At 43.4% G+C, this 144,179-nt stretch overlaps 2 protein-coding genes across 5 annotated transcripts; both read right to left on the bottom strand.

Annotated features, from left to right (window-relative positions):
- Positions 1 to 82,806: 82,806 nt before the first annotated feature.
- On the bottom strand, positions 82,807 to 108,248 carry dyrk1ab (dual-specificity tyrosine-(Y)-phosphorylation regulated kinase 1A, b). The gene is made up of 11 exons (XM_072692205.1): positions 108,132 to 108,248; positions 93,167 to 93,363; positions 92,977 to 93,069; positions 91,307 to 91,495; positions 90,932 to 91,079; positions 90,096 to 90,382; positions 89,827 to 89,973; positions 89,083 to 89,223; positions 88,044 to 88,347; positions 87,099 to 87,223; positions 82,807 to 86,958 (listed from the first exon to the last, which is right to left on the bottom strand). The coding sequence occupies exons 2-11, from the start codon at positions 93,284 to 93,286 to the stop codon at positions 86,359 to 86,361; spliced, it is 2,154 nt and encodes a 717-aa protein (XP_072548306.1). The 5' UTR covers positions 93,287 to 93,363; positions 108,132 to 108,248; the 3' UTR covers positions 82,807 to 86,358.
- Positions 108,249 to 116,995: 8,747 nt separating this feature from the next.
- Positions 116,996 to 139,460, bottom strand: alcamb (activated leukocyte cell adhesion molecule b). 4 transcript variants are annotated; one of them, XM_072692201.1, is made up of 16 exons: positions 139,208 to 139,460; positions 127,202 to 127,308; positions 126,573 to 126,786; positions 126,400 to 126,464; positions 124,531 to 124,618; positions 123,791 to 123,967; positions 123,204 to 123,328; positions 122,910 to 123,042; positions 122,667 to 122,779; positions 122,457 to 122,583; positions 121,890 to 122,011; positions 120,829 to 120,961; positions 120,045 to 120,074; positions 119,531 to 119,639; positions 119,220 to 119,333; positions 116,996 to 119,068 (listed from the first exon to the last, which is right to left on the bottom strand). In XM_072692201.1, the coding sequence occupies exons 1-15, from the start codon at positions 139,263 to 139,265 to the stop codon at positions 119,240 to 119,242; spliced, it is 1,695 nt and encodes a 564-aa protein (XP_072548302.1). In that variant the 5' UTR covers positions 139,266 to 139,460; the 3' UTR covers positions 116,996 to 119,068; positions 119,220 to 119,239. The 4 variants fall into 4 exon arrangements, with proteins under 4 accessions (XP_072548302.1, XP_072548303.1, XP_072548304.1 ...); XM_072692202.1 differs by having other exon boundaries at positions 119,531 to 119,636; XM_072692203.1 differs by lacking the exon at positions 120,045 to 120,074.
- Positions 139,461 to 144,179: the final 4,719 nt, after the last annotated feature.

The following is a 144,179-nucleotide window of genomic DNA, read 5'->3' as shown; positions in this document are numbered from 1 at the left end:
TCTGCAACCGGTTGAGCCCCCGTTTGCAGCGAGAGTTGGGATGTCGAGGTGAGTCCCTGGAGCTGGATGAGCTCACCTCGCTCACTATTCGGCTATACCGACTCTTGGATCATCCTACCTCCACCTGGTCCAGTGGTCCTGGCGAGCCCGTGGTAGGTGCTAGGGGTCTCACCTATCCCGTCGCCCATTGCCCCAACCAACTTCCTGGCTCAACTACGCCACCTGCAGCCACCCCTTCGATGGCACCCTCCATCAGCGAACCCATGGAGGTAGGCATGGGTCATCTTATTCCGGAAGAGTGTAGAAGAAGATGTCGTGAGGGACTCTGCTTCTACTGCGTGGAGGTTCACCAGAGAGCACAGGGAGGAGTCTCCTTGTGCTAATCCGGTGAGTGTACCTGACCCAAGGTTGGTAGCACGGCTGATCACGTTGCCTGTAACTGTCACGTTCCAAGACCAGTCTTGTGCACTTCTAGCGCAGATCGACTGTGGTGCGGAGGGCAGCTTCCTTTGAGCGGACATAGTGGACCAGGTCAACATCCCTGTTGAGCTGCTCAAAAAACCTCTCTGCATCACCACCCTGGACAGGCACCCAATGGGTCCAAGACCAATCATGCACATCACCACCAAGGTGAAGTTAGCCGCCAGCTTCCTCCACAAGGAGGAGGCTGCCCTGTTAGTTCTCCTGGTCTCAGACCATGCTCTAAAATTAGGTTTGCCATGGTTGAGCCAACACAAGCCCTTCATTTCCTGGCCCGAAAGGGAAATCGTGTCCTGGTCCCCCTATTGTCAGGAGCACTGTTTGGACCTAGTCCCCCTCCGAATCATGTTGACCACTATCGAGAGCCCCGAATCCAAGGTTCAGGTCCTCCGTTTTCCAGGCCTTCATTAATGACGTCTTTAAAGACTACCTCGGATGCTTCGTGGTAGGCTTTTTGGACTAAATTTTGGTCTACTCCCCTGACCTGCCCATGCATGTGCACCAAGTCCGTCTAGTCCTGGCAAAGCTCAGGTCCCACCAGCTCTTCGCTAAACTCTTTCTCATGTCTGAGATCTCATTCCTGGGATACATTATCAGTGAGCAGGGGGTTCAGATGGACCAGACCAAGGTCCAGGCAGTCCTAGATTGGCTTTCTCCTGGCTCCGTAAAGGAGGTCCAGCGGTTTTTGGGGTTTGCAAATTTTTATAGACAGTTCATTCAAGATTTTAGCAGTTTGGCAGTGCCCATCACGTCCTTGCTAAACGGGGCTCCCTGGCGCATCACGTGGTCCTTTAAGGCACTGAAACGCCCATTCATGTCGGCCCCATTGCTTCGCCACCCCGACCCTCTAAAGGCGTTCGTGGTTGAGGTGGATGCTTTTAACAACGGGGTGGGGGCTGTTCTCTTCCAATGATTGGCCTTTTATTCAAAGAAGCTCACCGGAGCCAAGCGCATTTACGGGGTAGGCAGTCGGAAGCTCCTCGCCATTAAGACGGCGTTAGGAAAGTGCCATCATTGGTTAGAGAACGCTGACTACCCGTTCTTAGTGCTCAGGGGTCCACAAAAATCTAGAATACTTATGCCAGGCGAAGTGTCTGAACCCCCGGCAAGCTCGGTGGTCGCTACGCTTCTTGATCATATATCGGCCGGGCTCATGTAACACCAAGGCGGACGCACTCTGTCACATCCACCAGATGGGGGATGAGGGAGAGTCCGACCCAGTGCCCCCTCTTGCCCCCCAGGCAAAGTCTACATCCCAGCCTCGCTACGAGAGCGTCTCGTTGTATGGGCTCACTCGTACTGGTACAAGTACTGGTGGGAAAAGATGCGGGCGGACATCCACCAAGTGGTAGCGACCACTGGCCTCACCCCGTATCCGTGTTACCTGATCTATCAACCACCACTGGCCCCCTGGACGGCCGCGGAGACACAGGTGCTCGCGGTGGACTCATGGATGCGCCGCAGCGAAGAAGTCTGGACCACCGCCCACCAGCACATCCAGACCTACCTGCAGCGCTATTAAGATCAGGCGGATCATGAGAGAGGGGAGACCCTGTCCAATGAGCCTGCAGATCGGGTCTGGCTGGCGACGTGTGATCTACAGACTGGGATCCTCCCTCACAAACGTTCAGCTAAGTTCACCGGACCTTATTTAGTTCTGGAAAATATTAAAAATGTCACATATAAGTTACAGTATCATTTGCGTAACTTAAGTAGGCCCAAGTAGGGGTACTGTCAGACCCTTGTTATCACGCCCTCCCCCAGGGCAATCCCGGGCTGCCGCCCATGGCCCTGATGTTTGATTCATGTTCATGTGTTGCACCTGGAACTGGGAGCATTTAAGGAGCTGCCTGACTGCTACTCGCTGTGAACTGATTGGCGTGTTCATGTTGGCAAGTGATCTGGTTCGAGATATATCCCAGTCTGGTTCTAGAGGCAAGTGCGTTACGTCGCTTCCTGCTTATGCTCCATGGTGAGTCTCAGGTTTGTTGTGTTTGCCACTTAGTTTGTCGCCTTCTGTTTATGTTCTAGTTTTGACCATTAGTTTGGTGCACCTTGTTTCCTCTGCACCTTGTTTTGTATGCCCTTTTGTGTTCAATAAATATTTTGCATCCTAGAGTTCATCCCATCTCGTCTGGCAGTACACATTGCCATAGCATTAGTAACTACGAGTGGTCCTAAGCCGCAGTTTAGCAGAGCACCCACATGGGGGCACTGGTGTAACACAATGTAAGAGGCGGGACTGCTCAGAGCAGTAGCCAGTAGTCCAGTGGTCCTGGTTCCCAAGAAAGACGGAGATGTGTGGTTTTGCATGGACTTCTGCAAGATTAACTCAGAATCAGCTTCCGCCCCTTACCCGAAGCCAAGAGCTGATGAGTTCACTGAAAGGCTGGGGAAGAGGGCGTTCCTAACTACACTACACTTGTGTAAAGGAGACTGGCAAGTGCCATTATGTTCATCTGCTAGGGAGCTGCCAGCTGTGCTTATAATGGCTGATACTGATATTTTACAGTGTAGGTACCCTTGCCCACCAGTAAGTGACAGCACCACCAGAAATGCCAAATGCAAGTTTGACATCAGAAGAAGAAAAGGGGTGAGGCTACACATGTGAGAAAAAGACTCTCCCAGCAAAGAATCTTTCTCGCCAGCTCAAATCATCTTAAGACACTTTCAGCCAGACGTCTGATCAACGTTTTTCACGCAGGTTTTTTTTTTCTCAAGCTTGCAACGACTATTCACGACCTGAACGACGTGAGTCAAGCGAACATTTCCTTTACCTGTGACTGTAAACACATTTTGCTGGACCAGAAGCAGTACCTTGACGCTACGTCAAAGAATGGTGAGAACTCCCTCATATCGGATGAAGCCGACAACCGCCAGATATCTAAATAAAAACTGCTTTTTTAATCATTTTGAAAGACTTTTTTTTTTTACGATTGCTGTGGTGCTTGCAACATGGGCTGGATTATAATGGTCTGGTGCTGGGTGTCCAGTATAGCAGTGTTGGAAATACAGTATTGAACTGGGTTAAGCATGTTCGGCGCTGTTTGGTTTTAAGCTGCACAGCACCACGCATGCGCAGTAGAGGGCGGACGTCGCAGTAGTGAAGGACAGAGAGTTTGTTCTAGACTTTTTCTTTTTTGTTCCCGTTCATGAAAAAATTACTAATCTGTCAGGTCTAGGTAGTTGAATGTATTTTATTGAACTAGTCTTCGCACGCGTGAGGAAGAAAAAAAGGATTTTTTTGACTCGTCACCATGATCGCGAAAACTAGTCATATTTCAGCCTATTTAAGGGCTCGTCGTCAGTGGCTGTTTGTGATTGGTCAGATTCTAACAAACATTCCAACGAGCACTCTGAGGCTTACCGGGAAAACGACAGCCCTTCTTCTCTGACCGCTTACATCCGCCGCTACTCTGCACTCTTTCCGTCGACTTGTCTTCATCATCAAGTACGCTCAAAACATACTCCAACACGTCCGATAATTCAATAAACCCATGTTTAACGCAAGTGGAACACTCTCTTTTAACACTGCTCACAACTTTAGGATCAATTTGACAAGCATCTCTTTATGCTCTCCAGTTAAAGATGATCAGCCTCAGAAGGACACTGTTTACGCTTCAAAAAACAAATAAATAAATAAATAGCCCTACAACTGTGTCTTCTACTAAACAAAGTAAGATTCTCAGCCTAAAACAAACCTGACGTTTTGGCAGCACTTTTACAGGAGAAATTCATGTAACCGAATAGGTGGGGCAACGCCTACAGTGCACGCAGATTCCATCCAGGAACAAACCCACCTGAGAAATTATTCACGGTATCTGAACACAAACCTCCAACTCCTTCTGCAATACCAGCATCAACCACCAGGTGTCCAACTGCACCACCACCGTTCATTACCATATGCAGTCTATTATCGCCACCTGGTGTCCAACGTTAAAATATTTTCTGCAACGTTTTTAAATATTTCAGAGCTTTTCACAAGTTTTTAACTACTCTCATCTTGTACATTTCCATCGGGACCATGATAGGAAATCATCTCAAAGGGAATCTAGTTGCAGTCTTGCAAAGAGGGACACTGCAAGAGTCTCAGTATTTGCAAAATTATAGTCTGTGACTGTGAGTAAGTCAAGTCAAGTCAAATGAAATGTATTTGTACAGCGATTTTTACAACTGTTGTTGTCACAAAGCAGCTTTACATCATCAGTAATTAGCAAAAGACAGAAAAAAAGAAAAATAAATAACATTAAAACACATGAAAAGTCTAAGACCCCCAGTGAGCAAGCCAATGGTGACAGTGTCAAGAAAAAACTCCCTCAGAGCTGGAGGAAGAAACCTTGGGAGGAACCAAGACTCACAAGGGGGACCCATCCTCCTCTGGTCAGAACTATTTATAAATTATTGACAAAAGTTACCAAACCATCTATACTGTTGAACTGCTCTGATCATAATCATAATATAAATATCATGGTGTAGTATAACTTAATATAGTCATGGTAGTGATGGTGAGAGTAATGAGAGTAATGATAGATAATAGTGGTAACATTAATAGTGGCAGATAGTTAAGACTCCATATAGGTTTTAACATGGTCATTAGGCAGGTAGCAGTGGTAGGCGGTTGTGGTCTGGCATGGGTGATGATGGTGGGGGGCCTGCTGGTCGGACTGGTAGGTGGCAGCTGGTCTGACGCAGGTAGAGGGGACCTCAGCGGGCAGTCTTCCAGCAGGTCGGGCTGGGTGACCATTAACTCTGAGAAAGTAAGGAGTTAGTTCTGAATGGATTTATAGAGAGCAGAGAATGTTGAGCAGTATCAGAGTGTGTCTGGCGACTCCGGCAGGTCTGACCATAAGAGCCTAGTTAAAAGGAGAGAGCCAGAAGGTCACACAGGCACGGGAGCACCCTGAAACGCTAGCGTCCATCTGCTCCACCGTACACAAACCTGAGTGATCGTGTGCAAGCAGCGAGACGATAGCTCCAGCATCTCAGTATACTACAAAAAAAAACCTTTATCTAAGGGGAAACATTACTTACCAAAAGTTCAACTAAACAGATGAGTTTTAAAGATTGCGACTGTGTCTGAGTCTCGAACATTATCTGGAAGGTTATTCCAGAGTTGGGGGGCTTTATAAGAAAAGGCTCTTCCCCCTGCTGAGGTTTTCTGAATTTTGGGAACTACTAAGAAGCCAGCACCCTGAGATCTAAGTATTCTTGATGGTTCATAATATGTAATAAGATCTCACAAGTACTCAGGAGCGATGTCATGTAAGGCTTGGTATGTTAATAGTCAATACGAATTTAACTGGGAGCCAATAAATTGCTGATAGGACCGTACTGATATGGTTACATTTTCTATTTTTAGTAAGGACCCTAGCTGCAGCATTTTGAACTAGTTGAAGTTTATGGAAGTTCCCGCTGAAACAACCTGACAAAAGTGCATTACAATAATCTAGTCTTGAGGTAATAAAAGCATGTGTTAGCTTTTCTGCATCCTGTAGAGAAAAGGAATTTCTTAGTTTGGCAACGTTCCTAAGATGCATAAAGGCTGTCCTACTAATATTAGCTATATGTTGCTCAAATGATAGATCTGAATGGAATATGACGCCAAGATTTTTAGCTGCTAGACCAGGAATAATGGAGGCATCAGCCAAGTCTAACAGTAAATCTGCTAGATCATTTCTAGTGTCTTTTGGGCCTAAAAGGAGAACCTCGGTTTTGTTACTGTTAAGAAGAAGGAAGTTATGTGACATCCAGAGTTTTATATCCTTTACACAGGCCTGGATTTTCTTTCATCTGAATTTATCGTCAGGTTTGGCTGATATAAAGAGCTGTGTGTCATCTGCATAACAATGGAAATTAAATTGTCTTCAGAGGCGAACGGGCCTCAGACTTTAGTCTCGCAAAAGTATTTTCAGAGACTTTCTAAAGTCTTCTAGGGTGAGGTTAGCATTAGCCAACAGGCTAGTGAACTCGGTAGCTAAAATGTTTGGGTCACAGCTCATATCAAATGTTATGTGAAAGCTGGTTAGTGCCACTAAATTGTGTCAGAAAAAAGCATGCCCCTAGCCTCACTGCAGATAGAAGCTCATCTGTTGCTGCACAGTTTGCGTTGGTCATCCTCTAGTCCTTCATCAGCGGGAACAGGACGCTGCCCACAGGACACTGTTGGCTGGATATTTCCGGTTGGTGGACAGTCCTCAGTCCAGTCGTGTCTGATCCACTTGTACCAGCGCACAGGGGGTGCCGTATGCACTGTTTTAGGCTGCGTCTCCTGTTCACTGTTTTACACACCAATTTTACGTCTCTTAATGTGACGCCTCAGACTTTTATCCTGGGTTTTAGATGTGTTCGGAGAGAGCGGTCCAAGTGTCAACTGATAAATTTTCGTGGTCTGCAGTGACTTTTGCATGATGTAGTGCCCTTGAAGGGGTCAAATAAAGTGTTGTTAAAAGTCAAAGTCTCTCTCTCTCTCTGTCTCTCTCTGTCTCTCTCTGTCTCTCTCTCTCTGCTGTTGTGCTGCTTTTCCACTGTGCTGAGTTGTACAGTTGGGAGGATTCTGGGTTTGTGGAAGGGGCTAAAGGTCCCAAAGACAAAGCCAGTGCAGCTGTCCCCATTAAATCTACTAAAGCACCGATACGGAGATAATCGGTACAATACCGATCATTATCGTCTTACTGTGGCTGAAACCCAGATTAATAACTGACCAATAAAGCAGCTTTATGCAAGAAGAGGTCTTTTTGCTGTGAAGCTGGAATTGAGTTTTTTATGTCAACAAAAATAAGAAACCATTTACATTTTTTTATATGTGTTTATTGTTTCATTTGTGTGTGTGTCTGTGTGTGTGTGTATGTGTGTTAGAGGAGAAGGGTGTTTGTGTCGGAGAGGGAGTTTTGTGTGTGTGTTTGGAATGGGTTGTGTGTGTGTGTTTTCGGAATGGGTTGTGTGTCTTTAGGAAGAGGTTGTGTGTGTGTGTGTGTGTGTGTGTGTGTGTGTGTGAGAGAGAGAGAGAGTGTGTAAGGAATGGGCTGTGTGTGTATGTGTGTCAGAATGGGTTGTGTGTGTGTGTGAGAGAGAGTGTGTAAGGAATGTGTTGTGTGTGTGTTTGTGAGTGTGTTTTAGGAATGGGTTGTGTGTGTGTTTTAGGAATGGGTTGTGTGTGTGTGTGTGTGTGGTTTAGGAATGGGTTGTGTGTGTTTAAGGAATGGGTTGTGTGTGTGTGAGTGTGTTAGGAATGGGTTGTGTGTGTGTGTTAAGAATAGGTTGTGTGTTTGTTTTTTAGGAATGGGTTGTGTGTTTGTTTTTTAGGAATGGGTTGTGTGTGTGAGTGTGTGTTAAGAATGGGTTGTGTGTGTGAGTGTGTTAGGAATGGGTTGTGTGTGTGAGTGTGTGTTAAGAATGGGTGGTGTGTTTTAGGAATGTGTTGTGTGTGTGTTTGTGTGTGTGGTTTAGGAATGGGTTGTGTGTGTGTTTAAGGAATGGGTTGTGTGTGTGTGTTAAGAATAGGTTGTGTGTTTGTTTTTTAGGAATGGGTTGTGTGTTTGTTTTTTAGGAATGGGTTGTGTGTGTGAGTGTGTGTTAAGAATGGATTGTGTGTGTGAGTGTGTTAGGAATGGGTTGTGTGTGTGAGTGTGTGTTAAGAATGGGTGGTGTGTTTTAGGAATGGGTTGAGTGTGTGTTTTAGGAATGGGTTGTGTGTTTGTTTTTTAGGAATGGGTTGTGTGTGTGTTTAAGGAATGGGTTGTGTGTGAGTGTGTTAGGAATGGGTTGTGTGTGAGTGTGTTAGGAATAGGTTGTGTGTTTGTTTTTTAGGAATGGGTTGTGTGTGTTTTAGGAATGGGTTGTGTGTGTGAGTGTGTTAGGAATGGGTTGTGTGTGTGAGTGTGTTAGGAATGGGTTGTGTGTGTTTTAGGAATGGGTTGTGTTTGTAAGTGTGTTAAGAATGGGTTGTGTGTGTGTGTGAGTGTGTTAGGGTGGGGTCATAGGCGTATGTCATGGTGGGGTCGTGGGCGTATGACAGGGAGGGGTCGTAGGCGTGTGTCAGGGTGGGGTCGTAGGTGTGTGTTTGTGGGGTTGTTTGTGTTACTGTGTGTGTTGGAGTGTGTGTTGTAGTTTCAGTGCTGGTGAGCTGTCTGTTCTCTATGTCTCTGCCCTCTAGGGGGTGCTCTTCCTGCTGGGAGCCTCCTCGTCCCTCGAGCTGGTGTCTCTAAGTGGGTGGAGGAGTGGACTCTCCTCTGACCTGAACACAAGATTGGAGCAAAATACACAAATTTAACATCCTGATACCTAAAGATCTGCTCCTGCTTTTTCTGGAGGGTTTCTGTGGGACTTTAGGCGGATGTTTGGAGGGTAGTGGCAGGTGGTTACTACGGTATTCCTAATGGAAGATGTTTTCTGTGTGGTTCTAAAGGGTTCCTTGTATATCGCTATGGTGTTGCTCAGTGGTTTATCCAAAAGGAAGCTCAAAGCTTGCACAGATTATGAGGGTATTGGTCTTTGTGGGTCTGTGGGCTCTTGCAGGAGGCTCTAGCAACCTGTCTGGGTTCCATGAAGGAACATCTTCCAGGTGGAGCTTCTGTTCTGTATCTTCCTGATGATGGAGGGAACCCTCTCACCACTCAGGAGGTGGGGACGGTGTTGTGTAGTTCTTCATACCTGTTCTCGGCTGGAGCGTCCTTTGCTTTCCTGTAGATGATCTTGCGGCCTTTTCCGCGTGTCCCCCTCCTTTTCTTTGTCTTTCTCCTCTGGGTGGCCTCTGGCTGGATCGCCCTCTGTTCCCGTTCGTCACTTGGAACTTGGTTCTCATGGGCCTCCGTCGCATTTTCAGGAGGATGCTCAACAGCACTTTCATCAGCTGGAGCGTCCTCCACCTTCTGGTCATCTTCTGCAATTACAAGAAGATCAATCAGCATCTGGCCAGATGTTTTTCCGGGGACATTTTTGTTTGATTGATGTTAATTATCTAAATTGACTTAACTCACCTAGAAGCTGGTAATTTGTCACGTCCGGGAAATTTGTCTCTGCCTTTTGGTCCTCAAACCCCCTCTGTCCCTGTTCACCTTCCAGAGATTGGTCCTTGAGGGCCTCTGTCTCGGGAGGATGCTCAACAGCCCTTTCATCATCAGCTGGAGCGTCCTCCACCCTCTGGTCCTCCACCCTCTGGTCCTCTCCTGCAGTTACAAGAAGATCAGTCAACATCCGTACAGATGTTCTTACGGGTATTTTTCCCTTGTTTGTTTGGTTGATTTATTCTATCTCAGTTTTCTCACCTGGAAGCTGCTCACTTAGTGTCTGCTGATGGGTCTGAGCAGTGACCTGTTCTTTGCAGGGCCTCTGGGCCTCTGGCTGGGTTTCCCTCTGTTCCAGTTCGCTGCTTGGAGGATGGTCCTCATGGGCTTCAATGTCCTTTTCAGGAGGATGCTCAACAGCGTTTTCATCAGCTGGAGCGTCCTCCACCTTCTGGTCCTCTCCTGCAGTTACAAGAAGATGATTCAACATCTGTCCAGATGTTCTTATGCGTCTTTTTTTTGTTTTTTTGATTGATTGATTGATTGATTGATATCTCACCTAGAAACTGGTCGAAACTGGTCATCTGCATCACTTCCAGGACTGTCTCAGCCTTTTGGTCCTCAAACCCCCTCTGTCCCTGTTCACCTTCTAGAGATTGGTCCCTGAGGGCCTCTGTCTCATTTTCGGGAGGATGCTCAACAGCCCTTTCATCATCAGCTGGAGCGTCCTCCACCTTCTGGTCTTCCACCTTCTGGTCCTCTCCTGCAGTTACAAGAAGATCAGTCAACATCCGTACAGATGTTCTTACGGGTATTTTCCCTTGTTTGTTTAGTTGATTGATTCTATCTCAGTTTTCTCACCTGGAAGCTGCTCACTTAGTGTCTGCTGATGGGTCTGAGCAGTGACCTGTTCTTCGCATGGCCTCTGGGCCTCTGGCTGGGTTTCCCTCTGTTCCAGTTTGCTGCTTGGAGGTTGGTCCTCATGGGCGTCAATGTCCTTTTCGGGAAGATGCTCAACAGCGTTTTCATCAGCTGGAGCGTCCTCCACCTTCTGGTCCTCTCCTGCAGTTACAAGAAGATTACTCAACATCTGCCCAGATGTTTTTAAGGGTCTTTTGCCCTTGTTTGTTTGGTCAATTGATTCTATCCCAGTTAACTCACCAAGAAACTGGTCACTTGTTGTCTGTGTCACGTCCGGTAAGACTGTCTGAGTCTTTTGATCCTCAAACCCCCTCTGTCCCTGTTCATCCTCTAGAGATTGGTCCTCATGGGCCTCAGTGTCCTTTTCAGGAAGATGCTCAACAGCCCTTTCATCAGCTGGAGCGTCCTCCACCTTCTGGTCTATGAGATCTGCAGGCTGACTTTCAGCATTCTCCTCACTGTCCGCTGTGGTGTCATTTACAGCAGACTCTTTCTTCTGCACATCTGTTGACACATCTATCAGACAACACCAAGGGTGTTAGTAGCTGAACTTCAGGAATCTGGTCAAGAACTTCTAGTGATCCTACCTGGACCTGAGCAGCATTTTGCTGCACATTCTGTATTGTGGTGGTTTATATGGATTGTTTTAGTGGTGGGAAGGCTGGAAAGACTGCTGAACAGCTGTGACGCTGATCTTATGTGTGAGGTGTTTGTGTTTCGACTCAGTGGTCCAGCATTATGTGGTATGCAGTGTAACGTTTGTGTTACCTTCACCTTCAGGCTCAAGATCCACCTTTACGTGCTGCTTGTTAATGCCATCAAGTGGCAGGTGGTCCAGAACTTACCATGAAGGCACATCAATAGGACATTAATGGACTCACCTGGAGATTCCCGGCTGGTGCTGGGTGCCTCAATGGTGAGACTGGCGAGGTCGTCCACCATCTGCCTGGCACTGCTCGGATCTTTAAGTGGCATCTCCACGTACTCCAGCGTCTCTGCAGATGTGCTGATGGAGAGTCCCCGTTCCTCAATCCTCCAACGTTTCCTCCACCTCCTCCACCATCTTCTCTTATTCTTTTTTCTGATTGCGTTCTCCACCACATTCTCCTCCCGCCGTGGCTCCTCTGTGTCCGAGTCGTCCGGAACGGCGCCGCTGCAGTTGCAGCAGCTCCAGAAGCGCTGGCAGCTCATTGGTGCAGCTTTCCTCTCCGATGTCTAAACACAGAATGAGGAAAAAAGCCCAGTGCACAGAACCTCCACGCCTAACACTGTGACCTCACACACTCTGAGTTCTGATCCACTGTGACCTCACAGCGGAAGGGTCTCTAGGGAGACGGCGTACTGCCTTCCCTGCTGCTCCCTGTTGACCCTTAAGTGGCTTTCCTGGCTTTAGTGTAGGGAATTTTGGGACACCTATTGGTTCAGTACCTCAGCTGTTTGCTTTGATCAGGATCAGTTCTCAGTAGTTTGTCCCGCTGATGATTTCAGGAATAAGGGCTCGGAATTCCACTTTGGATGGACTTTAGTTCGTTTTCTGATCCTTTCTGCTTCATTTTCAGTTTTTTTTTTATCATAAGGAAGGACGGCATCCTTCACCAGTATGACCTGGTAACCTTGAGAAAAACCTCATTGCTGTTGATATTTTGTTCCAAATACTGTGTAACTTCTGAAAGCTTAAAGATAATAATATTATATATTATTATTATAGAAACATCATGTTATATTATATTAATTTTTTTCAATGTTGACAGTTTCACTAATCTGACGTTTGTGTAATTAAACAGAGTAAACAGGACACACAATGCAGAGTGGACATACAATTTGGTCTCACTGTGACTGAAGCCTCAGATTTCTGCAGATCTTCTTCAACTCCTGCATATTAACATAAAACCCACTTTCTCCTGATGAGACATATTATGTACACACTACAAAAGTGCACATGCTTCCATTTACAAACTCGTACAGACAAACTTAATCCCATGCAATCAGTGTCTTCTGTTCTGATCTGATTCGAAAGATATCTAAGTCTGGCAGTCACAGCGTACTCAGGTTGGGCTTGCCTCGTTATCTTGTCAGGCAGCTGGCTCTCCAGCTAACCTATTTGTTCACACAGAGTGCTGCTCTGGTTCTCTGTTCTAGTTACCCCGGTATCCCAATTTGTCCCCTTCTTTAGTTTATCTCTGTTGTATCCTGCTCACCCCCTGTTGCTCCCAACTCCTCCCAGTGCCAGGTTTGTTGTGTTCGCCACTTTGTCACCTTCTGTTCATGTTCCAGTTTTGACCCATAGATTGCTGCACCCTGTTTGTTCTTAACCTTATTTTGTACACCTTTTTGTGTTCTAATAAACACCTTGCTTAGTTCCATCTCTGCGAGTGTTCATCCTGTCTTGTCTGGCCGTACACGCCATGACAGCATTCACGGCCAAAACCATCCGAACAGCGGAGATGGAGGCTCTGAATCAGGCTGTTCGTGCCCAAGGACAGTTCTTGGGGCAACAGCAGCTCACTCTGCAGAGTGTGTCAGAGTCTGTTGGTCACCTGGCACAGCAGCAGGCTGACCAACAGCAGCAGGTCACCCAACTAGTGAGTGGCGTTCTGGGGCTCACAAAGCTGGTACAAGCTTCGTTTGAGCCCACTAGTCCTCCCAGTCCAGTCACCACGTCCCATAAACCAGATAAACCAGATAAACCGGGTAAACCGGGTAAACCGGGTACGTATTCAGGCGATCCAGAGCTTTGTGAGGGGTTCCTGCTTCAGTGCTTGGTTCTTTAGCAATCAACCAACCGGCACTAACCAGACGAAGATCACCTTTTTGGTATCCCGTCTCAGGGGCAGAGCTCTGGATTGGGCCACAGCCACCTGGGAGGAACTGTATGAAAAGCCCTTCTCGGACTACCTCCAGCAGTTTAAAGCAGTGTTCCAACACCCCGAGAAGGGCTTATGAAGGGCGACCTCCTTCTGTGGCTGGAAAAGGGCAACCGTTCGGCAGCCCGCTTCACGCTAGAGTTCTGCACCCTAGCTGCGGGTAGTGGGTGGAACCAGGCCGCTCTGGTGGCCCTGTTCTGCAACCGGTTGAGCCCCTGTTTGCAGCGAGAGTTGGGATGTCGAGGTGAGTCCCTTGAGCTGGATGAGCTCACCTCGCTCACTATTCGGCTATACCGACTCTTGGATCATCCTACCTCCAACTGGTCCCGTGGTCCTGGCTAGCCCATGGTAGGTGCTAGGGGTCTCACCTATCCCGTCGCCCAACCAACTTCTTGGCTCAACTACGCCACCTGCAGCCAGCCCTTCAATGGCACCCTCCATCAGCGAACCCATGGAGGTAGGCATGGGTCATCTTACTCCGGAAGAGCGTAGAAGAAGATGTCGTGAGGGACTCTGCTTCTACTGCGTGGAGGTTCACCAGAGAGCACAGGGAGGAGTCTCCTTGCGCTAATCCGGTGAGTGTACCTGACCCGAGGTTGGTAGCACGGCTGATCACGTTGCCTGTAACTGTCACGTTCCAAGACCAGTCTTGTGCACTTCTAGCGCAGATCGACTGTGGTGCGGAGGGCAGCTTCCTTTGAGCGGACATAGTGGACCAGGTCAACATCCCTGTTGAGCTGCTCAAAAAACCTCTCTGCATCACCACCCTGGACAGGCACCCAATGGGTCCAAGACCAATCATGCACGTCACCACCAAGTTGAAGTTAGCCGCCAGCTTCCTCCACAAGGAGGAGGCTGCCCTGTTAGTTCTCCCGGTCTCAGACCATGCTCTAAAATTAGGTTTGCCATGGTTGAGCCAACACAACCCCCTCATTTCCTGGCCCGAAAGGGAAATTGTGTCCTGGTCCCCCTATTGTCAGGAGCACTGTTTGGACCTAGTCCCCCTCCGAATCATGTTGACCACTATCGAGAGCCCCGTATCCAAGGTTCAGGTCCTCCGTCTTCCAGGCCTTCATTAATGATGTCTTTAAAGACTACCTCGGATGCTTCGTGGTAGGCTTTTTGGACTAAATTTTGGTCTACTCCCCTGACCTGCCCATGCATGTGCACCAAGTCCGTCTAGTCCTGGCAAAGCTCAGGGCCCACCAGCTCTTCGCTAAACTCTTTCTCATGTCTGAGATCTCATTTCTGGGATACATTATCAGTGAGCAGGGGGTTCAGATGGACCAGACCAAGGTCCAGGCAGTCCTAGATTGGCCTTCTCCTGGCTCCGTAAAGGAGGTCCAGCGGTTTTTGGGGTTCGCAATTTTTTATAGACAGTTCATTCGAGATTATAGTAGTTTGGCAGTGCCCATCACGTCCTTGCTAAACAGGGCTCCCTGGCGCATCACGTGGTCCTTTCAGGCGCTGAAACGCCCATTCATGTCGGCCCCATTGCTTCGCCACCCCGACCCTCTAAAGGCGTTCGTGGTTGAGGTGGATGCTTCTAACAACGGGGTGGGGGCTGTTCTCTTCCAATGACACAGGGCCTCCCTTGGCCTTTTATTCAAAGAAGCTCACCGGGGCCAAGCGCATTTACGGGGTAGGCAGTCGGGAGCTCCTCGCCATTAAGATGGCGTTAGGAGAGTGGCATCATTGGTTAGAGGACACTGACTACCCGTTCTTAGTGCTCAGGGGTCCACAAAAATCTAGAATACTTATGCCAGGCGAAGTGTCTGAACCCCCGGCAAGCTCGGTGGTCGCTACGCTTCTTGATCATGTATCGGCCGGGCTCATTTAACACCAAGGCAGACGCACTCTCTCACATCCACCAGATGGGGGATGAGGGAGAGTCCGACCCAGTGCTCATCCTGCCCCCTGCGGTAGCTATACAGACGATACAGTGGGACTTGGACATGGAGATAAAACAAACTCTCGCTCACACCATTGTGCCCCCCTCTTGCCCCCCAGGCAAAGTCTACATCCCAGCCTTGCTACGAGAGCGTCTCGTTGTATGGGCTCACTCGTACAGGTACAAGAACTGGTGGGAGAAGATGCGGGCGGACATCCACCAAGTGGTAGCGACCACTGGCCTCACCCCGTATCCGTGTTACCTGATGTATCAACCACCACTGGCCCCCTGGACGGCCGCGGAGACACAGGTGCTCGCGGTGGACTCATGGATGCGCCGCAGCGAAGAAGTCTGGACCACCGCCCACCAGCACATCCAGACCTACTTGCAGCGCTATTAAGATCAGGCGGATCATAAGAGAGGGGAGACCCTGTCCAATGAGCCTGGAGATCGGGTCTGGCTGGCGACGTGTGATCTACAGACTGGGATCCCCCCTCACAAACGTTCAGCTAAGTTCAGCGGACCTTATTTAGTTCTGAAAAATATTAACAATGTCACATATAAGTTACAGTATCATTTACGTAACCTAAGTAGGCCCAAGTAGGAGTACTGTCAGACCCTTGTTATCACGCCCTCCCCCAGGGCAATCCCGGGCTGCCGCCCATGGCCCTAATAAGGACATGTGTTTGATTCATGTTCATGTGTTGCACCTGGAACTGGGAGCATTTAAGGAGCTGCCTGACTGCTACTCTCTGCTGTGAATTGATTGGCGTGTTCATGTTGGCAAGTGATCTGGTTCGAGATATATCCCAGTCTGGTTCTAGAGGCAAGTGCGTTACGTCGCTTCCTGTTTATGCTCATGCTCCATGGTGACTCTCAGGTTTGTTGTGTTTGCCACTTAGTTTGTCGCCTTCTGTTTATGTTCTAGTTTTGACCATTAGTTTGCTGCACCTTGTTTCCGCTGCACCTTGTTTTGTATGCCCTTTTGTGTTCAATAAATATCTTGCTTAGTTCCATCTCTCATCCTAGAGTTCATCCCATCTCGTCTGGCAGTACACATTGCCATAGCATTAGTAACTAAGCGTGGTCCTAAGCCGCAGTTTAGCAGAGCACCCACATGGGGGCACTGGTGTAACACAATGTAAGAGGCAGGACTGCTCAGAGCAGTAGCCAGTAGTCCAGTGGTCCTGGTTCCCAAGAAAGACGGAGATGTGTGGTTTTGCATGGACTTCTGCAAGATTAACTCAGAATCAGCTTCCGCCCCTTACCCGAAGCCAAGAGCTGATGAGTTCACTGAAAGGCTGGGGAAGAGGGCGTTCCTAACTACACTACACTTGTGTAAAGGAGACTGGCAAGTGCCATTATGTTCATCTGCTAGGGAGCTGCCAGCTGTGCTTATAATGGCTGATACTGATATTTTACAGTGTAGGTACCCTTGCCCACCAGTAAGTGACAGCACCACCAGAAATGCCAAATGCAAGTTTGACATCAGAAGAAGAAAAGGGGTGAGGCTACACGTGACAAAAAGACTCTCCCAGCAAAGAATCTTTCTCGCCAGCTCAAATATTCTTAAAGACACTTTCAGCCAGACGTCTGATCAACGTTTTTCACGCAGGTTTTTTTTTTTTCTCAAGCTTGCAACGACTATTCACGACCTGAACGACGTGAGTCGAGCGAACATTTCCTTTACCTGTGACTGTAAACACATTTTGCTGGACCAGAAGCAGTACCTTGACGCTACGTCAAAGAATGGTGAGAAATCCCTCATATCGGATGAAGCCGACAACCGCCAGATATCTAAATAAAAAACTGCTTTTTTAATCATTTTGAAAGACTTTTTTTTTAAGATTGCTGTGGTGCTTGCAACATGGGCTGGATTATAATGGTCTGGTGCTGGGTGTCCAGTATAGCAGTGTTGGAAATACAGTATTGAACTGGGTTAAGCATGTTCGGCGCTGTTTGGTTTTAAGCTGCACAGCACCACGCATGCGCAGTAGAGGGCGGACGTCGCAGTAGTGAAGGACCGAGTTTGTTCTAGACTTTTTCTTTTTTGTTCCCGTTCATGAAAAAATTACAAATCGGTCAGGTCTAGGTAGTTGAATGTATTTTATTGAACTAGTCTTTGCACCCGTGAGGAAGAAAAAGGATTTTTTTGACTCGTCACCATGATCGCGAAAACTAGTCATATTTCAGCCTATTTAAGGGCTCGTCGTCAGTGGCTGTTTGTGATTGGTCAGATTCGAACAAACATTCCAACGAGCACTCTGAGGCTTACCGGGAAAACGACAGCCCTTCTTCTCTGACCGCTTACATCCGCCGCTACTCTGCACTCTTTCCGTCGACTTGTCTTCATCATCAAGTACGCTCAAAACATACTCCAACACGTCCGATAATTCAACTAACAATAAACCCATGTTTAACGCAAGTGGCACACTCTCTTTTAACACTGCTCACAACGTTAGGATCAATTTGACAAGCATCTCTTTATGCTCTCCAGTTAAAGATGATCAGTCTCAGAAGGACACTGTTTACACTTCAAAAAAAAAAAATAAATAAATAGCCCTACAACTGTGTCTTCTACTAAACAAAGTAAGATCCTCAGCCTAAAACAAACCTGACGTTTTTGCAGCACTTTTGCAGGAGAAATTCATCTAACCGAATAGGTGGGGCAACGTCTACAGTGCACGCAGATTCCATCCAGGAACAAACCCACCTGAGAAATTATTCACGGTATCTGAACACAAACCTCCAACTCCTTCTGCAATACCAGCATCAACCACCAGGTGTCCAACTGCACTACCACCGTTCATTACCATATGCAGTCTATTATCGCCACCTGGTGTCCAACGTTAAAATATTTTCTGCAACGTTTTTAAATATTTCAGAGCTTTTCACAAGTTTTTAACTACTCTCATCCTGTAAATTTCCATCGGGACCATGATAGGAAATCATCTCAAAGGGAATCTAGTTGCAGTCTTGCAAAGAGGGACACTGCAAGAGTCTCAGTATTTGCAAAATTATAGTCTGTGACTGTGAGTAAGTCAAGTCAAGTCAAATGAAATGTATTTGTACAGCGATTTTTACAACTGTTGTTGTCACAAAGCAGCTTTACATCATCAGTAATTAGCAAAAGACAGAAAAAAAGAAAAATAAATAACATTAAAACACATGAAAAGTCTAAGACCCCCAGTGAGCAAGCCAATGGTGACAGTGTCAAGAAAAAACTCCCTCAGAGCTGGAGGAAGAAACCTTGGGAGGAACCAAGACTCACAAGGGGGACCCATCCTCCTCTGGTCAGAACTATTTATAAATTATTGACAAAAGTTACCAAACCATCTATACTGTTGAACTGCTCTGATCATAATCATAATGTGAGGACAGCTGAGAAGATCATCGGAGTCTCTCTCCCCTCCGTCATGGACATTTACACCACCCGCTGCATCCGCAAAGCAACCAGCATTGTGGATGACTCCACCCACCCTTCACACAGACTGTTCTCCCTCCTGCCATCAGGAAGAAGGTACCGCAGCATCCGGTCCAACACGACCAGACTCTGCAACAGCTTCTTCCCCCAAGCCATCAGACTCCTCAACACAACTCAACTTCTGAACTGATATCTTTCTGGTACATGTACACTCTCCCTCTCTCTCTCTTTCCAACCATTTACCCCAGATAACATGGGAAGCATTTTTTGCACAAGCATTTGCACTAATAACTTTACTACCTCACTGGACTCTATTTATTGCACATTGCACAACTTGCACACTACCGTCATTATTTATTATCCTCTGTCTGTACTGTGTTGTGTTGTCTGTCCGCACTTGTTTGTTTGTGTTGCACTTGTGTCTTGTATGCACTGTCTATGTTGCACCATGGTCCTGGAGGAACGTTGTTTCGTTTCACTGTGTACTCTGTATGTAGTTGAAATGACAATAAACCCACTTGACTTGACTTGACTTGACTAATATAAATATCATGGTGTAGTATAACTTAATATAGTCATGGTAGTGATGGTGAGAGTAATGAGAGTAATGACAGATAATAGTGGTAACATTAATAGTGGCAGATAGTTAAGACTCCATATAGGTTTTAACATGGTCATTAGGCAGGTAGCAGTGGTAGGCGGTTGTGGTCTGGCATGGGTGGTGATGGTGGGGGGCCTGCTGGTCGGACTGGTAGGTGGCAGCTGGTCTGACGCAGGTAGAGGGGACCGCAGTGGGCAGTCTTCCAGCAGGTCGGGCTGGGTGACCATTAACTGTGAGAAAGTAAGGAGTTAGTTCTGAATGGATTTCTAGAGAGCAGAGAATGTTGAGCAGTATCAGAGTGTGTCTGGCGACTCCGGCAGGTCTGACCATAACAGCCTAGTTAAAAGGAGAGAGCCAGAAGGTCACACAAGCACGGGAGCACCCTGAAACGCTAGCGTCCATCTGCTCCACCGTACACAAACCTGAGTGATTGTGTGCAAGCAGCGAGACGATAGCTCCAGCATCTCAGTATACTACAAAAAAAAACCTTTATCTAAGGGGAAACATTACTTACCAAAATGTTCAACTAAACAGATGAGTTTGAAAGATTGCGACTGTGTCTGAGTCCCGAACATTATCTGGAAGGTTATTCCAGAGTTGGGGGGCTTTATAAGAAAAGGCTCTTCCCCCTGCTGAGGTTTTCTGAATTTTGGGAACTACTAAGAAGCCAGCACCCTGAGATCTAAGTATTCTTGATGGTTCATAATATGTAATAAGATCTCACAAGTACTCAGGAGCGATGTCATGTAAGGCTTGGTATGTTAATAGTTAATACGAATTTAACTGGGAGCCAATAAATTGCTGAAAGGACCGTACTGATATGGTTACATTTTCTATTTTTAGTAAGGACCCTAGCTGCAGCATTTTGAACTAGTTGAAGTTTATTGAAGTTCCCGCTGAAACAACCTGACAAAAGTGCATTACAGTAATCTAGTCTTGAGGTAATAAAAGCATGTGTTAGCTTTTCTGCATCCTGTAGAGAAAAGGAATTTCTTAGTTTGGCAACGTTCCTAAGATGCATAAAGGCTGTCCTACTAATATTAGCTATATGTTGCTCAAATGATAGATCTGAATCGAATATGACGCCAAGATTTTTAGCTGCTAGACCAGGAATAATGGAGGCATCAGCCAAGTCTAACAGTAAATCTGATAGATCATTTCTAGTGTCTTTTGGGCCTAAAAGGAGAACCTCGGTTTTGTTACTGTTAAGAAGAAGGAAGTTATGTGACATCCAGAGTTTTATATCCTTTACACAGGCCTGGATTTTCTTTCATCTGAATTTATCGTCAGGTTTGGCTGATATAAAGAGCTGTGTGTCATCTGCATAACAATGGAAATTAAATTGTCTTCAGAGGCGAACGGGCATCAGACTTTAGTCTCGCAAAAGTATTTTCAGAGACTTTCTAAAGTCTTCTAGGGTGAGGTTAGCATTAGCCAACAGGCTAGTGAACTCGGTAGCTAAAATGTTTGGGTCACAGCTCATATCAAATGTTATGTGAAAGCTGGTTAGTGCCACTAAATTGTGTCAGAAAAAAGCATGCCCCTAGCCTCACTGCAGATAGAAGCTCATCTGTTGCTGCACAGTTTGCGTTGGTCATCCTCTAGTCCTTCATCAGCGGGAACAGGACGCTGCCCACAGGACACTGTTGGCTGGATATTTACGCTTGGTGGACAGTCCTCAGTCCAGCAGCGACGGCTGAGGTGTTTGAACTCTCCAGCGGCACTGCCGTGTCTGATCCACTCGTACCAGCGCACAGGGGGTGCCGTATGGGGGGAAATAGTGAGGACGAATCTCAAGGCCTGTGACCGACAGGGGCTCTAAAATGCATTAACTCAGCTTATTGACAAACTAGTTAGAGTTGTTGGGCCCAGTGTAAATACCTTTTCATGGGGTTCAAAATTCCTGGCAGCGTCCCCCTGCCAGCGCAGCGCTCACTGACACGCCGACCCCGGGTCAGAGTCACTGCGGTGCTGAGAATGACCCACATAATAACTGCTCTGCTGTGGTCCTGTGGGCTCCTGACCATTGGGGAACAGGGTGAAAGGAGGCTAACAAAGTATGCAGAGAAACGGATGAACTACAACCTGTACATGTAGAACTACAAAGTGCCTGTATATGGTAAGCTCATAAAATGCATAACGCAGGTAGAGACAAGGAGGTGGTGTCAATGTCATGGCTGATCAGTGTGCATACTTAAAAATCTGCACTGAGAGACGTTACCTGGGATTTTAGCACTGGGGCATTTTCTAAAATGTTTCATAAGTGATCAAACAGATGAGCATGCTGGTTAACCAGCGTAACCAACCTGGCCAAGCAGCTCGGTCAGCATGATCAACCTGTTGCCATAAATACAGGCAGCACTGAACCTAGTGTGGGAGAGTAAATGTACTGCTAGCTTGGTGCTAACGTAGTATGTCCAGCACTGGAAGGCTACAGCAGAAATATTTTTTTGCTCATTTGTACTGGTCTGGTGCTTGTTGAGCAGCGCAGCAGCGTTCAAAACGCAACATGGGCTGGATTATAATGGTCTGGTGCTGGGTGTCCAGTATAGCAGTGTTGGAAATACAGTATTGAACTGGGTTAAGCATGTTCGGCGCTGTTTGGGTTTAAGCTGCACAGCACCACGCATGCGCAGTAGAGGGCGGACGTCGCAGTAGTGAAGGACAGAGAGTTTGTTCTAGACTTTTTCTTTTTTGTTCCCGTTCATGAAAAAATTACAAATCTGACAGGTCTAGGTAGTTGAATGTATTTTATTGAACTAGTCTTCGCACCCGTGAGGAAGAAAAAAAGGATTTTTTTGACTCGTCACCATGATCGCGAAAACTAGTCATATTTCAGCCTATTTAAGGGCTCGTCGTCAGTGGCTGTTTGTGATTGGTCAGATTCTAACAAACATTCCAACGAGCACTCTGAGGCTTACCGGGAAAACGACAGCCCTTCTTCTCTGACCGCTTACATCCGCCGCTACTCTGCACTCTTTCCGTCGACTTGTCTTCATCATCAAGTACGCTCAAAACATACTCCAACACGTCCGATAATTCAACTAACAATAAACCCATGTTTAACGCAAGTGGAACACTCTCTCTTTTAACACTGCTCACAACGTTAGGATCAATTTGACAAGCATCTCTTTATGCTCTCCAGTTAAAGATGATCAGTCTCAGAAGGACACTGTTTACGCTTAAAAAAAAAAAAAAAAAAAAAATAGCCCTACAACTGTGTCTTCTACTAAACAAAGTAAGATCATCAGCCTAAAACAAACCTGACGTTTTGGCAGCACTTTTGCAGGAGAAATTCATCTAACCGAATAGGTGGGGCAACGTCTACAGTGCACGCAGATTCCATCCAGGAACAAACCCATCTGAGAAATTATTCACGGTATCTGAACACAAACCTCCAACTCCTTCTGCAATACCAGCATCAACCACCAGGTGTCCAACTGCACCACCACCGTTCATTACCATATGCAGTCTATTATCGCCACCTGGTGTCCAACGTTAAAATATTTTCTGCAACGTTTTTAAATATTTCAGAGCTTTTCACAAGTTTTTAACTACTCTCATCTTGTACATTTCCATCGGGACCATGATAGGAAATCATCTCAAAAGGAATCTAGTTGCAGTCTTGCAAAGAGGGACACTGCAAGAGTTTCAGTATTTGGAAAATTATAGTCTGTGACTGTGAGTATGTCAAGTCAAGTCAAATGAAATGTATTTGTACAGCGATTTTTACAACTGTTGTTGTCACAAAGCAGCTTTACATCATCAGTAATTAACAAAAGACAGAAAAAAAGAAAAATAAATAACATTAAAACACATGAAAATTCTAAGACCCCCAGTGAGCAAGCCAATGGTGACAGTGTCAAGAAAAAACTCCCTCAGAGCTGGAGGAAGAAACCTTGGGAGGAACCAAGACTCACAAGGGGGACCCATCCTCCTCTGGTCAGAACTATTTATAAATTATTGACAAAAGTTACCAAACCATCTATACTGTTGAACTGCTCTGATCATAATCATAATGTGAGGACAGCTGAGAAGATCATCGGAGTCTCTCTCCCCTCCGTCATGGACATTTACACCACCCGCTGCATCCGCAAAGCAACCAGCATTGTGGATGACTCCACCCACCCTTCACACAGACTGTTCTCCCTCCTGCCATCAGGAAGAAGGTACCGCAGCATTCGGTCCAACACGACCAGACTCTGCAACAGCTTCTTCCCCCAAGCCATCAGACTCCTCAACACAACTCAACTTCTGAACTGATATCTTTCTGGTACATGTACACTCTCCCTCTCTCTCTCTTTCCAACCATTTACCCCAGATAACATGGGAAGCATTTTTTGCACAAGCATTTGCACTAATAACTTTACTACCTCACTGGACTCTATTTATTGCACATTGCACAACTTGCACACTACCGTCATTATTTATTATCCTCTGTCTGTACTGTGTTGTGTTGTCTGTCCGCACTTGTTTGTTTGTGTTGCACTTGTGTCTTGTATGCACTGTCTATGTTGCACCATGGTCCTGGAGGAACGTTGTTTCGTTTCACTGTGTACTCTGTATGTAGTTGAAATGACAATAAACCCACTTGACTTGACTTGACTAATATAAATATCATGGTGTAGTATAACTTAATATAGTCATGGTAGTGATGGTGAGAGTAATGAGAGTAATGATAGATAATAGTGGTAACATTAATAGTGGCAGATAGTTAAGACTCCATATAGGTTTTAACATGGTCATTAGGCAGGTAGCAGTGGTAGTCGGTTGTGGTCTGGCATGGGTGGTGATGGTGGGGGGCCTGATGGTCGGACTGGTAGCTGGCAGCTGGTCTGACGCAGGTAGAGGGGACCTCAGCGGGCAGTCTTCCAGCAGGTCGGGCTGGGTGACCATTAACTGTGAGAAAGTAAGGAGTTAGTTCTGAATGGATTTATAGAGAGCAGAGAATATTGAGCAGTATCAGAGTGTGTCTGGCGACTCCGGCAGGTCTGACCATAACAGCCTAGTTAAAAGGAGAGAGCCAGAAGGTCACACAGGCATGGGAGCACCCTGAAACGCTAGCGTCCATCTGCTCCACCGTACACAAACCTGAGTGATCGTGTGCAAGCAGCGAGACGATAGCTCCAGCATCTCAGTATACTACAAAAAAAACAACCTTTATCTAAGGGGAAACATTACTTACCAAAAGTTCAACTAAACAGATGAGTTTGAAAGATTGCGACTGTGTCTGAGTCCCGAACATTATCTGGAAGGTTATTCCAGAGTTGGGGGGCTTTATAAGAAAAGGCTCTTCCCCCTGCTGAGGTTTTCTGAATTTTGGGAACTACTAAGAAGCCAGCACCCTGAGATCTAAGTATTCTTGATGGTTCATAATATGTAATAAGATCTCACAAGTACTCAGGAGCGATGTCATGTAAGGCTTGGTATGTTAATAGTTAATACGAATTTAACTGGGAGCCAATAAATTGCTGAAAGGACCGTACTGATATGGTTACATTTTCTATTTTTAGTAAGGACCCTAGCTGCAGCATTTTGAACTAGTTGAAGTTTATTGAAGTTCCCGCTGAAACAACCTGACAAAAGTGCATTACAGTAATCTAGTCTTGAGGTAATAAAAGCATGTGTTAGCTTTTCTGCATCCTGTAGAGAAAAGGAATTTCTTAGTTTGGCAACGTTCCTAAGATGCATAAAGGCTGTCCTACTAATATTAGCTATATGTTGCTCAAATGATAGATCTGAATGGAATATGACGCCAAGATTTTTAGCTGCTAGACCAGGAATAATGGAGGCATCAGCCAAGTCTAACAGTAAATCTGATAGATCATTTCTAGTGTCTTTTGGGCCTAAAAGGAGAACCTCGGTTTTGTTACTGTTAAGAAGAAGGAAGTTATGTGACATCCAGAGTTTTATATCCTTTACACAGTCCTGGATTTTCTTTCATCTGAATTTATCGTCAAGTTTGGCTGATATAAAGAGCTATGTGTCATCTGCATAACAATGGAAATTAAATTGTCTTCAGAGGCGAACGGGCCTCAGACTTTAGTCTCGCAAAAGTATTTTCAGAGACTTTCTAAAGTCTTCTAGGGTGAGGTTAGCATTAGCCAACAGGCTAGTGAACTCGGTAGCTAAAATGTTTGGGTCACAGCTCATATCAAATGTTATGTGAAAGCTGGTTAGTGCCACTAAATTGTGTCAGAAAAAAGCATGCCCCTAGCCTCACTGCAGATAGAAGCTCATCTGTTGCTGCACAGTTTGCGTTGGTCATCCTCTAGTCCTTCATCAGCGGGAACAGGACGCTGCCCACAGGACACTGTTGGCTGGATATTTCCGGTTGGTGGACAGTCCTCAGTCCAGCAGCGACGGCTCTCCAGCAGCACTGCCGTGTCTGATCCACTCGTACCAGCGCACAGGGGGTGCCGTATGGGGGGAAATAGTGAGGACGAATCTCAAGGCCTGTGACCGACAGGGGCTCTAAAATGTATTAACTCAGCTTATTGACAAACTAGTTAGAGTTGTTGGGCCCAGTGTAAATACCTTTTCATGGGGTTCAAAATTCCTGGCAGCGTCCCCCTGAGAATGACCCACATAATAACTGCTCTGTAGTGGTCCTGTGGGCTCCTGACCACTGGGGAACAGGGTGAAAGGAGGCTAACAAAGTATGCAGAGAAACGGATGAACTACAACCTGTACATGTAGAACTACAAAGTGCCTGTATATGGTAAGCTCATAAAATGCACAACGCAGGTAGAAACAAGGAGGTGGTGTCAATGTCATGGCTGGTACGCTGTGGCGGGCTGCTCTAGGTCTTGGTGACGAAGATCACCTGGAATGGAGAGCGCTGAGGTCACACAAGACTGTGCTTTCTGTCCTCAGAGGGAGACGATGTTTCATGCTTTTATGCACTGTTTTAGGCTGCGTCTCCTGTTCACTGTTTTACGCACCAATTTTATGTCTCTTAATGTGACGCCTCAGACTTTTATCCTGGGTTTTAGATGTGTTCGGAGAGAGCGGTCCAAGTGTCAGCTGATAAATTTTCGTGGTCTGCAGTGACTTTTGCATGATGTAGTGCCCTTGAAGGGGTCAAATAAAGTGTTGTTAAAAGTCAAAGTCTCTCTCTCTCTGTCTCTCTCTGTCTCTCTCTCTGTCTCTCTCTCTCTCTCTCTCTCTCTCTCTCTGTCTCTCTCTGTCTCTCTCTCTCTCTCTCTCTCTCTCTCTGCTGTTGTGCTGCTTTTCCACTGTGCTGAGTTGTACAGTTGGGAGGATTCTGGGTTTGTGGAAGGGGCTAAAGATCCCAAAGACAAAGCCAGTGCAGCTGTCCCCATTAAATCTACTAAAGCACCGATACGGAGATAATCGGTACAATACCGATCATTATCGTCTTACTGTGGCTGAAACCCAGATCAATAACTGACCAATAAAGCAGCTTTATGCAAGAAGAGGTCTTTTTGCTGTGAAGCTGGAATTGAGTTTTTTATGTCAACAAAAATAAGAAACCATTTAAATTTTTTATATGTGTTTATTGTTTCATTTGTGTGTGTGTCTGTGTGTGTGTGTATGTGTGTTAGAGGAGAAGGGTGTTTGTGTCGGAGAGGGAGTTTTGTGTGTGTGTTTGGAATGGGTTGTGTGTGTGTGTTTTCGGAATGGGTTGTGTGTCTTTAGGAAGAGGTTGTGTGTGAGTGTGTGTGTGTGTGTGTGTGTGAGAGAGAGAGAGTGTGTAAGGAATGGGCTGTGTGTGTATGTGTGTAAGAATGGGTTGTGTGTGTGTGTGAGAGAGAGTGTGTAAGGAATGTGTTGTGTGTGTGTTTGTGAGTGTGTTTTAGGAATGGGTTGTGTGTGTGTTTTAGGAATGGTGTGTGTGTGTGTGTGTGGTTTAGGAATGGGTTGTGTGTGTTTAAGGAATGGGTTGTGTGTGTGTGAGTGTGTTAGGAATGGGTTGTGTGTGTGTGTTAAGAATAGGTTGTGTGTTTGTTTTTTAGGAATGGGTTGTGTGTTTGTTTTTTAGGAATGGGTTGTGTGTGTGAGTGTGTGTTAAGAATGGGTTGTGTGTGTGAGTGTGTTAGGAATGGGTTGTGTGTGTGAGTGTGTGTTAAGAATGGGTGGCGTGTTTTAGGAATGGGTTGTGTGTGTGAGTGTGTGTTAAGAATGGGTGGCGTGTTTTAGGAATGGGTTGTGTGTGTGAGTGTGTGTTAAGAATGGGTGGTGTGTTTTAGGAATGGTGTGTGTGTTTGTGTGTGTGGTTTAGGAATGGGTTGTGTGTGTGTTTAAGGAATGGGTTGTGTGTGTGTGAGTGTGTTAGGAATGGGTTGTGTGTGTGTGTTAAGAATAGGTTGTGTGTTTGTTTTTTAGGAATGGGTTGTGTGTTTGTTTTTTAGGAATGGGTTGTGTGTGTGAGTGTGTGTTAAGAATGGATTGTGTGTGTGAGTGTGTTAGGAATGGGTTGTGTGTGTGAGTGTGTGTTAAGAATGGGTGGTGTGTTTTAGGAATGGGTTGTGTGTGTGTTTTAGGAATGGGTTGTGTGTTTGTTTTTTAGGAATGGGTTGTGTGTGTGTGTTTAAGGAATGGGTTGTGTGTGAGTGTGTTATGAATGGGTTGTGTGTGTGTGTTAAGAATAGGTTGTGTGTTTGTTTTTTAGGAATGGGTTGTGTGTTTTTTAGGAATGGGTTGTGTGTGTGAGTGTGTTAGGAATGGGTTGTGTGTGTGAGTGTGTGTTAAGAATGGGTTGTGTGTGTTTTAGGAATGGGTTGTGTTTGTAAGTGTGTTAAGAATGGGTTGTGTGTGTGTGTGTGAGTGTGTTAGGGTGGGGTCATAGGCGTATGTCATGGTGGGGTCGTGGGCGTATGACAGGGAGGGGTCGTAGGCGTGTGTCAGGGCGGGGTCGTAGGCGTGTGTCAGGGTGGGGTCGTAGGTGTGTGTTTGTGGGGTTGTTTGTGTTACTGTGTGTGTTGGAGTGTGTGTTGTAGTTTCAGTGCTGGTGAGCTGTCTGTTCTCTGTGTCTCTGCCCTCTAGGGGGTGCTCTTCCTGCTGGGAGCCTCCTCGTCCCTCGAGCTGGTGTCTCTAAGTGGGTGGAGGAGTGGACTCTCCTCTGACCTGAACACAAGATTGGAGCAAAATACACAAATTTAACATCCTGATACCTAAAGATCTGCTCCTGCTTTTTCTGGAGGGTTTCTGTGGGACTTTAGGCGGATGTTTGGAGGGTAGTGGCAGGTGGTTACTACGGTATTCCTAATGGAAGATGTTTTCTGTGTGGTTCTAAAGGGTTCCTTGTATATCGCTATGGTGTTGCTCAGTGGTTTATCCAAAAGGAAGCTCAAAGCTTGCACAGATTATGAGGGTATTGGTCTTTGTGGGTCTGTGGGCTCTTGCAGGAGGCTCTAGCAACCTGTCTGGGTTCCATGAAGGAACATCTTCCAGGTGGAGCTTCTGTTCTGTATCTTCCTGATGATGGAGGGAACCCTCTCACCACTCAGGAGGTGGGGACGGTGTTGTGTAGTTCTTCATACCTGTTCTCGGCTGGAGCGTCCTTTGCTTTCCTGTAGATGATCTTGCGGCCTTTTCCGCGTGTCCCCCTCCTTTTCTTTGTCTTTCTCCTCTGGGTGGCCTCTGGCTGGATCGCCCTCTGTTCCCGATTGTCACTTGGAACTTGGTTCTCATGGGCCTCCGTCGCATTTTCAGGAGGATGCTCAACAGCACTTTCATCAGCTGGAGCGTCCTCCACCTTCTGGTCATCTTCTGCAATTACAAGAAGATCAATCAGCATCTGGCCAGATGTTTTTCCGGGGACATTTTTGTTTGATTGATGTTAATTATCTAAATTGACTTAACTCACCTAGAAGCTGGTCATTTGTCACGTCCGGGAAATTTGTCTCTGCCTTTTGGTCCTCAAACCCCCTCTGTCCCTGTTCACTTTCCAGAGATTGGTCCTTGAGGGCCTCTGTCTCGGGAGGATGCTCAACAGCCCTTTCATCATCAGCTGGAGCGTCCTCCACCCTCTGGTCCTCCACCCTCTGGTCCTCTCCTGCAGTTACAAGAAGATCAGTCAACATCCGTACAGATGTTCTTACGGGTATTTTTCCCTTGTTTGTTTGGTTGATTTATTCTATCTCAGTTTTCTCACCTGGAAGCTGCTCACTTAGTGTCTGCTGATGGGTCTGAGCAGTGACCTGTTCTTTGCAGGGCCTCTGGGCCTCTGGCTGGGTTTCCCTCTGTTCCAGTTCGCTGTTTGGAGGATGGTCCTCATGGGCTTCAATGTCCTTTTCGGGAGGATGCTCAACAGCGTTTTCATCAGCTGGAGCGTCCTCCACCTTCTGGTCCTCTCCTGCAGTTACAAGAAGATGATTCAACATCTGTCCAGATGTTCTTATGCGTCTTTTTTTTTTGTTTTTTTGATTGATTGATTGATTGATATCTCACCTAGAAACTGGTCGAAACTGGTCATCTGCATCAGTTCCAGGACTGTCTCAGCCTTTTGGTCCTCAAACCCCCTCTGTCCCTGTTCACCTTCTAGAGATTGGTCCCTGAGGGCCTCTGTCTCATTTTCGGGAGGATGCTCAACAGCCCTTTCATCATCAGCTGGAGCGTCCTCCACCTTCTGGTCTTCCACCTTCTGGTCCTCTCCTGCAGTTACAAGAAGATCAGTCAACATCCGTACAGATGTTCTTACGGGTATTTTCCCTTGTTTGTTTAGTTGATTGATTCTATCTCAGTTTTCTCACCTGGAAGCTGCTCACTTAGTGTCTGCTGATGGGTCTGAGCAGTGACCTGTTCTTCGCAGGGCCTCTGGGCCTCTGGCTGGGTTTCCCTCTGTTCCAGTTTGCTGCTTGGAGGTTGGTCCTCATGGGCGTCAATGTCCTTTTCGGGAAGATGCTCAACAGCGTTTTCATCAGCTGGAGCGTCCTCCACCTTCTGGTCCTCTCCTGCAGTTACAAGAAGATTACTCAACATCTGCCCAGATGTTTTTAAGGGTCTTTTGCCCTTGTTTGTTTGGTCAATTGATTCTATCCCAGTTAACTCACCAAGAAACTGGTCACTTGTTGTCTGTGTCACGTCCGGTAAGACTGTCTGAGTCTTTTGGTCCTCAAACCCCCTCTGTCCCTGTTCATCCTCTAGAGGTTGGTCCTCATGGGCCTCAGTGTCCTTTTCAGGAAGATGCTCAACAGCCCTTTCATCAGCTGGAGCGTCCTCCACCTTCTGGTCCTCCACCTTTTGGTCTATGAGATCTGCAGGCTGACTTTCAGCATTCTCCTCACTGTCCGCTGTGGTGTCATTTACAGCAGACTCTTTCTTCTGCACATCTGTTGACACATCTATCAGACAACACCAAGGGTGTTAGTAGCTGAACTTCAGGAATCTGGTCAAGAACTTCTAGTGATCCTACCTGGACCCGAGCAGCATTTTGCTGCACATTCTGTATTGTGGTGGTTTATATGGATTGTTTTAGTGGTGGGAAGGCTGGAAAGACTGCTGAACAGCTGTGACGCTGATCTTACGTGTGAGGTGTTTGTGTTCCGACTCAGTGGTCCAGCATTATGTGGTATGCAGTGTAATGTTTGTGTTACCTTCACCTTCAGGCTCAAGATTCACCTTTACGTGCTGCTTGTTAATGCCATCAAGTGGCAGGTGGTCCAGAACTTACCATGAAGGCACATCAATAGGACATTAATGGACTCACCTGGAGATTCCCGGCTGGTGCTGGGTGCCTCAATGGTGAGACTGGCGAGGTCGTCCACCATCTGCCTGGCACTGCTCGGATCTTTAAGTGGCATCTCCACGTACTCCAGCGTCTCCGCAGATGTGCTGATGGAGAGTCCCCGTTCCTCAATCCTCCAACGTTTCCTCCACCTCTTCCACCATCCTCTCTTATTCTTTTTTCTGATTGCGTTCTCCACCACATTCTCCTCCCGCCGTGGCTCCTCTGTGTCCGAGTCGTCCGGAACGGCGCCGCTGCAGTTGCAGCAGCTCCAGAAGCGCTGGCAGCTCATTGGTGCAGCTTTCCTCTCCGATGTCTAAACACAGAATGAGGAAAAGAGCCCAGTGCACGGAACCTCCACGCCTCTCTAACACTGTGACCTCACACACTCTGAGTTCTGATCCACTGTGACCTCACACACTCTGAGTTCTGATCCACTGTGACCTCACAGCGGAAGGGTCTCTAGGGAGACGGCGTACTGCCTTCCCTGCTGCTCCCTGTTGACCCTTAAGTGGCTTTCCTGGCTTTAGTGTAGGGAATTTTGGGACACCTATTGGTTCAGTACCTCAGCTGTTTGCTTTGATCAGGATCAGTTCTCAGTAGTTTGTCCCGCTGATGATTTCAGGAATAAGGGCTCGGAATTCCACTTTGGATGGACTTTAGTTCGTTTTCTGATCCTTTCTGCTTCATTTTCAGTTTTTTTTTTATCATAAGGAAGGACGGCATCCTTCACCAGTATGACCTGGTAACCTTGAGAAAAACCTCATTGCTGTTGATCTTTTGTTCCAAATACTGTGTAACTTCTGAAAGCTTAAAGATAATAATATTATATATTATTATTATAGAAACATCATGTTATATTATATTAATTTTTTTCAATGTTGACAGTTTCACTAATCTGACGTTTGTGTAATTAAACAGAGTAAACAGGACACACAATGCAGAGTGGACATACAATTTGGTCTCACTGTGACTGAAGCCTCAGATTTCTGCAGATCTTCTTCAACTCCTGCATATTAACATAAAACCCACTTTCTCCTGATGAGACATATTATGTACACACTACAAAAGTGCACATGCTTCCATTTACAAACTCGTACAGACAAACTTAATCCCATGCAATCAGTGTCTTCTGTTCTGATCTGATTCGAAAGATATCTAAGTCTGGCAGTCACAGCGTACTCAGGTTGGGCTTGCCTCGTTATCTTGTCAGGCAGCTGGCTCTCCAGCTAACCTATTTGTTCACACAGAGCGCTGCTCTGGTTCTCTGTTCTAGTTACCCCGGTATCCCAATTTGTCCCCTTCTTTAGTTTATCTCTGTTGTATCCTGCTCACCCCCTGTTGCTCCCAGCTCCTCCCAGTCCCAGGTTTGTTGTGTTCGCCACTTTGTCACCTTCTGTTCATGTTCCAGTTTTGACCCATAGATTGCTGCAGCCTGTTTGTTCTTAACCTTATTTTGTACACCTTTTTGTGTTCTAATAAACACCTTGCTTAGTTCCATCTCTGCGAGTGTTCATCCTGTCTTGTCTGGCCGTACACGCCATGACAGCATTCACGGCCAAAACCATCCGAACAGCGGAGATGGTGGCTCTGAATCAGGCTGTTCGTGCCCAAGGACAGTTCTTGGGGCAACAGCAGCTCACTCTGCAGAGTGTGTCAGAGTCTGTTGGTCACCTGGCACAGCAGCAGGCTGACCAACAGCAGCAGGTCACCCAACTAGTGAGTGGCGTTCTGGGGCTCACAAAGCTGGTACAAGCTTCGTTGGTAGTCCTCCCAGTCCAGTCACCACGTCCCATAAACCAGATAAACCAGATAAACCGGGTAAACCGGGTAAACCGGCTACGTATTCAGGCGATCCAGAGCTTTGTGAGGGGTTCCTGCTTCAGTGCTTGGTTCTTTAGCAATCAACCAACCAGCACTAACCAGACGAAAATCACCTTTTTGGTATCCCGTCTCAGGGGCAGAGCTCTGGATTGGGCCACAGCCACCTGGGAGGAACTGTATGAAAAGCCCTTCTCGGACTACCTCCAGCAGTTTAAAGCAGTGTTCCAACACCCGAAGTAGGGCTTACGAAGGGCGACCCCCTTCTGTGGCTGGAAAAGGGCAACCGTTCGGCAGCCCGCTTCGCGCTAGAGTTCTGCACCCTAGCTGCGGGTAGTGGGTGGAACCAGGCCGCTCTGGTGGCCCTGTTCTGCAACCGGTTGATCCCCCGTTTGCAGCGAGAGTTGGGATGTCGAGGTGAGTCCCTTGAGCTGGATGAGCTCACCTCGCTCACTATTCGGCTATACCGACTCTTGGATCATCCTACCTCCAACTGGTCCCGTGGTCCTGGCGAGCCCATGGTAGGTGCTAGGGGTCTCACCTATCCCGTCGCCCAACCAACTTCTTGGCTCAACTACGCCACCTGCAGCCAGCCCTTCAATGGCACCCTCCATCAGCGAACCCATGGAGGTAGGCATGGGTCATCTTACTCCGGAAGAGCGTAGAAGAAGATGTCGTGAGGGACTCTGCTTCTACTGCGTGGAGGTTCACCAGAGAGCACAGGGAGGAGTCTCCTTGCGCTAATCCGGTGAGTGTACCTGACCCGAGGTTGGTAGCACGGCTGATCACGTTGCCTGTAACTGTCACGTTCCAAGACCAGTCTTGTGCACTTCTAGCGCAGATCGACTGTGGTGCGGAGGGCAGCTTCCTTTGAGCGGACATAGTGGACCAGGTCAACATCCCTGTTGAGCTGCTCAAAAAACCTCTCTGCATCACCACCCTGGACAGGCACCCAATGGGTCCAAGACCAATCATGCACGTCACCACCAGGTGAAGTTAGCCGCCAGCTTCCTCCACAAGGAGGAGGCTGCCCTGTTAGTTCTCCCGGTCTCAGACCATGCTCTAAAATTAGGTTTGCCATGGTTGAGCCAACACAACCCCCTCATTTCCTGGCCCGAAAGGGAAATCGTGTCCTGGTCCCCCTATTGTCAGGAGCACTGTTTGGACCTAGTCCCCCTCCGAATCATGTTGACCACTATCGAGAGCCCCGAATCCAAGGTTCAGGTCCTCCGTCTTCCAGGCCTTCATTAATGATGTCTTTAAAGACTACCTCGGATGCTTCGTGGTAGGCTTTTTGGACTAAATTTTGGTCTACTCCCCTGACCTGCCCATGCATGTGCACCAAGTCCGTCTAGTCCTGGCAAAGCTCAGGGCCCACCAGCTCTTCGCTAAACTCTTTCTCATGTCTGAGATCTCATTTCTGGGATACATTATCAGTGAGCAGGGGGTTCAGATGGACCAGACCAAGGTCCAGGCAGTCCTAGATTGGCCTTCTCCTGGCTCCGTAAAGGAGGTCCAGCGGTTTTTGGGGTTCGCAATTTTTTATAGACAGTTCATTCGAGATTATAGTAGTTTGGCAGTGCCCATCACGTCCTTGCTAAACAGGGCTCCCTGGCGCATCACGTGGTCCTTTCAGGCGCTGAAACGCCCATTCATGTCGGCCCCATTGCTTCGCCACCCCGACCCTCTAAAGGCGTTCGTGGTTGAGGTGGATGCTTCTAACAACGGGGTGGGGGCTATTCTCTTCCAATAATAACGGGGCCTCCCTTGGCCTTTTATTCAAAGAAGCTCACCGGGGCCAAGCGCATTTACGGGGTAGGCAGTCGGGAGCTCCTCGCCATTAAGATGGCGTTAGGAGAGTGGCATCATTGGTTAGAGGACGCTGACTACCCGTTCTTAGTGCTCAGGGGTCCACAAAAATCTAGAATACTTATGCCAGGCGAAGTGTCTGAATCCCCGGCAAGCTCGGTGGTCGCTACGCTTCTTGATCATGTATCGGCCGGGCTCATGTAACACCAAGGCGGACGCACTCTCTCACATCCACCAGATGGGGGATGAGGGAGAGTCCGACCCAGTGCTCATCCTGCCCCCTGCGGTAGCTATACAGACGATACAGTGGGACTTGGACATGGAGATAAAACAAACTCTCGCTCACACCATCGTGCCCCCCTCTTGCCCCCCAGGCAAGGTCTACATCCCAGCCTTGCTACGAGAGCGTCTCGTTGTATGGGCTCACTCGTACTGGTACAAGAACTGGTGGGAGAAGATGCGGGCGGACATCCACCAAGTGGTAGCGACCACTGGCCTCACCCCGTATCTGTGTTACCTGATGTATCAACCACCACTGGCCCCCTGGACGGCCGCGGAGACACAGGTGCTCGTGGTGGACTCATGGATGCGCCGCAGTGAAGAAGTCTGGACCACCGCCCACCAGCACATCCAGACCTACCTGCAGCGCTATTAAGATCAGGCGGATCATAAGAGAGGGGAGACCCTGTCTAATGAGCCTGGAGATCGGGTCTGGCTGGCGACGTGTGATCTACAGACTGGGATCCCCCCTCACAAACGTTCAGCTAAGTTCACCGGACCTTATTTAGTTCTAAAAAGTATTAACAACGTCACATATAAGTTACAGTATCATTTACGTAACCTAAGTAGGCCCAAGTAGGGGTACTGTCAGACCCTTGTTATCACGCCCTCCCCCAGGGCAATCCCAGGCTGCCGCCCATGGCCCTAATAAGGACATGTGTTTGATTCATGGTCGTGTGTTGCACCTGGAACTGGGAGCATTTAAGGAGCTGCCTGACTGCTACTCTCTGCTGTGAATTGATTGGCGTGTTCATGTTGGCAAGTGATCTGGTTCGAGATATATCCCAGTCTGGTTCTAGAGGCAAGTGCGTTACGTCGCTTCCTGCTTATGCTCCATGGTGACTCTCAGGTTTGTTGTGTTTGCCACTTAGTTTGTCGCCTTCTGTTTATGTTCTAGTTTTGACCATTAGTTTGCTGCACCTTGTTTCCGCTGCACCTTGAATATCTTGCTTAGTTCCATCTCTCATCCTAGAGTTCATCCCATCTCGTCTGGCAGTACACATTGCCATAGCGTTAGTAACTAAGAGTGGTCCTAAGCCGCAGTTTAGCAGAGCACCCACATGGGGGCACTGGTGTAACACAATGTAAGAGGCGGGACTGCTCAGAGCAGTAGCCAGTAGTCCAGTGGTCCTGGTTCCCAAGAAAGACGGAGATGTGTGGTTTTGCATGGACTTCTGCAAGATTAACTCAGAATCAGCTTCCGCCCCTTACCCGAAGCCAAGAGCTGATGAGTTCACTGAAAGGCTGGGGAAGAGGGCGTTCCTAACTACACTACACTTGTGTAAAGGAGACTGGCAAGTGCCATTATGTTCATCTGCTAGGGAGCTGCCAGCTGTGCTTATAATGGCTGATACTGATATTTTACAGTGTAGGTACCCTTGCCCACCAGTAAGTGACAGCACCACCAGAAATGCCAAATGCAAGTTTGACATCAGAAGAAGAAAAGGGGTGAGGCTACACATGTGAGAAAAAGACTCTCCCAGCAAAGAATCTTTCTCGCCAGCTCAAATATTCTTAAAGACACTTTCAGCCAGACGTCTGATCAACGTTTTTCACGCAGGTTTTTTTTTTCTCAAGCTTGCAACGACTATTCACGACCTGAACGACGTGAGTCAAGCGAACATTTCCTTTACTTGTGACTGTAAACACATTTTGCTGGACCAGAAGCAGTACCTTGACGCTACGTCAAAGAATGGTGAGAAATCCCTCATATCGGATGAAGCCGACAACCGCCAGATATCTAAATAAAAACTGCTTTTTTAATCATTTTGAAAGACTTTTTTTTTTTTACGATTGCTGTGGTGCTTGCAACATGGGCTGGATTATAATGGTCTGGTGCTAGGTGTCCAGTATAGCAGTGTTGGAAATACAGTATTGAACTGGGTTAAGCATGTTCGGCGCTGTTTGGTTTTAAGCTGCACAGCACCACGCATGCGCAGTAGAGGGCGGACGTCGCAGTAGTGAAGGACAGAGAGTTTGTTCTAGACTTTTTCTTTTTTGTTCCCGTTCATGAAAAAATTACAAATCTGACAGGTCTAGGTAGTTGAATGTATTTTATTGAACTAGTCTTCGCACCCGTGAGGAAGAAAAAAAGGATTTTTTTGACTCGTCACCATGATCGCGAAAACTAGTCATATTTCAGCCTATTTAAGGGCTCGTCGTCAGTGGCTGTTTGTGATTGGTCAGATTCTAACAAACATTCCAACGAGCACTCTGAGGCTTACCGGGAAAACGACAGCCCTTCTTCTCTGACCGCTTACATCCGCCGCTACTCTGCACTCTTTCCGTCGACTTGTCTTCATCATCAAGTACGCTCAAAACATACTCCAACACGTCCGATAATTCAACTAACAATAAACCCATGTTTAACGCAAGTGGAACACTCTCTTTTAACACTGCTCACAACGTTAGGATCAGTTTGACAAGCATCTCTTTATGCTCTCCAGTTAAAGATGATCAGTCTCAGAAGGACACTGTTTACGCTTCAAAAAAAAAAAAAAAAAAAATAGCCCTACAACTGTGTCTTCTACTAAACAAAGTAAGATCATCAGCCTAAAACAAACCTGACGTTTTGGCAGCACTTTTGCAGGAGAAATTCATCTAACCGAATAGGTGGGGCAACGTCTACAGTGCACGCAGATTCCATCCAGGAACAAACCCACCTGAGAAATTATTCACGGTATCTGAACACAATCCTCCAACTCCTTCTGCAATACCAGCATCAACCACCAGGTGTCCAACTGCACCACCACCGTTCATTACCATATGCAGTCTATTATCGCCACCTGGTGTCCAACGTTAAAATATTTTCTGCAACGTTTTTAAATATTTCAGAGCTTTTCACAAGTTTTTAACTACTCTCATCTTGTAAATTTCCATCGGGACCATGATAGGAAATCATCTCAAAAGGAATCTAGTTGCAGTCTTGCAAAGAGGGACACTGCAAGAGTCTCAGTATTTGCAAAATTATAGTCTGTGACTGTGAATAAGTCAAGTCAAGTCAAGTCAAATGAAATGTATTTGTACAGCGATTTTTACAACTGTTGTTGTCACAAAGCAGCTTTACATCATCAGTAATTAACAAAAGACAGAAAAAAAGAAAAATAAATAACATTAAAACACATGAAAATTCTAAGACCCCCAGTGAGCAAGCCAATGGTGACAGTGTCAAGAAAAAACTTCCTCAGAGCTGGAGGAAGAAACCTTGGGAGGAACCAAGACTCACAAGGGGGACCCATCCTCCTCTGGTCAGAACTATTTATAAATTATTGACAAAAGTTACCAAACCATCTATACTGTTGAACTGCTCTGATCATAATCATAATGTGAGGACAGCTGAGAAGATCATCGGAGTCTCTCTCCCCTCCGTCATGGACATTTACACCACCCGCTGCATCCGCAAAGCAACCAGCATTGTGGATGACTCCACCCACCCTTCACACAGACTGTTCTCCCTCCTGCCATCAGGAAGAAGGTACCGCAGCATCCGGTCCAACACGACCAGACTCTGCAACAGCTTCTTCCCCCAAGCCATCAGACTCCTCAACACAACTTCTTAACTGATATCTTTCTGGTACATGTACACTCTCCCTCTCTCTCTCTTTCCAACCATTTACCCCAGATAACATGGGAAGCATTTTTTGCACAAGCATTTGCACTAATAACTTTACTACCTCACTGGACTCTATTTATTGCACATTGCACAACTTGCACACTACCGTCATTATTTATTATCCTCTGTCTGTACTGTGTTGTGTTGTCTGTCCGCACTTGTTTGTTTGTGTTGCACTTGTGTCTTGTATGCACTGTCTATGTTGCACCATGGTCCTGGAGGAACGTTGTTTCGTTTCACTGTGTACTCTGTATGTAGTTGAAATGACAATAAACCCACTTGACTAATATAAATATCATGGTGTAGTATAACTTAATATAGTCATGGTAGTGATGGTGAGAGTAATGAGAGTAATGATAGATAATAGTGGTAACATTAATAGTGGCAGATAGTTAAGACTCCATATAGGTTTTAACATGGTCATTAGGCAGGTAGCAGTGGTAGTCGGTTGTGGTCTGGCATGGGTGGTGATGGTGGGGGGCCTGATGGTCGGACTGGTAGCTGGCAGCTGGTCTGACGCAGGTAGAGGGGACCTCAGCGGGCAGTCTTCCAGCAGGTCGGGCTGGGTGACCATTAACTGTGAGAAAGTAAGGAGTTAGTTCTGAATGGATTTATAGAGAGCAGAGAATATTGAGCAGTATCAGAGTGTGTCTGGCGACTCCGGCAGGTCTGACCATAACAGCCTAGTTAAAAGGAGAGAGCCAGAAGGTCACACAGGCACGGGAGCACCCTGAAACGCTAGCGTCCATCTGCTCCACCGTACACAAACCTGAGTGATCGTGTGCAAGCAGCGAGACGATAGCTCCAGCATCTCAGTATACTACAAAAAAAACAACCTTTATCTAAGGGGAAACATTACTTACCAAAAGTTCAACTAAACAGATGAGTTTGAAAGATTGCGACTGTGTCTGAGTCCCGAACATTATCTGGAAGGTTATTCCAGAGTTGGGGGGCTTTATAAGAAAAGGCTCTTCCCCCTGCTGAGGTTTTCTGAATTTTGGGAACTACTAAGAAGCCAGCACCCTGAGATCTAAGTATTCTTGATGGTTCATAATATGTAATAAGATCTCACAAGTACTCAGGAGCGATGTCATGTAAGGCTTGGTATGTTAATAGTTAATACGAATTTAACTGGGAGCCAATAAATTGCTGAAAGGACCGTACTGATATGGTTACATTTTCTATTTTTAGTAAGGACCCTAGCTGCAGCAACCTGACAAAAGTGCATTACAGTAATCTAGTCTTGAGGTAATAAAAGCATGTGTTAGCTTTTCTGCATCCTGTAGAGAAAAGGAATTTCTTAGTTTGGCAACGTTCCTAAGATGCATAAAGGCTGTCCTACTAATATTAGCTATATGTTGCTCAAATGATAGATCTGAATGGAATATGACGCCAAGATTTTTAGCTGCTAGACCAGGAATAATGGAGGCATCAGCCAAGTCTAACAGTAAATCTGATAGATCATTTCTAGTGTCTTTTGGGCCTAAAAGGAGAACCTCGGTTTTGTTACTGTTAAGAAGAAGGAAGTTATGTGACATCCAGAGTTTTATATCCTTTACACAGTCCTGGATTTTCTTTCATCTGAATTTATCATCAGGTTTGGCTGATATAAAGAGCTGTGTGTCATCTGCATAACAATGGAAATTAAATTGTCTTCAGAGGCGAACGGGCCTCAGACTTTAGTCTCGCAAAAGTATTTTCAGAGACTTTCTAAAGTCTTCTAGGGTGAGGTTAGCATTAGCCAACAGGCTAGTGAACTCGGTAGCTAAAATGTTTGGGTCACAGCTCATATCAAATGTTATGTGAAAGCTGGTTAGTGCCACTAAATTGTGTCAGAAAAAAGCATGCCCCTAGCCTCACTGCAGATAGAAGCTCATCTGTTGCTGCACAGTTTGCGTTGGTCATCCTCTAGTCCTTCATCAGCGGGAACAGGACGCTGCCCACAGGACACTGTTGGCTGGATATTTCCGGTTGGTGGACAGTCCTCAATCCAGCAGCGACGGCTCTCCAGCAGCACTGCCGTGTCTGATCCACTCGTACCAGCGCACAGGGGGTGCCGTATGGGGGGAAATAGTGAGGACGAATCTCAAGGCCTGTGACCGACAGGGGCTCTAAAATGTATTAACTCAGCTTATTGACAAACTAGTTAGAGTTGTTGGGCCCAGTGTAAATACCTTTTCATGGGGTTCAAAATTCCTGGCAGCGTCCCCCTGAGAATGACCCACATAATAACTGCTCTGTAGTGGTCCTGTGGGCTCCTGACCACTGGGGAACAGGGTGAAAGGAGGCTAACAAAGTATGCAGAGAAACGGATGAACTACAACCTGTACATGTAGAACTACAAAGTGCCTGTATATGGTAAGCTCATAAAATGCACAACGCAGGTAGAAACAAGGAGGTGGTGTCAATGTCATGGCTGGTACGCTGTGGCGGGCTGCTCTAGGTCTTGGTGACGAAGATCACCTGGAATGGAGAGCGCTGAGGTCACACAAGACTGTGCTTTCTGTCCTCAGAGGGAGACGATGTTTCATGCTTTTATGCACTGTTTTAGGCTGCGTCTCCTGTTCACTGTTTTACGCACCAATTTTATGTCTCTTAATGTGACGCCTCAGACTTTTATCCTGGGTTTTAGATGTGTTCGGAGAGAGCGGTCCAAGTGTCAGCTGATAAATTTTCGTGGTCTGCAGTGACTTTTGCATGATGTAGTGCCCTTGAAGGGGTCAAATAAAGTGTTGTTAAAAGTCAAAGTCTCTCTCTCTCTGTCTCTCTCTGTCTCTCTCTCTGTCTCTCTCTCTGTCTCTCTCTCTCTCTCTCTCTGTCTCTCTCTGTCTCTCTCTGTCTCTCTCTCTGCTGTTGTGCTGCTTTTCCACTGTGCTGAGTTGTACAGTTGGGAGGATTCTGGGTTTGTGGAAGGGGCTAAAGGTCCCAAAGACAAAGCCAGTGCAGCTGTCCCCATTAAATCTACTAAAGCACCGATACGGAGATAATCGGTACAATACCGATCATTATCGTCTTACTGTGGCTGAAACCCAGATCAATAACTGACCAATAAAGCAGCTTTATGCAAGAAGAGGTCTTTTTGCTGTGAAGCTGGAATTGAGTTTTTTATGTCAACAAAAATAAGAAACCATTTAAATTTTTTATATGTGTTTATTGTTTCATTTGTGTGTGTGTCTGTGTGTGTGTGTATGTGTGTTAGAGGAGAAGGGTGTTTGTGTCGGAGAGGGAGTTTTGTGTGTGTGTTTGGAATGGGTTGTGTGTGTGTGTTTTCGGAATGGGTTGTGTGTCTTTAGGAAGAGGTTGTGTGTGAGTGTGTGTGTGTGTGTGTGTGTGTGAGAGAGAGAGAGTGTGTAAGGAATGGGCTGTGTGTGTATGTGTGTAAGAATGGGTTGTGTGTGTGTGTGAGAGAGAGTGTGTAAGGAATGTGTTGTGTGTGTGTTTGTGAGTGTGTTTTAGGAATGGGTTGTGTGTGTGTTTTAGGAATGGTGTGTGTGTGTGTGTGTGTGGTTTAGGAATGGGTTGTGTGTGTTTAAGGAATGGGTTGTGTGTGTGTGAGTGTGTTAGGAATGGGTTGTGTGTGTGTGTTAAGAATAGGTTGTGTGTTTGTTTTTTAGGAATGGGTTGTGTGTTTGTTTTTTAGGAATGGGTTGTGTGTGTGAGTGTGTGTTAAGAATGGGTTGTGTGTGTGAGTGTGTTAGGAATGGGTTGTGTGTGTGAGTGTGTGTTAAGAATGGGTGGCGTGTTTTAGGAATGGGTTGTGTGTGTGAGTGTGTGTTAAGAATGGGTGGCGTGTTTTAGGAATGGGTTGTGTGTGTGAGTGTGTGTTAAGAATGGGTGGTGTGTTTTAGGAATGTGTTGTGTGTGTGTTTGTGTGTGTGGTTTAGGAATGGGTTGTGTGTGTGTTTAAGGAATGGGTTGTGTGTGTGTGAGTGTGTTAGGAATGGGTTGTGTGTGTGTTAAGAATAGGTTGTGTGTTTGTTTTTTAGGAATGGGTTGTGTGTGTGAGTGTGTGTTAAGAATGGATTGTGTGTGTGAGTGTGTTAGGAATGGGTTGTGTGTGTGAGTGTGTGTTAAGAATGGGTGGTGTGTTTTAGGAATGGGTTGTGTGTTTGTTTTTTAGGAATGGGTTGTGTGTGTGAGTGTGTGTTAAGAATGGGTTGTGTGTGTGAGTGTGTTAGGAATGGGTTGTGTGTGTGAGTGTGTGTTAAGAATGGGTGGCGTGTTTTAGGAATGGGTTGTGTGTGTGAGTGTGTGTTAAGAATGGGTGGCGTGTTTTAGGAATGGGTTGTGTGTGTGAGTGTGTGTTAAGAATGGGTGGTGTGTTTTAGGAATGTGTTGTGTGTGTGTTTGTGTGTGTGGTTTAGGAATGGGTTGTGTGTGTGTGTGAGTGTGTTAGGAATGGGTTGTGTGTGTGTGTTAAGAATGGGTTGTGTGTTTGTTTTTTAGGAATGGGTTGTGTGTTTGTTTTTTAGGAATGGGTTGTGTGTGTGAGTGTGTGTTAAGAATGGATTGTGTGTGTGAGTGTGTTAGGAATGGGTTGTGTGTGTGAGTGTGTGTTAAGAATGGGTGGTGTGTTTTAGGAATGGGTTGTGTGTGTGTTTTAGGAATGGGTTGTGTGTGTGTTTTTTAGGAATGGGTTGTGTGTGTGTGTTTAAGGAATGGGTTGTGTGTGAGTGTGTTATGAATGGGTTGTGTGTGTGTGTTAAGAATAGGTTGTGTGTTTGTTTTTTAGGAATGGGTTGTGTGTGTTTTAGGAATGGGTTGTGTGTGTGAGTGTGTTAGGAATGGGTTGTGTGTGTGAGTGTGTGTTAAGAATGGGTTGTGTGTGTTTTAGGAATGGGTTGTGTTTGTAAGTGTGTTAAGAATGGGTTGTGTGTGTGTGTGTGAGTGTGTTAGGGTGGGGTCATAGGCGTATGTCATGGTGGGGTCGTGGGCGTATGACAGGGAGGGGTCGTAGGCGTGTGTCAGGGCGGGGTCGTAGGCGTGTGTCAGGGTGGGGTCGTAGGTGTGTGTTTGTGGGGTTGTTTGTGTTACTGTGTGTGTTGGAGTGTGTGTTGTAGTTTCAGTGCTGGTGAGCTGTCTGTTCTCTGTGTCTCTGCCCTCTAGGGGGTGCTCTTCCTGCTGGGAGCCTCCTCGTCCCTCGAGCTGGTGTCTCTAAGTGGGTGGAGGAGTGGACTCTCCTCTGACCTGAACACAAGATTGGAGCAAAATACACAAATTTAACATCCTGATACCTAAAGATCTGCTCCTGCTTTTTCTGGAGGGTTTCTGTGGGACTTTAGGCGGATGTTTGGAGGGTAGTGGCAGGTGGTTACTACGGTATTCCTAATGGAAGATGTTTTCTGTGTGGTTCTAAAGGGTTCCTTGTATATCGCTATGGTGTTGCTCAGTGGTTTATCCAAAAGGAAGCTCAAAGCTTGCACAGATTATGAGGGTATTGGTCTTTGTGGGTCTGTGGGCTCTTGCAGGAGGCTCTAGCAACCTGTCTGGGTTCCATGAAGGAACATCTTCCAGGTGGAGCTTCTGTTCTGTATCTTCCTGATGATGGAGGGAACCCTCTCACCACTCAGGAGGTGGGGACGGTGTTGTGTAGTTCTTCATACCTGTTCTCGGCTGGAGCGTCCTTTGCTTTCCTGTAGATGATCTTGCGGCCTTTTCCGCGTGTCCCCCTCCTTTTCTTTGTCTTTCTCCTCTGGGTGGCCTCTGGCTGGATCGCCCTCTGTTCCCGATTGTCACTTGGAACTTGGTTCTCATGGGCCTCCGTCGCATTTTCAGGAGGATGCTCAACAGCACTTTCATCAGCTGGAGCGTCCTCCACCTTCTGGTCATCTTCTGCAATTACAAGAAGATCAATCAGCATCTGGCCAGATGTTTTTCCGGGGACATTTTTGTTTGATTGATGTTAATTATCTAAATTGACTTAACTCACCTAGAAGCTGGTCATTTGTCACGTCCGGGAAATTTGTCTCTGCCTTTTGGTCCTCAAACCCCCTCTGTCCCTGTTCACTTTCCAGAGATTGGTCCTTGAGGGCCTCTGTCTCGGGAGGATGCTCAACAGCCCTTTCATCATCAGCTGGAGCGTCCTCCACCCTCTGGTCCTCCACCCTCTGGTCCTCTCCTGCAGTTACAAGAAGATCAGTCAACATCCGTACAGATGTTCTTACGGGTATTTTTCCCTTGTTTGTTTGGTTGATTTATTCTATCTCAGTTTTCTCACCTGGAAGCTGCTCACTTAGTGTCTGCTGATGGGTCTGAGCAGTGACCTGTTCTTTGCAGGGCCTCTGGGCCTCTGGCTGGGTTTCCCTCTGTTCCAGTTCGCTGTTTGGAGGATGGTCCTCATGGGCTTCAATGTCCTTTTCGGGAGGATGCTCAACAGCGTTTTCATCAGCTGGAGCGTCCTCCACCTTCTGGTCCTCTCCTGCAGTTACAAGAAGATGATTCAACATCTGTCCAGATGTTCTTATGCGTCTTTTTTTTTTGTTTTTTTGATTGATTGATCGATTGATATCTCACCTAGAAACTGGTCGAAACTGGTCATCTGCATCAGTTCCAGGACTGTCTCAGCCTTTTGGTCCTCAAACCCCCTCTGTCCCTGTTCACCTTCTAGAGATTGGTCCCTGAGGGCCTCTGTCTCATTTTCGGGAGGATGCTCAACAGCCCTTTCATCATCAGCTGGAGCGTCCTCCACCTTCTGGTCTTCCACCTTCTGGTCCTCTCCTGCAGTTACAAGAAGATCAGTCAACATCCGTACAGATGTTCTTACGGGTATTTTCCCTTGTTTGTTTAGTTGATTGATTCTATCTCAGTTTTCTCACCTGGAAGCTGCTCACTTAGTGTCTGCTGATGGGTCTGAGCAGTGACCTGTTCTTCGCAGGGCCTCTGGGCCTCTGGCTGGGTTTCCCTCTGTTCCAGTTTGCTGCTTGGAGGTTGGTCCTCATGGGCGTCAATGTCCTTTTCGGGAAGATGCTCAACAGCGTTTTCATCAGCTGGAGCGTCCTCCACCTTCTGGTCCTCTCCTGCAGTTACAAGAAGATTACTCAACATCTGCCCAGATGTTTTTAAGGGTCTTTTGCCCTTGTTTGTTTGGTCAATTGATTCTATCCCAGTTAACTCACCAAGAAACTGGTCACTTGTTGTCTGTGTTACGTCCGGTAAGACTGTCTGAGTCTTTTGGTCCTCAAACCCCCTCTGTCCCTGTTCATCCTCTAGAGGTTGGTCCTCATGGGCCTCAGTGTCCTTTTCAGGAAGATGCTCAACAGCCCTTTCATCAGCTGGAGCGTCCTCCACCTTCTGGTCCTCCACCTTTTGGTCTATGAGATCTGCAGGCTGACTTTCAGCATTCTCCTCACTGTCCGCTGTGGTGTCATTTACAGCAGACTCTTTCTTCTGCACATCTGTTGACACATCTATCAGACAACACCAAGGGTGTTAGTAGCTGAACTTCAGGAATCTGGTCAAGAACTTCTAGTGATCCTACCTGGACCCGAGCAGCATTTTGCTGCACATTCTGTATTGTGGTGGTTTATATGGATTGTTTTAGTGGTGGGAAGGCTGGAAAGACTGCTGAACAGCTGTGACGCTGATCTTACGTGTGAGGTGTTTGTGTTCCGACTCAGTGGTCCAGCATTATGTGGTATGCAGTGTAATGTTTGTGTTACCTTCACCTTCAGGCTCAAGATTCACCTTTACGTGCTGCTTGTTAATGCCATCAAGTGGCAGGTGGTCCAGAACTTACCATGAAGGCACATCAATAGGACATTAATGGACTCACCTGGAGATTCCCGGCTGGTGCTGGGTGCCTCAATGGTGAGACTGGCGAGGTCGTCCACCATCTGCCTGGCACTGCTCGGATCTTTAAGTGGCATCTCCACGTACTCCAGCGTCTCCGCAGATGTGCTGATGGAGAGTCCCCGTTCCTCAATCCTCCAACGTTTCCTCCACCTCTTCCACCATCCTCTCTTATTCTTTTTTCTGATTGCGTTCTCCACCACATTCTCCTCCCGCCGTGGCTCCTCTGTGTCCGAGTCGTCCGGAACGGCGCCGCTGCAGTTGCAGCAGCTCCAGAAGCGCTGGCAGCTCATTGGTGCAGCTTTCCTCTCCGATGTCTAAACACAGAATGAGGAAAAGAGCCCAGTGCACGGAACCTCCACGCCTCTCTAACACTGTGACCTCACACACTCTGAGTTCTGATCCACTGTGACCTCACACACTCTGAGTTCTGATCCACTGTGACCTCACAGCGGAAGGGTCTCTAGGGAGACGGCGTACTGCCTTCCCTGCTGCTCCCTGTTGACCCTTAAGTGGCTTTCCTGGCTTTAGTGTAGGGAATTTTGGGACACCTATTGGTTCAGTACCTCAGCTGTTTGCTTTGATCAGGATCAGTTCTCAGTAGTTTGTCCCGCTGATGATTTCAGGAATAAGGGCTCGGAATTCCACTTTGGATGGACTTTAGTTCGTTTTCTGATCCTTTCTGCTTCATTTTCAGTTTTTTTTTTATCATAAGGAAGGACGGCATCCTTCACCAGTATGACCTGGTAACCTTGAGAAAAACCTCATTGCTGTTGATCTTTTGTTCCAAATACTGTGTAACTTCTGAAAGCTTAAAGATAATAATATTATATATTATTATTATAGAAACATCATGTTATATTATATTAATTTTTTTCAATGTTGACAGTTTCACTAATCTGACGTTTGTGTAATTAAATAGAGTAAACAGGACACACAATGCAGAGTGGACATACAATTTGGTCTCACTGTGACTGAAGCCTCAGATTTCTGCAGATCTTCTTCAACTCCTGCATATTAACATAAAACCCACTTTCTCCTGATGAGACATATTATGTACACACTACAAAAGTGCACATGCTTCCATTTACAAACTCGTACAGACAAACTTAATCCCATGCAATCAGTGTCTTCTGTTCTGATCTGATTCGAAAGATATCTAAGTCTGGCAGTCACAGCGTACTCAGGTTGGGCTTGCCTCGTTATCTTGTCAGGCAGCTGGCTCTCCAGCTAACCTATTTGTTCACACAGAGCGCTGCTCTGGTTCTCTGTTCTAGTTACCCCGGTATCCCAATTTGTCCCCTTCTTTAGTTTATCTCTGTTGTATCCTGCTCACCCCCTGTTGCTCCCAGCTCCTCCCAGTCCCAGGTTTGTTGTGTTCGCCACTTTGTCACCTTCTGTTCATGTTCCAGTTTTGACCCATAGATTGCTGCAGCCTGTTTGTTCTTAACCTTATTTTGTACACCTTTTTGTGTTCTAATAAACACCTTGCTTAGTTCCATCTCTGCGAGTGTTCATCCTGTCTTGTCTGGCCGTACACGCCATGACAGCATTCACGGCCAAAACCATCCGAACAGCGGAGATGGTGGCTCTGAATCAGGCTGTTCGTGCCCAAGGACAGTTCTTGGGGCAACAGCAGCTCACTCTGCAGAGTGTGTCAGAGTCTGTTGGTCACCTGGCACAGCAGCAGGCTGACCAACAGCAGCAGGTCACCCAACTAGTGAGTGGCGTTCTGGGGCTCACAAAGCTGGTACAAGCTTCGTTGGTAGTCCTCCCAGTCCAGTCACCACGTCCCATAAACCAGATAAACCGGGTAAACCGGGTAAACCGGCTACGTATTCAGGCGATCCAGAGCTTTGTGAGGGGTTCCTGCTTCAGTGCTTGGTTCTTTAGCAATCAACCAACCAGCACTAACCAGACGAAGATCACCTTTTTGGTATCCCGTCTCAGGGGCAGAGCTCTGGATTGGGCCACAGCCACCTGGGAGGAACTGTATGAAAAGCCCTTCTCGGACTACCTCCAGCAGTTTAAAGCAGTGTTCCAACACCCGAAGAAGGGCTTACGAAGGGCGACCCCCTTCTGTGGCTGGAAAAGGGCAACCGTTCGGCAGCCCGCTTCACGCTAGAGTTCTGCACCCTAGCTGCGGGTAGTGGGTGGAACCAGGCCGCTCTGGTGGCCCTGTTCTGCAACCGGTTGAGCCCCCGTTTGCAGCGAGAGTTGGGATGTCGAGGTGAGTCCCTTGAGCTGGATGAGCTCACCTCGCTCACTATTCGGCTATACCGACTCTTGGATCATCCTACCTCCAACTGGTCCCGTGGTCCTGGCGAGCCCATGGTAGGTGCTAGGGGTCTCACCTATCCCGTCGCCCAACCAACTTCTTGGCTCAACTACGCCACCTGCAGCCAGCCCTTCAATGGCACCCTCCATCAGCGAACCCATGGAGGTAGGCATGGGTCATCTTACTCCGGAAGAGCGTAGAAGATGTCGTGAGGGACTCTGCTTCTACTGCGTGGAGGTTCACCAGAGAGCACAGGGAGGAGTCTCCTTGCGCTAATCCGGTGAGTGTACCTGACCCGAGGTTGGTAGCACGGCTGATCACGTTGCCTGTAACTGTCACGTTCCAAGACCAGTCTTGTGCACTTCTAGCGCAGATCGACTGTGGTGCGGAGGGCAGCTTCCTTTGAGCGGACATAGTGGACCAGGTCAACATCCCTGTTGAGCTGCTCAAAAAACCTCTCTGCATCACCACCCTGGACAGGCACCCAATGGGTCCAAGACCAATCATGCACGTCACCACCAGGTGAAGTTAGCCGCCAGCTTCCTCCACAAGGAGGAGGCTGCCCTGTTAGTTCTCCCGGTCTCAGACCATGCTCTAAAATTAGGTTTGCCATGGTTGAGCCAACACAACCCCCTCATTTCCTGGCCCGAAAGGGAAATCGTGTCCTGGTCCCCCTATTGTCAGGAGCACTGTTTGGACCTAGTCCCCCTCCGAATCATGTTGACCACTATCGAGAGCCCCGAATCCAAGGTTCAGGTCCTCCGTCTTCCAGGCCTTCATTAATGATGTCTTTAAAGACTACCTCGGATGCTTCGTGGTAGGCTTTTTGGACTAAATTTTGGTCTACTCCCCTGACCTGCCCATGCATGTGCACCAAGTCCGTCTAGTCCTGGCAAAGCTCAGGGCCCACCAGCTCTTCGCTAAACTCTTTCTCATGTCTGAGATCTCATTTCTGGGATACATTATCAGTGAGCAGGGGGTTCAGATGGACCAGACCATGGTCCAGGCAGTCCTAGATTGGCCTTCTCCTGGCTCCGTAAAGGAGGTCCAGCGGTTTTTGGGGTTCGCAATTTTTTATAGACAGTTCATTCGAGATTATAGTAGTTTGGCAGTGCCCATCACGTCCTTGCTAAACAGGGCTCCCTGGCGCATCACGTGGTCCTTTCAGGCGCTGAAACGCCCATTCATGTCGGCCCCATTGCTTCGCCACCCCGACCCTCTAAAGGCGTTCGTGGTTGAGGTGGATGCTTCTAACAACGGGGTGGGGGCTATTCTCTTCCAATGACACGGGGCCTCCCTTGGCCTTTTATTCAAAGAAGCTCACCGGGGCCAAGCGCATTTACGGGGTAGGCAGTCGGGAGCTCCTCGCCATTAAGATGGCGTTAGGAGAGTGGCATCATTGGTTAGAGGACGCTGACTACCCGTTCTTAGTGCTCAGGGGTCCACAAAAATCTAGAATACTTATGCCAGGCGAAGTGTCTGAATCCCCGGCAAGCTCGGTGGTCGCTACGCTTCTTGATCATGTATCGGCCGGGCTCATGTAACACCAAGGCGGACGCACTCTCTCACATCCACCAGATGGGGGATGAGGGAGAGTCCGACCCAGTGCTCATCCTGCCCCCTGCGGTAGCTATACAGACGATACAGTGGGACTTGGACATGGAGATAAAACAAACTCTCGCTCACACCATCTTGCCCCCCAGGCAAGGTCTACATCCCAGCCTTGCTACGAGAGCATCTCGTTGTATGGGCTCACTCGTACTGGTACAAGAACTGGTGGGAGAAGATGCGGGCGGACATCCACCAAGTGGTAGCGACCACTGGCCTCACCCCGTATCTGTGTTACCTGATGTATCAACCACCACTGGCCCCCTGGACGGCCGCGGAGACACAGGTGCTCGTGGTGGACTCATGGATGCGCCGCAGTGAAGAAGTCTGGACCACCGCCCACCAGCACATCCAGACCTACCTGCAGCGCTATTAAGATCAGGCGGATCATAAGAGAGGGGAGACCCTGTCTAATGAGCCTGGAGATCGGGTCTGGCTGGCGACGTGTGATCTACAGACTGGGATCCCCCCTCACAAACGTTCAGCTAAGTTCACCGGACCTTATTTAGTTCTAAAAAAATATTAACAACGTCACATATAAGTTACAGTATCATTTACGTAACCTAAGTAGGCCCAAGTAGGGGTACTGTCAGACCCTTGTTATCACGCCCTCCCCCAGGGCAATCCCGGGCTGCCGCCCATGGCCCTAATAAGGACATGTGTTTGATTCATGGTCATGTGTTGCACCTGGAACTGGGAGCATTTAAGGAGCTGCCTGACTGCTACTCTCTGCTGTGAATTGATTGGCGTGTTCATGTTGGCAAGTGATCTGGTTCGAGATATATCCCAGTCTGGTTCTAGAGGCAAGTGCGTTACGTCGCTTCCTGCTTATGCTCCATGGTGACTCTCAGGTTTGTTGTGTTTGCCACTTAGTTTGTCGCCTTCTGTTTATGTTCTAGTTTTGACCATTAGTTTGCTGCACCTTGTTTCCGCTGCACCTTGAATATCTTGCTTAGTTCCATCTCTCATCCTAGAGTTCATCCCATCTCGTCTGGCAGTACACATTGCCATAGCGTTAGTAACTAAGAGTGGTCCTAAGCCGCAGTTTAGCAGAGCACCCACATGGGGGCACTGGTGTAACACAATGTAAGAGGCGGGACTGCTCAGAGCAGTAGCCAGTAGTCCAGTGGTCCTGGTTCCCAAGAAAGACGGAGATGTGTGGTTTTGCATGGACTTCTGCAAGATTAACTCAGAATCAGCTTCCGCCCCTTACCCGAAGCCAAGAGCTGATGAGTTCACTGAAAGGCTGGGGAAGAGGGCGTTCCTAACTACACTACACTTGTGTAAAGGAGACTGGCAAGTGCCATTATGTTCATCTGCTAGGGAGCTGCCAGCTGTGCTTATAATGGCTGATACTGATATTTTACAGTGTAGGTACCCTTGCCCACCAGTAAGTGACAGCACCACCAGAAATGCCAAATGCAAGTTTGACATCAGAAGAAGAAAAGGGGTGAGGCTACACATGTGAGAAAAAGACTCTCCCAGCAAAGAATCTTTCTCGCCAGCTCAAATATTCTTAAAGACACTTTCAGCCAGACGTCTGATCAACGTTTTTCACGCAGGTTTTTTTTTTCTCAAGCTTGCAACGACTATTCACGACCTGAACGACGTGAGTCAAGCGAACATTTCCTTTACTTGTGACTGTAAACACATTTTGCTGGACCAGAAGCAGTACCTTGACGCTACGTCAAAGAATGGTGAGAAATCCCTCATATCGGATGAAGCCGACAACCGCCAGATATCTAAATAAAAAACTGCTTTTTTAATCATTTTGAAAGACTTTTTTTTACGATTGCTGTGGTGCTTGCAACATGGGCTGGATTATAATGGTCTGGTGTTGGGTGTCCAGTATAGCAGTGTTGGAAATACAGTATTGAACTGGGTTAAGCATGTTCGGCGCTGTTTGGTTTTAAGCTGCACAGCACCACGCATGCGCAGTAGAGGGCGGACGTCGCAGTAGTGAAGGACAGAGAGTTTGTTCTAGACTTTTTCTTTTTTGTTCCCGTTCATGAAAAAATTACAAATCTGTCAGGTCTAGGTAGTTGAATGTATTTTATTGAACTAGTCTTCGCACCCGTGAGGAAGAAAAAAAGGATTTTTTTGACTCGTCACCATGATCGCGAAAACTAGTCATATTTCAGCCTATTTAAGGGCTCGTCGTCAGTGGCTGTTTGTGATTGGTCAGATTCTAACAAACATTCCAACGAGCACTCTGAGGCTTACCAGGAAAACAACAGCCCTTCTTCTCTGACCGCTTACATCCGCCGCTACTCTGCACTCTTTCCGTCGACTTGTCCTCATCATCAAGTACGCTCAAAACATACTCCAACACGTCCGATAATTCAACTAACAATAAACCCATGTTTAACGCAAGTGGCACACACTCTCTTTTAACACTGCTCACAACGTTAGGATCAATTTGACAAGCATCTCTTTATGCTCTCCAGTTAAAGATGATCAGTCTCAGAAGGACACTGTTTACGCTTAAAAAAACAAATAAATAAATAAATAGCCCTACAACTGTGTCTTCTACTAAACAAAGTAAGATCCTCAGCCTAAAACAAACCTGACGTTTTGGCAGCACTTTTGCAGGAGAAATTCATCTAACCGAATAGGTGGGGCAACGCCTACAGTGCACGCAGCTTCCATCCAGGAACAAACCCACCTGAGAAATTATTCACGGTATCTGAACACAAACCTCCAACTCCTTCTGCAATACCAGCATCAACCACCAGGTGTCCAACTGCACTACCACCGTTCATTACCATATGCAGTCTATTATCGCCACCTGGTGTCCAACGTTAAAATATTTTCTGCAACGTTTTTAAATATTTCAGAGCTTTTCACAAGTTTTTAACTACTCTCATCTTGTAAATTTCCATCGGGATCATGATAGGAAATCATCTTAAAGGGAATCTAGTTGCAGTCTTGCAAAGAGGGACACTGCAAGAGTCTCAGTATTTGCAAAATTATAGTCTGTGACTGTGAGTAAGTCAAGTCAAGTCAAATGAAATGTATTTGTACAGCGATTTTTTACAACTGTTGTTGTCACAAAGCAGCTTTACATCATCAGTAATTAGCAAAAGACAGAAAAAAAGAAAAATAAATAACATTAAAACACATGAAAAGTCTAAGACCCCCCAGTGAGCAAGCCAATGGTGACAGTGTCAAGAAAAAACTCCCTCAGAGCTGGAGGAAGAAACCTTGGGAGGAACCAAGACTCACAAGGGAGACCCATCCTCCTCTGGTCAGAACTATTTATAAATTATTGACAAAAGTTACCAAACCATCTATACTGTTGAACTGCTCTGATCATAATCATAATATAAATATCATGGTGTAGTATAACTTAATATAGTCATGGTAGTGATGGTGAGAGTAATGAGAGTAATGACAGATAATAGTGGTAACATTAATAGTGGCAGATAGTTAAGACTCCATATAGGTTTTAACATGGTCATTAGGCAGGTAGCAGTGGTAGGCGGTTGTGGTCTGGCATGGGTGGTGATGGTGGGGGGCCTGCTGGTCGGACTGGTAGGTGGCAGCTGGTCTGACGCAGGTAGAGGGGACCTCAGCGGGCAGTCTTCCAGCAGGTCGGGCTGGGTGACCATTAACTCTGAGAAAGTAAGGAGTTAGTTCTGAATGGATTTACAGAGAGCAGAGAATGTTGAGCAGTATCAGAGTGTGTCTGGCGACTCCGGCAGGTCTGACCATAAGAGCCTAGTTAAAAGGAGAGAGCCAGAAGGTCACACAGGCACGGGAGCACCCTGAAACGCTAGCGTCCATCTGCTCCACCGTACACAAACCTGAGTGATCGCGTGCAAGCAGCGAGACGATAGCTCCAGCATCTCAGTATACTACAAAAAAAACAACCTTTATCTAAGGGGAAACATTACTTACCAAAAGTTCAACTAAACAGATGAGTTTGAAAGATTGCGACTGTGTCTGAGTCCCGAACATTATCTGGAAGGTTATTCCAGAGTTGGGGGGCTTTATAAGAAAAGGCTCTTCCCCCTGCTGAGGTTTTCTGAATTTTGGGAACTACTAAGAAGCCAGCACCCTGAGATCTAAGTATTCTTGATGGTTCATAATATGTAATAAGATCTCACAAGTACTCAGGAGCGATGTCATGTAAGGCTTGGTATGTTAATAGTCAATACGAATTTAACTGGGAGCCAATAAATTGCTGAAAGGACCGTACTGATATGGTTACATTTTCTATTTTTAGTAAGGACCCTAGCTGCAGCATTTTGAACTAGTTGAAGTTTATTGAAGTTCCTGCTGAAACAACCTGACAAAAGTGCATTACAGTAATCTAGTCTTGAGGTAATAAAAGCATGTGTTAGCTTTTCTGCATCCTGTAGAGAAAAGGAATTTCTTAGTTTGGCAACGTTCCTAAGATGCATAAAGGCTGTCCTACTAATATTAGCTATATGTTGCTCAAATGATAGATCTGAATGGAATATGACGCCAAGATTTTTAGCTGCTAGACCAGGAATAATGGAGGCATCAGCCAAGTCTAACAGTAAATCTGATAGATCATTTCTAGTGTCTTTTGGGCCTAAAAGGAGAACCTCGGTTTTGTTACTGTTAAGAAGAAGGTAGTTATGTGACATCCAGAGTTTTATATCCTTTACACAGGCCTGGATTTTCTTTCATCTGAATTTATCGTCAGGTTTGGCTGATATAAAGAGCTGTGTGTCATCTGCATAACAATGGAAATTAAATTGTCTTCAGAGGCGAACGGGCCTCAGACTTTAGTCTCGCAAAAGTATTTTCAGAGACTTTCTAAAGTCTTCTAGGGTGAGGTTAGCATTAGCCAACAGGCTAGTGAACTCGGTAGCTAAAATGTTTGGGTCACAGCTCATATCAAATGTTATGTGAAAGCTGGTTAGTGCCACTAAATTGAGTCAGAAAAAAGCATGCCCCTAGCCTCACTGCAGATAGAAGCTCATCTGTTGCTGCACAGTTTGCGTTGGTCATCCTCTAGTCCTTCATCAGCGGAAACAGGACGCTGCCCACAGGACACTGTTGGCTGGATATTTACGGTTGGTGGACTGTCCTCAGTCCAGCAGCGACGGCTGAGGTGTTTAAACTCTCCAGCAGCACTGCCGTGTCTGATCCACTCTTACCAGCGCACAGGGGGTGCCGTATGGGGGGAAATAGTGAGGACGAATCTCAAGGCCTGTGACCGACAGGGGCTCTAAAATGTATTAACTCAGCTTATTGACAAACTAGTTAGAGTTGTTGGGCCCAGTGTAAATACCTTTTCATGGGGTTCAAAATTCCTGGCAGCGTCCCCCTGCCAGCGCAGCGCTCACTGACACGCCGACCCCGGGTCAGAGTCACTGCGGTGCTGAGAATGACCCACATAATAACTGCTCTGTTGTGGTCCTGTGGGCTCCTGACCATTGGGGAACAGGGTGAAAGGAGGCTAACAAAGTATGCAGAGAAACGGATGAACTACAACCTGTACATGTAGAACTACAAAGTGCCTGTATATGGTAAGCTCATAAAATGCATAACGCAGGTAGAGACAAGGAGGTGGTGTCAATGTCATGGCTGATCAGTGTGCATACTTAAAAATCTGCACTGAGAGACGTTACCTGGGATTTTAGCACTGGGGCATTTTCTAAAATGTTTCATAAGTGATCAAACAGATGAGCATGCTGGTTAACCAGCGTAACCAACCTGGCCAAGCAGCTCGGTCAGCATGATCAACCTGTTGCCATAAATACAGGCAGCACTGAACCTAGTGTGGGAGAGTAAATGTACTGCTAGCTTGGTGCTAACGTAGTATGTCCAGCACTGGAAGGCTACAGCAGAATTTTTTTTTTGCTCATTTGTACTGGTCTGGTGCTTGTTGAGCAGCGCAGCAGCGTTCAAAACGCAACATGGGCTGGATTATAATGGTCTGGTGCTGGGTGTCCAGTATAGCAGTGTTGGAAATACAGTATTGAACTGGGTTAAGCATGTTCGGCGCTGTTTGGTTTTAAGCTGCACAGCACCACGCATGCGCAGTAGAGGGCGGACGTCGCAGTAGTGAAGGACAGAGAGTTTGTTCTAGACTTTTTCTTTTTTGTTCCCGTTCATGAAAAAATTACAAATCTGTCAGGTCTAGGTAGTTGAATGTATTTTATTGAACTAGTCTTCGCACCCGTGAGGAAGAAAAAAAGGATTTTTTTGACTCGTCACCATGATCGCGAAAACTAGTCATATTTCAGTCTATTTAAGGGCTCGTCGTCAGTGGCTGTTTGTGATTGGTCAGATTCTAACAAACATTCCAACGAGCACTCTGAGGCTTACCGGGAAAACAACAGCCCTTCTTCTCTGACCGCTTACATCCGCCGCTACTCTGCACTCTTACCGTCGACTTGTCCTCATCATCAAGTACGCTCAAAACATACTCCAACACGTCCGATAATTCAACTAACAATAAACCCATGTTTAACGCAAGTGGCACACTCTTTTAACACTGCTCACAACGTTAGGATCAATTTGACAAGCATCTCTTTATGCTCTCCAGTTAAAGATGATCAGTCTCAGAAGGACACTGTTTACGCTTCAAAAAAAAAAAAAAAAATAGCCCTACAACTGTGTCTTCTACTAAACAAAGTAAGATCCTCAGCCTAAAACAAACCTGACGTTTTGGCAGCACTTTTACAGGAGAAATTCATCTAACCGGAAATGGTTGGGCAACGCCTACAGTGCACGCAGATTCCATCCAGGAACAAACCCACCTGAGAAATTATTCACGGTATCTGAACACAAACCTCCAACTCCTTCTGCAATACCAGCATCAACCACCAGGTGTCCAACTGCACTACCACCGTTCATTACCATATGCAGTCTATTATCGCCACCTGGTGTCCAACGTTAAAATATTTTCTGCAACGTTTTTAAATATTTCAGAGCTTTTCACAAGTTTTTAACAACTCTCATCTTGTAAATTTCCATCGGGATCATGATAGGAAATCATCTCAAAGGGAATCTAGTTGCAGTCTTGCAAAGAGGGACACTGCAAGAGTCTCAGTATTTGCGAAATTATACTCTGAGACTGTGAGTAAGTCAAGTCAAGTCAAATGAAATGTATTTGTACAGCGTTTTTTTTTAAACTGTTGTTGTCACAAAGCAGCTTTACATCATCAGTAATTAACAAAAGACAGAAAAAAAGAAAAATAAATAACATTAAAACACATGAAAAGTCTAAGACCCCCAGTGAGCAAGCCAATTGTGACAGTGTCAAGAAAAAAACTTCCTCAGAGCTGGAGGAAGAAACCTTGGGAGGAACCAAGACTCACAAGGGGGACCCATCCTCCTCTGGTCAGAACTATTTATAAATTATTGACAAAAGTTACCAAACCATCTATACTGTTGAACTGCTCTGATCATAATCATAATGTGAGGACAGCTGAGAAGATCATCGGAGTCTCTCTCCCCTCCGTCATGGACATTTACACCACCCGCTGCATCCGCAAAGCAACCAGCATTGTGGATGACTCCACCCACCCTTCACACAGACTGTTCTCCCTCCTGCCATCAGGAAGAAGGTACCACAGCATCCGGTCCAACACGACCAGACTCTGCAACAGCTTCTTCCCCCAAGCCATCAGACTCCTCAACACAACTCAACTTCTGAACTGATATCTTTCTGGTACATGTACACTCTCCCTCTCTCTCTCTTTCCAACCATTTACCCCAGATAACATGGGAAGCATTTTTTGCACAAGCATTTGCACTAATAACTTTACTACCTCACTGGACTCTATTTATTGCACATTGCACAACTTGCACACTACCGTCATTATTTATTATCCTCTGTCTGTACTGTGTTGTGTTGTCTGTCCGCACTTGTTTGTTTGTGTTGCACTTGTGTCTTGTATGCACTGTCTATGTTGCACCATGGTCCTGGAGGAACGTTGTTTCGTTTCACTGTGTACTCTGTATGTAGTTGAAATGACAATAAACCCACTTGACTTGACTTGACTTGACTTGACTTGACTAATATAAATATCATGGTGTAGTATAACTTAATATAGTCATGGTAGTGATGGTGAGAGTAATGAGAGTAATAATAGATAATAGTGGTAACATTAATAGTGGCAGATAGTTAAGACTCCATATAGGTTTTAACATGGTCATTAGGCAGGTAGCAGTGGTAGGCAGTCGTGGTCTGGCATGGGTGGTGATGGTGGGGGGCCTGCTGGTCGGACTGGTAGGTGGCAGCTGGTCTGACGCAGGTAGAGGGGACCTCAGTGGGCAGTCTTCCAGCAGGTCGGGCAGGGTGACCATTAACTGTGAGAAAGTAAGGAGTTAGTTCTGAATGGATTTATAGAGAGCAGAGAATGTTGAGCAGTATCAGAGTGTGTCTGGCGACTCCGGCAGGTCTGACCATAACAGCCTAGTTAAAAGGAGAGAGCCAGAAGGTCACACAGGCACGGGAGCACCCTGAAACGCTAGCGTCCATCTGCTCCACCGTACACAAACCTGAGTGATCGCGTGCAAGCAGCGAGACGATAGCTCCAGCATCTCAGTATACTACAAAAAAAAAACAACCTTTATCTAAGGGGAAACATTACTTACCAAAAGTTCAACTAAACAGATGAGTTTGAAAGATTGCGACTGTGTCTGAGTCCCGAGCATTATCTGGAAGGTTATTCCAGAGTTGGGGGGCTTTATAAGAAAAGGCTCTTCCCCCTGCTGAGGTTTTCTGAATTTTGGGAACTACTAAGAAGCCAGCACCCTGAGATCTAAGTATTCTTGATGGTTCATAATATGTAAAAAGATCTCACAAGTACTCAGGAGCGATGTCATGTAAGGCTTGGTATGTTAATAGTCAATACGAATTTAACTGGGAGCCAATAAATTGCTGATAGGACCGTACTGATATGGTTACATTTTCTATTTTTAGTAAGGACCCTAGCTGCAGCATTTTGAACTAGTTGAAGTTTATTGAAGTTCCCGCTGAAACAATCTGACAAAAGTGCATTACAGTAATCTAGTCTTGAGGTAATAAAAGCATGTGTTAGCTTTTCTGCATCCTGTAGAGAAAAGGAATTTCTTAGTTTGGCAACGTTCCTAAGATGCATAAAGGCTGTCCTACTAATATTAGCTATATGTTGCTCAAATGATAGATCTGAATGGAATATGACGCCAAGATTTTTAGCTGCTAGACCAGGAATAATGGAGGCATCAGCCAAGTCTAACAGTAAATCTGCTAGATCATTTCTAGTGTCTTTTGGGCCTAAAAGGAGAACCTCGGTTTTGTTACTATTAAGAAGAAGGAAGTTATGTGACATCCAGAGTTTTATATCCTTTACACAGGCCTGGATTTTCTTTCATCTGAATTTATCGTCAGGTTTGGCTGATATAAAGAGCTGTGTGTCATCTGCATAACAATGGAAATTAAATTGTCTTCAGAGGCGAACGGGCCTCAGACTTTAGTCTCGCAAAAGTATTTTCAGAGACTTTCTAAAGTCTTCTAGGGTGAGGTTAGCATTGGCCAACAGGCTAGTGAACTCGGTAGCTAAAATGTTTGGGTCACAGCTCATATCAAATGTTATGTGAAAGCTGGTTAGTGCCACTAAATTGTGTCAGAAAAAAGCATGCCCCTAGCCTCACTGCAGATAGAAGCTCATCTGTTGCTGCACAGTTTGCGTTGGTCATCCTCTAGTCCTTCATCAGCGGAAACAGGACGCTGCCCACAGGACACTGTTGGCTGGATATTTCCGGTTGGTGGACAGTCCTCAGTCCAGCAGCGACGGCTGAGGTGTTTGAACTCTCCAGCAGCACTGCCGTGTCTGATCCACTCGTACCAGCGCACAGGGGGTGCCGTATGGGGGGAAATAGTGAGGACGAATCTCAAGGCCTGTGACCGACAGGGGCTCTAAAATGTATTAACTCAGCTTATTGACAAACTAGTTAGAGTTGTTGGGCCCAGTGTAAATACCTTTTCATGGGGTTCAAAATTCCTGGCAGCGTCCCCCTGCCAGCGCAGCGCTCACTGACACGCCGACCCCGGGTCAGAGTCACTGCGGTGCTGAGAATGACCCACATAATAACTGCTCTGTTGTGGTCCTGTGGGCTCCTGACCATTGGGGAACAGGGTGAAAGGAGGCTAACAAAGTATGCAGAGAAACGGATGAACTACAACCTGTACATGTAGAACTACAAAGTGCCTGTATATGGTAAGCTCATAAAATGCATAACGCAGGTAGAAACAAGGAGGTGGTGTCAATGTCATGGCTGATCAGTGTGCATACTTAAAAATCTGCACTGAGAGACGTTACCTGGGATTTTAGCACTGGGGCATTTTCTAAAATGTTTCATAAGTGATCAAACAGATGAGCATGCTGGTTAACCAGCGTAACCAACCTGGCCAAGCAGCTCGGTCAGCATGATCAACCTGTTGCCATAAATACAGGCAGCACTGAACCTAGTGTGGGAGAGTAAATGTACTGCTAGCTTTGTGCTAACGTAGTATGTCCAGCACTGGAAGGCTACAGCAGAAATATTTTTTTGCTCATTTGTACTGGTCTGGTGCTTGTTGAGCAGCGCAGCAGCGTTCAAAACACAACATGGGCTGGATCATAATGGTCTGGTGCTGGGTGTCCAGTATAGCAGTGTTGGAAATACAGTATTGAACTGGGTTAAGCATGTTCGGCGCTGTTTGGTTTTAAGCTGCACAGCACCACGCATGCGCAGAGGGCGGACGTCGCAGTAGTGAAGGACAGAGAGTTTGTTCTAGACTTTTTCTTTTTTGTTCCCGTTCATGAAAAAAATTACAAATCTGTCAGGTCTAGGTAGTTGAATGTATTTTATTGAACTAGTCTTCGCACCCGTGAGGAAGAAAAAAAGGATTTTTTTGACTCGTCACCATGATCGCGAAAACTAGTCATATTTCAGCCTATTTAAGGGCTCGTCGTCAGTGGCTGTTTGTGATTGGTCAGATTCTAACAAACATTACAACGAGCTTTCTGAGGCTTACCGGGAAAACGACAGCCCTTCTTATCTGACCGCTTACATCCGCCGCTCCTCTGCACTCTTTCCGTCGACTTGTCCTCATCATCAAGTACGCTCAAAACATACTCCAACACGTCCGATAATTCAACTAACAATAAACCCATGTTTAACGCAAGTGGAACACTCTCTTTTAACACTGCTCACAACGTTAGGATCAATTTGACAAGCATCTCTTTATGCTCTCCAGTTAAAGATGATCAGTCTCAGAAGGACACTGTTTACGCTTAAAATAAATAAATAAATAAATAGCCCTACAACTGTGTCTTCTACTAAACAAAGTAAGATCCTCAGCCTAAAACAAACCTGACGTTTTGGCAGCACTTTTGCAGGAGAAATTCATCTAACCGAATAGGTGGGGCAACGCCTACAGTGCACGCAGCTTCCATCCAGGAACAAACCCACCTGAGAAATTATTCACGGTATCTGAACACAAACCTCCAACTCCTTCTGCAATACCAGCATCAACCACCAGGTGTCCAACTGCACTACCACCGTTCATTACAATATGCAGTCTATTATCGCCACCTGGTGTCCAACGTTAAAATATTTTCTGCAACGTTTTTAAATATTTCAGAGCTTTTCACAAGTTTTTAACTACTCTCATCTTGTACATTTCCATCGGGACCATGATAGGAAATCATCTCAAAAGGAATCTAGTTGCAGTCTTGCAAAGAGGGACACTGCAAGAGTCTCAGTATTTGGAAAATTATAGTCTGTGACTGTGAGTAAGTCAAGTCAAATGAAATGAAATGTATTTGTACAGCGATTTTTACAACTGTTGTTGTCACAAAGCAGCTTTACATCATCAGTAATTAGCAAAAGACAGAAAAAAAAGAAAAATAAATAACATTAAAACACATGAAAAGTCTAAGACCCCCAGTGAGCAAGCCAATGGTGACAGTGTCAAGAAAAAACTTCCTCAGAGCTGGAGGAAGAAACCTTGGGAGGAACCAAGACTCACAAGGGGGACCCATCCTCCTCTGGTCAGAACTATTTATAAATTATTGACAAAAGTTACCAAACCATCTATACTGTTGAACTGCTCTGATCATAATCATAATATAATAATCATGGTGTAGTATAACTTAATATAGTCATGGTAGTGATGGTGAGAGTAATGAGAGTAATGATAGATAATAGTGGTAACATTAATAGTGGCAGATAGTTAAGACTCCATATAGGTTTTAACATGGTCATTAGGCAGGTAGCAGTGGTAGGCGGTTGTGGTCTGGCATGGGTGGTGATGGTGGGGGCCCTGCTGGTCGGACTGGTAGGTGGCAGCTGGTCTGATAGGTAGAGGGGACCTCAGCGGGCAGTCTTCCAGCAGGTCGGGCTGGGTGACCATTAACTCTGAGAAAGTAAATAGTTAGTTCTGAATGGATATTTCCGGTTGGTGGACAGTCCTCAGTCCAGCAGCGACGGCTCTCCAGCAGCACTGCCGTGTCTGATCCACTCGTACCAGCGCACAGGGGGTGCCGTATGGGGGGAAATAGTGAGGACGAATCTCAAGGCCTGTGACCGACAGGGGCTCTAAAATGTATTAACTCAGCTTATTGACAAACTAGTTAGAGTTGTTGGGCCCAGTGTAAATACCTTTTCATGGGGTTCAAAATTCCTGGCAGCGTCCCCCTGAGAATGACCCACATAATAACTGCTCTGTAGTGGTCCTGTGGGCTCCTGACCACTGGGGAACAGGGTGAAAGGAGGCTAACAAAGTATGCAGAGAAACGGATGAACTACAACCTGTACATGTAGAACTACAAAGTGCCTGTATATGGTAAGCTCATAAAATGCACAACGCAGGTAGAAACAAGGAGGTGGTGTCAATGTCATGGCTGGTACGCTGTGGCGGGCTGCTCTAGGTCTTGGTGACGAAGATCACCTGGAATGGAGAGCGCTGAGGTCACACAAGACTGTGCTTTCTGTCCTCAGAGGGAGACGATGTTTCATGCTTTTATGCACTGTTTTAGGCTGCGTCTCCTGTTCACTGTTTTACGCACCAATTTTACGTCTCTTAATGTGACGCCTCAGACTTTTATCCTGGGTTTTAGATGTGTTCGGAGAGAGCGGTCCAAGTGTCAGCTGATAAATTTTCGTGGTCTGCAGTGACTTTTGCATGATGTAGTGCCCTTGAAGGGGTCAAATAAAGTGTTGTTAAAAGTCAAAGTCTCTCTCTCTCTGTCTCTCTCTGTCTCTCTCTCTTTCTCTCTCTGTCTCTCTCTGTCTCTCTCTGTCTCTCTCTGTCTCTCTCTCTCTCTCTCTCTCTCTCTCTGTCTCTCTCTGTCTCTCTCTGTCTCTGCTGTTGTGCTGCTTTTCCACTGTGCTGAGTTGTACAGTTGGGAGGATTCTGGGTTTGTGGAAGGGGCTAAAGGTCCCAAAGACAAAGCCAGTGCAGCTGTCCCCATTAAATCTACTAAAGCACCGATACGGAGATAATCGGTACAATACCGATCATTATCGTCTTACTGTGGCTGAAACCCAGATCAATAACTGACCAATAAAGCAGCTTTATGCAAGAAGAGGTCTTTTTGCTGTGAAGCTGGAATTGAGTTTTTTATGTCAACAAAAATAAGAAACCATTTAAATTTTTTAGATGTGTTTATTGTTTCATTTGTGTGTGTGTCTGTGTGTGTGTGTATGTGTGTTAGAGGAGAAGGGTGTTTGTGTCGGAGAGGGAGTTTTGTGTGTGTGTTTGGAATGGGTTGTGTGTGTGTGTTTTCGGAATGGGTTGTGTGTCTTTAGGAAGAGGTTGTGTGTGAGTGTGTGTGTGTGTGTGTGTGTGTGAGAGAGAGAGTGTGTAAGGAATGGGCTGTGTGTGTATGTGTGTAAGAATGGGTTGTGTGTGTGTGTGAGAGAGAGTGTGTAAGGAATGTGTTGTGTGTGTGTTTGTGAGTGTGTTTTAGAAATGGGTTGTGTGTGTGTTTTAGGAATGGTGTGTGTGTGTGTGTGTGTGGTTTAGGAATGGGTTGTGTGTGTTTAAGGAATGGGTTGTGTGTGTGTGAGTGTGTTAGGAATGGGTTGTGTGTGTGTGTTAAGAATAGGTTGTGTGTTTGTTTTTTAGGAATGGGTTGTGTGTTTGTTTTTTAGGAATGGGTTGTGTGTGTGAGTGTGTGTTAAGAATGGGTTGTGTGTGTGAGTGTGTTAGGAATGGGTTGTATGTGTGAGTGTGTGTTAAGAATGGGTGGCGTGTTTTAGGAATGGGTTGTGTGTGTGAGTGTGTGTTAAGAATGGGTGGCGTGTTTTAGAAATGGGTTGTGTGTGTGAGTGTGTGTTAAGAATGGGTGGTGTGTTTTAGGAATGTGTTGTGTGTGTGTTTGTGTGTGTGGTTTAGGAATGGGTTGTGTGTGTGTTTAAGGAATGGGTTGTGTGTGTGTGAGTGTGTTAGGAATGGGTTGTGTGTGTGTGTTAAGAATAGGTTGTGTGTTTGTTTTTTAGGAATGGGTTGTGTGTTTGTTTTTTAGGAATGGGTTGTGTGTGTGAGTGTGTGTTAAGAATGGATTGTGTGTGTGAGTGTGTTAGGAATGGGTTGTGTGTGTGAGTGTGTGTTAAGAATGGGTGGTGTGTTTTAGGAATGGGTTGTGTGTTTGTTTTTTAGGAATGGGTTGTGTGTGTGTGTTTAAGGAATGGGTTGTGTGTGAGTGTGTTATGAATGGGTTGTGTGTGTGTGTTAAGAATAGGTTGTGTGTTTGTTTTTTAGGAATGGGTTGTGTGTGTTTTAGGAATGGGTTGTGTGTGTGAGTGTGTTAGGAATGGGTTGTGTGTGTGAGTGTGTGTTAAGAATGGGTTGTGTGTGTTTTAGGAATGGGTTGTGTTTGTAAGTGTGTTAAGAATGGGTTGTGTGTGTGTGTGTGAGTGTGTTAGGGTGGGGTCATAGGCGTATGTCATGGTGGGGTCGTGGGCGTATGACAGGGAGGGGTCGTAGGCGTGTGTCAGGGCGGGGTCGTAGGCGTGTGTCAGGGTGGGGTCGTAGGTGTGTGTTTGTGGGGTTGTTTGTGTTACTGTGTGTGTTGGAGTGTGTGTTGTAGTTTCAGTGCTGGTGAGCTGTCTGTTCTCTGTGTCTCTGCCCTCTAGGGGGTGCTCTTCCTGCTGGGAGCCTCCTCGTCCCTCGAGCTGGTGTCTCTAAGTGGGTGGAGGAGTGGACTCTCCTCTGACCTGAACACAAGATTGGAGCAAAATACACAAATTTAACATCCTGATACCTAAAGATCTGCTCCTGCTTTTTCTGGAGGGTTTCTGTGGGACTTTAGGCGGATGTTTGGAGGGTAGTGGCAGGTGGTTACTACGGTATTCCTAATGGAAGATGTTTTCTGTGTGGTTCTAAAGGGTTCCTTGTATATCGCTATGGTGTTGCTCAGTGGTTTATCCAAAAGGAAGCTCAAAGCTTGCACAGATTATGAGGGTATTGGTCTTTGTGGGTCTGTGGGCTCTTGCAGGAGGCTCTAGCAACCTGTCTGGGTTCCATGAAGGAACATCTTCCAGGTGGAGCTTCTGTTCTGTATCTTCCTGATGATGGAGGGAACCCTCTCACCACTCAGGAGGTGGGGACGGTGTTGTGTAGTTCTTCATACCTGTTCTCGGCTGGAGCGTCCTTTGCTTTCCTGTAGATGATCTTGCGGCCTTTTCCGCGTGTCCCCCTCCTTTTCTTTGTCTTTCTCCTCTGGGTGGCCTCTGGCTGGATCGCCCTCTGTTCCCGATTGTCACTTGGAACTTGGTTCTCATGGGCCTCCGTCGCATTTTCAGGAGGATGCTCAACAGCACTTTCATCAGCTGGAGCGTCCTCCACCTTCTGGTCATCTTCTGCAATTACAAGAAGATCAATCAGCATCTGGCCAGATGTTTTTCCGGGGACATTTTTGTTTGATTGATGTTAATTATCTAAATTGACTTAACTCACCTAGAAGCTGGTCATTTGTCACGTCCGGGAAATTTGTCTCTGCCTTTTGGTCCTCAAACCCCCTCTGTCCCTGTTCACTTTCCAGAGATTGGTCCTTGAGGGCCTCTGTCTCGGGAGGATGCTCAACAGCCCTTTCATCATCAGCTGGAGCGTCCTCCACCCTCTGGTCCTCCACCCTCTGGTCCTCTCCTGCAGTTACAAGAAGATCAGTCAACATCCGTACAGATGTTCTTACGGGTATTTTTCCCTTGTTTGTTTGGTTGATTTATTCTATCTCAGTTTTCTCACCTGGAAGCTGCTCACTTAGTGTCTGCTGATGGGTCTGAGCAGTGACCTGTTCTTTGCAGGGCCTCTGGGCCTCTGGCTGGGTTTCCCTCTGTTCCAGTTCGCTGTTTGGAGGATGGTCCTCATGGGCTTCAATGTCCTTTTCGGGAGGATGCTCAACAGCGTTTTCATCAGCTGGAGCGTCCTCCACCTTCTGGTCCTCTCCTGCAGTTACAAGAAGATGATTCAACATCTGTCCAGATGTTCTTATGCGTCTTTTTTTTTTGTTTTTTTGATTGATTGATTGATTGATATCTCACCTAGAAACTGGTCGAAACTGGTCATCTGCATCAGTTCCAGGACTGTCTCAGCCTTTTGGTCCTCAAACCCCCTCTGTCCCTGTTCACCTTCTAGAGATTGGTCCCTGAGGGCCTCTGTCTCATTTTCGGGAGGATGCTCAACAGCCCTTTCATCATCAGCTGGAGCGTCCTCCACCTTCTGGTCTTCCACCTTCTGGTCCTCTCCTGCAGTTACAAGAAGATCAGTCAACATCCGTACAGATGTTCTTACGGGTATTTTCCCTTGTTTGTTTAGTTGATTGATTCTATCTCAGTTTTCTCACCTGGAAGCTGCTCACTTAGTGTCTGCTGATGGGTCTGAGCAGTGACCTGTTCTTCGCAGGGCCTCTGGGCCTCTGGCTGGGTTTCCCTCTGTTCCAGTTTGCTGCTTGGAGGTTGGTCCTCATGGGCGTCAATGTCCTTTTCGGGAAGATGCTCAACAGCGTTTTCATCAGCTGGAGCGTCCTCCACCTTCTGGTCCTCTCCTGCAGTTACAAGAAGATTACTCAACATCTGCCCAGATGTTTTTAAGGGTCTTTTGCCCTTGTTTGTTTGGTCAATTGATTCTATCCCAGTTAACTCACCAAGAAACTGGTCACTTGTTGTCTGTGTCACGTCCGGTAAGACTGTCTGAGTCTTTTGGTCCTCAAACCCCCTCTGTCCCTGTTCATCCTCTAGAGGTTGGTCCTCATGGGCCTCAGTGTCCTTTTCAGGAAGATGCTCAACAGCCCTTTCATCAGCTGGAGCGTCCTCCACCTTCTGGTCCTCCACCTTTTGGTCTATGAGATCTGCAGGCTGACTTTCAGCATTCTCCTCACTGTCCGCTGTGGTGTCATTTACAGCAGACTCTTTCTTCTGCACATCTGTTGACACATCTATCAGACAACACCAAGGGTGTTAGTAGCTGAACTTCAGGAATCTGGTCAAGAACTTCTAGTGATCCTACCTGGACCCGAGCAGCATTTTGCTGCACATTCTGTATTGTGGTGGTTTATATGGATTGTTTTAGTGGTGGGAAGGCTGGAAAGACTGCTGAACAGCTGTGACGCTGATCTTACGTGTGAGGTGTTTGTGTTCCGACTCAGTGGTCCAGTATTATGTGGTATGCAGTGTAATGTTTGTGTTACCTTCACCTTCAGGCTCAAGATTCACCTTTACGTGCTGCTTGTTAATGCCATCAAGTGGCAGGTGGTCCAGAACTTACCATGAAGGCACATCAATAGGACATTAATGGACTCACCTGGAGATTCCCGGCTGGTGCTGGGTGCCTCAATGGTGAGACTGGCGAGGTCGTCCACCATCTGCCTGGCACTGCTCGGATCTTTAAGTGGCATCTCCACGTACTCCAGCGTCTCCGCAGATGTGCTGATGGAGAGTCCCCGTTCCTCAATCCTCCAACGTTTCCTCCACCTCTTCCACCATCCTCTCTTATTCTTTTTTCTGATTGCGTTCTCCACCACATTCTCCTCCCGCCGTGGCTCCTCTGTGTCCGAGTCGTCCGGAACGGCGCCGCTGCAGTTGCAGCAGCTCCAGAAGCGCTGGCAGCTCATTGGTGCAGCTTTCCTCTCCGATGTCTAAACACAGAATGAGGAAAAGAGCCCAGTGCACGGAACCTCCACGCCTCTCTAACACTGTGACCTCACACACTCTGAGTTCTGATCCACTGTGACCTCACACACTCTGAGTTCTGATCCACTGTGACCTCACAGCGGAAGGGTCTCTAGGGAGACGGCGTACTGCCTTCCCTGCTGCTCCCTGTTGACCCTTAAGTGGCTTTCCTGGCTTTAGTGTAGGGAATTTTGGGACACCTATTGGTTCAGTACCTCAGCTGTTTGCTTTGATCAGGATCAGTTCTCAGTAGTTTGTCCCGCTGATGATTTCAGGAATAAGGGCTCGGAATTCCACTTTGGATGGACTTTAGTTCGTTTTCTGATCCTTTCTGCTTCATTTTCAGTTTTTTTTTTATCATAAGGAAGGACGGCATCCTTCACCAGTATGACCTGGTAACCTTGAGAAAAACCTCATTGCTGTTGATCTTTTGTTCCAAATACTGTGTAACTTCTGAAAGCTTAAAGATAATAATATTATATATTATTATTATAGAAACATCATGTTATATTATATTAATTTTTTTCAATGTTGACAGTTTCACTAATCTGACGTTTGTGTAATTAAATAGAGTAAACAGGACACACAATGCAGAGTGGACATACAATTTGGTCTCACTGTGACTGAAGCCTCAGATTTCTGCAGATCTTCTTCAACTCCTGCATATTAACATAAAACCCACTTTCTCCTGATGAGACATATTATGTACACACTACAAAAGTGCACATGCTTCCATTTACAAACTCGTACAGACAAACTTAATCCCATGCAATCAGTGTCTTCTGTTCTGATCTGATTCGAAAGATATCTAAGTCTGGCAGTCACAGCGTACTCAGGTTGGGCTTGCCTCGTTATCTTGTCAGGCAGCTGGCTCTCCAGCTAACCTATTTGTTCACACAGAGCGCTGCTCTGGTTCTCTGTTCTAGTTACCCCGGTATCCCAATTTGTCCCCTTCTTTAGTTTATCTCTGTTGTATCCTGCTCACCCCCTGTTGCTCCCAGCTCCTCCCAGTCCCAGGTTTGTTGTGTTCGCCACTTTGTCACCTTCTGTTCATGTTCCAGTTTTGACCCATAGATTGCTGCAGCCTGTTTGTTCTTAACCTTATTTTGTACACCTTTTTGTGTTCTAATAAACACCTTGCTTAGTTCCATCTCTGCGAGTGTTCATCCTGTCTTGTCTGGCCGTACACGCCATGACAGCATTCACGGCCAAAACCATCCGAACAGCGGAGATGGAGGCTCTGAATCAGGCTGTTCGTGCCCAAGGACAGTTCTTGGGGCAACAGCAGCTCACTCTGCAGAGTGTGTCAGAGTCTGTTGGTCACCTGGCACAGCAGCAGGCTGACCAACAGCAGCAGGTCACCCAACTAGTGAGTGGCGTTCTGGGGCTCACAAAGCTGGTACAAGCTTCGTTTGAGCCCACTAGTCCTCCCAGTCCAGTCACCACGTCCCATAAACCAGATAAACCAGATAAACCAGATAAACCGGGTAAACCGGGTAAACCGGCTACGTATTCAGGCGATCCAGAGCTTTGTGAGGGGTTCCTGCTTCAGTGCTTGGTTCTTTAGCAATCAACCAACCGGCACTAACCAGACGAAGATCACCTTTTTGGTATCCCGTCTCAGGGGCAGAGCTCTGGATTGGGCCACAGCCACCTGGGAGGAACTGTATGAAAAGCCCTTCTCGGACTACCTCCAGCAGTTTAAAGCAGTGTTCCAACACCCCGAGAAGGGCTTACGAAGGGCGACCTCCTTCTGTGGTTGGAAAAGGGCAACCGTTCGGCAGCCTGCTTTACGCTAGAGTTTTGCACCCTAGCTGCGGGTAGTGGGTGGAACCAGGCCGCTCTGGTGGCCCTGTTCTGCAACCGGTTGAGCCCCTGTTTGCAGCGAGAGTTGGGATGTCGAGGTGAGTCCCTTGAGCTGGATGAGCTCATCTTGCTCACTATTCGGCTATACCGACTCTTGGATCATCCTACCTCCACCTGGTCCCGTGGTCCTGGCGAGCCCGTGGTAGGTGCTAGGGGTCTCACCTATCCCGTCGCCCAACCAACTTCCTGGCTCAACTACGCCACCTGCAGCCACCCCTTCGATGGCACCCTCCATCAGCGAACCCATGGAGGTAGGCATGGGTCATCTTACTCCGGAAGAGCGTAGAAGAAGATGTCGTGAGGGACTCTGCTTCTACTGCGTGGAGGTTCACCAGAGAGCACAGGGAGGAGTCTCCTCGCGCTAATCCGGTGAGTGTACCTGACCCGAGGTTGGTAGCACGGCTGATCACGTTGCCTGTAACTGTCACGTTCCAAGACCAGTCTTGTGCACTTCTAGCGCAGATCGACTGTGGTGCGGAGGGCAGCTTCCTTTGAGCGGACATAGTGGACCAGGTCAACATCCCTGTTGAGCTGCTCAAAAAACCTCTCTGCATCACCACCCTGGACAGGCACCCAATGGGTCCAAGACCAATCATGCACGTCACCACCAAGGTGAAGTTAGCCGCCAGCTTCCTCCACAAGGAGGAGGCTGCCCTGTTAGTTCTCCTGGTCTCAGACCATGCTCTAAAATTAGGTTTGCCATGGTTGAGCCAACACAACCCCCTCATTTCCTGGCCCGAAAGGGAAATCGTGTCCTGGTCCCCCTATTGTCAGGAGCACTGTTTGGACCTAGTCCCCCTCCGAATCATGTTGACCACTATCGAGAGCCCCGAATCCAAGGTTCAGGTCCTCCGTCTTCCAGGCCTTCATTAATGATGTCTTTAAAGACTACCTCGGATGCTTCGTGGTAAGCTTTTTGGACTAAATTTTGTTCTACTCCCCTGACCTGCCCATGCATGTGCACCAAGTCCGTCTAGTCCTGGCAAAGCTCAGGGCCCACCAGCTCTTCGCTAAACTCTTTCTCATGTCTGAGATCTCATTCCTGGGATACATTATCAGTGAGCAGGGGGTTCAGATGGACCAGACCAAGGTCCAGGCAGTCCTAGATTGGCCTTCTCCTGGCTCCGTAAAGGAGGTCCAGCGGTTTTTGGGGTTCGCAAATTTTTATAGACAGTTCATTCGAGATTTTAGCAGTTTGGCAGTGCCCATCACGTCCTTGCTAAACGGGGCTCCCTGGCGCATCACGTGGTCCTTTCAGGTGATGAAACGCCCATTCATGTCGGCCCCATTGCTTCGCCACCCCGACCCTCTAAAGGCGTTTGTGGTTGAGGTGGATGCTTCTAACAACGGGGTGGGGGCTGTTCTCTTCCAATGACACAGGGCCTCCCTTGGCCTTTTATTCAAAGAAGCTCACCGGGGCCAAGCGCATTTACGGGGTAGGCAGTCGGGAGCTCCTCGCCATTAAGATGGCGTTAGGAGAGTGGCATCATTGGTTAGAGGACGCTGACTACCCGTTCTTAGTGCTCAGGGGTCCACAAAAATCTAGAATACTTATGCCAGGCGAAGTGTCTGAATCCCCGGCAAGCTCGGTGGTCGCTACGCTTCTTGATCATGTATCGGCCAGGCTCATGTAACACCAAGGCAGACGCACTCTCTCACATACACCAGATGGGGGATGAGGGAGAGTCCGACCCAGTGCTTATCCTGCCCCCTGCGGTAGCTATACAGACGATACAGTGGGACTTGGACATGGAGATAAAACAAACTCTCGCTCACACCATTGTGCCCCCCTCTTGCCCCCCAGGCAAAGTCTACATCCCAGCCTTGCTACGAGAGCGTCTCGTTGTATGGGCTCACTCGTACTGGTACAAGTACTGGGTGGGAGAAGATGCAGGCGGACATCCACCAAGTGGTAGCGACCACTGGCCTCACCCCGTATCCGTGTTACCTGATGTATCAACCACCACTGGCCCCCTGGATGGCCGCGGAGACACAGGTGCTCGCGGTGGACTCATGGATGCGCCGCAGCGAAGAAGTCTGGACCACTGCCCACCAGCACATCCAGACCTACCTGCAGCACTATTAAGATAATGCGGATCATAAGAGAGGGAAGACCCTGTCCAATGAGCCTGGAGATCGGGTCTGGCTGGCGACGTGTGATCTACAGACTGGGATCCCCCCTCACAAACATTCAGCTAAGTTCACCTTATTTAGTTCTGAAAAATATTAACAACGTCACATATAAGTTACAGTATCATTTACGTAACCTAAGTAGGCCCAAGTAGGCGGGACTCCTCAGAGCAGTAGCCAGTAGTCCAGTGGTCCTGGTTCCCAAGAAAGAAGGAGATGTGTGGTTTTGCATGGACTTCTGCAAGATTAACTCAGAATCAGCTTCCGCCCCTTACCCGAAGCCAAGAGCTGATGAGTTCACTGAAAGGCTGGGGAAGAGGGCGTTCCTAACTACACTACACTTGTGTAAAGGAGACTGGCAAGTGCCATTATGTTCATCTGCTAGGGAGCTGCCAGCTGTGCTTATAATGGCTGATACTGATATTTTACAGTGTAGGTACCCTTGCCCACCAGTAAGTGACAGCACCACCAGAAATGCCAAATGCAAGTTTGACATCAGAAGAAGAAAAGGGGTGAGGCTACACATGTGAGAAAAAGACTCTCCCAGCAAAGGATCTTTCTCGCCAGCTCAAATATTCTTAAAGACACTTTCAGCCAGACGTCTGATCAACGTTTTTCACGCAGTTTTTTTTTTCTCAAGCTTGCAACGAGTATTCACGACCTGAACGACGTGAGTCAAGCGAACATTTCCTTTACCTGTGACTGTAAACACATTTTGCTGGACCAGAAGCAGTACCTTGACGCTACGTCAAAGAATGGTGAGAAATCCCTCATATCGGATGAAGCCGACAACCGCCAGATATCTAAATAAAAAACTGCTTTTTTAATCATTTTGAAAGACTTTTTTTTACGATTGCTGTGGTGCTTGCAACATGGGCTGGATTATAATGTTCTGGTGCTGGGTGTCCAGTATAGCAGTGTTGGAAATACAGTATTGAACTGGGTTAAGCATGTTCGGCGCTGTTTGGTTTTAAGCTGCACAGCACCACGCATGCGCAGTAGAGGGCGGACGTCGCAGTAGTGAAGGACAGAGAGTTTGTTCTAGACTTTTTCTTTTTTGTTCCCGTTCATGAAAAAATTACAAATCTGTCAGGTCTAGGTAGTTGAATGTATTTTATTGAACTAGTCTTCGCACCTGTGAGGAAGAAAAAAGGGATTTTTTTTGACTCATCACCATGATCGCGAAAACTAGTCATATTTCAGCCTATTTAAGGGCTCGTCGTCAGTGGCTGTTTGTGATTGGTCAGATTCTAACAAACATTCCAACGAGCACTCTGAGGCTTACCGGGAAAACGACAGCCCTTCTTCTCTGACCGCTTACATCCGCCGCTACTCTGCACTCTTTCCGTCGACTTGTCCTCATCATCAAGTACGCTCAAAACATACTCCAACACGTCCGATAATTCAACTAACAATAAACCCATGTTTAACGCAAGTGGCACACTCTCTTTTAACACTGCTCACAACGTTAGGATCAATTTGACAAGCATCTCTTTATGCTCTCCAGTTAAAGATGATCAGTCTCAGAAGGACACTGTTTACGCTTAAAATAAATAAATAAATAAATAAATAGCCCTACAACTGTGTCTTCTACTAAACAAAGTAAGATCCTCAGCCTAAAACAAACCTGACGTTTTGGCAGCACTTTTGCAGGAGAAATTCATCTAACCGAATAGGTGGGGCAACGCCTACAGTGCACGCAGCTTCCATCCAGGAACAAACCCACCTGAGAAATTATTCACGGTATCTGAACACAAACCTCCAACTCCTTCTGCAATACCAGCATCAACCACCAGGTGTCCAACTGCACTACCACCGTTCATTACCATATGCAGTCTATTATCGCCACCTGGTGTCCAACGTTAAAATATTTTCTGCAACGTTTTTAAATATTTCAGAGCTTTTCACAAGTTTTTAACTACTCTCATCTTGTAAATTTCCATCGGGACCATGATAGGAAATCATCTCAAAGGGAATCTAGTTGCAGTCTTGCAAAGAGGGACACTGCAAGAGTCTCAGTATTTGCGAAATTATAGTCTGTGACTGTGAGTAAGTCAAGTCAAGTCAAATGAAATGTATTTGTACAGCGAATTTTACAACTGTTGTTGTCACAAAGCAGCTTTACATCATCAGTAATTAGCAAAAGACAGAAAAAAAGAAAAATAAATAACATTAAAACACATGAAAAGTCTAAGACCCCCCAGTGAGCAAGCCAATGGTGACAGTGTCAAGAAAAAACTCCCTCAGAGCTGGAGGAAGAAACCTTGGGAGGAACCAAGACTCACAAGGGGGACCCATCCTCCTCTGGTCAGAACTATTTATAAATTATTGACAAAAGTTACCAAACCATCTATACTGTTGAACTGCTCTGATCATAATCATAATATAATAATCATGGTGTAGTATAACTTAATATAGTCATGGTAGTGATGGTGAGAGTAATGAGAGTAATGATAGATAATAGTGGTAACATTAATAGTGGCAGATAGTTAAGACTCCATATAGGTTTTAACATGGTCATTAGGCAGGTAGCAGTGGTAGGCGGTTGTGGTCTGGCATGGGTGGTGATGGTGGGGGGCCTGCTGGTCGGACTGGTAGGTGGCAGCTGGTCTGACGCAGGTAGAGGGGACCTCAGCGGTCTTCCAGCAGGTCGGGCTGGGTGACCATTAACTGTGAGAAAGTAAGGAGTTAGTTCTGAATGGATTTACAGAGAGCAGAGAATGTTGAGCAGTATCAGAGTGTCTCTGGCGACTCCGGCAGGTCTGACCATAACAGCCTAGTTAAAAGGAGAGAGCCAGAAGGTCACACAGGCACGGGAGCACCCTGAAACGCTAGCGTCCATCTGCTCCACCGTATACAAACCTGAGTGATCGCGTGCAAGCAGCGAGACGATAGCTCCAGCATCTCAGTATACTACAAAAAAAAACAACCTTTATCTAAGGGGAAACATTACTTACCAAAAGTTCAACTAAACAGATGAGTTTGAAAGATTGCGACTGTGTCTGAGTCCCGAGCATTATCTGGAAGGTTATTCCAGAGTTGGGGGGCTTTATAAGAAAAGGCTCTTCCCCCTGCTGAGGTTTTCTGAATTTTGGGAACTACTAAGAAGCCAGCACCCTGAGATCTAAGTATTCTTGATGGTTCATAATATGTAATAAGATCTCACAAGTATTCAGGAGCGTTTACACAGTCCTGGATTTTCTTTCATCTGAATTTATCGTCAGGTTTGGCTGATATAAAGAGCTGTGTGTCATCTGCATAACAATGGAAATTAAATTGTCTTCAGAGGCGAACGGGCCTCAGACTTTAGTCTCGCAAAAGTATTTTCAGAGACTTTCTAAAGTCTTCTAGGGTGAGGTTAGCATTGGCCAACAGGCTAGTGAACTCGGTAGCTAAAATGTTTGGGTCACAGCTCATATCAAATGTTAGGTGAAAGCTGGTTAGTGCCACTAAATTGTGTCAGAAAAAAGCATGCCCCTAGCCTCACTGCAGATAGAAGCTCATCTGTTGCTGCACAGTTTGCGTTGGTCATCCTCTAGTCCTTCATCAGCGGAAACAGGACGCTGCCCACAGGACACTGTTGGCTGGATATTTCCGGTTGGTGGACTGTCCTCAGTCCAGCAGCGACGGCTGAGGTGTTTGAACTCTCCAGCAGCACTGCCGTGTCTGATCCACTCTTACCAGCGCACAGGGGGTGCCGTATGGGGGGAAATAGTGAGGACGAATCTCAAGGCCTGTGACCAACAGGGGCTCTAAAATGTATTAACTCAGCTTATTGACAAACTAGTTAGAGTTGTTGGGCCCAGTGTAAATACCTTTTCATGGGGTTCAAAATTCCTGGCAGCGTCCCCCTGCCAGCGTAGCGCTCACTGACACGCCGACCCCGGGTCAGAGTCACTGCGGTGCTGAGAATGACCCACATAATAACTGCTCTGCTGTGGTCCTGTGGGCTCCTGACCATTGGGGAACAGGGTGAAAGGAGGCTAACAAAGTATGCAGAGAAACGGATGAACTACAACCTGTACATGTAGAACTACAAAGTGCCTGTATATGGTAAGCTCATAAAATGCACAACGCAGGTAGAGACAAGGAGGTGGTGTCAATGTCATGGCTGATCAGTGTGCATACTTAAAAATCTGCACTGAGAGACGTTACCTGGGATTTTAGCACTGGGGCATTTTCTAAAATGTTTCATAAGTGATCAAACAGATGAGCATGCTGGTTAACCAGCGTAACCAACCTGGCCAAGCAGCTCGGTCAGCATGATCAACCTGTTGCCATAAATACAGGCAGCACTGAACCTAGTGTGGGAGAGTAAATGTACTGCTAGCTTGGTGCTAACGTAGTATGTCCAGCACTGGAAGGCTACAGCATTTTTTTGCTCATTTGTACTGGTCTGGTGCTTGTTGAGCAGCGCAGCAGCGTTCAAAACGCAACATGGGCTGGATTATAATGGTCTGGTGCTGGGTGTCCAGTATAGCAGTGTTGGAAATACAGTATTGAACTGGGTTAAGCATGTTCGGCGCTGTTTGGTTTTAAGCTGCACAGCACCACGCATGCGCAGTAGAGGGCGGACGTCGCAGTAGTGAAGGACAGAGAGTTTGTTCTAGACTTTTTCTTTTTTGTTCCCGTTCATGAAAAAATTACAAATCTGACAGGTCTAGGTAGTTGAATGCATTTTATTGAACTTGTCTTTGCACCCGTGAGGAAGAAAAAAAGGATTTTTTTGACTCGTCACCATGATCGCGAAAACTAGTCATATTTCAGCCTATTTAAGGGCTCGTCGTCAGTGGCTGTTTGTGATTGGTCAGATTCTAACAAACATTCCAACGAGCACTCTGAGGCTTACCGGGAAAACGACAGCCCTTCTTCTCTGACCGCTTACATCCGCCGCTACTCTGCACTCTTTCCGTCGACTTGTCCTCATCATCAAGTACGCTCAAAACATACTCCAACACGTCCGATAATTCAACTAACAATAAACCCATGTTTAACGCAAGTGGCACACTCTCTTTTAACACTGCTCACAACGTTAGGATCAATTTGACAAGCATCTCTTTATGCTCTCCAATTAAAGATGATCAGTCTCAGAAGGACACTGTTTATGCTTCAAAAAAAAAAAAAAAAAGCCCTACAACTGTGTCTTCTACTAAACAAAGTAAGATCCTCAGCCTAAAACAAACCTGACGTTTTGGCAGCACTTTTGCAGGAGAAATTCATCTAACCGAATAGGTGGGGCAACGCCTACAGTGCACGCAGCTTCCATCCAGGAACAAACCCACCTGAGAAATTATTCACGGTATCTGAACACAAACCTCCAACTCCTTCTGCACTACCAGCATCAACCACCAGGTGTCCAACTGCACCACCACCGTTCATTACCATATGCAGTCTATTATCGCCACCTGGTGTCCAACGTTAAAATATTTTCTGCAACGTTTTTAACTATTTCAGAGCTTTTCACAAGTTTTTAACTACTCTCATCTTGTAAATTTCCATCGGGATCATGATAGGAAATCATCTCAAAGGGAATCTAGTTGCAGTCTTGCAAAGAGGGACACTGCAAGAGTCTCAGTATTTGCAAAATTATAGTCTGTGACTGTGAGTAAGTCAAGTCAAGTCAAATGAAATGTATTTGTACAGCGATTTTTACAACTGTTGTTGTCAGAAAGCAGCTTTACATCATCAGTAATTAGCAAAAGACAGAAAAAAAGAAAAATAAATAACATTAAAACACATGAAAAGTCTAAGACCCCCAGTGAGCAAGCCAATGGTGACAGTGTCAAGAAAAAAACTTCCTCAGAGCTGGAGGAAGAAACCTTGGGAGGAACCAAGACTCACAAGGGGGACCCATCCTCCTCTGGTCAGAACTATTTATAAATTATTGACAAAAGTTACCAAACCATCTATACTGTTGAACTGCTCTGATCATAATCATAATGTGAGGACAGCTGAGAAGATCATCGGAGTCTCTCTCCCCTCCGTCATGGACATTTACACCACCCGCTGACCCCGCAAAGCAACCAGCATTGTGGATGACTCCACCCACCCTTCACACAGACTGTTCTCCCTCCTGCCATCAGGAAGAAGGTACCGCAGCATCCGGTCCAACACGACCAGACTCTGCAACAGCTTCTTTCCCCAAGCCATCAGACTCCTCAACACAACTCAACTTCTGAACTGATATCTTTCTGGTACATGTACACTCTCCCTCTCTCTCTCTTTCCAACCATTTACCCCAGATAACATGGGAAGCATTTTTTGCACAAGCATTTGCACTAATAACTTTACTACCTCACTGGACTCTATTTATTGCACATTGCACAACTTGCACACTACCGTCATTATTTATTATCCTCTGTCTGTACTGTGTTGTGTTGTCTGTCCGCACTTGTTTGTTTGTGTTGCACTTGTGTCTTGTATGCACTGTCTATGTTGCACCATGGTCCTGGAGGAACGTTGTTTCGTTTCACTGTGTACTCTGTATGTAGTTGAAATGACAATAAACCCACTTGACTTGACTTGACTTGACTTGACTTGACTAATATAAATATCATGGTGTAGTATAACTTAATATAGTCATGGTAGTGATGGTGAGAGTAATGAGAGTAATAATAGATAATAGTGGTAACATTAATAGTTGCAGAAAGTTAAGACTCCATATTGGTTTTAACATGGTCATTAGGCAGGTAGCAGTGGTAGGCGGTTGTGGTCTGGCATGGGTGGTGATGGTGGGGGGCCTGCTGGTCAGACTGGTAGGTGGCAGCTGGTCTGACGCAGGTAGAGGGGACCTCAGCGGGCAGTCTTCCAGCAGGTCGGGCTGGGTGACCATTAACTGTGAGAAAGTAAGGAGTTAGTTCTGAATGGATTTATAGAGAGCAGAGAATGTTGAGCAGTATCAGAGTGTGTCTGGCGACTCCGGCAGGTCTGACCATAACAGCCTAGTTAAAAGGAGAGAGCCAGAAGGTCACACCGGCACTGGAGCACCCTGAAACGCTAGCGTCCATCTGCTCCACCGTATACAAACCTGAGTGATCGTGTGCAAGCAGCGAGACGATAGCTCCAGCATCTCAGTATACTACAAAAAAAAACCTTTATCTAAGGGGAAACATTACTTACCAAAAGTTCAACTAAACAGATGAGTTTTAAAGATTGCGACTGTGTCTGAGTCTCGAACATTATCTGGAAGGTTATTCCAGAGTTGGGGGGCTTTATAAGAAAAGGCTCTTCCCCCTGCTGAGGTTTTCTGAATTTTGGGAACTACTAAGAAGCCAGCACCCTGAGATCTAAGTATTCTTGATGGTTCATAATATGTAATAAGATCTCACAAGTACTCAGGAGTGATGTCATGTAAGGCTTGGTATGTTAATAGTCAATACGAATTTAACTGGGAGCCAATAAATTGCTGAAAGGACCGTACTGATATGGTTACATTTTCTATTTTTAGTAAGGACCCTAGCTGCAGCATTTTGAACTAGTTGAAGTTCATGGAAGTTCCCGCTGAAACAACCTGACAAAAGTGCATAACAGTAATCTAGTCTTGAGGTAATAAAAGCATGTGTTAGCTTTTCTGCATCCTGTAGAGAAAAGGAATTTCTTAGTTTGGCAACGTTCCTAAGATGCATAAAGGCTGTCCTACTAATATTAGCTATATGTTGCTCAAATGATAGATCTGAATCGAATATGACGCCAAGATTTTTAGCTGCTAGACCAGGAATAATGGAGGCATCAGCCAAGTCTAACAGTAAATCTGATAGATCATTTCTAGTGTCTTTTGAGCCTAAAAGGAGAACTCGGTTTTGTTACTGTTAAGAAAAAGGAAGTTATGTGACATCCAGAGTTTTATATCCTTTACACAGTCCTGGATTTTCTTTCATCTGAATTTATCATCAGGTTTGGCTGATATAAAGAGCTGTGTGTCATCTGCATAACAATGGAAATTAAATTGTCTTCAGAGGCGAACGGGCCTCAGAATTTAGTCTCGCAAAAGTATTTTCAGAGACTTTCTAAAGTCTTCTAGGGTGAGGTTAGCATTAGCCAACAGGCTAGTGAACTCGGTAGCTAAAATGTTTGGGTCACAGCTCATATCAAATGTTATGTGAAAGCTAGTTAGTGCCACTAAATTGAGTCAGAAAAAAGCATGCCCCTAGCCTCACTGCAGATAGAAGCTCATCTGTTGCTGCACAGTTTGCGTTGGTCATCCTCTAGTCCTTCATCAGCGGGAACAGGACGCTGCCCACAGGACACTGTTGGCTGGATATTTCCGGTTGGTGGACTGTCCTCAGTCCAGCAGCGACGGCTGAGGTGTTTGAACTCTCCAGCAGCACTGCCGTGTCTGATCCACTCGTACCAGCGCACAGGGGGTGCCGTATGGGGGGAAATAGTGAGGACGAATCTCAAGGCCTGTGACCGACAGGGGCTCTAAAATGTATTAACTCAGCTTATTGACAAACTAGTTAGAGTTGTTGGGCCCAGTGTAAATACCTTTTCATGGGGTTCAAAATTCCTGGCAGCGTCCCCCTGCCAGCGCAGCGCTCACTGACACGCCGACCCCGGGTCAGAGTCACTGCGGTGCTGAGAATGACCCACATAATAACTGCTCTGCTGTGGTCCTGTGGGCTCCTGACCATTGGGGAACAGGGTGAAAGGAGGCTAACAAAGTATGCAGAGAAACGGATGAACTACAACCTGTACATGTAGAACTACAAAGTGCCTGTATATGGTAAGCTCATAAAATGCACAACGCAGGTAGAGACAAGGAGGTGGTGTCAATGTCATGGCTGATCAGTGTGCATACCTAAAAATCTGCACTGAGAGACGTTACCTGGGATTTTAGCACTGGGGCATTTTCTAAAATGTTTCATAAGTGATCAAACAGATGAGCATGCTGGTTAACCAGCGTAACCAACCTGGCCAAGCAGCTCGGTCAGCATGATCAACCTGTTGCCATAAATACAGGCAGCACTGAACCTAGTGTGGGAGAGTAAATGTACTGCTAGCTTTGTGCTAACGTAGTATGTCCAGCACTGGAAGGCTACAGCAGAAATATTTTTTTGCTCATTTGTACTGGTCTGGTGCTTGTTGAGCAGCGCAGCAGCGTTCAAAACACAACATGGGCTGGATTATAATGGTCTGGTGCTGGGTGTCCAGTATAGCAGTGTTGGAAATACAGTATTGAACTGGGTTAAGCATGTTCGGCGCTGTTTGGGTTTAAGCTGCACAGCACCACGCATGCTCAAAATCAATAAAAATAATTTGACACCAGGTGGCGATGATAGACTGCATATGGTAATGAACGGTGGTGGTGCAGTTGGACACCTGGTGGTTGATGCTGGTATTGCAGAAGGAGTTGGAGGTTTGTGTTCAGATACCGTGAATAATTTCTCAGGTGGGTTTGTTCCTGGATGGAAGCTGCGTGCACTGTAGACGTTGCCCCACCTATTCGGTTAGATGAATTTCTCCTGCAAAAGTGACCAGCTGTTCAACAATGCGGGCACAGTTTCCTGATCAGCAGCCGGGGGCGACAGTGAGAGGTACATCTCACTGAAGAGCCTGAAGAGGAAAGACTGGGTCAGAGCTGAAGCCTCCATTCAGTCACAGGCAGTGGAGAGGTAGGAGTGAGAGCAACAGTGAGCCAGTGATCAACAATCAACCAAAGACACGTCTGAAAAGTAGGGATGCGCCATCATACTGAAATCAGATCAAAAAAGAAACACTTATAATTAAACTAATGATCATGACGTTGATGATCCAGCAGGTTTCAGGTAGCTGGGTATCTGCTGTCCAACGAAAACCATGTATCTCCATTTTTCTCCAAGAACCCTGTAGCTGCTTCTGTACACTGTGTCAATAATTCTGGGTGAATAGACCAATAGAAATGCTCTAAATGACTTGTAAAGTCACTACTTTGAAGATGCAGGTTTTCCATTGGGCAGTTTAGATATACTGCATGTGAACATCTGCAAATAAAATGGACATGCTTTCCATGGCTTTCATGGCTAAATTACGTGTATTTTTATGTTTGTATGTATGTATGTATGTATGTATGTGTGTTTTTACAATGAGCACAGTCATCAATACTCTGCATCAGATCAGAGACTGGCATCAGCATATTATACGGTATGGTAAAAATAACAGATCTATAAAAGAGCTATTTTGGACTACCAATAAAAACTAATGGATAATAGCATCCTGCATCATCGGATTATATGTTAGAAATATCAGACACTGGCATCACTAAATGAAACATTAAAATATTAGATATTTGGATCAACATTAATATAAGATAGCACCGACATCCGTATTTTAAAGTCTATTGGAAAACTTAAAGACAGAGTAAAATACACTGGACATTAGATACCGGACAGGAAGGAGTTCAGTATGACTGTAAAGTAAAGGCTTAGAAGGGGTAGTTCACTGTAAATCATGGCACAAGGACAACAGTAACATGATATTCATTAAAACCTGTGGAGCATCTGGCTGAGGATCCTTTTCCCCCCAGTCACTTCATTGCGTATTTTATGCCTTTATAGATTTTTTCAAGAATTGTGAGTCCGAGAGGTTTATTGGATCAGCAAAGTATGAAACCATAAATAAAGAAGGAGAAGAGAATGTCAAGTAGGTTCTTTTTATATATATCATACATAAGACTGAATATAATACAAAGGGCATTTTCATATACACAGCAAAGTCTTGACTAGTTCTTACAATCTGTGGACACTTATCCTTTTCCCCATGCTGTTCAGTTATATAGTGCATGTTGCATGTTTTAAAAAATAAAACAAAAAAAATAAAAACAGAAAGAGGAAGAAGTGTAAAATGGCAGCAGAACACTTAACAAGTCTGAGTTCAAGTTCTGTGGAAACCAAATTGACCTCATGAACACCTGGAGAAGGCTTGATCTCCCATTAACACAGCAGCACACCAGTCACGGTAGCTCTAACTTCAGAGTCCTGCATTAACTGTACTCTACTATCTAACGGTGAGTGTTGTGGTGCGGTGGGTTTGGGATACTGAGCTCTCAGTACACAAAGCTCCCCCTGGAGTAGGAGTACTGATCTCGACCCAAACCTTTCCTCCTTTTATACTGATTATGGTCAGGGCCCAGATCAGCATTCCTACTCCTTCTCCTCGGTTTGTTTTAATGCTCTGTGCATGCAGGCTCTGGTGAATCACAGTCCTCCTCTGACAAAAGGCAGAACAAACAAAACAAAACCACCTTGTGGAAACACATGCATACTTTTACCCTGTGAAAGAATTTCTCAGGTACAAGATTCCTCTTGTCCTTTAACAGAACCCCTGCCTTTTAGGGCCATTCTCTACCTTTTAGTGCTCTGGAAAGTTTGCACTAGTGAGCAGAATCCGAGGAAAACTGCTCTTCGAAATACCAACCGAATGGATGAGGGTGCGATCGCTATGCCAGCAGGAGTACATGTAGGGAGTTCTATAGTTGCTTTATTTAAAAAAATAGAAATATATACATAAATTCTATTTCGACTAGTAAAAAGGGGCTGCATTTCATGAAAACCGCACTAAATCAGATGTCACTTAAGTAACAGCTGAAACAGGTACACACTTAAAGTCTCTCTTACATTTTTTAAAACTTTTTCGTTTTTGTTTTGGAATGTTTCACGTCGAGTTCAGCAAACCATCTGCTTGCCCCTCCCCACCCAAATGGCATCGCTTATAAAAATCTATCAATCTAACATTTCGATAAACCGTATTTGTAGTCATCGTCGCTCTCCTTGGGATATGTAAATGCATCAAACACGACTGGCTTTAGAAGAAGGTAGTGATGCCTTTGAGTAACAAATGGCCGAAACATAAACAAACATCGCCGTCTTTCTGGAACGCTAGCGTCCTGCTGTTGGTTTCTGAACTGCTGGATCCAAAGAGATAATAAAGCAAGGTGGTGTTGGTCTAAGCTGACAGCTATCGTGAAGTGCAAGGGTGGGCTGTGATGCTGTAAAGTCTAGGTGGGATCTCCTACGCGATAGCAGCAAGCAGACTGCAAAGTGACAAAAAAACAAAACAAAAAAAAACAACAAACAAAAACCCACCAACAATCCTCTCTGAAACATACATGTGCCTAGGCATTCCCGTATGCCCGTGTGCCAGCGGAGTCATCTCCAGAGTCACCTCTAGATTCCCTTTGAGGAGTAGTTTATGGGAAGCAAGCACCAAACCAAAGGTCGGACAGACTGGACACGACGGTAGCTACAGTTGGACTGCCTGAACGTCGATTTCGGGTCGAGTAGCTACTTCGGTACTTAGAAAGGTAGAAATCAGCATGTTATTCAAAGTAAGTAGAAAAGGCAGCATCACCCACCGACTGACCGAAAATACAAAACGGAAACATTTTCCACCTCCTGACCTTTTGCAGATCGCTCAGCTGCTCTGGAGCCTGCAGAGCAGCAGACTGCGCAGACGGCGCGGACGGCGTCTCGCTAAGGTGATGCTCCCGACTGACATCTTGCTTGATGTGTTGGATTAAAACAAAACAAACATTTAATAATGTTAATACAAATAAAAAGTACAAAATCAAAAATAAAAGATGGTTGATGGGAGTTTGGTGGGTGTTGAACCACACGATAAACGATTCAATCAACATTAGAAATGTACCAAGTTCAGCAAAAGTTCCAGTTCGCCATTGTAGGTGATAGACGGTTCGTATGGACAAAGTTGATACTTTAATAAACCTTGAACGTTGAAGTGGTGAACTGCTACATTATTGGTTACAGACACCCAGTACTATTAAAAAAACAATTGCTTTGGTATAAAAAAAGAAAAAAAGAAAACAAAAGGGAAAGAGACAATCAAACAGGAAAAAAAACGAGTGTAAAATTCACAGCATAATTCAAGAGGAGAAAAAGGCAGTCACGAATTTCAGCACGTTTCTGTACTAAAAGTTTGAAGAGGCAAATAGAAGTAGACAGTCTTCAAACGGAAACAGTATACTCAAATGGGAAAAGGGAGAGAAAAAAAACCCAACATAATAATAAAAACATTAATTAAAAACAAACAAACAAACAAAAAATCATCAAGCATCTCAGATCGGGGTGACTACCTTCATTGTGAAATCCCACTTCGGTAAGAAAGAGCTATAGGAAGTTGCGTTTGGGACACTTGACCCTGTAGTTAAGAGTCCCTTAAAGTCCCTTAAATAAAGGCCTCTTAATAACTTACTCTTTTACTTTGTTCTGCGCTTCCCTAAACAATTAAGGAACTTTTATTATGTTAAAAAAAATAGAAAAAAAATAGAGAAAAGCCATCATTATCCGTACATCACCATCAGTCTCGCTTTCATTCAAAAGTCCAAAAAACTTGTAAGGCCAATAAGATGCTTAACAGCAGCCCCAATTAATCAGGATCTGACCTCCCCTTCAGTGCACCTCCTCTTCCTTCTCCTCCTCAGTTGCCACATGCACTCTTGAAGCTGCCTCATTCATACAGAGGGCTCCCGGCCTGGACAGTACTGTGAGCGACTCACAGCTGCTGGGGCTACTTCCATGTGCCCCCTTCCTTTAAGAGTTACACGATACAGACAACACAAAAGATCACTGCAAGTACTGCTTCCTTGACACGCTACAAGTTAACACACAGCTCGTTTGAGAGGCTTCGCTTAAAGGGTACGGAACGTAACAAGCGGTTCAAAAGAAAAGGGGGATTGGGGGGATGGGGACAAGGTTTTACCGTTTAATGGGTGTTTTTGCATTGCTTTACATATAGCTAGTTGCATGGCAGCTCTCTGCTCTGAAATGGTCAGTAAAGAAACTACAAAAAAAGAAGAAGAAGAAGAAAAAAACAACAACCTTAAAACAAGTTTAAAAATAAAATAATAAAAAGAAACGGATTGGGAAAATTAGTACTATGAGTACTAGGTGCAGTGAGTAAACTGGCAAACAGAAGTGTCAATTTCTCTATGGTTATTTTGCAGTATTAACGTGTCTATGAACTGAAAAAGGAACATTTGAAATACATATATACTTTAAATACTCTTCAACTGAAGCAGTTCAGTGATATCTCCCCTAAAAAGTGAGCAGCTTTTTGTTCTCTATGCACCTTGTCAAAAATAGGAGAAAACGAAAACATCACTTAGAAAAGGAAAAATATATAATAAAAAAAAATTATAACCACACACAGAAAACAAACCATTTTCAGCTTAGTCACGAACTGGCCATCGAGCTCTGCTGAACACATACTCCAGTCATTGGAGACTCTTCCCTATCAATTCCTTGCCTCATGCCCAAATGTCCCTCTGTTATGAAGTGACCAGGTCCAGTATTTGTGGCAACGGGGTACGTTGGATGTCCAGCAATGCCAGTCTCTTGGCGAGGATTTGAGAAGGCACCCAAACCCATGCTCATGCTTCCATTGTGGCTGAAGTCCAGGGCAGGAATCTGGCGAAACTGGTAAGCCTGGTTGCCGTGGTTTCCCGTGGAAGAGGACGATGTGGAGGAAGAGGATGCGGAGGAAGACAGGGATGTCATGGACAGATGACCATGCACAACCTCCATTGAATCCTGCGTGGAGGCGCTGTTGGTGGGGGACTTGTAAAGCCGTGGCCGAGGGTGCGCCGTGATGACCTGTCCATGGTGATGGTGATGATGGTGGTGGTGGTGGTGATGATGATGGGGGTGCAATGCCTTAGGGTGCTGGGGAGGCACATGAAAGGTCGTCTCCTGGACTGGATGGGTTTCTACAGTGACAGGGTCTGGTCCAACACCGCCAGTCCATACTACAGGTGGATGGTAAGGCTGTCTTGTCTGGAAGGGTAAAAGGCACATGCAAAAAAAGGCATAGAACAGCACAGTCATTACAAAACGACAAGACAAAAGCAACAACCATACATGGGCAAACATTTTAGACCTGAATTTGTCCAATTCTGTCAACAAACTTGGCTTACCGGAGGGCAGAGGTTGTCACAGTCTATGGGTGGCATTGCTGTGCTAAAGTGCCCCCCACTGTGTCGATGGTGATGAGTTGGATCAGACCTTGCTCTCCCACTGGTGCTAGTTCCAGACGATCCTCCTGAGAAGAAAATAACCAGCTTGTGTTAACCTCTAAAACTACAGACCTACGACTCATTACTCCTTAACTAAACTAACATGCAAGAGTAAAGCAAGAGTGTCCAACTGTGCTCCTGGTGATCAGAGTTTAACTCCAACTCTAATCAAACACTTTGTGGCCTGTACTCATTAAGTTTCTTAGTATAGGAGTACGGACCTACCAATGATCAACACATCTGATTCTAGATCAGAACTCCTACTTTGGGAATATGTGTGAAAAGGTGTTGAAACTATACTCTTCTATGTAGCAGACCACCAAGACTATGGTTGGGCAGCCCATATGAGGTATGCATTTAAGAAAAAGGGAAGTCTGGATCTGTAAACAAGGACAAGGGATGTCCCGATCAAATCTTGTCGTACTTTAATAGATTGGGTGTCTGCTCTTTTAATCCGAATACAGTCCTGATTCTTTGCTTAAACTACAGTTTTCAAAGAGTAAATGGTGTCCTCAAGGCGTCATTAACGCACATTATTGCCAGTCGGCAGCAGTGCGGACGTTCTCTGAAGCTAAATAAAAGAGTTGAGAGTCTGCAGTGTGGACCTGTTTTACAGTGGAACATGCAAACAGACCATAACATCTGAACCTGTATAAAACCATCACTAAAACGCCCTGTTTTACTGGTAGGAGAACCGCACACCTTTGTTTTTAAACCAGCACTGAAGAGCTCATTCAGGACTCTGTGGAGGCTAACGCTAATGATAATACACACAGATTAGCAGATGAATCTCAGATTATTCGTAACAAAACTAAACAGGAGTAGGGAGAAATATATTTATAGTACCTGAGCTTGAGGATGTGCTAGAAGTGGTCCCTGAGGACTGCGACTGCTCAAGTGCAGGACTTGTTGAAACACTACTGCTTGTATTTGTTCCTTCATCTGCTGTCTTCTTGAAAAAGCTGTGTTGCAGAGCATAGTAGGGCTGGATTCGCGTCTTAGGGTCATAGTCCAGCATTCTGAGTACAAGGTCTTTGAACTTCAAGTAATCAGCTACTGCATGGCCGGATTCCCCGGCTCGTCGACCCCCTGGTCCACCAGCCTCCACTCCTAGGATGGCATGGAGCTTTCGAGAAGCCGGAGGTTTGTACTGTTGACAGAAAAACAAACGAGTGAACATTTTTTTAATGCCCATTAAAAGAGTTAGGTCAAGTACATGATTAGAACAAAATATATTAAAGACCACCTTTTTGCAAATATCGTATTATAGAAACTAATCAGAGGAGATTGGTAATACATGGTGAGGTGGGGTAAACGTAATTAGAGTTTATCAGTGATTTTAGTCCCTTTCGAATGCGCCATGTCAGTAACTTTTACAGACTGTGCGCTCCTGTGTCAGTAAAGATTTTTGCCACTTTTTACAGTCTTTAAAACGAGCCGTAAAATAACTTTTATAAACAAAAAACCTTTTTGTAAATACACAAAACACCTTTTTAAAATTGACCTCTGTAAATACTCATATATCCTGTGGAAAAGGAGTTGTCAAGGAGGCTTTTCGTCATTGTTGTGCATGGCACAGATATCTCGGGTCGTTCAAAGGACTCCTCAGGAGGTGCGCTTTAAATAATTATGTAGCGCAGCCTATAGCCTACATACAATGAACATGTAGCTACTAATCTTTAAGGAACAGTGGGTTACAAGATCACGTATAATATATAAGGTTATCATATTTTTTGGAGGGGACATAAATCGAGCACAGACTGTGTGGTTTGTTATTATTTAGTTAAGTCCTCATTTGTGTTGTATTTTTGTTCTTTTACCAAATCAAATTAATTGCTTAGTCATCAAAATAATTAGCGCATTTACTAATGCAATTAGTACATACTCTTTTCCCGTCTTTGGTCTTCTTTATACTCCATGTTCCATCCGACAACTTCTCAAAAAACTTTCTGGCTTTTGGTGCTAGGTCCATTATGTGATTGGGTGGGATGCCAAGAACTTCAACAATTTTGTTCATTTGGTCCACCTGAAAACAAAGAAAGGGGTTTAAGATCCTTATAATAAATGCTGCTGCAACCTAAACAGCTATATTGGAATCCAACATATTTATATTACCTAATCTTTTAAAAAACTATTCATCATTTACTGTAGTTCATAATTAAAAGTGGGTTTAAGTATTTTGACAGATGCATGAAATGACATGGGCTGAGTCACATACCACATTCTACCACACTAATTAGTATGTAAGCATAAGTGGTGCACTAGCATGCCAAGTGTGTACTATGGGACACGTATTCTTTATTGCTAACTTTATGTAAACATTGCAAGACATTATTTATTTAATTCTTTTAACCTTGAACCTTTATTACAGCAGCAAACTGTTATTCAGACCATTTTATTCAAAGATTCTTTACTTTACAACAAATGAGCTGATCATTTGTTGAATAATCAAATCTTGAATAATATTTTTTGCAGCACCAAGCAGTGGAAGCTCTAGCCTATTAATAAAGCACCAAGCCACCTTGTGTAGTACAACGGTTCACTCCTCAGCTCACAGCTCTTCGTCACACAATGATACACTAATAATATCCAGCTAGGGTCTGAATGTGTAGAAACGCTCATATTTTACCTCATTGGCTCCACTGAACAGAGGCTCTCCCGTGTGCATCTCAACTAGTATGCACCCTAGTGACCACATGTCTATGGCCAGGTCATACGGCATTCCCAACAGCACTTCAGGGGAGCGGTAGAATCGACTCTGGATGTACTGATATATCTGAGAAGAGAGCAGGGGAAAAAGTTTCAGCATGCAGGCAGATGTACCAACACCTAATTACATACAAACAAAGATAAGCTTGAGAAAAATGCTACAGATGAGGAAACACTGGTCAACTGTACCCTTTGTCCCAGTTGGCAAGAACTCCCAAAGTCCACTATTTTGATGGCGCTTCTTTTCGGGTTACATAGCAAGATGTTCTCTGGTTTGAGGTCACAGTGGATGATGCTGAGCTCGGGGGTGGCGAGAAACAGCAGTGCTGTGCACAACTGCTGGGCAAACTTCCGGGTAAGGTTTAAAGAAACTCCTCTGAAGTTTGTATTTCGTAGCAAGTCATATAGGTTGTACGACAACATTTCAAAAACTAAGCAAAGGTGATTCCGGAACATGAAGTGTCGCTTCAGATGAACTAAGCAGTTGAGAAGGAGAGAAAGCAATAGAAGGAAGGTAAATTAACATTACATCCACGTTACATATTAAACACCATCCAAGTTCATGTTACCAAACTCATAAAAACCTTCATGGCTCTGTGCTTTCCTTCTTAGGAGAAACCGTCTCCGATGTGTGTGTACTTTATTTAAGAATTAAAAAAAAAAAAAAAAAAAACTAATCTTACATTTTCTTGCATTGTATTGTTTGTCTTATGCCTACTTACTTACATTTCAAAAAGCAACACAGACTAAGAACTGCAGTGAGAACTGGGTGAAACTACTGTAGACTGTGTGTAGGCAACATAAGTATATTTAATTCCAAGTCATATGGGAGCATTTTTTGGTGCATTCTTCATGAACAACTTCATCAACAACCGCCAAATTCACATCATGTCAAAAAGTGATTAACAGTAGATATGGAGATACAAGGTTTTGTGGGACAGCAACAAAGAACGTTGGACAGATGAAGAGCATCTTTCAGAATACAATAAATAATAAAAAATGTAAAGTAAAAATATGTTCATTACCTATATAATATTTCATCTCTGTGTCATGTTTGTTCATGAGTTCAAGAAGCCGCACTTCAATCTGGGCTTGATTTAAAAAGGCCTTCTTGTTTTTGATGATCTTAATCGCGACCCACTCTTGCTCAGCGCGGTCATAAGCTTTCACAACCTGCAGCAAGGGAATTCCAACAGAAAACCAACGAACATCAGTACACATCAATTATGATCCAGCCCGTTTAATGCTTCCATCACATCCTCTTTGAAGCCAAAACATAAACACTATTCTGTGTCTGCTAGTGAAGGTGTTCACTGGATTCTGAGAAGTAAATTTATAATTAACTTTTAATTTCAGAACCACAGCCCAAATAAAGGGAACAAATAAATAGGGAGTCATACCTGTCCAAATGACCCTTTTCCAATAAGAGAATCGATTTCATAACGATCCATCCACTTCTCTCCATTCTTGACAATGTAGTCATAGTTGTCGTCATCATAACCATCGTTGAAAACTTTCCTCTCTTTCTTATGGCTGGAGTCCTCACCTTGACCCTGTTGATGCCGTCGTTTCTTTTTTGCATAATACACCTACACATACACACAGACATAACCATGCCATAAACTGCAATTACCACATCTCACCACCTTTATATTTAGTGTTTTCACTGCCAATATCAATTCGGAGTCTTACAAGAATTAACAGAATTAATTAATTTACAGTCCTTGACTTCAAAACAAAGTCTGAGAATTTAGCTTAAAACAACTTGAACATAATTCAAAAATCTATTTTACACACTGTATACAGATGAAAACAAGACTTTTACACATTTCTTGTTTTCTGACCAGGGTTTTCTAAATAATAGTAGGGTTGCAAAGGATCTGTTTAGATATGAAAAGTGAAATTGTATCTTTTTGGGACATTTATTGCATATACAGCCATCCATCTTTCTATCAGCTTTGTCCTGGTCAGGGTTACAGTGTTCAGAAACTAAAAACATCTCCACATCAGTTTTTACCCACAGCCAAAAGAAGACAATAAGGTGGTTGAGTTCTTCAATAAAGCATCAACTTCTCCCCACGAAGCAAATATGCAAGTGCAAACATCTTGTGAAAAAGGATTGCACCGGTTTCCCAATACAGTCAGTACGGATCCCCCGACATTCCACGTTTCAACTCTACCCCAGCTTTCAGCGCTGCTATAGCAGGTACTCAACAGTTCTTGATTGCCTAACTCAAGTTTGCAGGGAGCTGGAATACAGCAAAAATGTGGACCCACTGTGGTTCGCCCAGAGGAAAAGATTGAGAAACAGTGTATTAACAATATTTTCAACGGTTTTTAGCTATGTATGTGCAAAGCAGAGTTATGCCCTTATATTTGTTGGCATAAACCCACAAAGCCTTGAAGCACTTCAAGTCTTACAATACAGTACACTGATAATGTGTTCAGATAATGTGGACTAAGTGTCTGAAACCAGTAACCGAACGCAGTTGGTCTTTAATTAATGTGTTTTTGGTGTAAACTGTTATCTCAACTCATCATAAAAGGCCTTAAACAGTAAGTAAATGTTTTTGGAAGCTGCTTAAAACTGCAACAAGGCTCTGACTGGAGCAAGACAGGAGTACATGCACTTCCTTCAGGATAAATGTTTCCTAGAGGTTTTCTCCATATGTACAAATGCTGAGTGCCCACTGACTGCTAACACGGTGTCAAAGGTTCAGAGATGGGCAATATGATGATATTTGATCATATTGTGATAAATGTAGTTATTGTGATACACAAAATGCTTTTCTAAGCATATCAGTGATTACACTTGTTACACTGATTGTAATGAAACATGCAGATAATACGTGTTTATTAAGCACCAACAATATAACCGATATGCTCAGAAAAGCATATTGTGGGTCACAATATGATAATGTATCGTCATACTGCCCAGCTCTAGCCCATCAGTACCTTCCACACAACAGGTCACGGTCAATGAGCGCAGTGTAGTGCAAATTCTACAGCGGTTTGGAGAAAGTGCAGTTCATTTGGCTTAACTGGCAACAGGACCTGGGGCAGATCTTACCTCATTGATGTGTTTGTAGGTTTTGATCAGGTCAATGGAGAGCTTCCTCAAAGGAGCTACAGCTGGGTCACGAAAGCACTGGGGCATGTGCCTCTGCATTTACGGGGAAAGAAAAACAAAAATAAGCGACATCAGTTGCAAGACAAGGCAATAACACTTTTAAGTTTATGAACACATGAGCGGCCAGTACCTGGTTGGCAGTGAGTGCTTGTGTCTGGTCACTGTATGGCAGTACAGTGACAGACTGGTCTGTACTCTGCTGGTGACAGTCACTGTACTGCTGGTGCGAATGAGGCATCGGAGCAGCCATCTGAAGACCAGCAGCATTGAAAGAAAAAGAGGGTGCAAGCCGGACGGACGAAGGTTTGCATGCTGAGGTCTCTCCCCCTAGGAGGAAGTTTACACATATTAGCGCTTGGTAGTACCAGAACACTGTAGGGATAACACTAATAATACATGTTCGCTGAGTGATTCCTTGTGCATGTTACTAGTGAAATATTGCACTTGTCTATTTATACATTTCTCATATCCATATACGGGAGTGTACAGTGAAGTACAGTACAGAGGCATCTACTGAGAGGTAAGAACTGAATATTGGGACAGGAACATGTGTGTGTAATTAAATAATACACACAAAAAAAGAAACCTTAACTGAATGAAGTGAATGAGCTCCTCACCAGCCTCTACAGGGTTTGTAATCAGGCTATACAGAAACACTGAAGTGGAAACACGTTTGACTAATTTGCCCTCTTTCATGAGTAAATTCTGATGATTATTAGGAGAATGCATTTAACATTTATCAGCATCCCTCACCAGACAATACAATGCGCCGCAGCCACACTGAGTCCCACCACTATTTCAGAATCCCAGCAACAGCACCTAATTAGCATAGCCTATCACCAAGAAGATACAGTGTGATTTGGCAAGCCCATCAAGGTTCAAGCCAATCACGGAAGAGTATGCAAATAACCTACTTTTGTTGCCAGGGCAGAGCTGCTCCCATTTTCCAATAAGAAAACAAGAAATAAACAAGAAATAAAACTGAACTTTGGCACACTTCATAGCAGCATCCGCCACACTGGAGCCTGGCAGTAACGCACAAGCCCAACGTGAGCTGGTGATGCAGGAGCAGGGAATGATTCAGCTGACCTGACTAAGACTGGGCAAAGAATTCACACAAAGCACAAACTCTCAGAGGATAGAAACATGCACACTTGCAGGATAGTTTCAGCAATGTGCACAGCTGAGGAGACCAAACAGAACCGTAATAATAATAATAATAATAATAATAATAATAAACTCATTTCTAAATACTTTACACAATGTCAAACCAGAATGGTAAGTGTCCAAATTAAGCTTGCACCCGTATTTAAATTTGTATTAACATTTGCTTAATACTAATACAATCTCCTGAAGTCTCCAAAACACCAACTTTAGGAAAAAAAATATTTAATGGAAGTCAATGCAAGTCATGTTTCAGCAGCTCTGTAACAGCTCTGAACTGAAATTGAGTTCGACAGGCCACAGTTCAGCTCACAGTGCACGTAGGGAGAAGTCTGTAGTGCTTACTGTGCGTTCAAGTTTCTAATAGGTAAAACTTGTTCACGTTGGTGGCGTTCATGTGGTTTGTGTGGAAAGGAAAACATGGAGATGGTCAAGACTTAAGTATATATTTTAATGCAAAATTACATATGTTGATTGTAAATGTTTAAAATGTTTATTTAAACTGTTTTAAACTATTATATTATTTTAGATTTTAGCATGGATCAACTGTTCAACTAAAACAGTTCGGATTTCACTGCAATGTTCGATGTGTCCGACTTCAGCATCTGACTTTATAGGGTGTTCATGTGGTGCTTTCTGGTGGAAAACGTGTTTTTCCACCGAGGAAGCGGACACCACTTAAAGGCAGCAGTAGAAACACAGAGAACTCCTATTTCTCTTAAAGCAACAGTACCCAATTTAGACCGAGCTTGGAAAACTACTCTTCGTCTACAAACCCACACATTCAGTACTACTTTTTAGTGCTCAATTTTTTCAGATCAGTAAACAGACATTAGATCTGTAAGAAAATCAAGAGGTCTACACCACTGTTTAAAATATTTTAGTTTTGGGTGAATCAAAATTTAAATGGTAAAAACCATGAACACAAATCATGAAAGCAGTGGACCGTTCTTCCCCTAAACTTCATCAGTCAAAGTTTAGAGGTTGTTGGGGACCAGATGTAATGTTTAAATGAGTCTAAAAACTAAATTCCACACTTGCTGTAATGTCATACAAAGTATGGCAGGAGTCTGTACCTTGTGCCTCTGCACAATATGATGTGTATTGTGGTCAAGTTTAAGAAGTAGAACAGCACTTCCCAGAGGGACTGTTAATGATAAGGGAATGTGTAAATAATAATGAAATGCAATGAAGTGCAAACCTAAAGTTTTGTTTTTTGTCTAGCTAAGAAAAGCATGGAAGACCAAGAAAATGGTTGTAAAAACTAGTAGTGCTAGGAGTAACATCACGCATGAGGATTAAACACAAGGAAAACATGAGGTATCTGTTAGACAAGCATTCAGTTGCGCTTTTTACATACGCAAAGAAACAAATAAAAATGTAATAACATTCAAAGCTAACAGCTTAACTTCGGTAGGGGTTCTTTATAGCTAATTATAACAGCAGGAGATCATCAGAATTGAATACTCTAGAAAAAGATATTCGGTAGGGATGCACAGACACCACTTTTTTTCTTTCCGATACCATATTTTCAAGTACCAGCAGATACATAGTACTGATACTGATACCAACTCTGACTTAAATACAGGATAGACTGCTCTAAATCCGTATATGTAAAAAATACTGAACTTCAGTGTGTGTTAAATCTTTAAACAACCTGCTGAAATTCAACTTCTGCTTTTAAAACAAACAAAAAAAAAAAAACATGTGAAAAAAGTGCTGTAATGGAAAAAGTTCATTAAAGTTCATTACATTTCTGTTTAATGGTAACAACTGTGTGACTGGTTTTATAAAGTATGCAAAAAAGTAGGGCATCAGTAAGCTTCATGGTATCCGTGCTCTCTATTGCCGATACCGATACTGTGTGTGTAAGTTCTGGTATCGGTGCAGCACTAATATTCTGTAGGTTATCCCCAATCACCACCATATACAGCACAGTGTCAAGTAATTTATGGCAAGTTGTATGGTGTGGTACAGTAGTGGGATTAAACCTTTCTTTATTTTCTCTTTCATTCACAGTGATATAGGAAGATATTTTGCAGTTGAAGACTTCACCTTTACAAAACATTAGGGGGTGTAACAAACCACAAAACCTGTTTTGGATCATATTTGAGTCACGAACCGGATTAAAAAATCTAACTCAATGAATGTTCAGTACAGCTCAATTAAGTCTCAGCATGCTAGCCAGCACTTTATCAAATGCAATGGTATGGAGCAGCAAGCAACCAACTAAACACGCTACTTTCGTGAGTATAACCGTTGTGTGATTATTAGCTTACTATGCTACAGTGCAGCATTTGGAGTGCAAGCTTGCTGTAGAGGAAGGCAGAGACATGAATTTCTGTCTGTTTAAAAGTAAACGGTTCTCTTTACTCAGAGAGGCTGAGCTGCTAAACAGTTGTCCGAAAGATTTCTATAGGTTTAAAAAACTAACTAAAGCTGAATCAAGCTGTGGTGCTTTCTTTATGGTCAGCAACAGCATGCTTGTCTACCTTCTAGTTCTCAAAACAGATAATTTTCTCTCTTCTTCTTCCCTCGCAAAAAAGTTTGTGTGGAAATTCAACAGGTTTGCTAACTGTTCTGTGGAATATTAACAGTTATCAGATATCACAGTCAAGAATTTTGGTGATTCAATGGACTCACAACAGTTACATTTCCAACAACTTGACACTGTCAACTGAACACTTACAGAACCAAAGAATAGTTTTTTCTGGCTTAAAAAAAAAAAAGCCACTACCCCCATTTAGTGCAAAATGATTTTACAGTTTCCTGAACATACTTCCATATTTCTATCTATAATCCTGAACACACTTCTTAAGGGAACTGTGTGACGCAATTACGGCAGCATGAACCAGAAAATCCCAAAGGAATGTTTGGAATCCATGGCATGGAGCAAAGGGAGGCCCTACAAGCTTATCACAGCATTCCTAATATGCACAAGGGTATGCACGTTGCGTCACAGGTGGCAGGGGTCACTGCAGCAACACTTACTGAGTGTCAGCTTTAGGGTTCACTGTAAATGCCACTAAAACACAAAAATGGTAAGAGCTGTTGTGTGACTGACTACACAAACACATTCAGCAAGAAACTCAGAGCTCCCCTTTTACCAGAGATGTATAGTAACAAAGTAGTGCTACTACACTACAGTTCTTAAGTACTACTTTTAAGTACTTTTCCCCCTACTTCCACTTTTACTTCACTACATGTTTTGGGTGAGTTTAATACTTTTACTGTTACGTTTTTATGCACTGCATCGTTACTCGTTTCAATTATAAAAATGGTACGAATCTTTTGAAACCCACATTATAATCGACAGAGCAGTAGATGGCGCTGTCACCGGGTTTGATGAAGCCGTCTACACTGAGCAGAACAAGCGATCAAGCTGTGAGCGTGTGGGTCTCTAGTACTTTATACATGCCTGTTTTTCACAGACTGCTGAAAGATCAAGAAGAGATAAGCAAATGGACTGCTGTCATTCTGGAATCCAGTGCAGGAGCTTACCATTTGGTGACGTCGTGCTCTGAAAACAGGTGGTTTTCTGTCACAACCGAGTTATTGATCAAATCAGGAGTCTCTTAATGCTAAGTATCAGCAGATACCAATCTGGCCTGATCTTTGTGCTTGTATAAGTAATAAAGCCACACAGTTTAGATAAGATGAGCTGCTGATTAATACATTAATTAAAATCCCTTTGATTTTAGCAGCAGTTTCTATGAGACACTCTTCTGTGTGCATTTTAGGGTGCATGTGTAATTTTGCCTTGTTTGCAAACAGTGCTTAGCCCCAAATTGTTGCTAGTGTCAGTAGGCTAGCACACAAGCGAGGTCTCAACCAGCAGCTCTGAGAGACAATTTAATACTGTTTAGGCTTACTGTTTTCTTAAGGTTTCTATTTTGAGCAGTAGTCAATTCACTTGAAATATGAAATGAAATGATGAATTTAAATCCTATCCGTGTACTTGTAAAATTAGAATAAGCTATAAAACTGTATCTTAGGTTTATTTTAACTCCAAAAAAAGTCTCAAAAAGTAACCTAAAGTCCCAGTCATGCAAACAAACTGTGGTATACTGCCCAGTCCTCCTAGACAGGAAACTTACAAACTAGTAAACTTTAGCATTTAGAATTTTTTGCTCATGGGCAATAGGTGGAGTGCACAATTAATTCATTAATTGAATTTAATTAATTATTTTTTACTTCACTACAGTAAAGACACATGACCAAACTTTCCGTAAACCAGCAGCAGTGGGTCAGTTTAACCCACTGTGTATCCTGTTCTACAAAAATCCAGCTAACTTTGTGGTGAAAATGACTTCATTGGCTTGATTTTAACCCAGCAATCTTTTTGAGTGTTGTACAGTTTATTAAGTATCATTCTGAAACTACTCTTGGTACCTAGAACAATTCAAATTCTGGCATAATTACAAACCTAGTGAATACTTGGGGTGGGTAATATAACAACAATTTTTACATATACACAATACAGTAGTAGCAGTCTGAAGTATGAACAAGAATTTAGGATCAACCAGAATATTGGGCCTTCAACAAATTCTTCCCTGTGGGCAAAATAAGTGTACAGAACAGGATTGAATTTCTGGGTGTTCTTTCAGGTAAATCTACACAGTCAAAAATATCCATACAGGGTCAAAAACATACGTCTACCCATTTAGATTATTAATTCTGTGGTGCTGAAAGTTTCAAAATATCTTATCATAGCAAGGCCTCTTAACTTCCAGTTAGTGATCGTAATGGACAACAACTGGTAGTTTATCTGTGCCCACATACATAGATCTGAGGTCAATCGTAAATTTTGGTGATCTTATATCGTTGAAGTCAGGAATGTCTCTTATAGTCATTTACTAGTCTAAACAACTGCAGGTTCAAAGATCAACTGTTCAAACAATTACACATGAGTACAAGTTATGGGGCGGTGTAACCTCTTTGTCGAGGTCTGTAAGGCGACCCATGCCATTAATTGGAATGGTCAGGAATGTTTGGAGTCTTCTAGAGTAAGCCTTAGTAGTAAAGTAGCCTTTTACTCTGGGGTTTTGTCGAACAGCCTGACTGTACATTGGACTGATAAAGAAAAAAAAAAGAAAAAAAAAGAAATAAATATTATTTTTTAAAAAGGTCTCTGCTAAACCAAATCAGTCAGTCCAGAATGTCTCATAGAAACTGCTGCTAAAATTAAAAGGGATATATATATAGATATATATATATATATATATATATATATATACACACACACACACACACACACACATACACATATATATATATATATATATATATATATATATATATATATATATATATATATATATATATATATATATATATATATATATATAAATGTAAGGCCTGACCTCAAATATGTCGACTGTGTAACAAATTTCAAATTTTTAACAATTCCATTTTCAATTCTTCAAAGAGGCTTGCTGCTGGCTACTGAAAATACAGCATACATTAAAACAGTAAAATAACTACATCCAGGTAAACAGTTCTAATTATGTGCTCTTTGTAACAAATTATGACTTCCAAGACATTCTGAAAAGCATAGTGTTTATCACAATAAAATCAGCTGTATAGATTGCTAACCGATTGCTAAAGGAAACTAGAGAAAACTGCAACATACAAAGTCATGTTTTCTAAAGCTTCAAATGTCCAGAGTGAAGGTCTGAAAAATGTACAGCATTTTTAGTTTGCAGCTAATATGGGAAAATATTGGGACACTAACCGAAATAAGTTTTGCTTCGCAACAAAGGTGCAGGACCAAGAAGGGAACACAAATATATACTATATGGCAGTCCCTGACCCTGCACTGTATTGTCCACAATCAGCACTTATGATGCTGAATTTTGTAGCAAGGCTGTGGAAAAGGTAGTGTTCTGATCATTTTTCCAGTACAGATTAACATTGGGCAGATTTAACCTGCCTCTGGTAGATCTGTCATGGAATATGAGAACAATGTAAAAATTTCCTTTTGTAATAAGCAGAAAAAAGTCTAACTTAACATGCAAGTACAGCTATATGACTACTGCACATGTGCATACTGCGATTACAACGCTGAGATGATATATTGCATTCATCTTGAGAGACCACACAGAGAACATTACAGAAGACTTGCAAGATTAAGTTTGCCATCCAGTCCAATGTGACATCCATCCCCACCCTTGAGCAGTATTGGGGATCAGGTCCAAATACACTGATCGCTTTTTTTGGGCACATGCGCCATCTGATCAGCTCTCAAAATCAGCCAAGTTAGAGAAACCAGCCAACTGATCCTTCTAGATCTAATAATAACAACATGTCCTTTTTTCTCTCTCACTAAATAAACATTTGGTTGCTAGATAATGAGTGTCTTTATTTTTTTGCCACAGTACCACTTGGTTGGAAGCATTGTGACACTACTTTTGGTATCTGTATCAAAATCTGCTTGGTGCTCCACACAGTGCTGTCTCCTGGGTCCTCAAGAAGGGGAAATGCATTAATTGTTTAACAATTGTTTCACCCTTAATTATAAACTGCTGTATCAAAGGTATACAGGATTATTACATCATATATTTTGTTATTGCGATACACAATATTTCTTTGAGTAATATCGTCAGTACTTAGAACACTGACCAACTGTTTCACAAGGACTGTAATTAGCCCTGTTTCTATTCAGATTGCTTGTGTCTAAATCACAGAAGGACAGGCTGTCTTAGTCCTGTGTGGTGATCCAAAAGCAGCTCAAAAGAGACTCGAAATAAGTTAAAAGATCCAAGCTCTGTGCAAATGTGCTCAAGTGTACTTTCTAAACAAGGCCTATGAAACTCTTTTTTTCGGACCCTTACTTTGGTTTCCTAATCAGTGGCTAAATATTAGTAGATATCCACATGGCTACAAGATCAGGTAGAAACTAGATCCTGGTCCTGGTCCCAGTCCAAATAGTCAAGGCAGCGGATGCAATGTGAAATACATACTCAGCATTTTCTGACCATTGCCATTTCCAACAGTACACAAAAAGTCCAGTCCTTTTAAACTGGACTTAAAATAACAAATTTCACAGTTTCACAGTTTTTCCAGTACAAAACAATCAAGTCTATCCAGTGGGTCTACCTAGACCCACCACAAAGGCTGTCAGCAGCCATAATAAACCCACTGATCATATCATGTCACCATCAGTTAAGTCACCACCAACGGACACGAACATATTACTCCAAAACCTGTGGTACAATACCTACATGTAGGCTAGCGCAGACATGTCGACAGTCATAACTGTCAGTGCACCCATCAGTGTTCCTCTTGGGGGGAAAACAGAACTACTGAATGACAAGAAAATTGTAATGAATAATGAATGTTTTTTTTTCCCCCTTTTCCCCTTTCAAACTATGAAAGTTTAATAAACAAATTAAATCACAGATCACGGTATTATGAAACAACAAGTTACTGTATTACTCATTACTCACTTCGATAAGACAAAATGCAGAAGCTGTTTTCTTCAGTAGACAGAAATATGTTAATTTCTGAAGTCCCACCATATTTCGCGTTTAGCTCTATCTAGTGATAAATAAAGGATCTTTAACTCCTTTCCATCCCACCTACTACTGGTTTGTGAATAACCGACAAATAGTTTTAACATCAGTCATGCTGCACCAATCCGATATTAGGATATCCATACTTAGCTGGACCGGGTATTGGATAATTAGACTGATCCATGGGGCAGATCCATTATTCATGCTATTCTTCATAACTCAGGATCAGAGTCACCTACAAACACGATACTCAAATCATATCAAACTGCAGGACTTACTCTAGCAAGTGACCGGTCATCCACTACCAGCGAGTAATCTAACTCTGAAAAACAGCTAAAAGACCCTTTAGTCTGTGTACTAGTCTGTTCATCTGTCCTCCAGTTTCTGCCTGAGTGTAGCGAGTGATTAGGATAAGCAGAATTCAAAATAAACTGATCTGTTGTTTTTCTGCATAATATGCAAGATATTCCCTGTATTCATGAATTCGGAATGTACTGAACACACCTTGTAAAGTGTCTGTTTATTTCGGTAGGATTATTACCCTCTCTTTTAATTAAAGCATTGCGCTCGGAGTTAGAAACTGAGTTTATGGGGTCATATCTTCATATTTCGCAGCATGACCAAGCCTTCAACCCTCTGCTCATTGCCTTCAGCAGCCTGTTCTGTTTACTCAAGAGAAAAGCAGTGAGAAAGGGCGAGCAAGGATCTCAGGCAGGATGCAGGCAAAAAACACTACGTTTTTCACTAAATATAAGTAATTTCCAAATTTAACCCCCCAGTCGCCATTTTTAAAGGCGCCAGCTTTGCTGTTTCTGCCATTATTCCGTGATGGAGAGAGCGAGAGAGTCGAGAGCTAAACTGCTTGGATGGAGACTTGCATCTGTAATGTAGGACAGCCGAGAAAGTAAGAGCTAGCCCCTTTTCGGTCTCACAGACTTCGAATTTTAGAGCCCAGACAACATTGCACCAAGGTCCAGCATAATTCTTTATTCTAGTGACAAACAGAAATATAGAAAAATTATTTAACAATACTGAACTACTTGACTATAGTCATAGTTTTGTCTCCAGTCATGGTCAACTCCATTCAAGCTATCCTTTTAAAATCATGGCAGCTGCCGTAGACTCAGAATCTGTTATGAAGGAGGTTTCTATACGTTTCCAAAAGTGTGGAACATTTAAGATTAGAGACAAAATGGTGGTTGCAAAGTAAAGTGCTAAGCAAAGTGTCGATGGCAGGAGCACTAGGGCACAACTAGTGCACAATCCCCTGAAGAGGAAAAAAAAAATCCATAGGCACTATTCTAGGTGACGGGCCGCCAGAAATGGCAAAACCACCTTTAGCGTGCATTTTTGAGGGCCTGATTGAACATACCTTTTTCTAATAGTTTTATTTCTGCCTCTATTTTAAGTACAGTTCAATGTGTAGTGAATGCCATAGATCATATATGTATTTAAGGGGTATAAACAAAATTTTGCTGACTCACGATGAATTAGCCAGTTCTGCACTTTAATATATAAAGGTTTGTTTACATTTAGCTTTGTGCTGTTTCATCATATGGCAGTTTGTTACTGTCAAAATAAAAGAAACTCCAATTAAATGCACACTTTGCTGACTTTGAATCCTTTAGATCAACTGAATAATCGATAAAATAGTCAATAGGTTAATCAATAGAAAAATCATTAGTTGCAGCTTCCTGGTGGATTTCTTCATTCTAACCTTTAATTAACTGCCAGCAATTCAATTAACATGATTAACCTTGTAAATAAAAATCATTTAAATCATATTTGCAAGGAGGAACATAGCACTGCAGACTGTTCTCCACAGTTTTACATATCTACTCAAACAATTTTTAATGTGGTTCAAGTGCACATTCATATCTAGAGTTAATTGCAATATAAATATAACAAAAATTGTATCAATTCAAGTGTGTGGAGCATAGGGCTTCACAGGTGTCTGTGATTACTCAGGTGTATTTCTTTACTTCATCAGCATTCATTAGACTAGAGCTTTTAGCATCTAGTGTTTTTCATTTAAAACATCATTGTTCATGAGGACTTAAGAACGAGTTGTGACGAAGATATCAGCCAAACTTTGGGCTCACCAAAATGAACTGAGACCAAGCTTGTAAGCTTAGTAACCATACAGGGACCGGTTGGCCTCCACAGCTGATGACAGTGGAGAGCACAGTTTAAGGCAAGAATATGCTGTTAGCATTGACCTGAAGTGTAAATAGCAGCATTGTGCACAGGAGACAGTAATAAATATCTAAATATAAATGTCATTTACCTTACTTGTCATTTTAAATAAATCTTTGTTTATTTTGTGCAGAACCTGTACGACACTGGATCGGCCTGCAACAATGGAAACAAGCTCTTAAAAGTGGGCGCAGCAAAATACAGTGACTATAGCAAAATATAGGTCACCATACATAAATACATACTGGAGCTGGAAGGATTGATTTTCTGTGTATCAAATGATTTTCAGCCCAAACATTAGATTAGCCATAATTTATCTAGTGCTGTGAGTGGGTGAGATCATTTAATCCATATTTTGCAAGTTACTGCAGCATTGCGCAAAGTCACAGGTTACTGCTGTTCCTCGTTCAACCGCTAGATGGCAACATGAACCTTACATGCGGCTGCAGAAACCCATTGAATCCAGTGCTGAATTCCCCTACGTCTGCTAAGTGTACCTCCCCCCCATATCAGACTTACACTATACAGACGCCTGCTCATTTCTTGTTCCTTCTGAAAACAAAAACATTTAATTAAAAAAAATAATAATAAATAAAAAGTTTATCCTGCTTTTGTTGGAGTAACTGTCTCTATTGTCTAGGGAAGGCTTTCGACTAGATTTTGGAGCATTGCTGTGAAGGTATGAGATCATTTGGTGGTCGGCAGATCATGCTGAAAGACTGACGATCGGTATCAAGGTATGGACCCCACAAGACTTCTGAAGATCTGAAGGCATCCTGTGGCATCTGGCAGGTATCTGTAGGTACTGACCTTTACATACCAGGTACACCCCACATAACCTGCCTGATGTTTTGAGATGTTCTGACCTATTTAACCTAATTACCTAATTTATTGAACCTAATTACCTAACCATCAAGGTTTGGCTCTCGTCAAAGCGGCTCTGATCCTTATGCTCGCCCATTTTTCCTGATTTTTCTTTTGAGATGTGCTGCTATTGTTGGCATCAGGTGACTCTTTATAAATGGTTTGATAAACAATAATAATATAATAATAATATATTTATCTCAATGCTCAGTGTGCCAGTACTGGTTCTTTAAATGGGGTTTCTGTTTTCCAAGATTCCCATTATTAAATTGTATCAATTATCCTCTATAGTCAGGTGTGCACCACTATAGAATGCCAATTAATACAAATACATAGTAAAAGTTTTTACCAAGTATTTTAAAAGATTGTCAACTACTACGACAATAACTACGAATACTAATAATTATTATTAGTTGGGTTTGGTTTTGCTGCCAAAAATGACCTCTTCTTGTTCTCAACCCAGTGGAGATGCTGCCCAAGGGGAGTCCTGTGACGCTGTGTGGGCGCTGCAGTGCTTCAGGACTGCCCAAGAATGGCTGGGATGGAACCATGGTAGGAGCACTGGGTTATTGAACGCACATGTTGTAGGTTTGATATCTGGCTCCCCCAACTACAGTTGTTGGGTCATTAGTATCGGCTCTAGGGGCGCTATAGCATATCTGACCTTGGGCTCTGACCCCCGCTTTCCAAGCTGAAATACGCAAAGAATTTCATTACTATATAATTTAACTACATAACTACATAATTTCATAACTACAAAATATTACCTTTAACTAAATAATAAATTAAGGATGCTGCTAAAAAGTAAACAAAGTAACAAACACCAACCCAACAAATGGAGCTCAGTCCTATACAGCAGTAAATAGGTCACATTCACTTTTCTGATAAGGGCACCAATTCCACAGGTTCCTTTGAGAAATACTCCAATACAGTTACACTAATAACTGTAGCTTCTTTGCTTCAAGCACTCCACCTAAAAACAGCCATCTGAAATCACCATGTTCAAACTGTCAAACACTCCACTACCCCATACGAAGAAACGATCAACCTGACTTTTCCACAGGGGAAAAAACAAAAACAAAACTAAGACTGATAGCCTAACCAGCCTTTGCTCACGTAAACAGTGCGGTTCGACAGTCATAGTCTAATTAAGGTCATAAGGTCACAAGCTTAACCTGATTAAAACTACTAGTCGAAGTAGGCTTGACCTTAACTCCTAAAATCACTCCATGACTCACTCAGAGCTTTTGAGCTCCTTAACACACACAATGACAACTTTTGACACCAAAACAAAGGTCTAGGTTCAATACTGTTCCCAAAGCGTTGCATACTCCACACAAAACGCAGTACAAGAGGTGGGCGGAATAACAACGAATGGATTCGCAAATTGTGCACAATCATGAGACACAAAACGCACAAGAACACTTTTTGCGCTGAGGAAGAGACATTCCTCACCATCACAAATGTATTCAATAATTAGATAAAATGGAAGGAAACTAAAACTTAAGATCATTTTAAACAAAACAGTTGTTCCATGAAGGACACCATGTTTAACTGTGTGCATTAATACTGAACTGGTAGTGGTAGTGTACATTTTTGGGGGCGTATTTCAAAGCAGCTTTGAATTTAGTTCCACTGTTTAGACAACCTCAGAGGCAAAACTGACTGCTTAAACTACTACTACTACTAAAAAAAAAATAATAATAGAAAAGTCACAGTTGAGTGAAAAATCAAATGTAATTGACATGGGTGAGACTTTCTGCCGAACATGTCAGCCTAAACACCAGCGTCACTTATTTGAACAAAAAAAATGAACAAACCCTCAGATGGTGGTGGTTCGGTACCAGCCTGAATATATACTGTGAAAAGCGCACATGCCTTCACGTCACTTCTTGGATTGAGTGGTAGAAGATCCAACAGAAGGAGTGGACATTCAAGTTGGCCTGAAGCTTGGTTTGCTTGTTACTTGGAAAAACAACATATACATGATAAACATGTTTCTATAATACTGGCACACAAAACTTATTGGTTTGGTGTCTCAGGTAGCCAGCTTTTTTTAAAATCCCTGCCACATACAATATCCAGGGCTGTGGCCGGGCAATTCTTAACAGAAGGTCTACCTTCACGCTTCATGTTAATTTCCCATTACCCTGGTCTGTGGTAATCAGATGCTTCTACAGACCTTGATCAACTCAATCAGTGACCATAAATCAGAGACACAGAGCAAAGCTGCCCTTCTCTTCTCTCTGTATAGCCTACAGATAAGAAATCATACATTTCTGTCCCGACACAGGTATTGAGTGTTCTTCTTGAGAGCTGGGATGTAAGATAAGATCTAAGATAAGCCTGAGAAACACTGCCTTAGACCTATGCTTTCACGTCCTGCAGAACCTCGACTGTATGCTACAATTCTTCACACACACAGACACACATACTGCCGTCTGAACTGTCTGTCTATGAGCCTTTGGTGATCCAATATACTGTTGGTTAAAGCACTAGCAAGCCTGACAAGACCATAGAAGAGAGGATCTCCTAACTGTGGCACATCCTACCAGTCCTTGCATTACAAGCAATTGCTACGAAGTTTAGGTTACATCCCTTTTTTCACTGCCAGCAACAAGTCAACTAAATCAGTGACTGGATGATGAATCAAAGCCGAGGTTACCTTTAATACTAGCCATTCATTTGATCATTATTTTAATTTGATGAAAGGCTACACTAGAAAATGTGGCTGTGTAAACGAGGAGAGCAGTGATGCTAATGTCTGAACACAGGCTTAGTAACGGACATCTAGCGATAGCATTTAACTGACATCCTTTTTACCACTAGCTTCGTAAAGGGCAAACTATGCTCTTTTCTACCAAAATGGGCACCTTTTTCTCCTTTTTCCAGGTCTAATACTAGCTAGCTACCTAGCTAATTCCTTTCAGTCTGATGTGGTGATAGCTATCTAGCTAGTGTCCCCAACCCTGTCAGCCTTACGTAGAAGCGAAACCAGCTAGCCAGCTAGCTAACCGAGCTAGACGGCAGGTTAACGTACTAGCAAAACACCTACAGTGTGGTTAGTTCGTTAAATACCAAACATTTACAGCAAGGCCTGCAAATTAACGGAGGAGATAGCTAGCTAGCCAGTCTGGTAATTAGTTTCTGTGCTGACTGTTACTTTAGCTTGTAGGCCACAATGGTTGCCAGGTTAGCAGTAAGCTAGCTAGTGAGCCTCCAGCTAACCCACTAATGTTGGGCTTCTTCTGCATGTAGTTAGCTCGCCAGGTCCCATCCAAACCAGCCTTGTTCCTCAAAACGTTAACCAGCTAGCTGTGATCCATCTGAGATCAGTTAACCTGTAGATTCACTCACCTTTGATGGTGTGATCTTCATTTAGAGTCCCAGATGCAGTGAGGTAAAGCCACTCTCCAGCTCCTGTAACGTTAGCCGCGGTACTTCCAATGACTGAGACCCGAATTTCTGCGTTAGCTCTCCTGCTAAACGTCTCTTATCGCAGCCAACGGGCATCAAAATGGCAACTCTGCCCGATTTCTCCAACCTTAACCGTTCTTTGTGAAGCAGCCATGTCTGGTCAGAGGTCCGACTGTTGGAGCTGGGGCGCTGGATGAGATACCGGACCGTCACCGATCGTAGCTGGGCAGCTAGCTCTGGTACCGCGGCTCATGACATAAGCGCACCTTCACTCTCCCGCTGCTTCAGGACGGAGCGCGGACTGTAGCCAACACCTCCACGGCACAAGCACGTCAGTAGCGCCGAGGATTTTAGCTGTATGAACTGTCGAGGCGCCTAAATGTAAAATCAGCACTTTTTTCCACACGGTTTTCTGACAGTTTTCACAAAATGGCGCGCCTCCAGTCGGCGCTGCGCAGCGGACCGGGCCGGCGGAGCGGACACTCGGAGAACAGCAGCGCCAGCTCCGAGGGCTCGGACCCGCCTAACCTTCTCCACTCGCTCGCTCCGACTACCTGTCCTGCGGGTTTCTCACACCGACACTGTCGAATAATCCCTTCCCACGACGCTGTCGCCCGTTAGAGCCTGTGAGCGCATTATTCCGGCGGGAAGAGGAAACATTTGAAAGGTAAAAAAAAAAAGCCACCGACAAAATGGCGACAGCCTGTGCTGTTACTATGGAAACTGTCAATCAAAGAACAACGTACCCGGATGTAGCAATGACGATTGAGAATAGCGTAAGCCGTCGCCATAACTGTTCCTATCTGTCCGTAACTGTCAGTCAGCAGGACCCTATATCGGTTCAGCTCTGCAACGAAAAGCAGTTTTCACTGCAAAATCTAATCTTTAATACACCTTTACCCAAACAAAATGTGGCTTTCATTTTGTACTGTGGTAACTCGTTTCATCCAGAAATGCCACCAGTGATACAAAGCGTAGCTCGATGTTTACTAGTATAGATATTTACAGTTTTTACATCTACAGATGCATAGAGTCATATAGTCAGAATGGCACATTCCTAATGTAATTTTGACAGCTATCATGGCATAAGTGCACCTTCACTCTCTCTCTCTCTCTCTCTCTCTCTCTCTCTCTCTCTCTCTCTCTCTCTCTCTCTCTCTACTTACCACAGCTTTACATGAATCTCACTCTGTCCTATCTATAATTACATTCACACATTACATACACACTCCAGTTACACTCCAGATATCTGTAGTAAGTTTTTAGAATAGAAATTCAATTCCAGAAGTGTACGCTGTAGTTCTGACTAGTAACAATTCTAGTTTCAGATATTATTAAAATAATTATTATTAGTAAAAAACTGTAGATGTCTAAAACTATATTTTAGTCTCTAAACCAGGGTGATCTTTTAGGGATTAGGGATTAGGGATATTATTACCTAGACATAATTCATTTACGGATTTGTGGACCTGGATCCACTAGTCAGTTTTCCTACCAAATCCAGGGGGAAAAAAGCATGGATACCACAAAATCCATGCTCTGTAAGCCTTACTCAGGTAAAACTATAGATACTTCAAAAAATCATGCTCAGGTAGATACTACCAAATCCATATTGAGGTAAAATTTTAAATATTATTAAATCCATCCTCCAGTAAAGCTATAGATACTGATAAATCCATACCCAGGAAGATACTGCAAAATCCATACTCCGGTAAAGCTATAGATACTACCAAATCTATACTCCAGTAAAGCTATAGATACTGATAAATCCATACCCAGAGAGATACTACCAAATCCATACTCCAGTAAAGCTATAGATACTGATAAATCCATACCCAGAGAGATACTACCAAATCCATACTCCAGTAAAGCTATAGATACTGATAAATCCATACCCAGAGAGATACTACCAAATCCATACTCCAGTAAAGCTATAGATACTACCAAATCTATACTCCAGTAAAGCTATAGATACTGATAAATCCATACCCAGAGAGATACTACCAAATCCATACTCCAGTAAAGCTATAGATACTACCAAATCTATACTGCAGTAAAGCTATAGATACTGATAAATCCATACCCAGAGAGATACTACCAAATCCATACTCCAGTAAAGCTATAGATACTACCAAATCTATACTCCAGTAAAGCTATAGATACTGATAAATCCATACCCAGAGAGATACTACCAAATCCATACTCCAGTAAAGCTATAGATACTACCAAATCTATACTGCAGTAAAGCTATAGATACTGATAAATCCATACCCAGAGAGATACTACCAAATCCATACTCCAGTAAAGCTATAGATACTGATAAATCCATACCCAGAGAGATACTACCAAATCCATACTCCAGTAAAGCTATAGATACTACCAAATCTATACTGCAGTAAAGCTATAGATACTGATAAATCCATACCCAGAGAGATACTACCAAATCCATACTCCAGTAAAGCTATAGATACTGATAAATCCATACCCAGAGAGATACTACCAAATCCATACTCCAGTAAAGCTATAGATACTACCAAATCTATACTCCAGTAAAGCTATAGATACTGATAAATCCATACCCAGAGAGATACTACCAAATCCATACTCCAGTAAAGCTATAGACACTGATAAATCCATACCCAGAGAGATACTACCAAATCCATACTCCAGTAAAGCTATAGATACTGATAAATCCATACCCAGAGAGATACTACCAAATCCATACTCCAGTAAAGCTATAGATACTGATAAATCCATACCCAGAGAGATACTACCAAATCCATACTCCAGTAAAGCTATAGATACTGATAAATCCATACCCAGAGAGATACTACCAAATCCATACTCCAGTAAAGCTATTAATACTAACAAAATCATACTCCAGTAAAGCTATAGATACTGATAAATGTATACTCCAGGAAAGCTAAAGATACTGATAAATTTAAACTCCAATAAAGCTACAGATACTACCAAATCCATTTTCCGGTAAAACTATTCATACTGCTAAGTCCATACTCCAGTAAAACCTGATTAGATTGTAATATTACATTGACATGACCTATTTTATTTTTGTTACTTATTCTGTATTACTCATCTCTTGAACTTTAACATGGGACGTCTACAGCTATAGCAGCCGTTTAGTTAAGAACTGGCTATTCACTTGCTGATGTATCCACCTCTTGACAGATGCAGCTGTAGATGAAGATAGTCAGTTGAGTTTTAATGTTATGCCTAATTGGTGTACAAATAACTGGATTTCTGCAATGATGACTAATGTGGTCTGATCAGAATCTTGGTCAAAATTAGTTAGCACACAAACAGTTGTACTGTTCATATCTGTTATTAAGCACATTAAGTAAACATGCACGGTGCAGGCTAGAAAAAGTAAGTGAACCTCTATTAAATATGTTTCAATTAAAGTGATTGGAAGAGTGGCTTTAAATAAAGGCACACAAAGCCTGGTTAGTGACAAATCTGATATTCTCAAGAAAGAAAGACTGGTTCAGAAGATCACAGAAGATGTGTTATAGAGATGCATGAAGCTGGAAATAACTACAAAAGCATTGCCACTGTTGGACAATTAGAATATATGGAGTAGAGAGTGTTAATAATTATTGTCAGGCTTAGGACTGGTAATGAACATGCAGTGTGTGTGTGTCCCCAGGGCTGCTAAAGCAGATCCCATTCACTCTGCTTTATAGCACCATGGACAGCAACATGAAACTTTACTGTACAGCATGAAGAAACGTAGGAGTGGAAATACTTATATAATTGGAATTTATCTTCTTGACATGTTCTCCCCTATCTTCAGTCTCATCCCAAATGATGAAACTTCCTTGAGGAAGGTTTAGAGGATTTTCAATTTGAAATTGTAGAAAAAGAGTTTAAGGAATTAAGGTGCAATTAATGAACTTTCAGAGCTTTTTTCACCCCTTACTTTTTAGTGTCTAGCTTGGACAGGTCTTATAACACCTAATGCGTTTTCCCTGTTAGATGCTGACCTTTTCACCCATCACTGAAGCAAGTGTTCATGAATTCTTTCATTTTTCATGATACAGAGCTTCTCACTACACCGGCTCCAAAATCAACCAAGCCTTCTTTTAGTCTCTGTAGAGGCTGTTACAGGGCGGCCAAGCATTTATCCAAACCAGCTTTACATCTTTGGTCTCCATCACACATGGTTATGACCTGTCAGCTTCTACTCACCACAGCAAGCATGGACAAATGAATTAACAATGAGCCAGAGTTGGTTATGTAGATACATCAGTATTTCCTAAACAGTTGCCTCACTTGTGTGCTGTCATATAGAGATCTATAGATCTATAAACCTGGCTGCAATTTAATAAATTATCAAAGAACTGAGGAAGATTTCTTGATTGATTGGTGTAACGCGGCTTGAATGATTGATTATGTATCTGAATATTCATTAGGTTATTCTGTTGGTTAGGTTTTTTGTTGAATTATATTTTAAGGTAAAAGCAAGTCTGCACACCCCTTTCACCTTCTCCATGTTTTATTATATTACAGACTTATTCTACTTTCTAGATTTAGTTCTTTTTTGGTCACCTAATTCTACACTAACTTCTCCACAATCACAAAGTAAACGCAGGTTTTTAGACACAAGTCTGCACACCCTTTCCATATGACACCCAAAAGTGAGCTAAGGTACATTTTGTTTCCACTGGTACTTCTTAAGATGTTCCTACAACTTAATTGGAGTCCACCTGTGGTAAATCTAATTGATTAGACATGTTCAGGGATTGCCAAAACATGCCTGTAAAAGGTCCCACAGTTGACAGTGCATGTCAGAGCAAACTCCAAACTATTAGGTCAAAGGAATTATCTGCAGCCCTCAGAAACAGGACTGTGTCAAGACATAGATCTGGAGACAGGTCTAGAAACACTGCTGCAGCTTTACAGCTCCCAAAGAGCACAGTGGCCACCATCATTCATAAATGGAAGATGTTTGGAACCAGCAAGAATCTTCCTAGACATGTCCTTGAGTGGCCCAGCCAGAGCCCAGACCTTCATCCAATTGAACATCTGTTAAAGGAGCTGGAAATCCAACCTAATGGAGCTTACAAGGACATGCCCAGAAAAATGGGCAGAAATATCCAGAAACAAATGTGTCAAACTTGTAGCTTCTATCCCAAGACGCCTTGAAGCTGTAAATACTGCCAAAGGTGCATCTACCATGTACTAAGCTAAGGGTATGTACAGATATGTCACCCCTAAATAACCTATTTTTGTCAGTAAAATAAAATAGCATATTTTCTAAAAACCTGTTTCCACTTATTCCACTTATTGGTGATTGTGTGTAGATGTTTGTAGATGTTCAAGGCATCAAATGAACTCAATCTATTGTAGAATAAAGTCTGTAATGTACAAACCGGATTCCAAAAAAGTTGGGACACTAAACAAATTGTGAATAAAAACTGAATGCAATGATGTGGAGATGTGGAGTTGTAATAGAACATAGATGACAGATCAAAGGTTTAATCTGAGTAAATGTAACATTTTAAAGGAGAAATATGTTGATTCAAAATTTCATGGCGTCAACAAATCCCAAAAACGTTGGGACAGGACCATTTTTACCACTGTGTGGCATCCCCCCCTTCTTCTTACAACACTCAAAAGACGTCTGGGTACAGAGGAGACCAGTTTCTCAAGTTTAGAAATAGGAATGCTCTCCCATTCATGTCTAATACAGGCCTCTAACTGTTCAATCGTCTTGGGCCTTCTTTGTCGCACCTTCCTCTTTATGATGCGCCAAATGTTCTCTATAGGTGAAAGATCTGGACTGCAGGCTGGCCATTTCAGTACCCGGATCCTTCTCCTACGTAGCCATGATGTTGTGATTGCTGCAGAATGTGGTCTGGCATTATCTTGTTGAAAAAAGCAGGGTCTTCCCTGAAAGAGATGACATCTAGATGGGAGCATATGTTGTTCTAGAACCTGAACATAGTTCTCTGCATTAATGGCGCCTTTCCAGACATGCAAGCTGCCCATGCCACAAGCACTCATGCAACCCCATACCATCAGTGATGCAGGCTTCTGAACGGAGCGTTGATAACAACTTGGGTTATCTTTGTCCTCTCTGGTCCGGATGACATGGCGTCCCAGTGTTCCATAAAGAACTTCAAATCGTGACTCATCTGACCACAGAACAGTCTTCCATTTTGCCACACTCCATTTTAAAAGACCCCTGGCCCAGTGCAAACGTCTGAGCTTGTGGAGCTTGCTTAGAAATGGCTTCCTCTTTGCACTGTAGAGTTTCAGCTGGCAACGGCGGATGGCACGGTGGATTGTGTTCACTGACAATGATTTCTGGAAGTATTCCTGAGCCCATTTTGTTATTTCCTTGACAGTGGCATTCCTGCTTGAGGTGCAGTGACGTTTAAGGGCCCAGAGATCACGAGCATTTACGGCCTTGACCCTTACGCACAGCAATTGTTCCAGATTCTCTGAATCTTTTGATGATGTTAAGCACGGTTGATGAAGATCCCTTAAAAGTCTTTGCAATTTTACGCTGGGTAACACCATTCTGATATTGCTGCACTATCTTTCTGCGCAACAATGGTGGAATTGGTGATCCTCTTACCATCTTGGCTGTTACATGTTACATTTACTCAAATTAAACTTTTGATCTGTCATCTATGTTCTATTACGAATAAAATATTGACATTTGCCATCTCCACATCATTGCATTCAGTTTTTATTCACAATTTGTTTAGTGTCCCAACTTTTTTGGAATCCGGTTTGTAATAAAAAACATGGAGAAGGTGAAAGGGCTGTGCAAACTCCCCAACTTGACTGTAGGTTTCAGGCCTTAGGCCTTCTCTCACGCTCTCTGTGAAAAAGGAGCCATCTGGTGTGAATTCACCTTGAGTATGATAAGGAGGAGGCATGCAGGACCTGGAAGGCCTGATAATAATGGACATGCAGAGGGACAGTGATGATGGCCTAGTGATCCAGGCTTTAAAAAATATTTATATTAACAATTAATTTGCTTTGTTATATATGGCCCTTTTTGGTTTGTAAACGATGGTGGACACAACAAAATGTGTCTCTGATAACAATTATAAAATGTTATTCAGCGAGTTGTCCCTGGTTTGATATTTTGTGTTTATGATGAGTAAATCATATGAGAGAGTGTATGAAGTGGGACGGGCAAAGAGAAGTCATGTGAGGACTGAAGAAGCTTTAATATGACTGCACAAATCTTTCTTTTTTTTATTATTTTGGATTGGACTACCTACTGATTTTTCCATTGCATGACTTTTCTTAGCTGATACTTAGTAGTAATACTCTCATTACTGACACCACAAGATTCAGATGTTCATTAAAAATACACCGTGACTAAGAAAGAGCTGCTCAGATATTCATTCTGAGAATAAGTAAAGTACTGAAAGGGGGTTCTTTGACTCATAACACCAGTGGAAACCTATTTGGAGCTACATAGCACCATTCACAAAAGGCTTCCCACCAATGCCAAGAACGCCTTAACCAGGCAAAGAACCATATAAGTATCCAGGTGGTTCTTTGGAGTTGTCATTCTTAACTAAATTGGATAGTACGATTTCCTTTACTGAAGAACCTCACTATCGCATTTTTGGTTGAAAAAACTGACGAGATCAGGTGACATCCTGGACAACACAATCACCAGATTTAACTATACATACTACCGAGAACGTTTGGGACTGGGTTGGTGAAGAAGACTCTAACCACTGTAGGAATTTGTTGAACTTGTGGGAAGCAGATCAATTAGATCAATTAGATCATGTGCAATCTGCTATTAGTGGGAAATATTTCATAGTAATTATGGAGCATTTTTATTGGTCCATTCATCACAAAGTGAGGAACAACTGCCAGATTAGAATGGTGTCAAAAAGTAAAAATCTGCAGAACCAAAGTTAAGCCTTTTTTGCGTCTCCAGTAGAGTTTCCCTTCTATAAAACCCCCTCAATCATAGTCAGACTGCATGCTTTTTGTCTACTGAACGTTGAACATGTAGGTCCTGTTTACACCAAAGGCAGGTAGATGTAAACACCCCCAGGACGCACTGTGATCGGATTATGATCGGATTCCTCCAACCACATTTGGAGACAATGGTCAGAGACGGATCTCACACATTTAATAGAAGTGTAAACGGAATGCGGTTTCTGAGCTCGGATTCCGCCAGGCAAGCAGAAACACGTCGAGTAAATACGAGTAATAAGTACTGTGGACCTCTCTCTGTCTGTGCGTGGGCGTGTGCGTTCATGCCTACAGACCGGAAGATAAGAGCAGTATTACGGGGTTTGTTCCCTTGCGGTTTAAACAGTCCGCCACGTTTCCAGATAGAGCCGCTACAGGAATGTGAGAACCATCACTGTTCTCAGTCACCCGGAGCACGACAGTTTGATGTGGAACCGCTGTTTACAGGAAGTAAGACGGAAGTGACGTATGCAGTTTACGCGGGAACGTGAAAACGGACCTCATCCGGTCAAACTGGAGATGCATTTTAATGGCGAGTGTAAACAGAATCCGATCAGAGTAGATCCAGATACTATCCGCAGGTTAATGCCAGGTGTAGAAAGGTCCTTACATTCATGATGTTTGGCAGATGTTCTTATTCAGACCGACACGCAGATCACCCGCGTTTCTGAGCTGGGTGAATACATGTGATCCAAGGCCTCTTGGCCAAGGATGGGCTATTTGGCACAGGATTGGTACGGCGTGGTGAGCGTACCCAGATTTGGAGCGGAGGTTAATATTTTCATCATAGATCAAATACTTGAGTAAAGTAAACTCGTGCTGAGGTATTGTCTAAAATGTTGTTTTTTATTTTAAACAAAGGTACAAAAAGAAAAAAACAAACAAAAAATAACCAAAATCAACAATTGTATTTACAACACTTCCATGGCTGCAATCACTCTCTTTGGTCTCACTGGTGGCTTAAATGCAAATAGAACAGGTACAGAAATTAATTCTGGCATACAAAGCACCAATATACAGACAGAAAGAGTAGCAGATAGAGTATCACATTTTGTACAGCCTGCAGGAACACACCATGAGTCTCACTACGTTTTTCAGTGGCAGGTCAGCTGTTTTAGAGAAATGTGTTAAACTAACCGAACAATGAAACACAGCCAACCGTGAGAAAAGCTCAAAAAATATAAATAGAACACAAAAAATAACAAAACCTCAGCAATATTTACAGATTTAAAGCATTCACACTAGTTTAGTTTCAGTTCAACAACAGGTAAGAGTTTGTACCGCAACTGTGACGTGGTTCTAGACAGAGTTCCTGTTTTCCATTTAACACTCTGAAGCATTCACATGGTTCTTTAAACAATAAAGGTTCTTTAAACAAAATAAACTCAAGTACACAGGAGAGTCACATAGCTCAGATTTAGGCATTCACTTCTGCAAGGTCAGACCACCAGCAGATTACAAAGTTGACATACAGAAAAATTAACATCATCTTTTCCATTTTTGAAAACGTCATAAACTGGAACAGCAGAGTAGTGGGGTCTGTATGTGATAATAAGACTGTTACACACTGTCAAAAACAATGAGGTTATAGTCAAATCACAGGCCACAAAGCATGTGAAATCAGTTGTAATCTTTTATGGCCGATGCCAATTTAAGAGGCCTAAAAAGGTTCAATCTGAATATAAAGGATACATAGGATTTTACAGATAACCGAGTAACTTAAGACCAAAGTTCAGGACTGTCGACTACCAATGTTCTTCACCCCTTCTCCAAATGAGATAGGCTTGAGATTGGGCTGAAGTTGAGTTTTTAAGTTAAGAAATACCCATCAGATCAGCCTGTATGACTGTCAAGTAGGTAACAGTACATCGGCAGCCTGTATGACTGTCAAGTAGGTAAAAGTACAACAGCAGGTTTGAATGCTAGCAATGCAGCTACCCTCCCCCCCCAAAAAACAAAACAAAAAAACAAACCAGTCACTAATTACTAGCATGTTTTTTCATCACAGGTTGCCAGTTTCGGCAATCTATCTGTCAAGCTAACCATCATTCCAAAACAAAAAGTCTGTATACTCATTAAAGTTGAGGCTACTGATGATACTGAACCGGTAGTACAGAGTTTATAGAGGAATTTACTTCAAATGTTAAACACTTCTTAATCAAGTCAATAATAACAGGCTAAACGCCAAACACAAAAAAATACATGTTCACATTCCTTATTATCTGGTCATCGATATGTGCTTTTCTGGAAGCCTAGAATTATTTTTGGATGATGCACTAAGTAAACGCAGCTCCATGCTCCCACATGCAGGCTTATTTTACCTCCAAAACGTTTTATTTCATGAAGATAATAATCAATGCTTATGAAGACATAACTGAAACCCAAGCAAGTGCTCAACAGACTGCAAATAAAATTATGAATAGTAGTCATGTATCAGATAATATGCGTGATCTGATAAAAAGTAAAAATGAGTGATGCACAGAAATGTAAAAAAAGGAAAAAAAAAAACCTCATGAATCACTAGCAAAAAAAACAAACAAAAAACAGCAAGATAACACCTTATTCCAAAATGCGAAGGTAGTCACAGTTTAAAGGCTATTTTTTTTCCACATGAGGTAAACTGGATTAACCAAATGGAATCTGCTTTGAACGATCAATCCAAAAAATATAAATGGGAACATAATTAACGTTTAACATACACAAGTTTCCAAACAGATACATTACACACAACTGTACAACACACATAATTTAGAAGGTCTCGCTTTTGGTAGAAGGATGGAAAGATTATTATAGACATTGGTACAGACAGCAGCCCATCAGCTGAATGTGACGGCCTACTATCAGCTTTGCGTACATTTGCACAGACTGCAATACAGTTTGCTACAATACTGCCTCCTCTCCTGTAAGAGAAAGACATTGCTTCAAAAAAGGATTCCACAAAAGCAATCACTGCATTATATGAATCTGTGAACTGAAAGTATTGGATAAAGTATGTATAAAACTAGATCAGAGAAGTAAATCAAAGCCCTTAGATGAGTATCAATTTCTCACCCTGAAAGGATCCTTTGGTTTTACACCTCTGCTTTTTGACTCTGATTTTCCTCAAGCTTTTTGCTTTCCTCCTGTGTGCCGTCCTCTTTTTCTCCAGTTTTCCAGGTACCTTGCCTAAGCAGATGACATGACTGAATTAGCTTACTCCACATTAAGTAGCACACATTGGATCATTACTAAGGCATTTAAAATATTTTGCATAAAAATGAGAAAAGTTGGTAAAATCCAGGAACTCAGATTTATCAGATCAGATGTATTTTTTAAATGTAAATAGAGTATAAATAGAGTTATCACTTCGTTATAAATGGTACCTGGTTCTCTTCATGTATATCCAATAAATCAGGCCAATAGCCACAGCTGCCAGGATCACACCTATGACGACCCCCACTGCCACTCGAGTCTGGTCAGCAGAGTCTTCTGCTGAGGAAATGTGCAGGAACATAATGAACTCGAAGCTTTAGCAATATGTTTAGTGGGCCAGGGGAGACTGAGGAATGAAAACTGTGTTGTCAATACATAAAAAGCTTGGTTATGTAAACAGGCAGATGCTTATTATTGTGGACACGTAACAAAACAATGAGTATAAAACACTGATGGTTAAAACAGGTTCTGTCAGGATGCTGGGCAGGTCAGCGTCCGCTCTTAAGGTCCTCCACTTTCCACCAGACCCAGTACATCGCCAAGACTAGCTCAAGTAGTATAAAACACAAAAGGCAATGTGTACATTCCTGATATACTATTTAATCAAACAACTATCTACTATCTACACTACTTAGAGAGATAGTCCTTTTACAGGAAAGTAATTATGAAACCTCTTGAACTCACCTTGTTTGTCCACTGTCACCTCCTCAAATACTGCAATCAGATACAAGATCATACAATTTGTGTGTATTTTAAAACTCTTTTTGAGTTCAGTGCAAATCGTTCATCAATAAATCAGTGAAAGTGATTGCAGAATACTCATACCCACTATCAATCAATTTCCAGTGACAGAAATAGCTGAATCACTACTGTGACCATCCCAGGAGCAGTGGGTACCAAAAAAACTACATTTTAGTGTTTAGGCTTTTAGCATTAGCGATTGACAATGTTGATCAAAGCCTCTGTAATTGGAGCACCAAAAGCTCGCGTGATGGTCACAGGGCTTGCTGAATAGGGCACTACATCTTTGTAAAGCATGCAAAGTGACAGCATGTGTTCAGAGACAGAGGACAGAGTCCAGCATCCTGATAAACCCAGGAAAGAAAAGAAAAAAGAAACAGGAAAGGAAGGGAAAGCTCAAGTGGCATTGGGTAGATCCTGTCAAACAGAAACGAGGACCTATTTCAACACTGTCATTAGAATATCCTGTATCTGCAGAATGGTAGTGTTACAGAAAAACAACAAACACAAAAACTAACATGATTTGCTAGGAAAAAATGTTTTCAGATTCTGATGACATTTCTAATGACAGTGATGATTTTAGTGTGAGTCTATTAAGACTGTCTGTTACAGTATTAATCCATCCAAGACAGTGCGAGTGCTGTTGAGAACAAACCCAGCAAAAGAGAGTGAGTGCTTTGATGTTATGTGACAGATCCATGAAGCTGCGGAGGAGGACTATACTTACGAGTCGACACGTCAAGGCTCTTTGAGGCCTGGCCCAGTTCATTAGAAACAGTGCAGTTGACTGTGAGATTAACTGTTGGAATGATGGTGATTCTGTGTGTGACCCTCCCTTCCACATAAGGGGTCTCAGTAGCCTGCAATTACATTGTAGAATATATATTCTTATTATTCAGTGCTAAAATAACCTTTTGATTAGGTCAACAGTTTATAGTACAATAGAAAAGAGACCCCAAAACAACTTAATTAGCCCTTTTTTGTAAACCTTTGCTGCATTTACACTAAGTGCCACTTGAGGGCAGCATTGTACCAATGTGCCACTCTGCTGTTACGCAGCTTACCACTAACAAAGCAGAAACATACAAAAGTCCTTTGTTGTTGTGATTTTCAGAAAACTTACCAGTTATTGAAATAGCAAGTGTGTTTTTGCTTTTATCTGTTGAACAAGAACACTCTGCACAGGGATGTAACTATAATCTGATGGCATTGCATTAGAGAGTCTGTGGACCTGATGTCCTTGTGTTTATGAAACTGAAACACAAGACAAAACGTCGATTCTGCTTATGGCCAGAGAAGGGAGTTTGGTTGATTACATATTCCACTTGATTTACTAAAGTACAGGCAACTAGCGACAGCTGATTTCCTAAGTGCCATGCTAAGTTTATTCTAAACCTCGACTTTTAGCATAGGCAATAGACAGGCCATGAGAGTTATGCTCACACAGTAATGCCTTGATAAGAATTGATTAGGTTGTGATGTCTGACATGCTCCCAAAAGCTCTAAGTATGCCTACACTTTGTCTCATAGGAAATTATTTTTTCTCTGAATGTATTTCCACTGTCAGAGAGAAAAAGCTATAAACCTGAGGAACAAAAATCAGAAGAGAACGGTTTTAGAGTGTTCCCCTGTAACACATCAATCTTGTTTAGAATCCCCTGGCTTCACTACAGCCTCTAATAAAAAGAAGGCTGACAGTCTTTTATGAGGTCAAATCCACATGTTGATGTGCGTCTATCAGCAGACAGCAGGATGTTCAGAAGACAGTGGTAACGAGTAAACCCTCACATTAGTGCCATTGATGCTCCATTGCACGGTAGGTTTGGGTGAGCCTTCAGCCTCGCAGCTCAGGACCTTGAAATTGCCATTGTTGCTGCGTCGCTTGGTCAGCTTGTTGATCACTGGGGCACCTGCAAGAACATACAAGCATCCTTAGTCAAGCAAGACAGTAAACCTGATTCAGGTGGCTGATGTAGCTTTATGATATAAAGTCAGCTTATGTGGCACAATGTCAATACATACAACTTAAAATGAGAGGATGTCTACATTCCAATGTGACAACGGCTAGTATGACAAACAAGGTTAATCAAGGTTAAAGGAAATATATACTTTTAAAACATAAAGGCGCTACGAAGGGTTCTTTGAGTGATGCCATAGAAGAATCACTTTTGGTTTCATTAAGAACCATTTTTAAAAGAGAGCCTGAAGAACCTTCCCTTCACCTTTCCTTGGACAAGAACCTTTGCATACATTTCTTTAAACCTTTAAAGCTCTTTTATGAGATGGTTCTAAGGCATCACTTAAAAAACCTTTTATAGCATATTTGTTTTTAGGGCTGTAGCAACACCGACTTACCTTGAACAATCAGTTCAAATGAGGCTTTTCTGACAAGTCCAGCCATGGAAACCACACATTCATAAACCCCAGAGTCTGAGTACTTCAACTTGTCAAACTTCAGAGGTGACTTCCACCTGGCATTGTTCTAAAGCAGAATATAATTCATTAGAAATTGCAAAGCCTTAGGCATGATATATTTTAATAAAAATCTTTATCGTTTCATTTTACTTTTGACCAGGAGACTTGTGGCTTTCCAGATGCATTCACCACAAGTGTTGGCTCAAAGCTTTCATCTAACTGTTTAACAACTTTTCCGTTCGCAATGCTGGTGATGTCCAAATCTACAACAAATAAAGAGAAAATTAATTGTAACTGTAATTGTAACATGTATCTGTATATATATCATGTTCATTTATAATAAAAAATGTTCTAATTCCTTCAGCCCATGAAGTTGGCTGAGTAATGACTTACACATAACTGTGATATTCACTGAGGCTGCCATTGCATCGTTGTCCACCAGGGAGCACTTGTATTCTCCAGTATTGGCCCGTGTTACGCTGGTCAGAGTGTAACTGTCTGAGTTCTCCACTTTTACTTTCTTCCCCTGCAGAGAGAGAGAGAGAGAGAGAAGAATATTTAACAGATTTGATCAGGGTCAGCAGAGAGCTCACCCTGCCTCTGGCAGCAGAAAAGGACTGCATGACACTGAAGGAGTGAACTGAATCCTTGGAATGAAGCACCAGAGGTGCTATCAAGCTGGCTTACCTTGATGTGGAAGCTGTAGCTGGAGGGAGGTGGATTCCCATCAGCTTTACATTTCAGGGTCACATTGTCTCCCTCCTTGATCGGGTCTGCAGAGATGACCTGGAGACTAACCTTCTCAGTGGGGTCTGTGGAGAGAAGAGGTGTGAAACTGGGGGGCTAGCTCGAAATGGAAGGCCAACAGATAGGGGCACTTCAGGGATCCTCATAATGTGCAAGTGAGAGGCTCTTTATCTCAAGAGTGGCGGTTTTAGGTGCACTCCAGGGGTGAGGAGAGCTTTTGAGAGTGGCAATGGGGCCAATTCCCTCATAATCATGCCCTAAGGCGCCCAACAAAGCCCCATTCAACCTTCAATAGCCTAGCTTCACATCTTTTTGAATGCAATTCAGTCAGCCAGTAAATTCTGATAAGAGTCTTCGGGAGAGGAACCTCAAGTGGAAAATGACCCACTCTGAATTACCCAAAACACTCAATTAATCAGTGCAATTTGCTTATTCACAATAACGCTACTTGCATCCATCACTGAGTAAATGTATCTTTTTTTATCATTAATGAAAAAGCGTGGTCGGGGTCCAGGAGAAATACTTACAGTTAATGATGAATTCTACAGGAGTGGACAATAAGTCTGAAGTCAGGCTCTTATGCTGGACAGCACACACAAACTTAGCATTCAGGTCTCCCTTCACAGCTGCATACTCAAGCGTGGAGGAGGTAGATGCAAGGCCGGTTGTTTTGTCTGTCTGCACAGTTGTGGTGATCTTGATCACTGAAATCACAAATCATGCTACATTTACATACACATATTACACAAACATTAAAATATTGCACAAACATAATTACATACACACAAATGCATTCAAACCAACTACATTTGTGTATTTATTTTAAAAACCTGTGTGTAGCATCATTTTATGATGAATGGACAAATTCTAAATAAAATAAAATGCTTTTATTCTCCTCTAAGGCCAACGTGATGGATTATTTTATACTATAGTAATGCCATATTACTCACAATCCACCTGTCAAGTCAAGTGGTCAAGTCATTTCAACTACATACAGAGTACACAGTGAAACGAAACAACGTTCCTCCAGGACCACGGTGCAACATAGACACAGTGCATACAGAACACAAGTGCAACATAGTAAGTGCAGATAGACAATACAACACAATACAGACAAAGAATAATAAATAAATTAGGGGTAGTGTGCAAAATCATGCAGTGTGCAATAAATATTGAGTCCAGTGAGGTAGTATAGTTATTAGAAATTACAATTTGAAATGCTTTATACCTTTCTCATGCTGTCATTACAATTTAAAATGCTTTGTACCTTTCTCATCAGACTCGAGTGAAATGTTGTTCTTGAGCCATACAACTTTAGCTGCAGGGTTGGCATCTTTGGTAGAACATTCTCCCAGCTGCAAAAAAACAAACAAACAAACAAAAAAACAGGCACAATCGCCTCAGTGCATATCAAACATCAGATCTATAACAGTTCAGAGGATCAGAGGAAGCCTTTTAAGTGAAAAATATATTTTTCTAACTATAAGTGCAGTCTGTATTAGAAGCTGTCCCTTGTTTGTACGTGGCCCTTAACCAGGTATAATGCCCCAAACCGCCAAATTACATCTTGAAAGACCACAATGGTTAATAATCCATATTAAGCGATTTAATCTACACTTGTGAACTCTCAATAACAGGTTAACACAAAACATGTGCTTAATATAATCATGGGCGTTCTAAAGGATGACGGCCCACTAAACTTATAAACGATTAGGTTTTGATGAAATAGTGTGTGAGGGTTGATGCCTAAGCATTAAATCAAGGTGTTTGTAGCCATGTACACTCACTGAGCACCTTCTTATTTATGCACTTATCCACTCAGAATGTACAACATGTTAAAACCAGGTTTCTGTCAGCCAAGTACAGAAAGCTGAGGCTGCAGAGGGCAAAGACTCAACAAACCTGGAAAATAGTCTTGTCTGATGGATCTCAATTTCTGCTGAGGCACGCAAATGGTAGGGTCAGAATTTGGCACCAAAAGCATGAACCCATGCAAATAACAATCAATACCAGTCACCTGAATGCCACTTGAAGAGCCGATTGAAAGCCTATTGAAGACTTGTTGCTGACCATGTGCATCCATTACAGCCACAATTTATCCCTTTTCTAATGGCTAAAGTCGTCTCCAGCTGCTTTTATGAAAATTACAAAAAGTTCAGTGTTTTTCAGTGGCCTGCCCAGTCACCAAATCTAAATCAAATTGGACACCTTTGGGATGTGGTAGAACGAAAGACTGATGTGACACAATCACATTAAAACGCACCGTAATATCACAACATTTCACAGTGTTTCAAACATCCTGTGAGTTGCCTGCAATGAAGAACTGAGGCTGTTTTGAACAAAAAGGGGGGCCCTACCCAGTTTTTGTATAGTGTTCCTAATAAAGTGCTCAGTGTGGGTAGAATCAGTGTTATAGACACATACTTACACACATGGATAAAAAAAGAAAGCATTTGATCAGAAGGATTTAAAGCTAACAATCAAAGGGGAGTTGCAGGCTCCTCACTTTAGACAAATATCAAAAGAATGGATACTGCAATTGTGTTAGACTGTGCCCTTTTTGTGAAAGCCTATTTGAAATGATTCGAAAATATTTTTATTCTACTGTTTTTCAAGCGAAGCCACACAGACAAAAAAGCTATTATAATTCAACCCCAGTCATCTCTGTGGATGGAAACCTTTGAGGTTTATTAAAGTATGTCTGTACAAACACCCAAGATGCCATGGAGATGAACATAAAAAAATCTCATCTTGATTTTTTTTTCATCGCATTGAAATCCTTCCTGGAAATTCTACCATTATTAGGGATGTAAAGGTACACAAAAGTCACGGTTCTTTTAACTGATTTTGAACAATTATGCAAATTACAGTTTGTTCCACATGGTGTCATATAGCTTGTGGTATATTAATTAAGCCATGAAATGTAAATGTTAGAATGTTTAAACGTGTTTCCGCACACACACAGTTGTCTAACAACGTCGACACACTGTCCTTGTCCAATTCACTATAATTTCATGATTTGAAATGAACTTAAAAAGGTCAGAATGGTGTACACTGATGTCCGTATCATAAAAGTTTGGTGCGAATGCACATACCATTACACCCCTAACCACTATACAGTAAATGTTTGGCATACCAGTGTTAGCTTTCCAATCTCCATTTCTTTAGCTTGATTGGCGATCATGGGTCCAGAGGGTGTCTCTGTGGGGAAGGAGAACAATACTGACTGGTATAGTTATAGACATTAACAAACATGTACATTTACCTAATTTTGTGACCTAATAATCCATGTTATTTGTGCATACTTACTCAGAATTGTCACTTGAACAGGGTACTCAAATATGTCTGTCCCAATGACCACCATACAGGTGTACATCCTCTGATCAGACAGTTTGGCCTGGGCAATGCGTAGGCTGAGGTTCTCTGTAAGGCTCACTCTGCCCAGGTACTCCACATCAGCCGTGATTGTGACATTCTGTCCCCTAGCTTTCAGGAGGTCGCCAGTGCTTCTGTCTGCGTTGGTCTTTGGAAAATAATTGAACCTTTTCCGTAAAACAGTACTAGCCATAATCATATGTCAATATCTTCTGTAATGTATATTTATTTACAGATGATCTAGAATTACATTTGCACAATAAAAGTCCTATATAATGCAAACCTTGTGGCTCCTTTTTTGCCATTTTTCACTTGAATTATTTTGAAACTGTGCCCATTAGAATATATGATGGATAGATCAATTCAAAATGACACACTTTTACATTGACTAGTTCTAATCAATCCTAATCATTAAATATCATTTCCACTGGTCCATTTATTCTAAAACGCTGACAAAATATAAAGGATAACATCTTGAATTATGTCCAAAGATGAAAAATGGGAAAATGGGATTTCTGTTAGCCTCATTAAGAAGGCAGAATATTGATTAACACACAACTTACATATTTCCATTTAGTTAGGAAGATGTCCTCTAGCTTGGCATTCTCTATGTTGCAAGGCACCTCAATGGTTTTCCCATACTGGCCAACAATAGTTTCAAAGCCTCTCACTAGAATAAGACAGAAACATTAGTTAGCAACAACTGAAACTTTACATGGCAACACTGTCCCTTACATGACACTGCACATCCTGTAATGTGATTATTATGCATGCAAACATTGTGATGATGCTGAAACAATATATAGCACAGCCCTACCTGCAAGTTGCTAAAAATGTTAATATAGAACATATGAACATTTAATAAAATATATAATTGGCCATAATCCTTTAATATAGGTTTACAAATGTTTCACAGTAATAAGTTGACTGTTGAACAGAGCATTTTCCTTCTTTTCTCTGTAAGTGTAAAATATTTTAATATTTAATATTTTGAACATCCGTAAGTCAGAAACTATAAATATATAATCAAACAAAAAGATTCAGACCACATTTCTATTTTATTCATTTTAAGGTATTTGTTGGCCACTGTGTTGTTTATTGTGGTGATTTTTATGGGGGAGTTGCTGGGAATTGCAGACAGCTATTGTGTTTTTTGACAATACATGTTTCATACAGTCTCCTAGGCAAATTACATTTATTGGCATTTGGCTGCACAGATACATAGTTTAAAAAATTTAGGAGTATAGACTCTTATTGGTCTAGTGTTTTGTGTTTGGTTGGTTGTGCTTGGCTGGAGAATGTAATTATATCCTGCTGTCATTATAATGCCACAAGCTGAAACAGAAAATATAAGTGGTAGAGACCCCTACATAAACATAAACTGTATCATAGGAAACTGTATGCATATACAAGCTTTGTGAAGCACTGTGAAGATCATGCTCTGAGTGTAGACAAACATGAAGAAAAAGCTTTACTGTAATCAACACCATGAAGTTACTGGACAGAGCTTTATGACTTTATGACAGCCCAGTGCAATGGAATTTTATATCCCTTGAGCCGATGCTTGGCATCAGGCATGATGACCTTAGAATGATGTGCAGCTGTTCCAGAGTGTCCTGTTCTATTAACAATGCTTTCCAATAGAGATTACCCAAGCTGTGAGAGAAATTAAACACCTGTCGGCAATGAGTGCACCTTAAAATCTAAGATTTCTGGACACATTTGGATACATAGTCTATGTTTCTGTAACCTAATATAAGTTAAACAACAAACAAAATAAAATATTTAAAGATGCTTACAGCACTAGAGTTTAATTTGGCTCAAAGATTTGAATGTTTAAATTATGGTAAAGGCCCTGGTCTGGCTGTCAGGCAAAGCAGTAAGAAAGTTTGAATAATCAAATTAAGCTAGATGCAGTCAGTTTTTAAAATGGGCATCCAAAAAGCCTTTTTCCACACAAACAACATTGAAGTGGCTAAATACAACAATTCTTTTGGCATTGTAAAGATAATTGCCTTACCTAAGTAATCAATTGTCTAATGTTTGCTTTGGCTTTGTGGTGCCAGGTTGAATACTAAGTAAAATAAGGGCAGATATGGAAAAACAACCTGTCTTCACCGCAGAAAGAGCTCTCAACTACGAGTTCACAAGGGAAATCAGACCTACTTCTTTCTCTCCCACTCTTAATTCCACTTTCTTCTGGAGATGAACATATAAGCCCTATGTTATTAAGAGCTGAAATTGGCTGTTGTACAGCGAAAGGTCCACAATGATAGAACAGCAAATAACTTCCAAAACTATGGAGTATATAAAGACAACAGAATCTGCCAGTGCACCATTCATGGACAGTCAAGGCAAACCCTGATGAAAATGAAAGAAAAAAAAGTAAAGGTCATTGAATGTTTAAAATCAATGATAATGATGAAAGGTTATGATTGAAGACTGGCCATATAACTTGTTATGAGAATTCTGAGCTTATTGCATTTTGTTTTTAGTAAAAATGATATCATATTATAAATTACATAAATGCATAAAATAAGTGTTGACAAGGTATGCACCCCTTAGGCTTAGTCATATGAAACATGAATTTACTTGTATTTTATAGCTTATATGTATGTAGTAGGGATGTAAGGGTACATGGATCCGTCCCAAACAACCCCTGTAAGCTGTAAGTTTTAGCAAGTAAATAACGTGCCATGCTAGGCATAGCTGAAATTGATTGGTGTCAAGACTATGATAAAGAGCCTGCACTACTGTCTGTTCAAAAAAAAACCTGTTTGTTGTTTTCGTCCTGTTTATCAAACTGCGAGGTCCAAACCCGTGGTGTGATTCCTGTGTATCGTTACAACCTTGTAGGCAAGAATTTCAGACATTCAGCACAGTCAGTTTAACAGGTAAAACCACAACACACAATATACATCCTTCTCTACCTGAGGAAGACTGTTGGGGGATGAATATTGCACACGGGACAGCACATACTGGACAGCATACACATGTGTCTAACCTGCATTACAAATACAGAAGTGTGCTCTCTGTAAACTCTGTATTTACGTACAACTGTCCCTTGTTCAGTGCAAATTCAATGCTTTCTAAAAAAAAACATACTCCCTTCCCTATCCTCTATGGTGTACCAATAGAGTTGTTACATTTGTTTGTTACAATGTTTGTGGTTTTAATAATAAAAAAAAACTAAAATTCTAAGGCACTTCCTAGGCATTTTTAAAAATGCATATTATTATCTTAAAACTACTTACTTACTTACTCTAGGTCTATTTCACCTAATTTTATTTCTAAAAGGTGAAACTGGATCATAAACCATAAACCTAATTTATGGTTTTTAGTTTTTAGTGCAGTTCCACCCAAAAGCACAGATACATGCCCGAATGTCACAAAGGATTAATTGTTTTTTTTTGCTCAGAGATGAAGCCCCTCTGTCATTCCCGCCAAAGGAAGCTTCCTGCTGAAGACTCCAGACCTGTACAGACTTGTTTCTTAGTTCCTGTGCAACAAAAGGAACTGACGCCAGTGTTTGACCTTTTCTATAATGTTTTTTCAGTTACAAAGATTTCTAATATCATTAAGACATCCATTTCAACAGGTTATTAAAAGATCCATATGTCAAAAGTAGATGGATTTAACTGGCACTGTAGACAATGTCTCTTCTGAAATTTAAATGAGCTCAATGTATAATGAATTACATAACAGTATGATGTGATTATCTGCTCTGTGCAAATTGAAATTTCAGATGAAATTCATGAACTTAATACACAGTTGTTTGGGTTTTTATTATTATTATTATTATTCAAATTGATTTAACATTTCCCTTTTTTCTGTGGGTAGAAAGTAGCTGTGGTTTGTTTGAATTGGTGTAGAGTGACAGCAAAATGGGCAGAAGAGAACCCGTCCGAGCAGAATTGCTAGGCAACAGCTGTCTAATATCTACATGCGTTTATAATAGTCTTTCTGTTCCCTGGATGCCACAGGCAGTGATGGCCTGAAAGAGCTCTTCTCCATCTAATCCCACTCAGCAAACAAAACACTCCATAACACCTACATTAGAAAATGAACACCAGATAAACACACAAACAGGGTAAGGGAAAGGAAGTGCATGGAAAAGGAATTCCTCCTCAGGGCTGAGGACTGTGCACTAAATGAAGTAAACAAATGACTGACACCCTTCTTCCATGGTTAAAAAACAGGTGCTTTGTTTCAGCAGTACACTTGCCCCTCACTTCCCTACTCATCTGTTTCGCTCAAACAATCACACCATGCTTTATTATTGCTCTCAACTGCCCAAGTGTAATGTAAATATACGTTTTCATGTTCTGCTATAAAATAGTTTCACACTGCAGACCCCAACTCTGCGTTCACATGCGATGTGACAATGCAGCTGGTACTTTGCTTTCTAGATATTTGTTCCTACTAGAGATAGTGATAAAATTCTGTCGGAAGCTCAAGCAGCAACTCTTGCACCAACAAATCATGCTACCAGATATAATGCCAGCTGTGCTTTTGCCACAAAGAGGTGTCAGCAATCATCAATAAAAGAGCTGAAGTTGAAATTTCTATACAAACAATTTTCCTCCTTGGCATACTGTCTTGTCATTAAAACTATGACAATGAGCGATCAGGGGTCTGAGCAACAAGAGGCAAAAAGTCTGCTGGAGTGCAATGGCTGTTATAGCACCTAGAGGACAACAAAAAGCACACTGCTGAAACAAAGGACATACATTTCACGTTCTTCAATATAGACCTCATTATGTGGAACGGGACATATCTGTGCCCTTAATTACATCTCCATTTGAATCTGGATTTGACTACATAAGTGATTTATTGCAATGATAGACGATCTCACAAGGCTGAACATTTCCAATTTTTACTTATTAAATATTTAAAAAAGCAATTTGTTATTTGGATATTGATTAATAAATACATTAAATTACCATTTTTCAGTAATGGACACTAGGCTATTACACTCTGCTTTTCCTTTCCACAGGAAGGAGCTGCTTTTAGGTCGGATGTTCACTAACCATTAACCAGAGAGTGCACCACAGAGACACCTGAAAGGGTTTGTGTGTATGGGTCTGTCTCAAATAAAGAGAGGCTAGATTCATTACAAGGTGTCATTTTCAACAATCGACAGGCTGCCCATGAATTGATTTTGAACTCACAGCAGATCCCCAAATGTCCTCCTCTACTCAATCCAGCAAGCAAGAGCCATTAAAGCTCTTCCAAAATGGCATAAATTAAGTCAACATCCATGACAGACCATCACTTTAAAAAAAGTCACTTGGCAGGTTGAGGGATAAGTGCACTCTGGAATCACGTCCATTAAGTTCTAAATTATGGATTCGATGGGCGGTATCCCCCAGGGGGCCTTCACGGATTTCTTAAAATGACAAGCCCATCACAGTGAACAACAAGCCCGACCCTAAAGATCCAGCAACAACTTCCATTTATGCCCAGCCATTAAGGAAAATACAGAGAACCATTAATACAGTCAAGACACTTCCGTCAGGGTCCATTAACCTGTAATGCAATTTTTAAGCTTCAGGTTATGACCGTGTCTACATTTTGCTGTCTGTGGAAAATGTTCAGATTACCTCATTCTGCAAGTAATACACTAATAGGTAGCTTTATCCACTTCTTGAACTATGCTTACATGAGCTGAGCTGTTTATTAACTATATAAGCGTGCTGTAGTCTGGACTGCTTTTTAAATGAGTCAAAAACAAAAGGCTCACTGATCTACTCTAGTCTTAAAGTCATACTAACATCTCAACCCAGCCTAACCTAACTCTATTTTATTTTAATGGGATGTTTGAAAACAGCCTTGTCCATGTGTTATGCCATTGGTACATTTGCTACATAAATCCACACGAAAGTCAAAAGTACACAGGGACCTTACGACAAAAACTAAAATGCACAAAAATGATTGGATATGTTCTATTTAGGTTATAGACTTTGACGTTCACTGAGTGTAGAGATTGTTCCTAATATTAGAGTTCTCTTGTTGACAACATGAATCTATGCTCAACTGCCTCTGCATCAGACAGCAAGGTGAGTTTTTTGGCAAAGATCAAGGCAGCTTCTTTATCTCCACCACAGATGCCTACAGGCTGAGTGCATTTGAATTCCAAAGCCTCTGTGTTCATAATATCAGCGCAAGAAACAAGGAGCGGGCAGCTGTCGATCAGTAATGGTGCCAAAACATGAAGGTCAGCTAACTTGTAATAAGAGTTCAATAAGCCCTTTCTCTTGGATGAGCCTTGCAAGTCTTGCAAGAGAGCGCTGCAAAGGGCAGCAGAGTGAAAGAATTAACTGCCGTTAGCAGCACAAACATAAGCTGTGCAAATATCGATCTCCAAGAGATATCTGCTGGTTGAGAGAAACGGCACGCATGGCGGTCTAATGCAAACTGGCATTCAAGACATTGTCCCTTTCCCTTAGAACTAACCAGTAATGTATTTCTTAGCAATTTATGATGGCTCCTTCACTATGTCAATTTAACCAGAAGAGTGGATCCTGTGGACTTTTCTGTGTGACTTACCGTCTAAGGCCTGTCTGGAGCAGACCTCTTAGAGGGTCATGCAGGTCTTATGCTGCACCTTGACCTGTCTATTCTCAAGCATTCACTTAAAGCTGCATTCTTAAGATGTTTCTTAAGAATGCAGGATCTTAACAGGATTCACAACAATTTCATTTCTTACGCTTACAGGCATGTACCACCGGACAAGAAAAATCTGCATTGTCAACATAAAACACTAGCCCAGTTTGGTCAATACTGTAAATGAATAACTTTTTACAGCTGTGTGTTTGCCCCACATAGAGGAAATGTAACCAGGGAATACCCTTTTCAAACTCCAGCGCAGAAACTAAACGTCAAGAGAAAAATGCGGAAAGCGACTTTCAAACATACTGTCAGGTACAAGGGGCTGTACACCTGGAACAGGTGTGCTTGCTGCAAACCACAGGGGCATCCTGTACTGGCTTGCACACTCAAAGCAAAGACATCAAAGTTGCTTTAAATAAAAGCTCGTCCCACCTGCACCCTATTCTCCCACTTCCTTGCCTGCCTCAAAGAATCAATGTCTCAGATTTAGGGGTTTGCCCACCAAAGTGCAAGCCCATACAGCAGATCAGTGTTGATCCTCCATTGAAACCAAGACTGAATTGGAGACTGCAGATCCGGACAGCAGCACACATAGTGGTTAAAGTAACAGATCACAGGACAGGACTGAGCCATGTGTCATGTCCACTGTGGGTGCTTAACCCGTAAAAGTCTACTCTTTTGTTTCTTGTATACTATTCAAATGCAATTATGAAATTACATGTTTAATGACCTAATCAGTTACACAGTGAAATACAGTTCAATTTAGTTCTTTCTTTTTACTTTTCTACATGTGACCATGCTTTTGGTATCACCAGCAATAACCAAGACTTCAAAGGGTTAACAGTGCTTGGAAACAAGACGAGCAGCGCTGTGGAATGCTACACTTCCAGAGAAACACAATTACGACACCTGTCCTTTGCGATTACTGGCAGTGTTGTGAGCTGAGCTTTAGTGGCAAAGAGGTGACAGCTGAGCATTTGCCTGTTAAACTGAGATGCGTTTTTTCTTCAAACTAGGCGAACAAGAATTAGCTTTGCGAGTTAAAAACAGTCACGTCTAAATTACTATTTTTCAAAGTGAAGTTTGGAGAGCGTTCTCTTTCCCTGAACTGTCTTGGGAGATGTTTTTCCTCATCTGTTTTTTTTTTTTATCTGAGAGCATGATATCTTTTCAAAAGTTTTTTTCCTCTATGTTTTCAAACATACTCTGGACAAGAAGAAAAAGCACATCAACTTCAGCTGAAACATTATGATCAGAATGCATGGATATGTAAGGGAATTGTGTGTTGGGACAAGATTCGATTGTGTTGGTGAGAACACAAAAGGTTTATTTTTCTGAAAAGAGTGAAGTGCACAACACTGCATCTGTAGCCTGTGCTCACAATGGCTATTCATAAGTACCTTCCACCAAACAGATGTGGTGACAGACCACAGGTAATGCTGCACTGTGTCACATACACTTGTTCAAATGTAGGGTACTATGAGCTAGAATCAGCCCCCACTGGTGATTGCTATTTTCGGATTTGCAACAGGCTCTTAAAACTGAAAGCATGTAATGCTAAGGGTCACTCTAATGCATTTGAATTACAGAGATAAAAAGAGTTTCTGTATATTTGTAAGATCTCTGCTTGGAATTCACAGCAGGCTATTCAGTAATTGCAGCTATGAAATAAAGACTCAGAAGTGAAGTACACACAGCTCTATAGAGCTCTTTTGTATTCAAGAAAAAAACTTGAAGTGCATGACTCAAAGCAAACCAATAATGAACAGACCTCCAGCTGTCTACAAACTACCGGCCTGCTCAATTATCAACCTGTTTACAATGTACATTCAGGCTGATTATGCTGAAAATAAATTGAATAACACAGATGACTTATGAGTTTCCAGTGTCAACTAAATTTACAGCACTGACTACACAAAGACTGAATGTAGGTCATGGCTAACATTTAAATGGCACACAACTAACAGCTACATAGGTATACACCAAAGTGTTTTATAAAGTACTAAAAGGGTTCTTTGAATCATAACATTTGGTTCTGTACAGAACCATATTCCATATACGAGGGTTTCCATTATCCAGAAGAGACATTTAACCGGCAAATAACCGTTCAAATGTCTCTTTGACATCTCCACAGAACCACTGCCTTTACTAAAGAACTCTTGAAAAGCCCCCTTTTGAAGGGTGCAGTGTGTACTAGAATATATACTAACAAAACGTTGAAGCCCAAAGGCTAATGTCAAATTTGAATAAAGAATTATATTCCTTCAAAAACAAGTGAATTAAAAACCCAGCAGTGGTACACAGCTCCCCTAACTTTTTCAATTATCCAGCGACCTGATAATTATTGTGGGGACAGAAATCCAATCTCAGCGTTTACTGTAGCAGTCAGGTTGATTTCCTGAACACACCCTCTCAATGAGACATATGCAGCGTGGCTCCTTTGTCCCCCTGCAGCTGGCGCATTTTCAACTATTGTAAGAACACAACAAAATAAAGCCATTTGCTGCCAGCATGGAAGACAAAAGGCATCCATAAAGCTCTCCACTGTGCTCATTCACTGAGAACCAAAGGTGGCCTCACTGCACAGGATGAAGCCAAATTACTGTAAATCTACATAATCATTCCAGCCACCCCACTTTCCACAGACAGAACAGGATTGTCTCTCACACAATATCTTGTAGACTGAATGTGCTGTGCTCATATGAGATCCAAGGTCCTTCCCTTCAGAAAGATAAGTAAAGGTGTGAAATAAAAGAAAAACAGAGCAGATAACACCCTCTCAGCTGGGGTGTATACCGTTGCCTTTAATTACAGCACAGAAGAGCTCCCTTAAAGATGTCTCAATGATACATACATCACTTAAGAAAAACTCGCCCGACAATGTAGCCCGCAGGGGTCTGTGGAAGTTCTTGGGGTTACTGCATAACAAAAAGGGAAACAACCTGCCTCATTGTCCGGCCTCAGGGTGGGACTCCAGAAGCACTGGAAGTTCTAGAAAGCCGAAGGCAACTTCATGAATTTCAATGGCAGGCATTCCTGCATGACAAGGGTGCTGCTGCTAAGAACACAGCGCTGTCCCTCTCGCCCTGTCGTAAAGCAACATGTCCCCTCCCCTTCTAGCACAAGACAATTGTTCTCTTGTTTTGCCTGATAACAGATAAAGTGCTTCTTATGAATAGCGGTGCTGCTGGCAACAACACAGATATTGCAGGTGGGGGTGATGGCTGGAGACTTGAGGAGAAGGAAATGGAAAATCATATCAGCATATGCAGCCACAGAGGAAAACACCATTATTTATTTTTTTACCCCTTTTTGTCTGAATCTTACCCTGAATCCTTTGTGGGACAAGTATTCAAAATTGATAAAATGATACATTTTTTGTGTTTAAAAATGCACCACAGTTACTGCTCAGAAAGTATTGCTTGCAGCCATGGGCCAAAACAAAATAATTTATTTTTAAACTGCACTGAAAGTCTCTGAGGCATTTTCCAATACCACACAAATGCAAAACCATTACCCACAGTAAGAAAAGGGTTGGGTTACTGGGTTTCCAATAAGTATGCCCAAATATGTATAAAAAATGCCTTATTATGCATACATGTCTCTTAAGGTAGGCCAAAATCCCTGGAAGAGGATGGACTGGTGCAAGCAGAGTTAAGCAAACTATGGCAGGCTAGCATTTTAATCACAGTGACACAATAAAAGAAACCGTAGCTGTGAGCTGGTAGGATCCCTGCACATTCCTTTCACAGACAGAAATGACGAAGAGAACTGAATGTAGCTCTACAAAGAAATTATGAAACAGAATGTTGAACTGCCTCACAAAGACGATGTGAGTTTTTTATTTTTTTTTTTTTTTCTGACAAAAGCTGACAGTGTGCTCTGGGGACAACCCAGTCGTAACTTTAAAGTGATCTGTTGATAAACAGAATCAGGTCTCTGTCACTGACTGGCATTTCTAAAATGGCCCAATGTCTATACGGTGCCTGTAAACACGCCAAAAGGACGTATGAATGAGAAGCATTTCTCAGAAGGGTTCAAATTATGCATGTCTGGAGAATCCCACCAGCTAAACAAGTACTACCAGGTGCCAGTACTACTCTGCCAGTAGTGTGTCCCCCGAGTGGTCGGGGGAGGGGAGACAAGGTGGCTGTGCACTAAGAACAAAAAACAGATGTCGCAGTGTTTGCTGTAGGCCCCTCTCAGGGCTCTTAGTCTTATCTGGTCTGGCAATAGTCACTGTTTAAGAAGATATGCTATTAGAACAACAGATATCCAGTGAAGTACTGAGGGTGTAAGGATTCCAACACATTATTGCAAAATGAAAAAATGCACCAACTTTATGGAAGACACGCCCTTTTGCTGTTATCTGAGGGTCTCATTTGCCCTTGTTGGTGGAAACCTTGATATGTGAAAAAATTGTTTATAGCTCAGTTGTAGAGTTTTGCACAATTAGAAATACTATTGTGCAATACTTTGTTTTGAAATTAGAACGTTTTTGAACTTTGAAACCTAAAAGGTATCAAAAAATCTACTCAAATCTAAACCTCAGGCAGGAAGCCTCATGCTCATCATTACATCCTGGCAAAACGTCTTCACTCCCTATCATATCGTATCTGAATCTACTAGTTTTACTAATAAGCAGTAAAGCAGACTACAGGACACATTCAGTATAAATTGTGGAATTTAAATCTCACACAGCTTCAGTACAATCACATCCTTATCAGATAAGTTTAAATCCTTTGAACCTGGACAGGGCTGACAGGGCTGAGACAAGCCAGACAAAAGGCCACAGTAAAGTCACACAGCACGCTGTAACCTTGCAGGACAGGCTGTCAATCACTCCACACAAGACACTCTTATTAAACAAAGCCGGATTGTATAATTTGCAATACTAATCACACTGAGGAAACAGTAATGTGAGGAGGTTAAAGATGAAACAGCATTATTTTAGAATAATAATAATTATTACAACTACTATTATAACTATTTTGTTACGCTGTGGACACGAATATCTTGATTTATCTGGAACTGGTTAAACCAAATGATTGGTCACAGCACACATTAAAACACTGTGATTGGTTTGAGGTCCATTTCTAGTCCATTCAGATCTGAACAAATGGTCCTTCATCACTGTCCCCTGAGCCAAATGGCTCTTCTGTGGGCAACTGCAGAGCTCCTGATACCATTTCTGAGAGGGTCTGGATAATGTGGGATAAAACTGCCATAATGATGATCATGTTGGTGATGATGATAATGGTAGTTATGATGGTGAAGACGACAGTGTGCAGCTTAATCTTGAGTCTACACTTAGTTTGAACCGCTTCACCTGATAAGACTACATTCTCATTCAAGCCTGAGGGAGAAAAACCAACGCCTTCCTTCTTCCAACCCCCCCCCCCTCTCTCTCTCTCTCCCCCTTTATCTCTCCCTCTATCTCTCTCTCTCTCTCTCTCTCTCTCCCTCTATCTCTCTCTCTCTCACACACACACTCTTTTAAAAAGAGTTATCTAAAAACGGCATAAAATTGCAGCCATATACAACAGGTGCAAACTTTCGTTTCAGCTTTTCATGCTCTGCGCTTCTGTGATCACTGGCCACACCGGAGCTCAACAACATGGAGACGAGTTCGGTTAATCTTAGCTAGATACCTTCCCACCGTTAACGGCCACATCTGTAGATCTCTCCCCTAAACCTTATTAATGATTTTTCCCGACTCCTCACACACACGAACCCCAGTTTAAACGAGTTACTGATTTCATAAGGGTTTAGTTTATTTACTCTGAAACCTTTTGAAGAGGTTCACATTAAACAGTGAGGCAGTGAGAGCCCCCCAGCCCCCCTGCTATCTGTTCAGCGTTGTGTTACAGACCGCTGTGAGGAGGCTATAGCACTAACACACGCATACCCGATGCTAAGACAAGAGGAGTGAGGAGAAGTGAATGAAGGGTCGTTACCTGTTTCCAGCACGGATATGACGAGCAGAGCAGTCGCAGAAAACACAGTCAAACGCATCCTTGCCTAGAAAATAGAGTCGGCGACCCTCTTTCCTGAGTGAAAAGCCTCAAATATGGAGGAATTCCGGGTTTTCCAGAGGTTTTCTCTCGACGGGGGGATTAACGGTCGCAGAACTCTCAGAGCGTGCGTCAGCGAATTCAAACTTCGGGAGCCGTTGCGCACGTGCGCGTCTTCTCCGCACCAGGGATGAGTGTGGCGATCGTGCGCACCTCCGAATGCGCGCGCGTCTATAGGGCTCTGAAGCCACGCCCACGCCCACGCCAAGCCCCGCCCGTCACTCGCAGCGCTTTCTGCGGTCCAGCTGCTTCATTGTAAAAATGGCGCTTTGAGTTTCGCCCTAACTCTTAAAAAACATAGACCTCTAACATGGCGAAGAGTGGTCGAAACAACACTGAAAGAAGTGGTTCGTCATAAAGTTTATTTGTTTGTACTTTTGTAACGGGATGAAATCTGAATTACCACCACAAAAGTACAGTAAATTGCTAGCGGAATAGTACCAGCCAGCAAAGGACTGTAACTCGTTGCTGTCACGCAAACACCATTTATCTCCAGAGTGGCAACTTTAAATAATAAGAAAAAAATCTTCTTAACTAAAGTAAGTCAGTTTGTAATTTATTCCAGGTCATTTTGGACCATCCATTCCATTTGGTCAATTCATCATGAATTTTGGACAGTAGTAAAATTGGTCCTTTTAAATAATGTACAATATGAGGTTTACAAGGTTTTTGGGTGCCAGTAATGAAATTTACTGCACTAAACTATAAGATATTTTACTGAAATCATTGACAATACTATGTGTAAACACACAAACATACAGTATTTTAAGGTAAAGTTGACAAACTTGACATATGGTTGAAATGCCACCATATTACAATTTCACTCCTGCGGCTCTACACCTGTGGTCTTCCAGCAGACTTCCAACACGCTTTGGATCCATCCCTAATCCACCCCACCTGATCCAACTAATTACTGCCTTCAGATGTCCTTAGCTGTGTCCAAAACTGTGCCCTATTCGCTATAGTGCAAGTTTTGGGGTGGTTGAAAACGTAGTGCAGAATTTTCAGTGAACTGTAGCAAACCCAGAATGTTTAGATTTCTCATACGACACATTCTGCTGTCGCGCAGCAGTGAGCTCACACCAAACGAGGTGCACGAAATCGTTCACTACATGGAAATCTGATCCCAGTAATAGAGCTCTATATAGTGATCTGTATTTTCACATGTATGGGATAGTGAATAGGGCACAGTTTTGAACACAGCTCTTGATTGGCTGACTGACGTGTGTTCTGTTTGGATTCTGTTTGGAGTTAAAACTTGCAGGAAGGTGGATCTCCAGGAGGAGAGTTGAAGACCATTGATCTACACTGTTGACCCTAAATACTTGAATTTACTACAAAACGTGGAGGTCACAAAAATGACAAAGATGTGAGTAATGGCACCTTTAAAGCTTACAGAATTGAATGTTGACATTACACAAATTCATAACTTCCAAGAGTAGTTTCTTACCCTTAATAAGCTTGTGTTTAATTACATATAAAGAAGCACTGCCAGCTAATATTTACAATTCCATTAAATTTAAGGCAATTTAGCAGACAATCCTATCTAGAGCGACTTACACAAGTGCTTCACTGTTTAATCAGAAAATATCCTTAGCTAGTTTGTATCAGAATCCAAAAGATAGCTCTAAGCTTAGATACTCTTAAATAAAAAAGTCAGTATGGAGTTCACAATACTCGACACACACTGCACTTTGCAAGTACTCTTGAAAGAGGTGGGTCTTCAGTTGGCTTTGAATACAGCAAGCGACTCAGAGGATGTATGTTCCACCACGTTGGTGCTAGGACAGAAAAAAGCCTGGATGCTCGTCTTAATATCAATATTATTAGTAGTTTTTAAACATTTTACTAATGTATTAATAACATTTTTCATCATGCTGCAGCATAAAACCACATTCAGTAACAGGGGATAAGACAAACCGCAGTACAGCCTTCAACACTGTGGCCCAGCAGTTAACCAGAATGTAGAGTATACACAAATGCCCATAGCAAGGTAGCCCTGGGGGTTATGACATCACACTAATGGGAAGTGGAGGGAGACACGCCTAGTGTGCAAACTCATAGTGCCGGGAGCCAATAGGAAAGATGTGAGCTTTGCTCCAAATAATTTTACTGACCAAACATCAAATCAACTGTATTTGATCGAAACAGCGCTGCTGACTCAGAAACCTTTTACAAATGGTTCTAAACAGCACCTAACAGGTTCTACAAGTATTTTTCTTTTAAGTGTACTATCATATTTATTGAATGGGTGTTTGAGGTCTTCTCCACTTTTTTAGCTGTTAGCTTCTATCACTAACCATTGCTGCTAACAGACTCTCTATTCACTTTCTTTGAGAGTACTGTTTTCTTCATTCTTGTGCAATTTCTAATGAGCACACAGATCAATTGAATAACAAGAGTCACAAGTTACATCTTCACCAGGGAGAAACTTTGGTGGATGCCAAATAACCACAGGGGTGTCAGCTCACTTCCATTGGATGACAAGGAAGTCAGACATGTGTGCCCTAGGTACAACTCGAGAGATGCCAAGGTCGTGGATGAGGGCTATGGCGTTATCGCTGAACCACAAAGGGCCCTCACAGAGAAGCTCTCACTCCCTTGGAGTGAGACACACACTAATGAGCTGGTTGACCCAGCTTGCACGGTCAGAGAAGTGATGAGAAGTCAAGCATGCTTAAGTGAGGCCTACCTAACACAGAATACATTTGTAAGTGTGGCCTACCTTACAAAATACATGTGTAAGTGATGACTGCATCAGGAATACTTGAGGTACTTAACGCCAAAATCAGCAACAAGTGAAATGAACATGTTCGAAACCATACTTGCATTTGAACAATCTTGCAGCTTCATAGCCTTCATGAGATCAAGCTAACACACTCACAATCAGGGGCACTGCCAGGCATTTCGGGCCCCATAAAAAGAATAATCAAATCACAAAAAAAAAAACCTGAGCAGAAGTAAAAACTCCATGGTTGCTTGTTTTGGGGTGGAATTTGTACTCCTGTTTTATATTTTGTGCACTGCTTTAGCTACATTTTAATTACAGCGAGCCAAACCACTTTCCTTGGGGGTATGAAGGTAAAACACAAGCAAAACAAGAAAAAAGTAAACATAGAAACTTAACTGAACTTCCTCTTTGCACATAGGTAGTGTACACAATAACATACGTGATACTGTGTACAAAAAACCAGACTGGTCTACCTCAGCACACACTCCTGAAGTCCCTGTTTTACTCTTGATCTATATGCTCAACACACACCAGGGGGTCTACATATTTATTCCATTTTACTATTAGTATAGTAACCTAGTTATTATAGTAATTTAATTAGTATAGTAACAGTAGTATAGTAACATAGTATATTAATTTTTATTAGTATAGTAACATTAGTATAGTAACTTAGTATAGTAATTTAATTAGTGTAGTAACATTAGTATAGTAACTTAGTATAGTAATTTAATTAGTATAGAAATTGGGTCAGTATAGTAACTTGTAATAATGTAGTTAGTAAAGTAACTTAGTATAAGTAGTATAGTAACTTAGTATAACAACTTAGTGTAGTAATTTAGTTAGTAAAGTTACTTAGTTATTAAAGTAACAGTAGTATAGTAACCTAGTATAGTTATTTAGTTAGTATGGTAACCTACTTAATATAGTAACTTAGTATAGTAACAGTAGTATAATATTTTAGTAGAATAGTAACTTATTTGAATAGTAACTTAATTAGTATAGTAACAGTAGTATAGTATAGTATAGTAATTACACAGCCTATGCCTAACCTCTATTGCCAGAGAATAGCCCCAACAGAAGTCTATTATACTACTGTTTATTATACTACTGTTACTATACTAAGTTACTATACTACTGTTACTATACAGAAGTCCCTGTAGTTACTGAATGATACGCCTTAGTGTGTGATAAGCCTTTCTGCATCAAGGGGTTAAAGTCATTTCTCTCAGTATATCTGACAAAGGCTGTGGCTTTGGACTTACTTGCTTTTCTACTGGCATGGGCGTACACATACGAGCAGAGGTTTGCAGCAAGAGTCTAACATTGCTTCCAACGAATTCCTAGTTTCAGGTGCAGCTCAACCCCCCACTTCCAAGTGATTCCTGTGACTCACACTCTGAGTTTGGTCGTGTTGTACATGGTCTATAGGGAAGAAGAGAGTGTTAAAACCCTGAAACCGTTGCTACTGCTATTTTGAGAATATTAGGCTGCACACACTGTAGAAAAAAAACCTGTGAAAAGAATCACTTCAATATCAGCAATGAGTGAGAAGATAAAAGGCATATGGTTTTATGATACTTTACAGCCAGTTATCTGTCTGTGATAAAGCCAATAAAATACTTGAACTTTCAAGACTTTCATGACCTAGATGTCTGCTTAAAGAGCACGAGAGCTACTGAACAGGTTTCGAATTATGTAAATTTGCTAAATCCATTTGCTTTAAGTCTATTCACACACCAGACAAGTCAGTCTGTAGTAATCCAGACGTAAACAAACAATGTGCATCATTACTTGTGCCATAAAACACAAATGCAGGGCCACCTGTTCAGGCCAGTGTTCATCTGGATACAAGACGCCTACATAAACCTTTCATAACAACTGATGCCCAGTAAACATACATCAAAATTGACAAAGATCTTTTTTTAACCAACATTAGTTGGCCCAACACTTGTTGAGGTGACACAACATCAGCATTTACAAATGCAGCCTTTATGACAGCTGGCCCAGCTTGTGTTGATATAAGCCTTTATGAATATATATGTAGCTTTATGTCAGTTGTTAGAAAAGGCTTGTGCATGTCGCCCAATGCAAAACATGTATCTCCAGAATGGTGACTTTAAAATG

This window comes from Salminus brasiliensis, chromosome 11, assembly GCF_030463535.1.
Source record: "Salminus brasiliensis chromosome 11, fSalBra1.hap2, whole genome shotgun sequence".
Lineage (NCBI taxonomy): Eukaryota > Metazoa > Chordata > Actinopteri > Characiformes > Bryconidae > Salminus > Salminus brasiliensis.
This window is presented reverse-complemented; position numbering and strand designations above follow the sequence as displayed.

Bases quoted from the DNA above. Each gene is read 5' to 3' on its own strand.
- alcamb (XM_072692201.1), bottom strand. From the start codon at position 139,265: ATGCGTTTGACTGTGTTTTCTGCGACTGCTCTGCTCGTCATATCCGTG. The intron at 123,043-123,203 runs GTAAGCCAGCTT...CTCTCTCTGCAG, and splicing joins GCTACAGCTTCCACATCAAG to GGGAAGAAAGTAAAAGTGGA. The intron at 122,012-122,456 runs GTAAGTCGGTGT...ATGTTCTTGCAG, and splicing joins ATTTGAACTGATTGTTCAAG to GTGCCCCAGTGATCAACAAG.
- dyrk1ab (XM_072692205.1), bottom strand. From the start codon at position 93,286: ATGGCTGCTCCGATGCCTCATTCGCACCAGCAGTACAGTGACTGTCAC. The intron at 89,974-90,095 runs GTACAGTTGACC...CTCTCTTCTCAG, and splicing joins CTTGCCAACTGGGACAAAGG to ATATATCAGTACATCCAGAG. The intron at 87,224-88,043 runs GTACTATAAATA...TTTTCTTCTCAG, and splicing joins TAGCACATCCTCAAGCTCAG to GAGGATCGTCTGGAACTAGC.